We start from the raw sequence: 144,179 nt of genomic DNA, 5'->3' as shown, positions 1-144,179 counted from the left end.
TCAAACGGCCTACAGTCAAAGGATGAGTAAGTTGAAGTATCTCATTACTGTTCATACATATTGACCAAGGACGACAATAAGCGAATTACGTCATCAGTACTATCCACGGATAAACTCCTCACCCCATGGTAGCTTTCCAAATAGGCTATTATATATCTGCTGATACCTTTCCTCATTAATATAAAAATCCCTACTGGATCCTTCATCCCGCCAATTCAAAGATAACGCCTGTTGTTGCAGAGCCAAAACTTCCTCCTCAAGCGTTAGAACCTCAGGTAACACTAAGAGATTTTTATTAATAGCATGAATATCACGGATTCTGTTAGCTAAATTGTCCAAAAGGGCACGAACTCGACAAATTTTCCTTAGAGATGAGAAGGCAACTTCGAAAGCGGACACATCGTCGCGGAGATCTCCCAGTAGATCCTTACAATCAGAAATGTTCTCACTCACATCTCCTACTGACTCGGCCGAAATATCTACGGGCAAGGTCAAAGCAGCCCGCCGACGCTGGCAGAGTTCGGCCACGCAGACCTCGGCCTTTTTTGCGTATGCTGAGTTAATATTGTAAACAAGATTTCCTGGGGCTAGTTACACCCTTGACATTTCTCCCTACCATGGTTCCAAATGCTCCAACACAAAAAAAGAAAGAGCAACTGCATGCAGAATACAAAACAACACACAAATATGTTAATATTAGTCTATGCTGCCACCAGCCTGCACCCTGCCCCCCCCTCCCCCCCCTCCCCCCCCCCTCCCCCCCCTCCCCCCCTCCCCCCCCCAGGATTGGATCGCATAACAACGCTATGTGCTACCATTTGTTGTGGTAGGATTGCAGGACACGAGCTGCTGGAGTGGAAGGACCAAACCCAAGTCGAGGGTAAGGGAAAATGTAACTTCTTCTTCTATTTACCCACACGCAATACACTGGAAGCATTCATAGAACAATTAACCAAATTCCGGTTTCACAGTCGAGTTCAGCAGTCTGAGTGATACAGCCAAGATTCAGAATAAATATTTAGACATACTTTAATTAAGGCAAAGATTTAACTGGAAACAATTAAGCAAAATAAGATTTTACAAAAAAGTTCTGAAATCTGGCTACTAAAACAATAAGTGTTCAGAGAAATTTGAATTAAAGCAAAATTTGACTAGAAATCTGAAAATACTAAAAGTTCTCTATTACAATACCGAAAATAAATATAAATTTCGTTGCTTTAATTAGGATTTAGATATAAATTTCTCCACAAGGTTAAGAATAAAGTATAACAAAGTGATCATGCATTGATCCTTTTAATTGACAATGGCGACGGGCTATACGCGGAATAACTTCAGCAATGTTACAGAAATAAGTTGAGGTGATGTAAACACACCAAAGGGAAATCAATACATTTAATCTGTTAATAACAAGTGATTGAGGCTTATACTTAGGCTTAACACTACGACTGTCCAGAGCACAAGGAAAACGTTTAGTTTAACCCAATGATTACAAAAGAGTACAATTCCAACTGAGGAATCTTGAAAAGGTGGATAAAAACATTTTCCAAATTTAAATTGATCTAAGCCACCTTCAATTGATGAATTACAATAGCAAAAATTTATACTGATGCGCCTTTTAAAAATGAATTTAAAAAAAAAACTTCTCTAGAGATTATGCAAACTTTCAAGAGGGAAACGAGCATTCAAATAAATGCTCATTGACCTTCAAATAAATGTTCACAGTTTAAAAATAGTAAGGTTACACTCAGCCATCTTTGAAGAATAGTAAAAAGCTATCAAGCTTCAAACAAATTCGTAATGCTAAGGTTACACTGAGTTACTCTTAAAGGGCGAGCACTTTGATTTCCAGATTCCTCCTCAGTTCGGAAGCAGATGTTCCAGCTTGTTAATTGTAATTCCGGAAGTTCTGTAGAATGCTGGATGCTGGATACTGGAGGGTGGGGTTAAAAACGCGGGCTACACCAAACAAAATTAAATAAAAAGTACGCCGACGTGCCTATTTAACAGTAACCACTAAAGGGGAGAAACGAAGAAAATCTTCCAAACCAGCAACGTTCAAATAAAGCGGCTCACCAGCTGGGTAGTAACCAGCAGAGCTACTCAAACTGACTCTATACTTCAAACAATTCCGTAAGACGGGACGCATTGCCCAGACGACAGCCATTTCCGCTATACGACTTGGTGCGAGACGTTTGACAGCAACTAGCCTCTCCCAAGTCACCGCTCCCGTCCGTCCCGTCCTTGCCCGCGACGCTCCACCAAGTCCCTCTGCTACTTCACACACACAGTCGTTCCGCCAGCAGCCTGCGCTGTCCTCTGTCTCTCTCGCCAACACAGCCTGTCCAGCAGCTCCGTATCCTAACACTCTTCACAACTTCGCGATCGCTCAGTCTTAAAAGGCCACAAAACCAAAGATGATTGGAAGACATGCGGCGGATAGAGCGCAAGGAGAGAAGAGAGAAGGCGACGGCATGTCTGTACCCAACGATATGGACCACGTACCAAGTGCATAGCAAAATAACTCAAGCAATTATGCTAATCATGAACGTTTACAGTCGAAAATACACTGATGAGCGAAAACATTATGACCACCTGCTTAATAGCTTGTTTATCCGTCTTTGGAACGAAATGCCTCACTAATTCTGTGTATAAGGGATCCGACAGTTTGTTGGTAGGTTTGTGGAGGTATGTGACAGTAGATGTCTACTCACAGATCACGTAATTCGCATAAATAACGGGCCACTGATTCGCGTACGCGGTGACGGCGTCCGATAGCGACCGAGATGAGTTCCATAGGATTTACATCAGGCTAATTTGGTCGCAGAGACATCAACGTGAGTTCACTATTATGACCCTCAAACCACTGTATCACAGTTCTGGCCCCGAGCTACGGACAATTATACTGCTGAAGAATTACATCGCCGTCAGGGAAGACATACACTCCTGGAAATTGAAATAAGAACACCATGAATTCATTGTCCCAGGAAGGGGAAACTTTATTGACACATTCCTGGGGTCAGATACATCACATGATCACACTGACAGAACCACAGGCACATAGACACAGGCAACAGAGCATGCACAATGTCGGCACTAGTACAGTGTATATCCACCTTTCGCAGCAATGCAGGCTGCTATTCTCCCATGGAGACGATCGTAGAGCTGCTGGATGTAGTCCTGTGGAACGGCTTGCCATGCCATTTCCACCTGCCGCCTCAGTTGGACCAGCGTTCGTGCTGGACGTGCAGACCGCGTGAGACGACGCATCATCCAGTCCCAACATGCTCAATGGGGGACAGATCCGGAGATCTTGCTGGCCAGGGTAGTTGACTTACACCTTCTAGAGCACGTTGGGTGGCACGGGATACATGCGGACGTGCATTGTCCTGTTGGAACAGCAAGTTCCCTTGCCGGTCTAGGAATGGTAGAACGATGGGTTCGATGACGGTTTCGATGTACCGTGCACTATTCAGTGTCCCCTCGACGATCACCAGTGGTGTACGGCCAGCGTAGGAGATCGCTCCCCACACTATGATGCCGGGTGTTGGCCCTGTGTGCCTCGGTCGTATGCAGTCCTGATTGTGGCGCTCACCTGCACGGCGCCAAACACGCATACGACCATCATTGGCACCAAGGCAGAAGCGACTCTCATCGCTGAAGACGACACGTCTCCATTCGTCCCTCCATTCACGCCTGTCGCGACACCACTGGAGGCGGGCTGCACGATGTTGGGGCGTGAGCGGAAGATGGCCTAATGGTGTGCGGGACCATAGCCCAGCTTCATGGAGACAGTTGCGAATGGTCCTCGCCGATACCCCAGGAGCAACAGTGGCCCTAATTTGCTGGGAAATGGCGGTGCGGTCCCCTACGGCACTGCGTAGGATCCTACGGTCGTGGCGTGCATCCGTGCGTCGCTGCGATCCGGTCCCAGGTCGACGGGCACGTGCACCTTCCGCCGACCACTGGCGACAACATCGATGTACTGTGGAGACTTCACGCCCCATGTGTTGAGCAATTTGGCGGTACGTCCACCCGGCCTCCCGCATGCCCACTATACGCCCTCGCTCAAAGTCCGTCAACTGCACATACGGTTCACGTCCACGCTGTCGCGGCATGCTACCAGTGTTAAAGACTGCGATGGAGCTCCGTATGCCACGGCAAACTGGCTGACACTGACGGCGGCGGTGCACAAATGCTGCGCAGCTAGCGCCATTCGACGGCCAACACCGCGGTTCCTGGTGTGTCCGCTGTGCCGTACGTGTGATCATTGCTTGTACAGCCCTCTCGCAGTGTCCGGAGCAAGTATGGTGGGTCTGACACACCGGTGTCAATGTGTTCTTTTTTCCATTTCCAGGAGTGTAAAACATGAAAGGATGCAGGCGGTTCGCAGCTGTCAGTGTGTCTGCGATTACTACCACAGATCCCACGCAAGCGCAGGAGAATGTCTCCCATAGCATAATACTGCTTCTACCAATCTGCGTCTGTGGCGCGCTGCACATCTCGAGCCGCCGTTCTCCTCGATGACGGTGTCTGTGGAGACGACCAGCGACCTAGTGTAGCAAAAATTGTGATTCACCGGAAGAGACGACGCTTTTGCATTGTGCTCTTTTCGCAGAGATGCCACACATCAACATCTGCCCTTCTTTACAGAGCAGACTGGTAGTTTCACTGTTCTACCTCTTTCTATACATGTTCACGACATTAAAACAGGAACATTCGCTCCGTCGTTTTCGAGATACCCGTTCACAGGCTCCGCGTAATATTAATCTGCCCTTAGTCGGCGTCGCTTATCACAATGGATTTCCCATTTGAGCCCATATCTTCGCTAGGATGATCACCCGTCCGTGTCTGCTCAGACTGCATACTTCTGTAATCGCGTCACGTGCCCTCAACGCCTCCAGGCGGCACTGAACTTCGCGGTGGGCAGTGATCATAATGTTTCGGCTTATCAGAGTACATTCTCATAAATATCTCCAAATTTTCTGTACAAAATGCAGTGACACAAATAGTACACAAACAATACGACCACAAATATAGGGCCAAGTGACCTCAAGTGTGAATGAAAACAAATAAATCTTCTGACATCGAATTACTGTTGGTGTGTCATACAGTTAACTCATTGTTCCATATTTATTCTCCATTTTTTATTATGACAAGCTAGTAGTGCCGCTGATGGCAAAATGACATTCGTCTCTTGTCATATGGTGTTATCCTGGGGATGAATGGATTAATACCACGTCAATAAGTATTTAGTACGTTAGTTTAAGGGGCAGTCAAATTAAAACCGAACACCCTCTCAATGGGACCGTGGAATGGTTCCTTTCAAAAGTAATCACATGTGTTAAGACATTTATCCCACTGGGAGACAAGAAGGTCAATTCTTGTTTTGCAGAACGCGGTCGGCCGCTGAATAATTCACAACCGTACCCAATCTTCCACTTTCTTGTCCTACTGAAACCGAAGTCCACGTATGTCTTTCTTCAGGTCACCAAAGATGTCAGTCGCAGGATGAAAGATCCGGGCTGTACGGAGGATAACTGCTATATTACCCAGTCAAATCGGCCTTCGTCTGATTGGCAGTGTGGGGGGGCGGTCTTTATCGTATAACGGGATGATTCCGTCGAACAGCATATCTGAGTGTTTTGACTTTATGGTCATCGTAGTTTCTGGAAAGTGTCTTCCTAGCGCTGCGCACTGACTGTAGTTCCAAGATCGTGAAACTAGACGAGCAGACGGCCCCTGCAGTCGGAGGTCACCATGACCTTACCGCTTACCGGAACTTGGGTGAACAGTTTGAATTTCTTTGGTGAGGGAGATACGGAATGTTTCCACTGTTGGCGTTGCTGTTTACCCTCAGGCTGTTGGATTGTTGCCGGACGGAATCGTCCAGTTTAACGATAACTCGCACCCCAACAGTGCCAGTCGAATCAAAGCTACAGTTCCTTAATTATTATACCTTCAGCGATCTCAGTACTGTTCATAATTCCGTTTGACCTTCCCTTGTCCATCGTGCTTAATATCTCCTGTACAATATTAAAAAATAAAACAAATTTAGTTAACATTAGGCCTTACATATCATTACATACTGTTGCTGGATACCGAATTGTAGCACATTTGTGAACGTCTGAGTGTTCTGCAGCGCAATATGTATTCCCATAGTCATCTCTCGTTCGTCTCATCCTTCACTCGACAAACTACATTGGTTGTGTTTCCAAAACATGTAACACTATTCCTATAACAATCATAAGAACTTTCCACGCTCGACACGCCACGCTCGACACGCAACTCGTTCGGAGGTTCTTTGACACCAAAAGATAACAAACACACACAACTCAACGCGCTCACGTCCACCTGCACCACTACACCACCACCAAGCACATCAATACGTATGAAATCATTGCCCAAAACACTGGTCGGCGTCGACGGAATAAACAGGTACATAATCATACACAGTCATCTCATGACATGACAACTATAACTACTAAGAAATATAAAACTCCAATTCAGGATCAGTATCCGTAACTTATTCCTCGCATCAGCCATCTGTCATGAGCCAAATATTTCACATATCTCTTACTCTTCATATCACCATGAACCAGAATCTCGATATGCCCATGTGTCAACCAACACACCTCTGCGCTCCCTTCTTATCGACATTCTAACCAAATACACTTACACAACAATTCATTGAGATGATAGAAGGAAAGATTCCAGGGGATAGAGGAATGAAACATACACAATAAATTACACACACCACTCGTAAACAACCTAATTATAAACAATCATATCTAAACATTCATGGCTATGAATAATCTAATTATCTTAATTATAAACAGAGCATACAGATAAAAACTCTACTAAACTGTACCATTTATCCTACTTTATTTTCAGTGTATCCACTCCCTCGTTCCTACCACTGGTCACGTGATTCGTGGCTGCCCCAAGTGGCACCAGTCGTCAGCATCAGAGCTCTGCCGTATTCGAAACTTCTATACCAGTTACCTTCGATAATTCGGTTACTAAACTGCCGGTCGCAAAATTCATTACCATAATTTCGTGGTTTATTTTGCCATGTTCAGGGTCCATATCCCTGCTACGAACACGCCATTGCCTTCTTTCTTCTCTCTCCTTGCACCTCATCCGCCACATGTCTTTCAGCCCTCTCCTAAATTCATCAATATTTACACTCTTGTGTCCAACTAAGGACTGCCCCCAATGAATGTGCCTGACATGCACAAGATGTGCACAACTCTACGTCTCTTCCGTTCCACTCTCCTTCGTGTGTAACGACTGACTCATCAAATTTTCACAGATTCCTATGCCCAACTATAATTTCCCGCCAAATACTGCATGCTTGCCAGTAGCGAAAAATGCATACACGCTGGCGAGGCACCTTGGATCGTTCCAGAACACAAAATCTCGCCGAGACAACGTGTCGTGGTAAAACGCCAAGCACAAAAGGAAGAGACGTTCCCACTTCTGTAACACGGCCGCCGCAGCTCTATGACGTCGCTGACTAATTTACCAATGGTGCGTTTTTGTGCCCAGCACTAGCTTCACATCAGAGGTCCTCCTAAGCTTCGAAGCAGTTCATGTGGATAAGCCATTATTTCCTACAAGCTGTGTGTCTTCCTGAAAGCGAATGATGTTTATCTACAAAAAGCTCTCCGTAAAACATGAGGGAGCGATGCTCTGCTGCTGCTAGCGTAGCGTCCTGGCCACAGTTTGGCCACTGGGTAGGGCCCAGTTTGCAAATAGAAAATAGCCAGTAATCCCCTGGCTCGCCCCCTTGTGTCCCGACTTCTGCGAAGACACCTGAGGCTTCAGGCTGCACTGACGGCAAACGTCCAATTTTCGTAACATTCTCTGCCTAACCTGTCTCAAATCCAACTCACTATGCTTTTCCATACACACAACAATCAACCAAAAAACAATCAATCCTAGCATCATGTTAAATGAAATGAAATTAACATGGAAAGAGTGCAGTATGTCCAGTCACTTTCATTTTTTATACTTCAAACAAAAACATTCCCCAAGGAATCTGCATCATTATCTCCCCCTAATGACCAAACTGAATGAAAAAGGCATGAAAATTGCTTGCTGTGCTTCATGGTTGTTGCACAATGGACTGTACTGATATATGGTTATTCTTTCTATACCATTGTTTCTATACACAGGCTTGTATTATTTTTTACATGGAGAACGAGACATATAGATGACGATCGTTATCGTGATGATGATCGTGTTCAAGATTGTGAAACTGATCGTGTCGATCGTGGTGGTGGTGGTGGTGGTGGTGGTGGTGGTGGTGGTGGTGGTGGTACTGGTTGGGACGACTAGTGGCAAGTGAAAAAACTACACACACACAAATTTATTTACTCTATGAAAACAGTCAAGTTTATTTTGCTTACTCGTACACATTTAAACTACTTCCAAATACACTACTGGCCATTAAATTGCTACACCACGAAGATGACGTGCTACAGACGAGAAATTTAACCGACAGGAAGAAGATGCGGTGATATGCAAGTGATTAGCTTTTCAGAGCATTCACACAAGGTTGGCGCCGGTGGCGACACCTACAACTTGTTGACATGAGGAAAGTTTCCAACCGGTTTCTCATACACAAACAGCAGTTGATCGGCGTTGCCTGATGAAACGTTGTTGTGATGCCTCGTGTAAGGAGGAGAAATGCGTACCATCACGTTTCCGACTTTGATAAAGGTCGGATTGTAGCCTATTGCGACTGCGGTTTATCGTATCGCGACATTGCTCCTCTCGTTGGTCGAGATCGAATGACTGTTAGCAGAATATGGAATCGGTGGGTTCAGGAGGGTAATACCGAATGCCATGCTGGATCCCAACGGCCTCGTATCACTAGCAGTCGAGATGACAGGCATCTTATCCGCATGGCTGTAATGGATCGTGCAGCCACGTCTCGATCCCTGAGTCAACAGATGGGGACGTTTGCAAAACAACAACCATCTGCACGAACACTTCGACGACGTTTGCAGCAGCATGGACTATCAGCTCGGAGACCATGGCTGCGGTTACTCTTGACGCTGCATCACAGACAGGAGCGCTTGGATGGTGTACTCAACAACGAACCTGGATGCACGAATGGCAAAACGTTATTTTTTCGGATGAATCCATGTTCTGTTACAGCATCATGATGGTCGCATCCGTGTTTGGCGACATCGCGGTGAACGCACATTGGAAGCGTGTATTCGTCATCGCCATACTGGCGTATCGCCCAATGTGATGGTATGGGGTGCCATTGGTTACACGTCTCGGTCACCTCTTGTTCGCATTGACGGCACTTTGAACAGTGGACGTTACATTTCAGATGGGTTACGACCCATGGCTCTACCCTTCATTCGACCCCTGCGAAACACTACAAAAAAAAAAAAAAAATGGTTCAAATGGCTCTGAGCACTATGGGGCTTAACATCTATGGTCATCAGTCCCCTAGAACTTAGAACTACTTAAACCTAACTAACCTAAGGACATCACGCAACACCCAGTCATCACTAGGCAGAGAAAATTTCTGACCCCGCCGGGAACCGAACCCGGAAACCCGGGCGCGGGAAGCGAGAACGCTACCGCGCGACCACGAGCTGCGGACGCGAAACCCTACATTTCAGCAGGATAATGAACGTAGGTATTAAAATCAATGGAGAAGAAATAAAAACTTTGAGGTTTGCCGATGACATTGTAATTCTGTCAGAGACAGCAAAGGACTTGGAAGAGCAGTTGAACGGAATGGACAGTGTCTTTAAAGGAGGATATAAGATGAACATCAACAAAAGCAAAACGAGGATAATGGAATGTAGTCGAATTAAGTCGGGTGATGCTGAGGGAATTAGATTAGGAAATGAGACACTTAAAGTAGTAATGGAGTTTTGCTATTTGGGGAGCACAATAACTGATAATGATGGTCGAAGTAGAGAGGATATAAAATGTAGACTGGCAGTGGCAAGGAAAGCGTTTCTGAAAAAGAGAAATTTGTTAACATCGTGTATAGATTTAAGTGTTAGGAAGTCGTTTCTGAAAGTATTTGTATGGAGTGTAGCCATGTGTTGAAGTGAAACATGAACGATAAATAGTTTGGAAAAGAAGAGAATAGAAGCTTTAGAAATGTGGTGCTACAGAAGAATGCTGAAGATTAGATGGGTAGATCACATAACTAATGAGGAGGTATTGAATAGAATTGGGGAGAAGAGGAGTTTGTGGCACAACTTGACTAGAAGAAGGGATCGGTTGGTAGGATATGTTCTGAGGCATCAAGGAATCACCAACTTAGTACTGGAGGGCAGTGTGGAGTGTAAGAATCGTAGAGGGAGAGCAAGAGATGAATACACTAAGCAGATTCAGAAGGATGTAGGCTGCAGTAGGTACTGGGAGATGAAGAAGCGTGCACAGGATGGAGTAGCATGGAGAGCTGCATCAAACAAGTCTCAGGACTGAAGACCACAACAACAACAATGCACGACCGCATGTTGCAGGTCCTGTATGGGCCTTTCTGGATACAGAAAATGTTCGACTGCTGCCCTGGCCAGCACATTCTCCAGATCTCTCACCAGCTGGAGACATCTGATCAATGGTGGCCGAGCAACTGGCTCGTCACAATACGCCAGTCACTACTCTTGATGAACTGTGGTATGGTGTTGAAGCTGCATGGGTAGCTGTACCTGTACACACCATCCAAGCTCTGTTTGACTCAATGTCCAGGCGTATCAACGCCGTTATTACGGCCAGAGGTGGTTGTTCTGGGTACTGATTTCTCAGGATCTGTGCACCCAAACTGCGTGAAATGTAATCACATTTCAGTTCTAGTATAATATATTTGTCCAATGAATACCCGTTTGTCATCTGCATTTCTTCTTGGTGTAAAAATTTTAATGGCTAGTAGTGTAAAAACTTAATACTTCTCTCTCTCTCTCTCTCTCTCTCTCTCTCTCTCTCTCTCTCTCTCTCTCTCTCTCTCTCTCTCTCTCATATATCACCTGAGTGAATTATATAAGTACTAGACGGTTTTGATCCCAGCCTCGCAAATGAACAGTTCGTCGTCATGGTGCAATAGACTGATTTATGTCTGCAATACAGTGAGTATTACATAGTCTCATAATCGGATGCTTATTTTACACACATTATGTGGAAGTTTAAGTGGAGCTCCGTCAATACCACTTGTAATTACTAGTCGTAACAGCCACTGATGCGGTGTCACGCCCAACTTTAGTCACCCTTTGAGTGGTACCTTTGTCTGTGCAGTATGTGTACATTTTTAATATAAGGCTGGCTATCTCGACAATCTGCGACCCATTCGCTTCGTCTTTCATTAGGAGCTAACATTTTTGTTTAGATATATGAAGATGGTATCTGTTCTTTCTGACATGTCCGAAAGAACAGGTACCATCGGTGACCATGTAGCTATCTGAGAATGAAATGATAATTAAATCATGACCCTAAGCTGTCGACAGGCGTTGATATACATCAACGGGGACGGCTGAAAATGTGTGCCCCGACCGAGACTCGAACCTGGGATCTCCTACTTACATGGCAGACGCTTTATCCATCTCTTTTTCATTTTGGTCGGTATTGTTCGTTGCGTTTGGTCTGGGAGGACGTCCCAAGACACGTGTTCACGTTGACCGTTGATTTCTTTACTCAGTTTGTTATTACAGAGGCGAGCAGCCCTCTGACCGAACACGCTGAGCTACCGTGCCGGCGACATTCCCAACTTAATGTCCATGCTCTACATTCATAGTGCCCCTGCCACCGGCCACCGGCGCCAACCTTGTGTGCATACTCTGAAAAGCTAATCACTTGCATATCACAGCATCTTCTTCCTGTCGGTTAAATTTCGCGTCTGTAGCACGTCATCTTCGTGGTGCAGCAATTTTAATGGCCAGTAGTGTATTTGGAAGTAGTTTATATGTGTACGATTAAGCAGAATAAACTTGACTGTTTTCATAGAGTAAATAAATTTGTGTGTGTAGTTTTTTCACTTGCCACTAGTCGTCCCAACCAGTATCACCACCGCCACCACCACGATCGCCACGATCAGTTTCACAATCTTGAACACGATCATCATCACGATAACGATCGTCATCTATATGTCTCGTTCTCCATGTAAAAAATAATACAAGCCTGTGTATAGAAACAATGGTATAGAAAGAATAACCATATATCAGAACAGTCCATTGTGCAACAACCATGAAGCACAGCAAGCAATTTTCATGCCTTTTTCATTCAGTTTGGTCATTAGGGGGAGATAATGATGCAGATTCCTTGGGGAATGTTTTTGTTTGAAGTATAAAAAATGAAAGTGACTGGACATACTGCACTCTTTCCATGTTAATTTCATTTCATTTAACATGATGCTAGGATTGATTGTTTTTTGGTTGATTGTTGTGTGTATGGAAAAGCATAGTGAGTTGGATTTGAGACAGGTTAGGCAGAGAATGTTACGAAAATTGGACGTTTGCCGTCAGTGCAGCCTGAAGCCTCAGGTGTCTTCGCAGAAGTCGGGACACAAGGGGGCGAGCCAGGGGATTACTGGCTATTTTCTATTTGCAAACTGGGCCCTACCCAGTGGCCAAACTGTGGCCAGGACGCTACGCTAGCAGCAGCAGAGCATCGCTCCCTCATGTTTTACGGAGAGCTTTTTGTAGATAAACATCATTCGCTTTCAGGAAGACACACAGCTTGTAGGAAATAATGGCTTATCCACATGAACTGCTTCGAAGCTTAGGAGGACCTCTGATGTGAAGCTAGTGCTGGGCACAAAAACGCACCATTGGTAAATTAGTCAGCGACGTCATAGAGCTGCGGCGGCCGTGTTACAGAAGTGGGAACGTCTCTTCCTTTTGTGCTTGGCGTTTTACCACGACACGTTGTCTCGGCGAGATTTTGTGTTCTGGAACGATCCAAGGTGCCTCGCCAGCGTGTATGCATTTTTCGCTACTGGCAAGCATGCAGTATTTGGCGGGAAATTATAGTTGGGCATAGGAATCTGTGAAAATTTGATGAGTCAGTCGTTACACACGAAGGAGAGTGGAACGGAAGAGACGTAGAGTTGTGCACATCTTGTGCATGTCAGGCACATTCATTGGGGGCAGTCCTTAGTTGGACACAAGAGTGTAAAGATTGATGAATTTAGGAGAGGGCTGAAAGACATGTGGCGGATGAGGTGCAAGGAGAGAGAAGAAAGAAGGCAATGGCGTGTTCGTAGCAGGGATATGGACCCTGAACATGGCAAAATAAACCACGAAATTATGGTAATGAATTTTGCGACCGGCAGTTTAGTAACCGAATTATCGAAGGTAACTGGTATAGAAGTTTCGAATACGGCAGAGCTCTGATGCTGACGACTGGTGCCACTTGGGGCAGCCACGAATCACGTGACCAGTGGTAGGAACGAGGGAGTGGATTACTGTGTCTCAGATGATACACTGAAAATAAAGTAGGATAAATGGTAAAGTTTAGTAGAGTTTTTATCTGTATGCTCTGTTTATAATTAAGATAATTAGATTATTCATGGCCATGAATGTTTAGATATGATTGTTTATAATTAGGTTGTTTACGAGTGGTGTGTGTAATTTATTGTGTATGTTTATTCTTCTATCCCCTGGAATATTTCCTTCTATCAGCTCAATGAATTGTTGTGTAAGTGTATTTGGTTGGAATGTCGATAAGAAGGGAGTGCAGAGGTGTGTTGTTGAAGGCAGTTGGTTCTCTCTCGTCTTTAAATATAATGTAACCTAACGCAATACTCTTGTGAAAGACTTTCTTAAATGAGCACTTGTGACGCTTTGATAAGCATCAGGTTCAAAAAATGGTCAAATGGCTCTGAGCACTATGGGACTTAACATCTGAGGTCATCAGTCCCCTAGAATTTAGAACTACTTAAACCTGTGAGGGTACTGGTGTGTAGTATATGTAAGTTGTTCTTTGGACGACGACAATGCCCAGTGGCGCAGAGAGTCGCAAGCAGAGACAGTTGTTGAGAGGCTGTGGAAGGTGTAGGCTGCGTGAGCCAGTGGCGGTTTCGTAGCGAAAGATTTATCTCTATGTTTAATAGTAGTGGCACACAGTTTGAATAATAGTGTGTTTTTGTTTGTGCAGTGTGATAAAGGAAATAAATTAAATTTTACCAGTTCTTAATGCGTCTCCATCAGTTAGTACCACACCATTGCATTTAACAATGAACGAAGTCTCGATATACACGGTCAACTACAACAAGAGGATTGTAACATAATAATCATTAATTAACCCATATAATCTCCAAGGAGAAGAGAGCTTATATTTGGCGACGCGTGTGTCGGACGTCGGTTCCTTCGCAATCTTCGGATCGTCGGAGAAGACGGCACAACAAACGGTGAGTGAAGCAGCTAATTGCGACCACGGCGATTCGTTTCTAATTGTTTTCCACGTTGCACAGGAGAAATTAGGTAAGGACCTCTGAACTATGTTAGAGACTGTGATATTTATAATATGATCTTCTAAATTAAGTTGGGGTTAGTGTTGTTTAACGTCCCGTCGACAACGAGGTCATTAGAGACGGAGCGCAAGCTCGGGTTAGGGAAGGATGGGGAAGGAAATCGGCCGTGCCCTTTCAAAGGAACCATCCCGGCATTTGCCTGAAACGATTTAGGGAAATCACGGAAAACCTAAATCAGGATGGCTGGAGACGGGATTGAACCGTCGTCCTCCCGAATGCGAGTCCAGTGTGCTAACCACTGCGCCACCTCGCTCGGTTTCTAAATTAAGTGTTGGAACTAATTATTAACGGACAGTGATTTTTGTGAACATTGTTAACATGGCGGACACAACGCAATACAACAGTGAAGTTATCAATGAGGAGGGACACGTTAATGCTTTAATCAATGTAGAATGCTAGTTTGGTCTTGAGAGTACCACACTTAACGTAATGGAAGATAGTGGTGTAATTAGTTTCGATTCAACGACGCCTAGTTCAATACCAGTGAGTAGTCAACAAACGGGATCGAGTGTTAGCACTAACGATTTGATAGTGCAAATGTTGAGAGAAATCAAACAGGAAAGTAGGAACGCCAATGAAGAAATAAAGAATTTATCAAATGCAATGGCTAACTTGCGAACTGAGCTCACTAATTCACTTAATCAGAAACATAAGGAGCTCCAATAGGAATGTGATACCAAACATGAAGAACTTGAAAATAAAATGCAAGATCTTAACACAAAAGTTAATGAACAAGGTAAACAATCGAGCACGTTAGTTAACAAATTTCAAGAAACAGTTAAGGCTCAAAACGATGAAATTTTTAAAATTGAGTACATGTAAAGGCAACAAAGAAACAATTGTTAAGTTAGTTCAAGGCATACAGACGCAATGTACTGAATTGAGTACCGAAGTAGGAGAAATTCGCCAAAAGGTAATGTCATCCGAAAATGGTTTGAACAATGTCAATAAAGACCTTATACGTCAGGAAATCAATGCAGCGTTACGCGAAGTTGATAACAGTATGGTTAACGTACCTCAAGTTATTGTAGATAATGGATTGAGCGTACGCAACTTTCAAGATTACGATCCGAAACAAGGTATCCATGCAGTTACCTTTATTAAGCAATTTTAACACGCGTTTCCAAGACATTATACGGAACGTGCGAACATTGATACGTGCATTAGCCACATGAAAGGCGAAGCACATATCTGGGGCATCAGTGTTTCAGAAAATTATTCACAGTACAAAGAATTTGAATCTGCATTCTTGAGTAAATTTTGGTCGCGAGAAAAACAATGTGATGTAAAAGCAAAGACTCTTACACCGCCGAACTACGCAAGACATTATGGAACAATGCGTGAATATATGCAGAAGTTTTGGAACGACAATGCCTACCTTGATGATCCGGTCAAGGAAGAGGAATTGATGTTAATTTTGATACAGAAGCTACCTTTCGCGGTACGTGAAAAGTTAGCGCTCACTTCAAAATTGAACATGGAGCAGACCTGCCTAATGATCGATAGAATTGATGTACTTAACCATGAGCGCGAACAGCGCGAGAGAAATAATGACGATTGTCATTCGCGTGGTAATGGCCCACCGTGACAAGAATTTATGACTAATGGAAGACCAAGCAGATTTGATAGAAGAGGGGACAGAAAACAAAGAAGAAATGAGTATGACGCACCGAACAGATTTAATTACAATCAGTACTCAGATCGATCACAGTATGAAGAAAGCAGAAGACAACAACGATCGCCGGAACACGAAAGGAGCCCAGAGCGTAATCCACAGGAACGTGAACCGGTAAACTAAGTCAAGTTTCGAAAACGACAGGCTCCGAAACTCAAGTTACAAGAAATGGGTCGGATGTAGCGATTAACGCAATCAAGTGTGAACGAGTAGATGATATTAAAGACGATTCGTATCGAGAGGATGAAAATAATGATCAAGAAATCTTAATGCCTTTTGTAGAGGTGAAGGTATGCGAAATTATTGTGGACGCACTACTGGACTCAGCGAACGAAGCGAGTGCAATTTCAGAAAATCTGTTTTCACAATTAAATAATCTGGTGGCATTTCCAACATTCCCCTTGAACGGCGTACGTATTTTCAGTGCTGTAGGTAATAGAAGCAAACCCATTAAAGGTCAAGCTCTATTGAAGTTTAGAATCAATGAAGACGAGTATGAGCAGAGCGTATTAATTGTTGGATCTCTTAATGTCGGATTAGTTCTTGGAATCGATTGGTTGACTGAAATGAGGTGCAGTATTGAATTTGAAAAGGGTTGTCTGCGGACGAGAATATATAATATTGAGAAGAAGATAATGTTTAAAGGAGTTGTTAATGAAGAAAATAAGGGCGCTGCGTGCGTGAAGATGAGGCTAATGCGTGTCCGAGGAGAAGAGGAACTGGCGGCTTATGATTCTGAGGAAGATCCTGCTCTGCGAGAGAAGAATAATGATGAAGATGCTCTGACTGGTATTCGAATCAAGATTCAGACGTCAGTGAACTTGACGAAAGCGCAAAGAGAGGAATTAATGGAAGTGCTAAGACGCGAAGTTGACCTGTTTTCAAAATTACCTGGATTAATTAAAGGATGTGTTTACAAAATTAAAGTCAAGGAACATGAACCATTTCGCAGCAAATCGTATGCAATACCTTTAGCGAAGAGAGAAGCAGTGAACAAGGAAATCAAAAGGATGTTGGCTAATCAGATAATTGAAAGATCAGACAGTGAATATTCGAACCCAATACACGCTGTAGGAAAAAGGGACGGTACAGTATGCATTGTTCTTGACGCTCGCGAAATGAATCGCATTATTCTACCGTAACGCCATCAACTTGGAAGTTTAGAATGTCTTTTGCAAAAGTTCAAAGGAGTGAAATATTCGAGTAGTCTTGATCTCACTAGTAGTTACTGGCAATTATTGTTAAATGAAGACAGTCGAAAGTATACAGCTTTTCTACATAATGGAAGATCATACCAATTTCAAAGAATGCCTTTCGGTTTGTCGATATCATCGGCAGCTTTTATACGTGCATTGGATGATGTACTCGGAGAAGAACTGTTGAAGCACGCCACGCTATATGTAGATGATATTCTGATTAATACCGAATGTTGGGAAGAGCATTTAGAAATTCCATAGCAAGTGCTCTAAGCATTTCGACAAGCTAGAGTAACAATAAATTTGGATAAATCAGAATTTGCCAAACAACAAATCAAATTTCTTGGCCATATTGTTTCTTCTCGTGGAATAGAACCTGATCCGTCGAAAATTGAAGCAGTAAGGAATTTTCCAGTACCGAGATCCAGAAAACAACTGAAATCTTTTATCGAATTTTGCAACTTCTACCGTCGCTTTCTTCTGGGAAGCAGTCTTTCTTCACCTGCACTTACGGATCTGCTAAAGAAAGATACGATATGGAAATGAGGTAAGACACAACAAAAAGCCTTTGAGATAATTAAACGCCAGCTGTGTGAAGCACCGATTCATTATCATCCTGACCTGAGTGAGAAATTTTACCTTGGCACTGATTCAAGTGATTATGCACTTGGTGCAGAATTGTATCAGTTAGTAGAAGTTAACGGAGTCATTGAACATCGTACTGTCGACTTCGCAAGTCATGCTCTCACTAGCTGGGAAAGAAAATATACAGCGACCGAAAAGGAAGCACTTGCAATTGTATGGGGTTTTGAAAAGTTTCACTTTTACCTGTTCGGAAGACATACTGTCGTCGTTACCGATCACAAGGCTCTTTCATTTTTATTAAATTGTAAACTGATGCACAACCAACTAACTCGTTGGGCATTAGCTCTTCAAGAATATAGTTTTGAAATTCAGTATGTACTTGGACAGCAGAACATTGTGCCAGACGTTCTGTCAAGATTGCCAGAGGGACATGAATCTGTCAATGTTACTCATCCGAAACAACAGGACGTTCGAATTCATTTTATGAAAGGTGTGGAAGGTGAACATTATATCAGAAAAGTGCTGCGTAATATTAGAAGCGAACATGATGCTGATGAGATCCTCTCAATTATTAAAGAAAAGTATGACGACCCGAATTCAGAAGGAGGTGACAAGATACGGCAGTATTATTTAAAACAGTACAATGTGTTGTACAGAAGGACAAATGTGAACTCAGATAAATGGCGGTTGTGCATTCCTAGACACGTAGTGGATGAACTTATTAAGTATATACACGTTAGTTATGCTCATTTTGGACTCGAAAGTGTATGTTGAAGTAGCAACAAAGTGTAATTTTTGATAACATGGCTCGCAAAGTTCGATCAAAATTGCAATCCTGCGTTCTTCGCCAGAAGACGAAAGTGTCTACTGTTCAACATAAAGGATTTATGCACAGCATAATACCCAAGAAACCTGGAGAAATATCAGCTCTTGATTTATACGGATCTCCGCCTCAATTGAAAGGAAATTTTACGCAAATTCTGGTTGTAATGGATGTATTTTCTAAATTCTTGCGGTTCTTCCAACTTCGAAAAGCGAACAGCAAAATTATAATAAAGGAACTGGAAGAAGATTACTTTGTCAACACAGTCAAGCCAGAATGCATTTTGTCAGACAATGGCCCACAATTTCGTGCAAACCTTTGGAAAGATTTTCTACAGAAAGAAGGAATACGTCATATAGCAATATCATCATACAGACCTGCGTTAAACCCTTCTGAACGCATCATGCGTGAATGAGGACGATTATCCCGTGTATATTGTGAGAAAGCGCGTAAGAAATGGATCGAACGATTAGCAGACTTTGAAACAGTCATTAATAGTTTGAGTCATGATTTGACAGGATTACCACCATGCACTGTTCTGTTGGGTAAGAAACCTAACAGCATTTTCGATGCATATATCAAATTTCCGCAGCTGGATGAGCTAACACCGGAAGATAAGATCAAATTGGCGCTCGAAACAATGGCAAAGAAAGCAGAAAAAAGGAAGCAAGCCCACGATAAAATAGTGAAACCTATCACGTACAAGGTTGGACATCTGATCCTAATTCGGACACACACGAAGTCATCTAGTGTGAATGAGGAGATAAAAAAGTTCAATCATTATTACAAAGGACCATTCAAGATTAGAAAGCTGGTTCACCCGAATTAAGTGGCGGTAGAAGTGATTAAATATGGCAAATATCATTGCCTACAACAAGTTGAGAACATTAAGTTGTATAAGCGTCCTGAACTGTCACAAGGAAGTGTCAATTAGTGAACCGTTTTTAGTTATTAATATGCTACGTTACTGATGGACAAACCTTTGGACAATAGCCGGTAGCTATTGTGAGATGTTGAAGACTTTAGTCGGTAGCTGCAGTGAGTGCATTTTATTCTCTGTGTTTGATATCGTGTGACTTTCTCTTATGTTCTGTGACAGGCGCAGCAGCGGATAACGGAGCGACGCTTGTAGCGTGTGTTTTGGTTTTCAGGAAGCAGGCAACAGTGCACAGCTAAGCGCGCAGCGCGTTTGTCTTTTGTTACCTCACGCTGCGGTAATGTTATTTTATTGTTTTTGTTGTGGACTGGCAAGACAGCCAATCCACTAGGAGGAAGCCGAAAGGCACGCGTTTAAGCTGACGCAGGCTGGCATGAGGTCTGGAACAGGTCAGGGATATGAGACTAGCAAAAAAAGGAGGTAACTGGTAGAATACTTAACTTTAATCCATAATAGGTGAACATCGCTCTTGAAGGTACACGTTTTACAGCATCACTAGTAACTGGTAATGGCGCCTTGCTAGGTCGTAGCAAATAACGTAGCTGAAGGCTATGCTAACTATCGTCTCGGCAAATGAGAGCGTAATTTGTCAGTGAACCATCGCTAGCAAAGTCGGCTGTACAACTGGGGCGAGTGCTAGGAAGTCTCTCTAGACCTGCCGTGTGGCGGCGCTCGGTCTGCAATCACTGATAGTGGCGACACGCGGGTCCGACGTATACTAACCGACCGCGGCCGATTTAAAGGCTACCACCTAGCAAGTGTGGTGTCTGGCGGTGACACCACATTCCTCCCCCGCAAATCGGCGGACGGTTGTGGTATAAGGCTTCCGCCCGCCGTGCAGAGGACCCCATGTTGGCGTACGCGACGAGGTGGGGAACCTAACAACAGGCGAGGCTGTGCCACCCGCATCCTGCCATTCGGCCCGGGGGAGCTAGGAAACGCCAGAAAACCTGCTTCAGGGTGCACGCCAACATGCGGTGTAAGCGCCCTATATAGAGAGTGGAGGGGCCGAAGGGTCGACCTCCATCGGGTCGGGGCACCCGACGGGCGAAGACGACAGATGGTCCGGAGCGGGCAAGAGTTCCATGTCGGAGGACAACTGGTCACGGGAAGCGATCGGCGGCGAGTGACGCAGGGAGGCGCCCAACGGGTGCAGCGACGCGTCCACTGCGGGCGTCGCCGGCGGGAGAACAGACGGCGGCGGCGCGTCGCCATTTGGCAAAATGGAAGGCAGCGTCGGTAAAGGTCGGGACACACACGTCCGGGCCGTGTCAGGGCCGAGCGTCGGACGAGTGAAGGCCGTGCTCCGGTCCGTTCCTGCAGGGGCCACACATGGCCGGGGCACGTCCGTGTCTTTGTTGTTCCTTGTACTGTGACTCGGACGCGGCGATCTGTATTTCTGTTTGTGAAAGCTGTAAAACATGTTCACTAACTTTCGTAATAGTGAATTAGGCCTTATAGCACTTGCTTTAGACGAAGAGGAAAAAGAACCAAGGCAAAAAAGAAGAAGAAAATTATGGATCCACTGTGCCTGGAAAACAAGACCAGTACAGGGAGAGTTTCGAACATTATTTTCTCATCTCATAGATGATGAGACTAAGTTTTATGAATATTATAGGATGACGCAGTACAGCTTCTGTGAACTTTTAAAGAAACTAGAACCAAGACTGAGAAAATAGGACACTTTCTGGAGAGTATCAGTTTCACCCAAAGAACGACTGGCTGTTTTTTTTTTAAGGTAGGTTAAAGAAAAGTACACAGAACACAAATAAATATGAAGTTTTAAGGACAGCATTTTTATTTTATTACTTTAGTAATTGAAAGATAAATACATAAGTTAGTAAATAATACAGTTAAATTTCTACTACCCTAAGAAAACAAATGAGGACTATTCAGTGAATTAGTTTCTGAAGCTGATGAGGATGCAGGGGAACTTGGAGGATGATCGCTTTGGTTATTTATATACGAATTGTGGGAATCCCTTTGCAGATCCAAAAGCTGCTGTGTAGGTTCTGTTGACTCGTTTTCCACAGGTGAAGGATATGGTGTTGAAACAGATTTTGCTGAGGAATTGGAGGGTGATGGAGTGAATTGATGGACTGATACGTCATTCATGAGTTGCTTCACCTCAAAGTCTTGTACAATTGTAAAAATCCTCTTTTAGCTTGATGACAAACTCTGTCTTTGTACTCGATATTCCTGTAGTTTTCACTTCCCTGATCGTAAAGAACAGGAAACTTATGAACTTCTTCTATTAGTCGTTCCACATCCATGTTTTGTACACAGAACAGTCTTGCGCAGTTGCACAGCTCACAAGACAGTTCTACCGTCAGGCCGTGTCCGTCACGTGAAAAATTAAACACGGCGAATCCCGCCCGGCCCGGCCCCGGCCCGTGGACGTTCCCCGTGCACGGCCCGGTCAAGTTTGGGCCCGCTACATTTGTTTTAATGATGTATTTCGTTGTCCGGGTGACGGCCGATACTTGGAAGTGTCTCGGCACGGCCACGGTCCGGGCATATGTGTCCGGACCTTAACACCTGGGGCTGAGGCGAGCCAGTAGATGGGTCCCCAGGGCGCTGACCGGACGGCACCGTCGCTGAAAGCAGACGGGGAGCGACAGATCCCGTGCGACGACAGAGGCGCAGCTGATCGAGATGCCGACGCACCTCACCAGATGCCCCCAAAACCAGATACATAGCGCGGCCGAGGCAGCGAAGAATGCGCCCTTCGAGCCAACGCCGTGAACCTCGATAGTTGCGGTAGTAGACAACGTCGCCTGGAGCAAAAGCAGGTGTCTGCCGCGGCACAGGAACCTGATGCGGCGGATGTAGCAAAGACATCAAGGTTCGATGAGGGCGACCGTGGAGCAACTCAGCTGGCGAGCGACCATCTCGGGGCTGAGAGCGATACGAGGACAAAAAGAGCAATAACGCGTCCTCCCGAGAATACGACGCTTTCAACTTCAACATCTGTGACTTGAAAGTCCTGACCAAACGTTCAGCGGCACCGTTTGACTGTGGCGAAAACGGCGCGGACGTCAGATGTTGAATACCATTGGCCTTGCAGAAGTACTGAAATTCTGCGGACACGAATTGTGGGCCATTGTCGGAAACAATAGTCTGTGGAAGATCTTCAATGCAAAAGATAGCGCATAACGCTTGGATGGTGGCAGATGACGTCGTGGAAGACATCCGGACAACAAAAGGAAAATTACTGAATGAATCTACCACAACCAACCATCGAGCATTCCAGAATGGACCAGCAAAATCGATGTGTAAGCGTTGCCAAGGGGAAGTGGCTTTTGGCCATGCAAAGAATTTCCGCAGCGGTGCTGATTGTTATTCGGCACACACCATGCAAGAAGAGCACATATTCGTAATCGCGGCATCGATTCCGAACCAAGTACAGTGCTGACGAGCAAGTTGTTTCGTTCTCACGATACCCCAATGTCCTTGGTGGAGAAGCTGTAAGACAGAGGACTGTAACGAACGTGGGACCACGACCCTGGACTGATCATTTTCTGAACGCAACAGCAAAACACCACGTCGTACAAAAAGTCTCTCCTTGTGAGCAAAAAATCGGCGAACCAACGGATCCCCGATCCGTGACTTTGACAAGGGCCATTGCGTAGCAACAAAACGCAGAACGGTAGCAAGGACAGGGTTGGCAGCTGTGGCTGTAGCTACACGACGAAAATCAATCGGCAACGATTCGACCACGTCATCGGTTTCCGAATCAATGAACATGCAAGCAAGTTCGGAGGAATCGAATGCTCTATCCTCAGCAACGGGCAAACGGGACAACGCATCGGCGTTTCCTTGCTTAGCAGTGGACCGATACAAGATATCGTAGCGGTGCTGCAAGAGGAAAATAGACCAGCGAATGAATTTCTGCGCTGTACGTGGAGGTACAGGCTTGGTCGGATGAAAAAGCGATGTCAAAGGTTTGTGGTCTGTGATGATGGTAAAGTGACGACCATACAAGAAATCATGAAACTTTGTAATACCAAATACGAGAGCCAATGCTTCTTTCTCGATCTGTGAATAATTTCTTTGCGCAGACGAGAGCAATTTGGACCCAAAGGCAATAGGGCGATCTTGCGAACCATCTTTGTGCGCAAGCACAGCACCGATCCCGAAATCCGATGCATCCACCATCAACAAAAGGGGCTTCCGGGGATCGAATGGTGTAAGGCAAGTATTGGAAAGCAACGCCAATTTCAACTGGCGAAAGGCGCGTTCGCATTCCGTCGTCCAGACGAACGGAACACCCTCACGGCGTAAGCGATGAAGCGGAGCTGAAATGGAAGAGGCGTGGCGCACATATTTATGGTAATAGTTAATTTTGCCCAGCACACTCTGTAGCTGCTTCAAATTCTGCGGCGAAGGCAAGTCTTGTATGGCACGGAGGAGCTCTGGACTGGGATGTATGCCTTGGGCATTAAGTACATGTCCCAGATATGGCAAATCACGAGCAAAAAACACACATTTGTCCTTCCGCAAGTGAAGACCATTTTGTCGAAAGACCTGAAATAATGTTCTGAGATTGGCTAAATGTTCTTCTTCCGTCTTTCTGTAGATCACAATATCGTCCAGATAGTTTGCTGCAGTAGGGACCGACGCACAAACAGTTTGTAGATATTGCTGAAACAATGCAGGGGCGTATGCACACCCGAATGGCAGTCGTTTGAATCGGTACAAACCAAGATGCGTGTAAACCACTAAAACGCGCTGGGATTCTTCGTCCACCGGTATTTGCAAGTACGCATCTGCTAGGTCCAACTTCGAAAAATATTTACCCGGGCACAGTTTGTCAAAAAGATCTTCTGGGCGGGGTAAAGGAAAAGTTGCAGTCACTAGTTGTGGATTCATTGTTGCCTTGAAGTCCACAAAAAGTCTCAATTTTCCGGAAGGTTTTTGCAAAATTACTAAGGGGGATGCCCAGAGAGAAGCCTGCACACGTTCAATTACACCTTGTGATTCCAAATCGTGTAATGTTTTTGCGACCTCATCACGCAATGCGTGGGGAACATTGCGCGCTCTGAAAAATTTTGGTTGCACATTGACTTTCAGTTCCAAATGTGCTTTATAGTTCTTAGCGCAACCAAGGCCCGGTGCAAAAATGTCTGCAAATTCGTCACATAGACGAGAAACACTGGCTGAAGGCACAGTCTGGTTCACTGATAGGACCTGATTTACTATAGACAAGTTAAATAACTGAAATAAATCGAAACCAAACAAGTTCACTGCAGAAGAAAAACGAAGGACGTAAAATGAGACAAGTTTTGTTTGTCCCTTGTATGTTGCAAGAAGGCTGCACTGTCCTAACACAGGGATCACTTGTCCTGAATAACTACTTAACTTAACATTTGCGGCACGCAACGGAGGCGTGCCCAGCTGTTTGTACGTGTCGTGATTGATCAGTGAAACTGCAGCTCCGGTATCGAGCTGGAATGGTATCACTTTGCCGTTAATGTCCAAGTCCACAAAACGTTTATTGTCCTGCTGACGACAAGAGAGAGTGTCTCGTGCAATGTGAACTGACACTGGTACAGAATCACTTGCGACTTGACGGGATTTCTGGCGATGTCGACGCACACTATTTGTGGGACGAATACAGTCACTGTTAGAGAGAGTAGCACTGGGCAGAGTGGAATGAACTACATGAATTTCCATAGGCGAAGTTTCACGAGGCTGAGTATCCTTGGTTTGATTCCAATTCCGGCGCGGAGCAAAGGGCCTGGAATGGTTGTGATTGTCCGATCTGAGCTTTTTCTGGCAAACACATTGAACATGTCCTTTTTTATTACAGAAAAAGCAAAGAGCCTGGCGTGACGGGCAATTCTCACACGAATGTCTAGTAGCACACCGCGGGCATGATTTCACTGCATTTGCTTGCTGGCGCGGTACTCGTGGCTGAGAGCCAGGCGGCTTTGGTGTGGCCGGGCGCGAGGACTGTTTACTGTTCCGTGCAGCTCGCCCGGTGGGCTGGTTAACCTGACACACGGGTGGCGAAGTTTCAAATGATTCCTGAGCAAAGTCAAGTGTGTCCTGCCGATCCAATATGTCCATCACTTGTTGAAGGGAGGAATTGACTAGTTTCAAAATCTGTTCCCAGATATGAACATCAGAAACGTTCTGTGCAATAGCATCACGTACCATAGTATCTGAATAAGGGAGTCCACATTCACACTCAAAAGCACAATGCCTAGTAAGGCCTTGCAAGGTTGCAACCCACTCTCGATTACTCTGACCTGCCGTACGTTTTGTACGGAAGTAGGTATACCTTCTCGCAACTACATTGACTGATTCTTTGAAATATGCATCTAATGCGGACAAAATTTCGTCGTAGGACAGAGTTGCTATGTCGCGTCGGGGAAATAATTTGACTATCACACAGTACGTTTGGACACCGACGGATGCCAATAAAAAAGGCTGCCGCTCGTTACCTTGAATTCTGTAGGCGGCGAGATGGAATCCAAGTTGGCGTGATCACTCTGTCCAGCTTTCCAGTGCCGCATCAAAAAGACGAAAAGGTGGTGCAACTGCGTGTTGTGGCTGCGTGAGCGGTGGAGCGGCGGCCGCCGCATCGTTTTGCATTGCACGTTGACCCTGGACGAGCTGTCCAAGGGCATCCAGTGAGGCCTGCATCTGCTGATTCTGTAAGCGATAAAATTCGGACAGTACATCTGGAGATTGTGGCGAAGCCATTACACAAGTAAATCAGGGCAGCATAGTTACGAACGCGAATTGGCCTCGTCGCCAACTGTTGTGGACTGGCAAGACAGCCAATCCACTAGGAGGAAGCCGAAAGGCACGCGTTTAAGCTCACGCAGGCTGGCGTGAGGTCTGGAACAGGTCAGGGATATGAGACTAGCAAAAAAAGGTGGTAACTGGTAGAATACTTAACTTTAATCCATAATAGGTGAACATCCCTCTTGAAGGTACATGTTTTACAGCATCAATAGTAACTGGTAATGGCGCCTTGCTAGGTCGTAGCAAATGACGTAGCTGAAGGCTATGCTAACTATCGTCTCGGCAAATGAGAGCGTAATTTGTCAGTGAACCATCGCTAGCAAAATCGGCTGTACAACTGGGGCGAGTGCTAGGAAGTCTCTCTAGACCTGCCGTGTGGCGGCGCTCGGTCTGCAATCACTGATAATGGCGACACGCGGGTCCGACGTATACTAACGGACCGCGGCCGATTTAAAGGCTACCACCTAGCGAGTGTGGTGTCTGGCGGTGACACCACAGTTTTCATGCCTGCCTGCCAATGACCTTCGACGCCCGGCGCGCTACGGTTTTGGGGAGGAGGAGGTGACTGACGTCACGAACAGCTGACTGGCATCCGGCACTTGTCAACATAACGGGAACGTGCCGACGACGAACCGTACGCGGAATGCGGCGATTCTTCGTGGGCTCCTAGATCTTCCTGTCTCCGGCGGCGTCGATGTCACTCTTCCCTTGCATCAAACGTCGTAACTGCGTGTGACGACCAGCTCCACACATAGGACAGTGATAAAAGCAGAGTAACAAGTGCTGTGTTACGTATAGTGTTTGTGAGTCCTCAGTGACGACGATGCCACTCCCCCTAGTGAAACCGTGTGAAGCTCTGCTCAGCTTATAGGTAGGGCCCCAAAGCAGAGTACCCAATATTTCCTTATGGTGTGAAAAGTGCTCAAGCCAACAAAATGTCTTTTGTTTATAAATGATTCACTCAATGTAACTTGGTTGTAAATGGAAAATATTTCTTTAAAGGTATGTACTGATTTTTGTATAAGTAGTCTGTGTGCTGTGTGCCAATTTACAAATTTCAATAGTTAATTGATAAAATGTTTTATGCCTGAAACTGTAGTTTTGACAGATGAATAGTGTCAATGCTTTCGTGTATATAGGTTTTACATTTGTATTAGGTTATTTAAAATTAGGATCATTTATTCAGATTCCGTTCCTTAGTGTCCATTATGTTCTTTACTGTGAGCAATGTGTGTAATTAAGAGTAACCTTTACTAATATGCCTGATATCTCCAACAAAAGGGAAACTGTGTCAGTCACATTATCTTATCTTTCTTACATTTTTATTGCTGATTAACAGACAGTTAGTAAATTATGTGTAAAGTTCTTGCTGTCATTAAATAATTTTCAAATTGCTATATTCATTGATCATGTTTTATGTGCGTGGAGATAAGGTTAATTAACATTAGTTATATTTTGAAAGTAATTGGTTCTCTGGGTCAGATACTTATTGCAACTACTTTGACGTGAAATACTAATAAGTGTAATTTTCAAATTTTGATTTTTTATTGTTTAACTTTCGGTAGGACTTATGAGTCCCCTCAAAAGGTAACCTAGCTCTAGTTTTGTTTTGGTGGGGATGTGAGGGTACTGGTGTGTAGTATCTGTAAGTGGTTGTTCTTTGGAGGACGACAATGCCCAGTGGCGCAGAGAGTCGCAAGCAGAGACAGTTGTTGAGAGGCTGTGGAAGGCGTAGGCTGCGTGAGCCAAAGGCGGTTTCGTAGCGAAGGGCTTATCTCTATGTTTAATAGCAGTGGCACACAGCTTGAATAATAGTGTGTTTATGTTTGTGCAGTGTGATAAAGGAAATAAATTAAATTTTACCAGTTCTTAATGCGTCTCCATCAGTTAGTACCACACCATTGCATTTAACAATGAACGAAGTCTCGATATACACGGTCAACTACAACAAGAGGATTGTAACATAATAATCATTAATTAACCCATATAATCTCCAAGGAGAAGGGAACTTATAAACCTAACTAACCTAAGGACATCACACACATCAATGCCCGAGGCAGAATTCGAACCTGCGATGGTAGTGATCGCGTGGTTCCAGACTGAAGCGCCTAGAGCCGCTCGGCCACACCGGCCAGCAAGCATCAGGTGAGTGACAAATAACTTCGTAAGAGTCACAGATAATGTGTAGTGCGGATGAAGAAGAACGGTCCAGTGAAGTTCTGGGAGCTGCTCTCGGGTGTGTAGACTTGGGTGAGGTTTAGTGATGTCATAGAGAAATAGTTACTTTGCATTTTTGGGCGACCAACATGCTGAAGTAGTTCAATTTCCTAAGTGTAGCACAATACAATTCAGAGTTGATCGTTGCACCATGAGGGAGGACATCAAACAGATTAATCCGTCAGAGTCTCAGAAAACCGTCGCCATGACTTTACCGGCTGAGTGTGTGGCTTTGAACGTCTTCTTCAGAGGAGAGGCGTTTGTGACGCCACTCCATGAACTACCAGTTTGTTTACGATTTGAAGTGATAAACCATGTTTTGACAATGTTAGACAAAAATTATCTCGATCAGCCTTGTAATGCGCAAGAAATTCCTCACAGATGATCCTTCGTTGCTCTTTATGGTCTCGAGTTAGGTGGCGAGGAACCAAGCGAGTACACAGCTTTGAATACCCAGAGTGGTGGACGAGTGTCAGCACTACCAACAGACAGGTCCAGTTCGGCAGCGAGTGTTCGACTGTGATCCATCGATCACATTGAATGAATGTGTCCGCATTCCAACATTGCAGGAATCACAGATGCTTGCGGCCGGCCGGAACGCAGGAGATAGGTCAGGTTCGCGCGACCTTGTTGCAATGATGACAGACGCTTCGTGATTTCGTTCACTGCCAGGTCGCTGTAGATATTCTGCAAGCGCCTATGAATATTTGCGATGCTCTGGTTTTCTGCCAAAAGAAACTCAGTGACAGCTCTTTGCCTGAAACGTATGTCCGTTAAAGATGTCATCTTGAAGGCGACGGATAGCGCTGCCACATATCAGAACTTCATGAAACTATAGGTGTTAAAGCAGGAACATTCGTCGATGCCTCACAAAAGATTCCCCATTTTTAACCGACATTGGCCGAGAAGTAGTGCTGCATTGCTTACTCAACGCCTCTTGTATGTCCATCTGTTGCGTCACGTCGTGCTTTCAATTTTGAGTGTATAGTGAGCACGTCAAGATGTCTAGAAAAGAGTCTCTCCTGCCAAGTGTAAAGTGACGGCTGAGAGGTTTCGCCTGATTTCATTCAGTTCTCATAACGTAACTGTCATGCGTTTCCTTCTTAATGACAGTTCTCGGTCACACACTGCAGGGGCAATGAAGAAGATCCTACAGCGTTTTCGATGGGAAGCATTTGATCACCCACCATACAGTTCGAGTTTTTGTTTCTTCGCTCACATGAAACGCTGGATATAAGGACAGAATTTTGGTACAGACAGCGAACTTCGGACAAGCGTAGGAAATTGGAGGAAACCACAGCGGCCGCGTTCTATGATGAGGGTGGTGGTGGTGGTGGTGGTGGTGGTGGTGGTGGTGGTAAGTTATTATGGACCAAACTGCTGAGTCCATAGGTCCCTAGGTTTCCTAGGCTTACACACTACTTAATCTAACTTACGCTAAGGACAAAACACAAACACACACGCACACGCACGCCCTAGGGAGGATCCGAACCTCCTATGGGGGGAACGGCGCGAACCATGGCAAGGGGCCCCTACACCATGCGGCTATGAAAGGTGTACTCGGAAGCTGGTACTACACTACGCAAATGTCCAAGTCGGAGCGGCGACTGCGTGCAGAAGTAGCTAGAGGACGTAGCTAAATTTTGTAAATAAAATATTTGATTTTTCACTGGTTCTCATTTTGCTATCGAACGGAGGTTGAAAAATATTTCCGTCGTAAACTACCATAGCTTCAATATTTCCATTTTAATATCACAAGACAAAGCGTCTTTACTAAACAATCCGGCACATCCATGCGGTATCAAGCAGAAAAGCGTAGGGTTCAAGGCAGGAAGCTGATTTTCCGCGACAAGCAGTATGACTATCCATCTCAGTAGCTGCGGTGTCACCGTGGAAGATTGCTAAGCGAAGGGTCCGGAGTTCTATTCCCAGCCTGGTGGAAGATTTGAAGATTTTTGTCTGCTCGGGGACTGGGTATTGTGTTGTCCTTACATTCGTATCGTCATGTCTGACACTAAAGTCGCCTCAGGGTCACAGGAGTATCATCTTTCCAGTACTCAGATAGCTGTATTGGTACTACCCGAATGCTAATAAATTGAAATTAAACACAAAAAAGGCGAAAAACAGGATTGGCTGACTAATCTGAGCTTAGGCGGCATGCTTAGACATGCTTCTCATGTTCCTAACCAAAGATAAAGCTACTATAGCACACGGAAGAGCTACTATTGGTTCTTTGAGACTTTCAAGAGCTTATCAATATTCGTGCGAGTATATGGCACTGACAGCTTTCAACTGTAGTCCTGTAGTAGGAAAAGGAAAGAAAGCAAAAATAGTAGGCGAATGTGGATTAGGGAAAGTTGTTGGTAGAATTTTGCCCAGAGTATAATTTAATCATTGCTAACACTTGGTTTAAGAAGCATCGAAGAAGGACGTATATATGGAAGAGAGCTGGGGACATTGGAAGGTTTCAGATTGCTTATGTAATGGTAAGACAAAGATTTTGAAACCAGAAGTTGTTCAGTTTCAGAGTAAGCATTACGCAACGTTGGACTGAACAGGGGAAAGGAATACAACAACAGAAAGGTACAGAAAGCTGGATGAAGCCAGAGATAAATTCTGCCGAAATTTTTACAAAGGTACAGACGGTGTTTAGAAAGGATAGATTGCATGCAACCGGTGGTGGAGTGTTCATCGCTGTTAGTAGTAGTTTATCCTGTAGTGAAGTAGAAGTGGATAGTTCCTGTGAATTATTATGGGTGGAGGTTACACTCCACAACCAAAAAAATGGTTCAAATGGCTCTGAGCACTATGGGACTTAACATCTATGGTCATCAGTCCCCTAGAACTTAGAACTACTTAAACCTAACTAACCTAAGGATAGCACACAACACCCAGCCATCACGAGGCAGAGAAAATCCCTGACCCCGCCGGCAATCGAACCCGGGAACCCGGGCGTGGGAAGCGAGAACGCTACCGCACGACCACGAGATGAGGGCACTGAACAACCGAGCTGGGTTAATAATTGACTCCTTTTACCGACCTCCCGACTCAGCAGCATTAGTGGCAGAACAACTGAGAGAAAATTTGGAATACATTTCACATAAATTTTCTCAGCATGTTATAGTCTTAGGTGGAGATTTCAATTTACCAGATATAGACTGGGACACTCAGATGTTTAGGACGGGTGGCAGGGACAGAGCATCGAGTGACATTATACTGAGTGCACTATCCGAAAATTACCTCGAGCAGTTAAACAGAGAACCGACTCGTGGAGATAACATCTTGGACCTACTGATAACAAACAGGCCCGAACATTTCGACTCTGTAAGCGCAGAACAGGGAATCAGTGATCATAAGGCCGTTGCAGCATCCATGAATATGGAAGTAAATAGGAATATAAAAAAAGGGAGGAAGGTTTATCTGTTTAGCAAGAGTAACAGAAGGCAGATTTCAGACTACCTAACAGATCAAAACAAAAATTTCTGTTCCGACATTGACAATGTTGAGTGTTTATGGAAAAAGTTCAAGGCAATCGTAAAATGCATTTTAGACAGGTACGTGCCGAGTAAAACTGTGAGGGACGGAAAAAAACCACCGTGGTACAACAACAAAGTTAGGAAACTACTGCGAAAGCAAAGAGAGCTTCACTCAAAGTTTAAACGCAGCCAAAGCCTCTCAGACAAACAGAAGCTAAACGATGTCAAAGTTAGCGTAAGGAGGGCTATGCGTGAAGCGTTCAGTGAATTCGAAAGTAAAATTCTATGTACCAACTTGACAGAAAATCCTAGGAAGTTCTGGTCTTACGTTAAATCGGTAAGTGGATCGAAACAGCATATCCAGACACTCCGGCATGATGAAGGCATTGAAACAGAGGATGACACGCGTAAAGCTGAAATACTAAACACCTTTTTCCAAAGCTGTTTCACAGAGGAAGACCGCACTGCAGTTCCTTCTCTAAATCCTCGCACAAACGAAAAAATGGCTGACATCGAAATAAGTGTCCAAGGAATGGAAAAGCAACTGGAATCACTCAACAGAGGAAAGTCCACTGGACCTGACGGGATACCAATTCGATTCTACACAGAGTACGCGAAAGAACTTGCCCCCCCTTCTAACAGCCGTGTACTGGAAGTCTCTAGAGGAACGGAAGGTTCCAAATGATTGGAAAAGAGCACAGGTAGTCCCAGTCTTCAAGAAGGGTCGTCGAGCAGATGCGCAAAACTATAGACCTATATCTCTGACGTCGATCTGTTGTAGAATTTTAGAACATGTTTTTTGCTCGAGTATCATGTCGTTTTTGGAAACCCAGAATCTACTATGTAGGAATTAACATGGATTTCGGAAACAGCGATCGTGTGAGACCCAACTCGCTTTATTTGTTCATGAGACCCAGAAAATATTAGATACAGGCTCCCAGGTAGATGCTATTTTCCTTGACTTCCGGAAGGCGTTCGATACAGTTCCGCACTGTCGCCTGATAAACAAAGTAAGAGCCTACGGAATATCAGACCAGCTGTGTGGCTGGATTGAAGAGTTTTTAGCAAACAGAACACAGCATGTTGTTATCAATGAAGAGACGTCTACAGACGTTAAAGTAACCTCTGGCGTGACACAGGGGAGTGTTATGAGACCATTGCTTTTCACAATATATATAAATTACCTAGTAGATAGTGTCGGAAGTTCCATGCGGCTTTTCGCGGATGATGCTGTAATATACAGAGAAGTTGCAGCATTAGAAAATTGTAGCGAAATGCAGGAAGGTCTGCAGCGGATAGGCACTTGGTGCAGGGAGTGGCAACTGACCCTTAACATAGACAAATGTAATGTATTGCGAATACATAGAAAGAAGGATCCTTTATTGTATGATTATATGATAGCAGAACAAACACTGGTAGCAGTTACTTCTGTAAAATATCTGGGAGTATGCGTGCGGAACGATTTGAAGTGGAATGATCATATAAAATTAATTGTTGGTAAGGCGGGTACCAGGTTGAGATTCATTGGGAGAGTCCTTAGAAAATGTAGTCCATCAACAAAGGAGGTGGCTTACAAAACACTCGTTCGACCTATACTTGAGTATTGCGCATCAGTGTGGGATCCGTACCAGATCGGGTTGACGGAGGAGAAAGAGAAGATCCAAAGAAGAGCGGCGCGTTTCGTCACAGGGTTATTTGGTAACCGTGATAGCGTTACGGAGATGTTTAACAAACTCAAGTGGCAGACTCTGAAAGAGAGGCGCTCTGCATCGCGGTGTAGCTTGCTCGCCAGGTTTCGAGAGGGTGCGTTTCTGGATGAGGTATCGAATATATTGCTTCCCCCTCCTTATACCTCCCGAGGAGATCACGAATGTAAAATTAGAGAGATTAGAGCGCGCACGGAGGCTTTCAGACAGTCGTTCTTCCCGCGAACCATACGCGACTGGAACAGGAAAGGGAGGTAATGACAGTGGCACGTAAAGTGCCCTCCGCCACACACCGTTGGGTGGCTTGCGGAGTATAAATGTAGATGTAAATGTAGATGTAGACTAAGGGCTAGCGTTGAGACATGAAATCGAGAACGCAGCAGAGTATCACATAGTTAAAAAAAATACTGGATAATAAGAGGTACCGAATTTATGAAAGAAAAAAAAACAGAAAGAGTCGGCAAATGAATCGGGCGAATGGGGATACTTAAGTTACTAACGAAGTTGGCCACCCAAGCCACAGTCGGTATTTAGCGTCGCCAATCAGTCTGCTCTATGTTCTTTGGTCCATGTATTCTGCTACAGGTAGTCCCATCGTGCTCCTATCCTGTCTCACCCCGTCAATCCATCTCAGACGTGGTCCTCTCCTTGGTCTGCTACCGCCCTTGTCTTCTTCCAACACCTTGCCTGGTAATCTGGCCTTCTCGGCGCATTACCTGCATATATCACTTGTCTCCCCTCTTTAATCAGTGACACGACGTCCACAGATTTGTACAACTCTTGCAGATCGCAATTCTATTTCTCCAGTCGTCTCCATCCACACCTGATTTAAAAAAATAAGATTGACAGAAAGTTAAGCAAGAACGACTAGAGGACGAATTTAAGGGGGAAAGATAAAGAGCTCCTATAAGAAAATTAGAGACGTTTGGAGAAAGGAAAATCAGCTATATGAACATAAAGAGCTCAGATGGAAAACCAGTACTAAGCGAAGAAGAGAAAGCTGGAAGGTGCAAGGAATATGTAGAGGGGCTATATAAGTGAAATGAACTTTAAGGTAACTTTATAGAAAGGGTAGTGGACGTACTGAGATAGGAAATACGATACTGAGATGGATCTGACAGAGTACTGAAAGACCCAAGGCAGGCCCAATGGAATAAACGACATTCCATCAGAACCACTTATATTCTTGGGAGAGCCAGCCATGACAGAACTATTCCACCTGGTGTGTAAGACGTAGGACTCAGGTGAAATACCCTCAGACTTCAAGAAGAGTGCAATAATTCAAATTCCAAGGAAATAAAGAGATGACAGGTATGTGTCTTCCGAACTATCAGTTTAATAAGTCATAGCTGCAAAATACGAACACGAATTATTTGCAGAAGAATGGAAAAACTGGTAGAAGCCGATCTTAGGGAAGATCAGTTTGGATTCTGAAGAATATAGAAACACATAGAGGCAGTACTAACAATACGATTTAACCCTAGAAGATAGGTTGAAGAAATGTGAACCTATTTTTGCAGCATTTGTTGATTTAGAGAAAGCATTTGACAATGTTGACTGGAGTACACTCAATGAAAGTTTGAAGTTAGCAGGGATAAAATACAGGGAGTGAAAGGTTAATTATCTGGAAACTAGACGACAGAAGAGTCAAAGGACGTGAAAGGGAAGCAGTGATTGAGAAGGGACTGAGACAGGGTTGTAGACTGTCGAAAACAAGGAGTAATTGGGAAAGGGGATTAAAGTTAAGTGAGAGGAAATGAAAGCTTGGGTTGCCTAAAAAGTTGTAGCTCTGTCAGAGATGGCAAAGGACTTGGAACAGCAGTGGGTAGTGCCTTGAAAGAAGATTATAAGTAAAACAAAGCTAATGGAATGTAAAACTTCCTGGCAGATTAAAACTGTGTGCCCGACCGAGACTCGAACTCGGGACCTTTGCCTTTCGCGGGCAAGTGCACTTGCCCGCGAAAGGCAAAGGTCCCGAGTTCGAGTCTCGGTCGGGCACACAGTTTTAATCTGCCAGGAAGTTTCATATCAGCGCACACTCCGCTGCAGAGTGAAAATCTCATTCTAATGGAATGTAGTTGAATTAAATCAAACGATGCTGACGGGATTAAATTAGGAAACGAGATACTAAAATTAGTGGTTGAGTTTTGCTATTTGGGCAGCAAAAAGACTGATAATGGTCCAGTAGAGAGGGATATAAAGAACAGACTGTCAATAGCAAGAAACGCCTTTCTGAAAACGAGGAATTTATTTACATCTGATATCAGTTTAACCATTAGGAAGTATTTTCTGAAGGTGTCTAGAGTGAAGCCTTGTATGGATGTGAAATGTTGACAGTAAGCAGTTCAGACATAAAAAGAACAGAAGCTTTTACAATTTTGTACTAGAGAAGACTGCTGATGATTAGATGGATAAATCGTATACAAAATAAGGTGCTGTATCGAAGTCGGGAAAAAAGAAATTAATGGTACAGCTTGACTGAAACAAGGAGTATATTGATAGCACACATTTTACGGCATCGAGAAATCATCAGTTTCGTAATGGAGGGAAGTCTGGTGGTAAGAACTGTGAAGAAACCAATCAGGTTCAAATGGATGTGGGTTGCAGTTGCTACAGGGAGATGAAATGGACTGCACAGCATAGACTAGCGTGGACAGGGGCATGAAACCCGTCTTCGGACTGAAGACCACCACCACCAACAACGTTATGTTCTGTCAAACCTCAACAGATGAAAACAGTGTAACATAGGGGTAAGACTGGTTTTAGGTTTTGCAGTGATAAAGGCATACAGATGTCAGAGGTCCTTTGAGTCGACAGCTGTATCGTTGGTTGTAACTGATGTATACGTAACAGGATATTACAATCTATTACAGGCGAACAACGGCTGACTTTAGTCAGTCAATCAACAAGATTCTTGTGAGAGTTGAAACGCCACAAGTAACGAACGTTATACTGGGATATGTATAATGGAGAGTCATATGTTGACAACGCGTGTTGCCATTTACTAATTTTTAATTGTTACTGTTAGCATAATCCTTTTAAAGCACACAATACTAAATTGAGAAAATAGACACTTTTCATTACGCGTATGTTAATATGTAAAACAATGCGAAATAATGATTTGTTTTCCGTGTATACAGAACTCGAGAATAGAATCTTGTCTTCTTGCAGCATGTTGCTTTTTAAATTAATTACACATTTGACAACTCGTGCATCATGATCTGCTTATTGTTATTGTTATACATCTGTACTATGGCTTCACAATGGATAAACGTCGTTTGATAACGCAGGGGAAGGTGTGGAACAAAGTAACAAGGGTCGGACGCTGTGGCCGAGCGGTTCTAGGCGCTTCAGTCCGGAACCGCGCTGCTGCTACGGTCACAGGTTCGAATCCTGCCTGGGGCATGGATGTGTGCGATGTCCTTAGGTTAGTTAGGTTTGAGTAGTTCTAAGTCTAGAGGACGGATTACCAGAGATGTTAAGTCTTATAGCGGTTAGAGTCAAAGTAACAAGGGGTACAGTGAAACTTTTGGATTTTTATGTAAGTTAGCGTAAAATTATATAGGCTTCCTTATGACGCACAGTGTACCAGTTACATTGCACCCCATTATGTTAGATGTCAATAAGTAATTTTTTTATCCATGAAATGGAGTAAATGAAAACAAATAAGAGCTGAATGTAAATTATCGATATTAAATAAAGGGTACTCTGATACATATTTCTATCAGGGTTCAGAAAAAAGAACGAAAACGAGTTAAGATGATTCACTATGGATGGTACAAGAGCTGCAATTGAATTGTTGCTTCTTGGATCTTGTCTTAGTAAGGCAGCTAGTATTAGTAATATCATCTATGTGACCCTTTGCAGGTGAAACACCTATTGATCATTTGTTTGAATAGATTCAACGCATTATGAAAACATTATGCACATATTTTTAAATTATAAAGTTTATTATATACGCCAATGTATTCCAGGTACGCTGAAGCTAGGAAGAGTAAGAGCGGAAAAACAATTATTTGCATTGGTCCAAAATTTCTGGTAGATCTTACCACATGATCAAGAATATTCTGCTTGCAGAAAAGCCTTCAAATTTGCTAGTCTCGACACAGTTGAGGTAACTCATTTCGTATTCCAAATTGGTTAGCAGAACAGTCGGAAATACCTAGAAATTGTCAAAAGAATCGTACGGTCGGATTAGGCTGGCATTATGCTTTCACAGAACGTTATCCAAGCCTGAGCCTCCGACGTCTAGAAGCTCGCAGTTCAAAGGTCATCATCATTCAACTGCTGGCCGGAGTGGCCGAGCGGTTCTAGGCGCTACAGTCTGGAACTGCGCGACCGCTACGGTCGCAGGTTCGAATCCTGCCTCAGGCATGGATGTGTGTGATGTCCTTACGTTAGTTAGGTTTAAGTAGTTCTAAGTTCTAGGGGACTGATGACCTCATAAGTTAAGTCCCATAGTGCTCAGAGCCATTTGAACCATCATTCAACGAAACTGAAGAAATAAATACTTAATGTGACTCATAACAAGATTTAATGTGCATGAAAAGTAAGTACCAGCAGAATCCAAAATGAACATGTGAGGTACTGCGAAGGAGTATTGACAGAATATCGCCGTCAGAGATTTTCAATAAATAAAACTGTTGCTGGTGATCCACATGAGGGCCCACACTGGTAACATTGTTGTGAAACAAGGGGTGAAATACACGCAGCATAAAAACGGAAAGCCCTAATGAGGCGTGAGACTGGTAAAAGAGATTTCATGATCTTTTAATTCATTGATGATATGTGAAGATTAAGCACTCAGAGAAAAAAATCGCAACACCAAGGATGAGTTGTGCGACACAAAAGAAAATTGGTATGGGTGTTTCTACATCTGCAATACATCCATTCAAAATTCACGCCAGTCGCATAAGCGTGGCGCTTGTAGCGCCACTATGTGGGTGCGAATCTTGTTTGCTTCAAAAACACGTCCTAACGGTCGTGAGAGTTAGTTACCTTTGAGATTGGACGTTGTGAGTTGGTTAGTCAAGAATGTGTAAGGCTACAAAGACGCCATTATCAATAACTCATTGAGTTTAAACGAGGTCGTGTAATAGGGCTACGACAAGCTGGATGTTCCTTCTGCGATACTGCAGAGAGAGCTGGCAGGACTGTAGCCACTGTACATGATTACTGGCAGCGGTGGTCACGACAATGTACGGTCGAAAGAACACTAGGCACCAGACGGCTACATAGCACTACAGAGAGGAAAGACCATCGTGATCGGTGTATGGCTGTAGCGCAACATATTGCATCCGCAGCAGCAATTTGAGCAGCAGTTAGCACCACACTGATACAACGAAGTGTTACATATTGGTTGCTTCAAGGACAGCTCCAAGTCAGACACCTTGTAACGTGCATTCCATTGACCCCAAACCACAGCCATTTGCTACTCCTGTGGTGTCAAGCTAGACTCCATTGGAGGGCAGGTTGGAGGTCTGTCGTGTTTTCTAATGAAAGTTGGTTCTGCCTCTGTGCCAGTGATGGCCGTGTGTTGGTTATTATCAGGCCAGGGGAGGGTGTGCAACAAACCTATCCATGCTAGATTCACTGGACCTACACTTGGAGTTAAGGTGTATGGTCCGATTCCGTATGACAGGGGGAGCACACTCGTGGTTATCCCACGCACCCTGACTGCAAAATTGTACGTCAGTCTGGTTATTCAACCTGTTGTGTTGCTATTCGTGAGCAGCACTCCATAGGGTGTTTCCAACAGAATAACGCTCGCCCACATATCGCTGTTGTAACCCAAAAGGCTCTACAGAGCCGACATGTTGCTTTGGCCTGCTCGATCACTACATCTGTCTCCAGTCCAGCACATACGGTGACATCATCTGACGATAACTCCACCGTCATCCACAATCAGCATTAAACGTCCCTGTACTGACCGGCCAACTGCAACAGGCATGAAACTCAGTCCAACACAATGAGATGCGGCACCTGTACAAAGCAATGCATGCATGTTTGCATGCTTGCACTCAACATTCTGGCTGTTACACCACTTATTAATGTACCAGCATTTCACATTTACAGTTTCTTATATTAATTAATCCCGAAGGAAGAGTTCCACGTAGAGGATACCACTAACAAAGTCGCCCTTGTTTGGAACGACCTAGGCACAACAGCCATGCTACACCTGTCGCAGCAGTGTAAGGTGCTTTTATTTTTATTTATTTTGAGTGTGAATACCTGTAATCTCGCAATGTTAACCACTTAATATTTTACCTAGACAACGTATTCCCGAAACTTCATTACTCCACATCAATCATTCTCTGGTGTCGAGTTTTTTCGACAGTGTATATTTCAGTCGCCTCGATTTGTATCCCGACTACTATAGTAAATACTAGAAAAGCAAGCACAAGAGAACTCTTCAGGCGGGAAGAAGTACGTCGACTTTGTGTAACCAAATAATATTGACAGTTACCTGTGTTTAAAGATGTACATAACTCAATGTTCTACAATAAAAATTAGTCTTCTATTGTACGGAAATAAGCCACTGTCGAAAGGGATGCGCTACTGAATAGCGTAATTTTAAGCTGATACCCTGAGCTGCCACCAAACGGCCTGAAAGGGAGCGTCATCACAGCCGGAGGTCCAAACAGCAGGGAAGGGAATGACGCGGTACACTCAAGGAACCCACAAAAAAATATATAAATCGCTCGCGGAAGAGCCTTCGCGGAACGATGCAAATAAAAATGTTTAAAAACCAAAGTAACAAACTATTAATGAGTCTTGACAGTGCTATTTGTTATTGTAAAAAGTGTTTAAATCCTGTCAGTAATTGTATCCCCTATGGAGTAAAGTTGAAGACAGTGATATATTACAATGACGAAAAGTCTTAGTCTCCATTGGAGTAAGACTAAGTGCAGGCATTGAACAAATATGTATTTGTCTTACAGGATATCATTATTATCATGACTTGCAGCTAATTGATGTCTTCTTTTAAGGTAAATATGCAGTTTAAAACACGCAATGATGACGAGATAAACAACTGAAATATCCAAGTAATCCAGAAGGAAGAGTTTCACGTCAAGGATACCACTAGCAAAGTCGCCCTTGTTTGGAACGACCTAGGCACAACAGCCACGCTACACCCGCCACAGCAGTGTAAACTGCTCATATTTTTATTTATTTTGAGAGTGAATACCTCTTGCCCGATAGATGGCAAAACGCCGAAAAACGGACAGGAAGCGATATAGTGAAGTAGTAACTTAGTGAGGCGTTTTTTAAGGGATCTCAGAAATCATTTTCTTGTGTCTGTTTGGTTTCGTGTTCTAATGTTTCATTCATCACCTTTAAAGTAAATTTATATCACAATAATAATTCAACCATACAGATGTGGCTCTAAGGCTGGATCTTCCAGATCTAAAATGTGATGTTGGTTTATTAGGAGGCATTTGTTCTAACCAAATAATGCGATAAATGTTAACTGTAATGTTGTGCAGTATTGTGATCACGTCTCTCATTGGCTGTCCAAAACACGCCCCTATAAGGAAGATTTCCCTTTTCTGGCCTCTGACTGGTTTGCATTTAAGAATGGAGACTAGAGGACAGCCTTTAACGAATAGGTGATGTCTGTCTGAGAGTGAACGTGTGAAATTCCAAGTGTGAACTTCAAGAAATGCGTCAGCTGGTGCAAGGTGCCATTGAGGTATTGTCTAGTAAATCTACTGACATGCACTGAGTATCCACTCTTCAGGTGAGTCCTCCACTACCGCCCAGGTGTATGTAAAGGAAATGTGCACATAGAAACGGAAGGAAAGGGTTGACCCGAGCACGTGGGCTGTAGGTGCGTGACCTGATTACACAGTAATAACTACTAAGTAGTGATAGGGATAATCAGCTACTGTAATGAAACAAGGGTTAAAATTCAAGTACATTTATTGATAGTGAATTCAATGACTGTTCAGAACAAACAAGAAACAAATACTCGTCACGGACGAATCAGTGCATATACACAATGAATATGTGATCGTGTTAACTGTCAGCTAATCGCAAAACTGAAGTGTTAGTGATGATTGCATTGGAAGCTTAGTGAGTAAGGAGAAATAGAAACCGAAAGAGTAAACTCTGAACCAGTGCACCTATCATCCCTTACAAACTTAGTTTGCTGAACCTCCGACACATACATCATTTGTGGGAGACGAGGTGTGGTGACGTCACACGCAGGGATGGACGCTGTCATGGTGCGGCCCTTCTACCCGTGTATCGACTGCTCCTTTCCTTGGCCTTCCCACTCTCGCACTGACCAGTTTATTCTCTATGCCGCTCAACGAGGAAGTCCTGCTGCTGCTCCTTCGGGATGTAAGCGGGCCAAAACTGCCCTTTTAGCAAATCTGAAACTGTGTAATTTGTTTCTCCAATCCGAAAACTCCAAACACTTTCGTCGTGGAAGGTTGAGCTTCGCCCTTTGGAAGATTCCGAAAGCCGACCTATTCCTACTCCGTGTTCCAAAAACTTAAAGAGTGCCGCCCTACGGCACGTCGCTGTTCTCAACGATTCAGTTCCAACCTATAAAAGGGCATCCTGCAAAAAACTTTCTGTAGCTTTGCCTTCACAACGTTTATGCTCAAGGCATCAGCAGCCCGTTGGCAGTTGTAAAGACTCGCCTGAGGCGGTAATCCGTGGCTACTACGCAATATTGCTGTTATCGCACTGGACACGTCATTTGCATGGATGGTCTGTCCTTTAGAGAGAACTCTGTGTTCACGTTTGCCAGCTGGCGAGGACATGAGTTCGCTGGACTCAGCACGCAACTGCGTTCTTTAAGATTGTTGCTAATCTTGTGAAAGACGAACGCCGCTCTCTGCTATGGTGAACTACTGCGGGCGCCCGCTCATAGCACTCCGGTGGTTGGTGTTACTCCCAGACGAGCCCAACCTGCCGCCTCGTCCACTGAAGGCAGGCCAAGGCGAGTGGAAACTGTAAGGTCTATGTTTCCACTCCCCACTTACTATCAACATGAATTCAACACGCGCTTGAGAATTATGAGAAATAAAAGGATATCATCTACAATCGTCACTCCCACGTATAATACCGATCTTTCGCATATAAATCGTAATTTGAGTCATTAGACCTATCATATCGACGGATTAAGTGTACTGAGTAAAAAAAAAGAAGGCGTGGCCACAGTGTGACGCGTTTAATTACCTGCCAACCTAGTTGAAAGAGATGCGCCGAGGTTGGCGTACGAAGACTTCTCAAAGTATGGCAAACTCCACAAATCTTATAATTATATGACCGCGCCCCTAACATGTTACAGGAGATTTGGTGGGATGGGAAGCGCGGAACTGTGTCTTACGGCTTGATTTTCTTCATTATTGTTTGTACCTTAGGCACTGGCCAAACCATCTCTATCATTCGAAGTTCTTATAATTTAAACTTTACCTGCAAATTTGAGCAAGGTATCCACACAGCCACACACATACCATGCTCTCGGAGCAGATTTCAGAAGACTCAGCTGGGGGGACACACATTTACTCTCACACTCAATCATTCATGCTAGACATGGCTCTCTCAAGTAAGCACTCAATTCTCCAGAAGATGAAAATACAGATTGACAAAATACAGCAATAAGGAAATAACATAAATACTTGAACACTTACATGATATTCATACTTTTGCACATTATCAGCGCCCCATGTGGTCGTCGTCGTAAATATAAATCGTACGAACGGATGTAGAATACAAGCAAATACATTAAATCATCCATCAATCGCCGAGGGCAATGACCAAAATTAGTGAGTTAAGTCTGGTAAGAAATCGAAAAAATATCAAAATACCGGAAAACACATTAAATTACTCAGCGTCAATCGGAGAAGGTTATGACCAAAATTATGGAGTGAACTTAATGAAGAATGATGGTAGGACTCCACAAAACATGATCTTCACGTCACTGTACTAAATGTGGTATGCCACGTAACCAGCTTCCATAATTTGAGGACAAACATAACTGCTGTTGAGCTACAAAAGGAAACACGAAGTTTTAATTAGCTATCGAGAAGTGTCATTAACATAGACCAGGCTCATCCATGAATTGCGCCCGGCGGGCGCGCCCGCGCCCCGCGGGCGCAAGGCAGTGTGAAACGTCTCCTTAGAAAAATTAATTAATTACTGTGCTGATAAACCTCTTACATTATTTGATTTTTAAACAGCTGACCAGAACTGAAAGCACTCAGACATTTCGCTCTTTACCTACTCTGATCAACACTAAACTGCCACACAATATTTTTAGCGCAACGCAATCTGACTTTCAAAAATCCCTACAAAAGAATGGCCCTGACTAACATTAACCTATACCTTTCTCAAATCACTTACCTCACCAAAAATCTTCGTTACTCGAACTACTGCAATATAGCGAGCGCCACTACTGCCAGCTAAATAAAAGATTCAAACTACTGAAGGCACTAACTACTGATAGCAATAGTTAGCAAATGAAAGATTTTGATAGAGAACAAACAATGTATTTACCTTAATAGTGTTCAAAAGTCATAATATATATAACAGTTCATGACATCCAGTCTTACAAATTTCAAAACTCCGCCATTTCTCTCCCCACATCCACCACTGCTGGCGGCTCACCTCCAAATGCGCAACGCTACGCGCTGTTAACAGCCAACTGCCCAACACTACAATGGCCAACAACAATGCAAACCAGCCACAGACTGCACACAGCACAGCCAGTGATTTTCATACAGAGCGCTACGTGGCGTTACCAATATAAAAACCTAAACAGCCTAAAATTTTACAAATTGTTTTGGGCAGTGGCCAATACAGATTTGAAAAAAATTTTCATAATTACAATAACAAAGAAATCAAATGCACACACACTTATTGATACAATGTTGGTCAAAAGCTAAAATTTTCTCACAGTCCATAAAGTTTTCGCCGGCATTGTGATACATTCACGCATATATACACATTTCATAACCCTTAAAGTACGATTCTTGGTTTCCAACATCCTTTTCATAAATCAGAGTCCCTAACCACTACTCCTTATTCCTTACCTTATTACACATGTACATATTCATATTCATCAACACGTCTTCAATATTTCATCATAATAACTACATAGCATAATCAGATTCCTCATATAGCATCATCTCATTTATCATAAACATACCTCAAAAGCATAATACACATCGTCGTCGTAATAATAACACCATAACACCTCAGCCAAATCTCAAAAACGTCGTAGCTTTCTGTAATAATTTCAGAACCTAAAAAAAATTCTCTGCTCATTTCAATAGTGTCATCTACCTCAAACGTACTTTAAAAATGACCACATACCAAATGCGACATTCAAAGCTCTCATAGTATCACAATGGTTCCAAAAAAAATATGAACAGTTCACAAAGTACAGACAAAATACAATTTCATAAGTGTGAAATTATCCAACTGTGTAATTGCGTAAATATCTGTCACTGACGTAGTGAAAAAAAAAGTTTGTTTCTCTGTTAAATAATCAGATAGCTGTGTAATTCTGTGTTAGAGGAATATGGTACCGATGTGTAAAGTTGTATAAGCAAATACCATATTAGCTAGGGCTCCTTGTGCTTGCCAAACACATGGTACACAAAGTAAGCGTGTACCCCCCTGAGGATTAATGTAATTACACCCTCAGGTGTTACAGATTACAGCAATGGAATGAAATGTATCACGAAAAACTTTTGTATCATTGTACTTCAAATATCTTTAAAAATAAATGTTTTAAGTACAAAATTAATCACTCAAATACGTGTACTGTAGCGCTAAACTGTGCGTCTTGTTGTAAGATAATCTCTGTGGAAGTGTCGTAGTTATCGTCCTCCGAAAGCTAAGTTCTGCAGAAGTCAATGTACTTACCTCATGATAAACAAAAGTGAAATGCTTTGCGTATAGATATCTTAGTTATTACGCTTATTGCCGTGATGAAGAAAGTACTGTGCTGTAACGTATTGTTGTGCTACGGAAAAGGCTGTCTCATTGTAGCTATACCACAAAAGTTACTACTAAAACATGTTTTACTTTCCAGAATAATTCAGAAAAACTGTGCAGATATAAAGCAGAAACACCGCAAAAGCAACATTGTAAATTGTCACTCATTAGTAGCGTCGTGATAAAATCGTGTAGCTGTCACATAAACTAACCACTGTGTCATCTGGTATCTCACAGAAAGTACTTTAAATCCAGAATGTATTTTCAAGTAAACCAAAATGTTGCATTAAAATCTCATTAGCAATACTGGTAAATGTTCTAAGTATGTGAGCCTTATAGTCGTTACGTAATCGTGCAACTAACAAGCAAGAATGTACACACACAATAACACTGTGTCGTCTGTTCACAATAACAATGCATTCGTAATTTCTGTTTAAATAAGTTCTCTTGGTTCTTGACTGGATATTTAACCTCAAACATTGTTGCATGTTAACAGATTCTAAGTCTGACAAAGCATACTAGTAATGTAAAGTGAAAAGTTATATGGCAAAGACAAAGTTAAAAAGCAGATTGTCTTTCAATAAACGGTTTTACATGTGAAATGTGGTGTAAACCTTTACTCTTACTAGTACGCAGAGTTTCAACTTCAACGCAATTATCATGTGGCATACGTCGGATTCTGTAAGGTCCATTGTAAACTAGAAAGAATTTGTGACTCAAGTGTTTCTTCTTATCTGACAATGAATGAGCTTTAATGAGAACTTTCTGACCAATATATAATTTCTTTGCATTTGCTTTACCGTGTAGTTTTCTCCTTTTGTCTGCTGCAGATTTTATATTTTTAATAGCCAAATCAATTATGTCTTTGTATCGAAGTTTACGTGTATTCGGGAAAGGTACAAGCTCTCTGATTCTGTTCGGTGGTTCTTCATTCTTCAGTACAAGAGTAGGTGGTAAAGCAGTGGAGTCATGAGGCATTTCATTCATCACGTTTTGAAATACGTGTAAATATCTGTCCCAATGCTGATGCTTTCTGTGACAATAAAGTCTGCAAAGCTTATCGATTTCTTTCATAATCTGTTCGGAGGGGTTACAATGTGGTGAGTACAATGAAATAAAAACAGGTTTGATTTTATGATTCCGAAGCATGCGTGACCAAACAGCAGATCTGAATTGCGGTCTGTTATCTGAAATGACTTTAGCAACGTAGCCAACTTCACGTAAAAAATTTTTAACAAAGGCGTTGGATACAGACCGTCCAGTGGCTTTATGTAACGGAGTGAAAGAAACAAATTTTGAAGTAAGTTCAACAGCGACTAGAACGTACGAAAATCAATTCGATGTTCTGACAAGGGGTCCCAAGAGATCAACAGCAGCAAACAACGGAGCACGATGTGAGATAGTAGATGGTTTCGCCTTTTGACAAAGTTTACAAATAGACAAGACTCTTCGAATTCTCTTTTCCATATTGTTAAAATAACAAGTCGTCCGGATAATATGACAACATTTTCGTGGGCCAAAATGTGCATAGCTGAAATGAATGTACCAAATGAGCTTATTAACAAAATCGTCAGGAATGCAAAGTACCCATAGCTTGTCATCAACAGTGCAGCGTTTGAACAGTATGTTGTTTCTAACCAGATAATAATGCCGAATCTGTGTGTGTGTCTTTTCATGCCATTTGCTTTTAATGTCTTTCCAAATCGGATCTTTATCTTGTTCATGAGCATTGTCCTTTAAATATGTGGAGATGAAGTTTTCAAAGGCGACTTTCTGAATGTAAAGAACACTGAAATTGTTCTCGAGGTTGCCTTCTGTGTTACTTTTCTCAAGCCCAGCCGGTGCGCGTGACAGTGCGTCCGCAATAATGTTCTCCTTGCCGGGAATGTAGACTATTGTGAAGTGGAATTCTTGCAGAAACAATGCCCAACGTTTTAACCTGTCATGATTTAATTTTGAAGACATAAGAAATTGTAATGCACGATGATCACTGTATACTTTTACGTGCTTACCAGAAAGAAAGAAACGGAATTTGTTAAATGCCCAAACGATAGCTATAGCTTCTAATTCAGTATCGGAATAATTTTTTCTGATTTTGTTAGCACTCGGCTAGCAAAAGCAATGGTTCTCTGAACAGTAGTGTCATTTTCTGTGGCTTCTTGAAATAAATGGGCACCAAGACCGACTTTAGAAGAATCCGCGCTAAGGCAGAAATCTTGTGACAGGTCTGGATGAGCTAGTACTGGCGCGTTAAGTAGCGATTCTTTCAAAGAATTAAATTCCAACTGTGCTTGTTCGTCCCAGTTCCAAATAGTATTTTTTCCAGTGAGAGAACAACGTTTTGGTGTAACTAGAATTTGCATGTTCAGAAAACGACGGTAAAAATTTACGAGACCTAGAAAACTGCGGACTTGTTTTTTTGTGGATGGAACTGGAATGGCTCTGATTGCTTCTAACTTTTCAGGATCCGGCTGAATGCCTTCAGAAGAAATAAAATGTCCCAAAAACTTCACCTTTGTCCTACCGAATTCAGACATTTCCAAGTTAACTGTAATTCCAGATTCTGCAAAAATATGTAACACGCTGTTGAGGATGCGATTGTGTTGTTCCCATGAGGCTTCTGCTATCAGAATATCGTCCACATATAAGGTGATGTGACGTTTTAAGAACTCAGGTAATATGGAATTTAGCCCGCGAATGAATGCTGCCGAAGAATGTTCAAACCAAAAGGAAGTTTCCGAAACTGATAACAAACGCCGAAACAAAGGAAAGCTGTGTATTTTCTACATTCTGGATGAAGTTCGATCTGATAAAAGCTGGATCTGAGATCAATGGAAGACAACACTTTTACACCATTAAAATTTTGAAGAAGTTCTAACGTTTGCGGCCTGTCTGTTTCAGGAATCATGATAGTATTGATTTGTCTCGAATCTAAGACAACCCTGATCGATCCATTTTTCTTCTCAACAACATGTAATGGATTGTTGTATGAGCTTACTGCACGTTCAATAATGCCCTCGTCAAGCATAGATTGTATTTCTGTTCTAACACGGTCCCTATAATGCGCCGGAATTACGTATGGTCTAACACAAAATTTAGTATGTTCACGAACACGAAATTGGTATTGAAATCCCTTGATTGTTCCTGTTTTGTGAGTAAAATCTGTGGAATGTGCTTGTAAAATCACAAAAAGGTCTTGCCTATCACTGTCATTAGAATTCTCAATTGTTTGAATTTTATTCTGAATTATTTATTTATTTATCGTATCAGGAGAAAGAAAACTGGCGTTCTACGGATCGGAGCGTGGAATGTCAGATCCCTTAATCGGGCAGGTAGGTTAGAAAATTTAAAAAGGGAAATGGATAGGTTAAAGTTAGATATAGTGGGAATTAGTGAAGTTCGGTGGCAGGAGGAACAAGACTTTTGGTCAGGTGATTACAGGGTTATAAATACAAAATCAAATAGGGGTAATGCAGGAGTAGGTTTAATAATGAATAAAAAAATAGGAGTGCGGGTTAGCTACTACAAACAGCATAGTGAACGCATTATTGTGGCCAAGATAGACACAAAGCCCATTCCTACTACAGTAGTACAAGTTTATATGCCAACTACCTCTGCAGATGATGAAGAAATAGATGAAATGTATGACGAGATAAAAGAAATTATTCAGGTAGTGAAGGGAGACGAAAATTTAATAGTCATGGGTGACTGGAATTCGTCAGTAGGAAAAGGGAGAGAAGGAAACATAGTAGGTGAATATGGATTGGGGGGAAGGAATGAAAGAGGAAACCGCCTTGTAGAATTTTGCACAGAGCATCACTTAATCATAGCCAACACTTGGTTCAAGAATCATAAAAGAAGGTTGTATACCTGGAAGAATCCTGGAGATACTAAAAGGTATCAGATAGATTACATAATGGTAAGACAGAGATTTAGGAACCAGGTTTTAAATTGTAAGACATTTCCTGGGGCAGATGTGGATTCTGACCACAATCTATTGGTTATGAACTGCAGATTGAAACTGAAGAAACTGCAAAAAGGTGGGAATTTAAGGAGATGGGACGTGGATAAACTGAAAGAACCAGAGGTTGTACAGAGTTTCAGGGAGAGCATAAGGGAACAATTGACAGGAATGGGGGAAAGAAATACAGTAGAAGAAGAATGGGTAGCTCTGAGGGATGAAGTAGTGAAGGCAGCAGAGGATCAAGTAGGTAAAAAGACGAGGGCTAATAGAAATCCTTGGGTAACAGAAGAAATATTGAATTTAATTGATCACAGGAGAAAATATAAAAATGCAGTAAATGAAGCAGGCAAAAAGGAATACAAACGTCTCAAAAATGATATCGACAGGAAGTGCAAAATGGCTAAGCAGGGATGGCTAGAGGACAAATGTAAGGATGTAGAGGCTTGTCTCACTAGGGGTAAGATAGATACTGCCTACAGGAAAATTAAAGAGACCTTTGGAGAGAAGAGAACCACTTGTATGAATATCAAGAGCTCAGATGGCAACCCAGTTCTAAGCAAAGAAGGGAAGGCAGAAAGGTGGAAGGAATATATAGAGGGTTTATACAAGGGCGATGTACTTGAGGACAATATTATGGAAATGGAAGAGGATGTAGATGAAGACGAAATGGGAGATAAGATACTGCGTGAAGAGTTTGACAGAGCACTGAAAGACCTGAGTCGAAACAAGGCCCCGGGAGTAGACAACATTCCATTTGAACTACTGATGGCCTCGGGAGAGCCAGTCATGACAAAACTCTACCATCTGGTGAGCACGATGTATGAGACAGGCGAAATACCCTCAGACTTCAAGAAGAATATAATAATTCCAATCCCAAAGAAAGCAGGTGTTGACAGATGTGAAAATTACCGAACTATCAGTTTAATAAGTCACAGCTGCAAAATACTAACGCGAATTCTTTACAGACGAATGGAAAAACTGGTAGAAGCCGACCTCGGGGAAGATCAGTTTGGATTCCGTAGAAATGTTGGAACACGAGAGGCAATACTAACCTTACGACTTATCTTAGAAGAAAGATTAAGGAAAGGCAAACCTACGTTTCTAGCATTTGTAGACTTAGAGAAAGCTTTTGACAATGTTAACTGGAATACTCTCTTTCAAATTCTGAAGGTGGCAGGGGTAAAATACAGGGAGCGAAAGGCTATTTACAGTTTGTACAGAAACCAGATGGCAGTTATAAGAGTCGAGGGGCATGAAAGGGAAGCAGTGGTTGGGAAAGGAGTAAGACAGGGTTGTAGCCTCTCCCCGATGTTATTCAATCTGTATATTGAGCAAGCAGTAAAGGAAACAAAAGAAAAATTCAGAGTAGGTATTAAAATTCATGGAGAAGAAGTAAAAACTTTGAGGTTCGCCGATGACATTGTAATTCTGTCAGAGACAGCAAAGGACTTGGAAGAGCAGTTGAACAGAATGGACAGTGTCTTGAAAGGAGGATATAAGATGAACATCAACAAACGCAAAACGAGGATAATGGAATGTAGTCAAATTAAGTCGGGTGATGCTGAGGGAATTAGATTAGGAAATGAGACACTTAAAGTAGTAAAGGAGTTTTGCTATTTAGGGAGTAAAATAACCGATGATGGTCGAAGTAGAGAGGATATAAAATGTAGACTGGCAATGGCAAGGAAAGCGTTTCTCAAGAAGAGGAATTTGTTAACATCGAGTATAGATTTAAGTGTCAGGAAGTCGTTTCTGAAAGTATTTGTATGGAGTGTAGCCATGTATGGAAGTGAAACATGGACGATAACTAGTTTGGACAAGAAGAGAATAGAAGCTTTCGAAATGTGGTGCTACAGAAGAATGCTGAAGATAAGGTGGGTAGATCACGTAACTAATGAGGAGGTATTGAATAGGATTGGGGAGAAGAGAAGTTTGTGGCACAACTTGACTAGAAGAAGGGATCGGTTGGTAGGACATGTTTTGAGGCATCAAGGGATCACAAATTTAGCATTGGAGGGCAGTGTGGAGGGTAAAAATCGTAGAGGGAGACCAAGAGATGAATACACCAAGCAGATTCAGAAGGATGTAGGTTGCAGTAGATACTGGGAGATGAAGAAGCTTGCACAGGATAGAGTAGCATGGAGAGCTGCATCAAACCAGTCTCGGGACTGAAGACCACAACAACAACATCGTGTCAGAAGCAAACTAAAAAAAACAATATTAGATACATTACTACATATATACATACATTATGGTTTATAAATTAAACTAGTCAAGAATGAAATAAATGATTAGACACAGATCGTGTTGTCAAGCATAGGGTGATTTTAATCTATACAGTGGATGCCCAAAAATTTGCAGTGTCCAGTGCACTTTGTGTAGCGTTTACGAGGTCCTCCATGGTGCACACAGTTGGGGGTAATGTGCATTGTAGTAGATGTGTTAATGTCTGCACGGCAGCTCCGCAGTCACACTGGAGAGAGTCCACCTGGAAGCCCCACCTCTCCAGATTACTCTTGGATCTTGTGACAGAAGAACGCAGGCGGTTGAATTCTGAATTAACTCATTAGTATCAAATGCGCCATCGATATCATCCCTGTCAGTACTTGCAGAGTGATTGTTAGTGTCAAGTTCCGTCGAAAATTCCGAACTGTTGTCTAACAGGAGGTAAAGCCGATTAATTTCTTCGTCATGGTTTGAGAGCCAATCTTCAAATTTCAAAGCTATTGACTTACCTTCTTTCTCTAAACTTATTTCAGCATCGTGAAAGTTTAAGATTGCTTTGTATTCATTCAAAAAGTCTACTCCCAATATAATTTCTGTCGACAGTAATGGAACAATAAGAAAGTTCATAGACAAGTTCTGGCTTTCACAAAAGAATTCTAAGTTGGTTTGTTGGCGTACATCTACACTTTTTCCAACGATTGCACCTTGTAATTTAATCTTACGTAACGGAAGTGTGGGGCAATCATTCGATTTGCTGCATTTTCTAAAGGCTGTTTCACTAATTACTGAAATGGGACTGCTAGAGTCAAGTACTGCCGTAAATTTTACGTCATTTGCTGTAATGTGAATCACAGGATATGCAATGTTGTTATTATGTCGTGTTCCTGGAGTAAGATGTCCCTAATGTCTTCCATTTTTACGTAATTACTAGCTGCGGCCGCTGCGTTGTCAGTTTCAGAAGTACGTTTTGTGGCTGCCAGCGGTATGAGTCATTGCCTATTGTCTCTTTGTTGGCGCGCGTCGTTATTGGGATTTGGAGACCTAACTTCTACAAATTCACCTTGCCGAGAGGGCCCCGTCCTGTTTGAATCCCACCAGTTCTGATGCAATTCAGGTCTGTCGTTACGATCATATCGTCTGTCGTCATGTCGAAAGATTCCACAGTTTCTTTCTTGTCGGTCACATGGTGGAGAATTTCTCCCTGAATCGTAACTGCGCGCTGGACCGTTGCATCTAATGTTATTCTGTCTCCCTTGATAATAATTATTTTGGTTCCCATATTATCTGTTTCTCTGATTGTCTATGTGATAGTCACTACCGCGGAGAGGTGATCTTTCCCTGTAATTATTACTACTCTGCCAACGGTTGTCATACGGGTGGTGTCTGTTTTGGTCACGATTTGTGTTTTGAGAATAGCCTTGTCATGTCCAGTTATTATTTCTTTCATCGCGGAATTGTGACGGATGTGACCTGTAATTGTTGTGTTCCTGTTTTCGAGTTCCGCGATTGTCAGTGTCAATTTCCAATTCTTGTAACAGTCCCTGAAAAGCTTCAATGTCATCTTTGCAACGTCCTGCCAAAATAATACGTTGTAAATGTTCAGGTAGTTTGATTAAGCAAATGCGGATGAGATCTGAGGGGCTATATGGGTTTGACAGGTACTGATTCTTGTGCAACATGTCTTCAAAATATTTCACAAGACTGGAAAATTGAGATTGTTCGAAATGTTTCATCATTATGATGCTATGTTTTACTCGGTCTTGTGTAGCTTGAGACCAATATGCTGAGAGGAAGGCATGATAAAATTCTCCTTCACTGTGACAATCGTGAATGACCGATCGCATTCTTTCAGCTGATTCATTCTCTAAGTAGCCACACATAAATTCTAATCTGTGCTCTAATGAACAGTTGGGAGGAAAACAATGAGAGAATTGATGGAGCCACGCTTGTGGATGAATGTCGTTGCCAGAATTCTTAAATGTTTTGAATTTACGTGTAGTAATGAACAGCTTATAGTCAAAATCATCGAGTCGACGAGTAGCATATCAGTCATTGTTACGTCGTGTCGGCGGTTCCTTCTCAAAATTCGGTGCACCTTTCCAATTTCTTTCATAATTTCCGAAATGCCCTGTGTTATTATTTTGTGGCTTTTCCGTATTTCTAAGTTCCTCTTCCCGTGTTGGAGCGCGAGTGTCCTCTGAAATATGTAATTTTTGTATTACTTGTGCCAACTGATCTTGTACTTCCGGATTTCTCTTTTGTGTTGCGTATTAATTTGATTCTGATTTTGTTTGAATTTCTTAATTTGTTCATACTCTTCTGTGTCAGTGATGGCTACAGATCTTGTGTCATTCAGATCATCATCTACCTTTGCAGATAAGTTAGTGAACTGATCCGAAAGTTCGGCTACTTTCTCCGATAGTGTACTTATTTCCTCAGTGTGTTTTTCTGAACCAAGTTTCAGAGTGTCCATTTGTGTTGAAATCGTATCTACTGTGTCCTTTAAGTTTTCCTGAGTTTTTGCAAGTAGCGTAACCGAATGCAACTGAGTCAATTTTAGCCCACAAGGTCTCATGATTTTCATGAACAATGGTTTGCAGTTCTTTTATGGCTGCTTCGTGATTCTGTAATGCATTTTCATGCCACGAAAAAATAGGTTGAAAATGCTCACAAATTTGTGTTTTTACGTCATTACAGACTTTTTGACATTTCGATTCAATGTTATGTAACTCAGTAGTTAAATCTTCACGTGTTTGTTCAAGTGTGGTGTCTAACTTTTGAAGCTTTTGTTGTGTTTGTCTCTGATTTTGTTCCATTGTGTCTAACTTTTGAAGCTTTTGCTGTGTTTGTCTCTGATTTTGTTCCATTGTGTCTAACTTTTGAAGCTTTTGTCCCATTTGTTGTATTAATTGTAATAACAATGCGCTGGTGTCTGAAACATGTTCCTCAGTGCTATTCGGCAATTCATTTGAACCGGCAATATTCGCATTTTGAAAAGCAGAAAATGTGTCTTGACTTATTTGAGAAAACGGCGAGGACGCAAAACCTGAATCTACAGTATTTGCAAGATTGTGTCCTGTCATTTCGGATTCCTGAGGCAAGCTATTGGCGACCGATCGATCGATAATGCTTCCCTGTTCACTAATTGTTTCACTGCCTACGCCATTATTTACAGCCTGCTCCATTTCCCTATGCACAATTACCAAACTACTACTTTGGACATTAGTTAATTCATTACACGGTGACGCTAACACACTGCTTTCGTCTTCACTGTCATTTCTCAGTTTACTTTGGAGCCTAGTATTACGTTTTTCACACGCCATTATTGTCACAATATTTCACACGACAACACAGAAAAGCACAATTTGAAGAGCAAAATAAGAAAACACATTAACATAGCATTGAAAATAACATCTCGTTAATTGCAAGCGCAGCTGCGAAATACTTGGTGCAAATCTACATGCATGCCACAACTGTTTTACTGTACAAGAATGAAAAACTACAACTACAAAGGAAATTCTCTCTACAATTACGCGCTAGCAATAAACAAAGGCTGCACTAATTGCACAAACTACAAGAAAAAATCAGAAGTGAGGTATCCTCGGCTAAGGGTCGCCATATGAAACGTCCCCTTAGAAAAATTAATTAATTACTGTGCTGATAAACCTCTTACATTATTTGATTTTCAAACAGCTGAGCAGAACTGAAAGCACTCAGACATTTCGCTCTTCACCCATTCTGATCAACACTAAACTGACACACAATATTTTTAGCGCAACGCAATCTGAGTTTCAAAAATCCCTACAAAAGAATGGCCCTGACTAACATTAACCTATACCTTTCACAATCACTTACCTCACCAAAAATCTTCGTTACTCGAACTACTGCAATACAGCGAGCGCTACTACGGCCAGCTAAATAAAAGATTCAAACTACTGAAGGCACTAACTACTGATAGCAATAGTTAGCAAATGAAAGATTTTGATAGAGAACAAACAATGTATTTACCTTAATAGTGTTCAAAAGTCATAATATATATAGCAGTTCATGACATCCAGTCTTACAAATTTCAAAACTCCGCCATATCTCTCCCCACATCCACCATTGCTGGCTGCTCACCTCCAACTGCGCTAGACTTGGCCACTGTTTCTATGTTTCGATACAGTGTATCGATACGTGGAACTGTTTCAGTGTTTCGGAACGGCTGTGGTTCACTGTTTCGAAACAGTGGTGTTTCATTCCGCCCCTGTCTCGGATAACCGGACCAGATTCGATCTCGAGCCAGACACAGAAACTGTATCGTTGATCCAAAATAAGGCTGTTTCAGTCCACCTGTGCTTGGAACGGATTAATTGTATCGAAACAGTGATGTTTCAGTCCGCTCTGTGTCGGGCGAGATTCGGGCTCGGCACAGGTACTGAAACACAACATACCACTTCGTTAAACACTTTCAAGAGTGTCAAAATTCTTTTTGACAAGCAATAGCATGAAGCTTAAGATGTCCGAAAATAAAGCTTCGTTTCTAGCTGACTGTCCTATTCCGAAATGGCGTAACATCTGCTTTATAAACACTAACCAAACAACAAAACAACGCATACTATTCACGTTCAAAATAATAAATAAGTGAAAATCATTCAGTTAAATTACACTTTTTTTATAACATACGCTTCTCTGTTCATGTACAGTAATCATATTAAGAAACGCAAGTAAGCCTACAACATTTCGAATAAAAAAAGACGTAGAGTGACAGTTATTAGACATATACATAAATTTGATGTAGGTATAATTGCAAGCAGTCTGTTTGACATATCACTGATAGTGTAATGGTGAATGGGAAGGGCTGGCACGCATGATGAATTTATAGTAACAGTTCGAAACACCTTGAAAGACAAAATTGAAAAGTATGAAAGTCACACGACACGAAAGCAGCGCATTTGCTGCAGGAAATACGAAACTACCAAGACACCTAAGTGATAGTTTCATACTTTCTGCGATATGATTAGCGCTCGCGCACCTCATTTGTGTTTATATACTGTATAAGTATGTCCATACTTATACAGTAGACATTCAAGATGATAAAATGTGTAGATTTATTAGATAACAAAACACAAACTGTTTCACTGTTTCGAAACAGCGTATCGAAACATTACATTGTACTATTTCATTTGTTTCGAAACAGTTGCGTGTTTCAGTTTGCCCATCTCTAAACTGCGCGACGCTACGTGCTGTTAACAGCCAACTGCCCAACACTACAATGGCCAACAACAATGCAAACCAGCCACAGACTGCACACAGCACAGCCAGTGATTTTCATACAGAGCGCTACGTGGCGTTACCAATATGAAAACCGAAACAGCTACTTACAAGTGTAGTTCAGTGTCCCGTCCGCGACCGTGTGTCGCTAGTGTCGGCATAGGAGCTGCGGAGCGAGTGAGACCGCACAACACTGCTCTGCGCTGGACTGTCCCGCGGCAAGATCTAACGTAAACAAAATACAGAGGAAGGACTACTCTGTAAAAGAGATCGATGAGCGGTAAAACAAGCAAACCAATTACTGATTAGGTAACAACTAGTGTTCGTGTGGCAGAATTACTACGCAAAGCTGTAGAAAACAATATCCAAAACAAGAATCGAAGAATAACTTAGTAGTTTTCTGATCCACAGGTTGATTCTATTAGTACTGCACGTGCACACTCCTCATATGTACCATAGGCGTCTTCTGAAAAATATATCAGTTTCTTAAATGAACTAGTCATAAATAATTAAAACTGTGTGCCCGACCGAGACTCGAACTCGGGACCTTTGCCTTTCGCGGGCAAAGGCAAAGGTCCCGAGTTCGAGTCTCGGTCGGGCACACAGTTTTAATCTGCCAGGAAGTTTCATATCAGCGCACACTCCGCTGCAGAGTGAAAATCTCATTCTAGTCATAAATATTCTATTTTAGAAATGATCTTATGTAGGGGATATAGAGTCTCACTCTTACTGTTAATAGTTACAAGTAAATATTTTCTATTGTACTTCGTGCTACAGCTTTTTGTATCCCTTTTCAAAGTTTAGAAATCGGATGCTTAGTTTGCTGTTTTGTACGTAATAATTTTAACCGACCAAGTTTGAAAACTTCTTAAAAAATAAATTAAGGTTGTAAAGCTTTTTAATTCTTACAGTCAACATTGTTAAAAAAGACAAATAACATTTTACACGTTTTTCTTTTTCGCGGAAACAATTTTGTCTAGGTTTGGTACAACATTCCGTGATACTGCTCACCTCAAAGAATTAGTCAAATTTTTATCACCAAGTAATGAACGGTTCTTAGTTTAGCAAGCTTTAAAAGAGAAAATGCGCTCACAAATATACGTGGAAGCAAACACTGAGAGAACTTTGGCCGCATGCTTGTGCAAAAGACGATATTTCTCTCGTGGAAGACAGCTGTAAAAGTCATCCAGAGTTTTACACATAAGAAAGCGGTTCTTCAGGCGGTTATCACACTGCAGGTCAATCAGCTCTAGTTGAAGCACTTGTGAGACGTCCTCTGCCCGAAGGGAAAACGGGCTAAAAAATATATCTAAAACCGGTTGAAGCTCACTTATCTTCAAAAATTTGTTTTCAAACTGTTCTTGTAATTCGCAAATGATTTGAACATAATCTGAAAAATCCGCATCTTCTTTAGCGGTGTCTAGTGCACGAAAGTGTCCACAACTTTTCTCGCGCAACTGTTTTTCCCACAAAATAAGTTTTTTTTTTTTTTTAACTGCTTCAATCGTCTGCACTAAATCAACAACAGAGTGATTTTCCCCTGGAGTGAAATGTTCAAAGTATTTAAATGACAAGTAAGGTCACTCAAAAAAGTCAAATTCGCCACCCACTTAGGATCACAAAGTAATTCTTCTGGACGTCCTTTCATTTCCAAAAAAGTATTTATTTCGCCCCTCAAGGAGAAAAACCGATGAAGCACCTTTCCTCTGCTCAGCCATCTTACTTCGGCGTGGTGGGGGATGTCCGGGTATTCCGCTTCGATGTTGTTGTTGTTGTGGTCTTCAGTACTGAGACTGGTTTCATGCAGCTCTCCATGCTAATCTATCCTGTGCAAGCTTCTTCATCTCCCAGTACCTACTGCAGCCTACATTCTTCTGAATCTGCTTATTGTATTCATCTCTTGGTCTCCCTCTACGATTTTTACCCTCCACGCTGCCCTCCAATACTAAACTGGTGATCCCTTGATGCCTCAGAACATGTCCTACCAACCGATCCCTTCTTCTAGTCAAGTTGTGCCACAAGCTCCTCTTCTCCCCAATTCTATTCAATGCCTCCTCATTACTTATGTGATCTACTCATCTAATCTTCAGAATTCTTCTCTAGCACCACATTTCGAAAGCTTCTATTCTCTTCTTGTCCAAACTATTTATCGTCCATGTTTCACTTCCATACATGGCTACACTCCATACAAACACTTTCAGAAAAGACTTCCTGACACCTAAATCTATACTCGATGTTAACAAATTTCTCTCCTTCAGAAACGCTTTCCTTGCCATTGCCAGTCCACATTTTATATCCTCTCTACTTCGACCGTCATCAGTTATTTTGCTCCCCAAATAGCAAAACTCCTTTACTACTTTAAGTGTCTCATTTCCTAATCTAATTCCCTCAGCATCACCCGACTTAATTCGACTACATTCCATTATCCTCGTTTTGCTTTTGTTGATGTTCATCTTATACCCTCCTTTCAAGACACTGTCCATTCCGTTCATTTGCTGTCTCTGACAGAATTACAATGTCATCGGCGAACGTTAAAGTTTTTATTTCTTTTCCATGGATTTTAATACCTACTCCGAACTTTTCTTTTGTTTCCTTTATTGCTTGCTCAATACACAGATTGAATAACATTGGGAATAGGCTACAACCCTGTCTCACTCCCTTCCCAACCACTGCTTCCCTTTCATACCCCTCGACTCGTATGACTGCCATCTGGTTTCTGTACAAATTGTAAATAGCCTTTCGCTCCCTGTATTTTACCCCTGCCACCTTCAGAATTTGAAAGAGAGTATTCCAGTCACCATTGTCAAAAGCTTTCTGTAAGTCTACAAATGGTAGAAACGTAGGTTTGCCTTTCCTTAATCTTTCTTCTAAGATAAGTCGTAGGGTCAGTATTGCCTCACGTGTTCCAACATTTCTACGGAATCCAAATTGATCTTCCCCGAGGTCGGCTTCTACCAGTTTTTCCATTCGTCTGTAAAGAATTCGCGTTAGTATTTTGCATCTGTGACTTATTGAACTGATAGTTCAGTAATTTTCACATCTGTCAACACCTGCTTTCTTTGGGATTGGAATTACTATATTCTTCTTGAAGTCTGAGGGTATTTCGCCTGTCTCATACATCTTGCGCACCAGATGGTAGAGTTTTGTCAGGACTGGCTCTCCCAAGGCTGTCAGTAGTTCTAATGTAATGTTGGCTACTCCGGAGGCCTTGTTTCGACTAAGGTATTTCAGTGCTCTGTCAAACTCTTCACGCAGTGTCATATCTCCCACTTCATCTTCATCTACATCATCTTCCATTTCCATAATATTGTCCTCAAGTACATCGCCCCTGTATAGACCCTCTATATACTCCTTCCACCTTTCTGCTTTCCCTTCTTTGCTTAGAACTGGGTTTCCATCTGAGCTCTTGATATTCATGCAAGTGGTTCTCTTTTCTCCAAAGGTCTCTTTAATTTTCCTGTAGGCAGTATCTGAAACGTTTGTATTTCTTTTTGCCTGCTTCACTTACAGCATTATTGTATTTTCTTCTTTCGTCAATTAAATTCAGTATCTCTTCTGTTACCCAAGGATTTCTACTAGCCCTCGTCTTTTTACCTACTTGATCCTCTGCTGCCTTCATTATTTCGTTTCTCAAAGCTACCCATTCTTCTTCTACTGTATTTCTTTCCCCCATTCCTGTCAATTGTTCCCTTATGCTCTCCCTAAACTCTGTACAACCTCTGGTTCTTTCAGTTTATCCAGGTCCCATCTCCTTAAATTCCCACCCTTTTGCAGTTTCTTCAGTTTTAATCTACAGTTCATAACCAATAGATTGTGGTCAGAGTCCACATCTGCCCCTGGAAATGTGTTACAATTTAAAACCTCGTTCCTAAATCTCTGTCTTACCATTATATAATCTATCTGATACCTTTTAGTATCTCCAGGGCTCTTCCATGTATACAGCCTTCTTTCATGATTCTTAAACCAACTGTTAGCTATGATTAAGTTATGCTCTGCGCAAAATTCTACCAGGCGGCTTCCTCTTTCATTTCATTAGCCCCAATCCATATTCACCTACTATGTTTCCTTCTCTCCCTTTTCCTACACTTGAATTCCAGTCACCCATGACTATTAAATTTTCGTCTCCCTTCACTATCTGAATAATTTCTTTTATCTCATCATACATTTCATCAATTTCTTCGTCATCTGCAGAGCTAGTTGGCATATAAACTTGTACTGCTGTAGTAGGCGTGGGCTTCGTGTCTATCTTGGCCACAATAATGCGTTCACTATGCTGTTTGTAGTAGCTTACCCGTACTCCTATTTTTTTTATTCATTATTAAACCTACTCCTGCATTACCCCTATTTGATTTTGTATTTATAACCCTGTATTCATCTGACCAAAGGTCTTGTTCCTCCTGCCACCGAACTTCCCTAATTCCCACTATATCTAACTATAACCTTTCCATTTCCCTTTTTAAATTTTCTAACCTACCTTCCCGATTAAGGGATCTGACATTCCACGCTCCGATCCGTAGAATGCCAGTTTTCTTTCTCCTGATAACAACCTCCTCTTGAGTAGTCCCCGCCCGGAGATCCGAATGGGGGACTATTTTACCTCCGGAATATTTTACCCAGGGGGACGCCATCATCATTTAATCGTACAGTAAAGCTGCATGCCCTCGGGGAAAATTATGATTGTAGTTTCCCCTTGCTTTCAGCCGTTCCCAGTACCAGAATAGCAAGGCCATTTTGGTTAGTGTTACAAGGCCAGATCAGTCAATCATCCAGACTGTTGCCCCTGCAACTACTGAAAAGGCTGCTGCCCCTCTTCAGGAACCACACGTTTGTCTGACCTGTCAACAGATACCCCTCTGTTGTGGTTGCACCTACGGTACGGCTATCTGTATCGTTGAGGCACGCAAGTCTCCCCACCGACGGCAAGGTCCATGGTTCGTGGGGGGGGGTTAGAACATTCCGCTTCGATATCAGCCAGAAATTCTTTAAACTGGCGATATGTGAGTCCATGCGATCGAAGATAATTAACCGTTCGAAGAACTGTGTCCATAACATTTTTTATGCTGACAATCATCCATAAATTGCCTCCTGGTGTATCAGACAATGGGCTGCCGCGAATAAGGAACAACCAACTTCAGCCATTCTCCACCTGGCGTAAATCAGAAATCCAATGCGTATCCCTCATAGCGCAGGGGCTCCATCCGTTGTTACACTGGTCAGGCGTTCCTATTTTAAACCCACTGACTCGAACACGTTTTCCACGGCTAGAAAAATATCCAAACCGTGATTGTGTCTTTTAATGGTATAAGGTCGAGAAATTCTTCTATGACACGCAGATTGTCGTCGACACCTCGAATGAAAAGGACGAGCTGAGATATGTCCGCATCGTCCTATGACTCATCAAAAACACCACGAAAAATCCGTCTCCAATCGAGAGGCTTGCCGCCAACAACTAGCACCTCCTAATAACATCAGCAAGTATCCCCAACTGTCCGCCAGTCCACATGCTCTTTTAAAGTGCATGTGGGAACATCGCGGCGTGGGAAAACACTGTGCCCATGAGAGGCGCCGCTTAGTGTGGATACCCTGCTGTCACCAGGCCACCATTCTAAGAAAGGAAAAATACAAAGCTCGACCACCCAGGCTCAGACGTCACGACAGCAGACTGGTAGAGCCCATGCAATCCTCGTTGCCTTCAAAAATGGTTCAAATGGCTCTGAGCACTATGGGACTTAACATCTGAGGTCATCAGTCCCCTAGAACTTAGAACTACTTAAACCTAACTAACCTAAGGACATCACACACATCCATGCCCGAGGCAGGATTGGAACCTGCGACCGTAGCGGTCGCGCGGTTCTAGACCGAAGCGCCTAGAACCGCTCGGCCACTCTGGCCGGCTCGTTGTCTTCCCTTCGGCCGAGAAAAAGCCAAGGGCCCTTTGAAAAAGAGCATCCACGCCGCCGCTATTGTCACTTGGGCCCAACCTTCCTGGAACCCAGTAGTCGCAGACGCACACGATCTCCCTAACCTGCGCAGCTCTCCCAAATGGAAAGTCCACCAACAAATCTTGGAAAATATAGCAAATGGAGGAAGACCTATCACCTGATATAATTTGAGGACAACTAAAGAAAATAAATTAAATGAGAGAAGACAAGCGAAAAGGGTTTGTCATCTCTCATACACCCCAACCACACTCGGAATAGACTTTTTTCCTCCCAGTGAATGACTCACTTATGATTGGGTAAGTGTGACATGAACAAGGCGAAAAATCTGAGTAATCTAGTATGTAAATGTGACATCAAACGTCAAAGTAAAACAAAGGAAATTCTGGGTTGTTTTAAACGATGCCAGCTTTATTTTCACTGAAATTAACACAGCTCATCCAAACACTAGACAAAACTTGGGGACACCCTGTAACTCACAGTTTCACACACTAGAGTGAAAATTGGGAACAAGTATAACGGCTGAGCTGAAAGTTGCTATTTTCAATACAACCTCTTTGCAAACTTTTCAGTCACCATTAAAAAAAAATCAAATTTACTGAAAGATGCCCAGCACAACCGCATTCCTACTTTCCTGCAATATAATAAATTCTAATACAATGGTTTTCTCCATAAATTAATAAGTGACTCACACACACTGTACTCCTGATGAAAACAAAGATTGTACACATAATGATCAGAATGACAGATGGTCCACTCAGCTGACAGTTATCCTTTGACACATAATTGCAACGTTCTTACAGCACTCATACATACACGCACGAGACATGCAGCTGAATTATAGTGTAAAATTTTTGAAATTACATAAGAAGTATAAAAGTATGGAACACATGGATAAATACAGAGCAGGAAGTATGAAAATGCGAATCTTGATTTAAATTGTGATCACTGTAACCACGTCTCACTGGATACATCTTAATTCCAACAATGGTGGAAATACAGACAATTTTCATATACGTTGTGACAATGGCCTGATAAGTATGCAGCAATGTCTTGATCAGATATTAAACCCAAATAAAAAATATTAATCACAATGTATGTGACTTATCAGAATGCCATCATCAAAAGGAAATAACAAAATATTCAGTCGTCAGTCATACGACCACTCCGCCGCCTGAGAGATCGATTAGCAGGATGCGATTCTCTCGATAAACGGAACAGAAGAACGGCTGTGTTAGCCAAAGAGTACACAGCCAATCGCAGTACTTATGCTCGCCGCGAGGCGCCGCTAGGCCACTTCATGTGCAGCAGGAGAATAGTGTTAGTTGTGCCCGTCTACAGTTCGTAGCCGCGCTCAGTGGTCAGCCAGCGCCGATGTTAGTCATCGTCTGCGGTTCCGTCATTGCTGCCATCAAGTCTTTGTAGCTCTGTTCCCAGTTAGTCTTCAACGTCACCGGATTCGACATTCAAGATTACGAGAGATTAATTCGTCACTGCAAGATTTGTGACTTGTAAATTATGTCATTCTACAGACGCTTAGTCTAGTCGCGTCTTCTATAATTGTCAGGCAACTGATCATGGACTATAGCAAAGTTAAGTAATAAATACTTTCTTATTTTGTAGTCCTGCTAATTAATTGTTTTCCTGTAATACATACCAAATTGTCTTGGCATAGTAGAACCCACGTTTCCACCTCCTGTGTGGAGGAGTCACTGCAAGATTTGTGACTTGTAAATTATGTCATTCTACAGACGCTTAGTCTAGTCGCGTCTTCTATAATTGTCAGGCAACTGATCATGGACTATAGCAAAGTTAAGTAATAAATACTTTCTTATTTTGTAGTCCTGCTAATTAATTGTTTTCCTGTAATACATACCAAATTGTCTTGGCATAGTAGAACCCACGTTTCCTCATGCTTGCCACCTCATGTTGATTGACTCGACTATGGTGGGAGATCGAGAGCCATCAGTACTAGCGTTAAGACTGAATGTTAAAACAATAATATAGATAAAATTCCTATCACTTGGACGGATTATATAGGTTGTTGTTTTTGTTGTGGCCTTTAATCCAGACCATGCTATTCTATCCTGTGCAAGCTTCTTTATCTCCCAGTACCTACTGCAACCTACGTCCTTCTGAATCTGCTTAGTGTATTCATCTCTATTAGATAGGTTACAGTGTGAAATTACAACTAACAGCGGCTCGAGCATTGTGACAGAGTTATTGTGCATTCTTTGAACTTAGTAAGAAACAAAACAATTTACAGAACCTGACCTAACACTGAAGGTGGTTGAACACTAGTGTGTCACACACTATCACCGAGTATCTCACTAACACTTATCACACACATGATTTCTCAGATCGACTGCACTGACAGATGCACCCCAAGATACAGCACCAGGAGCTATCTGCAGTGGACAGTATCTGTCATCTATCTGTCACGGCTGTTGTGTGCACAAGTGGATCAGGTTGCTCTCGTGGTGCGAAGTTAGCAGGTGATAGCATCACAGATCGAGATGTACATCTCGACTGTTAGCCACAAAGCATACAAAGCACTCTCTTTCTGGTGTGTGGGACGCCACATGCGCCCTTCCTACGGCGGACCACATCATTGTTGGCACTTCCTCAGAACCCTTAGTCAACTGTCAGAAGACAGTGAAATTGAACTCGCCAAGGGTTGAGCAAGGAACAGAATAGTTACAATATGTTAGATTTACGTTTGTATACAAACCTTCCACTTGAATCAGTATATTTATCACTGAAAACTGCATCAAAAATCCCACAATAGTTCTCGAGATTAGCCTTCACATACAGACAGAAGAAAGTTGCAATGGCCATTCATTTAGTGATATGTGTGTAGTTGCGGTGGCTGTCTACCTTGCTGCGTTTCACGTCAGATACCGCCTACTCTGTGGCTAACAAATCGTAGCTTCCATCACTATCACGAGCTATCACGCCAAGTGCCAAGTAAATACGGAACACACAACAATAAATATATTACACATTCATTACTATAATTGCAAAATATACATACAAACTTTCCTCGTGCGTCAGCTGTTCATTAATGCAAACCGTATCAAAATCGATACTGTAGTCCTTGAGATTAGCCTTCACATACAGACAGAAAAACGTGGTGTGGGACTGGATATTATTAGGGACTTGTAGTAGAGACTAATTCGGATAACACATTACATATGACAAGTGTCCCGTTCCTGTTTATTACAGAGAGGGAGAGAGAGAGAGAGAGAGAGAGAGAGAGAGAGAGAAGAGCCGTTACAATGTAACGCAAACAAATGCTCATACAATACGTTAAACAAAGACAATTTTTTTCTGCGTAGACTTTGGTTTTCATCCATCCCCATGCAAAATAGTAAAGTCCGGCGGCTTTGCGAGTCGTAGCAATATACGTACATCGTCAGTAAGGAAGCCGACAGAAGCTGCTTCTCTCACGCAATGAGTCATAGCCCCAGAGAACGCTTTTGTAAGCTAACACTAATGCCACACTACGAGATTTTCTTCGTTTATATATTTGTGGTTGGAAAAAGTAGTGGAAAGGTGCCACACCTGAAACGATTATAATAGCAGCATCGCGGTGGATAAGCTGTGACAAAATAAAAGCTGGATCTCACATTTGCGACAAAAATCTGTAGCTTTTGCCATTACTTTACTACCAGCCTACGAAACACACCTTCAGTGATAAGCTTGAGACATTGCAGTGTAATGATATTTCATCGACCACGCTCGTTTCCGAATCACTATGTTACGTGATATGTGTGCTATTAAATTTACAATTGATTGGTGCAGAACGCATACTTGAACCAGCTTCCTAAGAAAAATGCCATATAGTCATGGATAGATGAATGCAAAACGGGGTTCCAGAAACCTAAGTCTGAATTATTGTTGCAATGCGTCCGCCAACTGCGTTGCTGATTCATTTCTCGTGATACCAGTTCCCGCCATCTTGACAGGAAAAATAAATACGGATGATTGCAGAAGCCAAGTAATTAGTAACTTTCTCATGCTATTTCCCGATCGTAATTTGGACACATTTCGCTACAGGGGCAATGAATGAGCAAGTTTAGTTGTTAATGAGATATGAGAGATTAACTTTGTAAGTAAACTCTTCTGGCCATCACGCTCCAAAAAATAGATGGCCGCACACAGCATGTAGACATCGGTCAAGCACGGCCAAGGCTGGCTGTGGACGGCACCGGTGGGGGTGGAGAGATGTATAAAGCCAGCACTCTTTCTGTCGTGTATTGGCACTACTATGTCTTGAGGTACTTTCAATACACGCCTTTTTCGCTTGTGTACGAGTCAGTTTGTTACTTACGTATATTTGGGATGTCTGAGGCAAGGAACGCAACCCTTGTCTTACAGAAGCCAATCTCTCATGCCAAGACGGGGGCGCTTTTGCTAGGCGCTGGAAAGTCAGCAGCCAACGTCCAGGGGCGAAGCCGTCTTTCTCCTGTCGACGCTTGTGGACGGTGGAATGTAACAACAAACTAACGCCAACCAGCCCATTAAAGCGCTCTCTCTCTCTCTTTCTCTCTCTCTCTCTCTCAACCTCCAATGGGACATTTTTAAAATTTTGCCAGCTTAAGGGCCTTCGAAGTTTCGATCTCCACTTGTCATTGGCTGACCACGAGCTAACAATTTTAATTGGCTGAGTAAGCTTTTGAGAGACAGCTTTTCGAAGAATGCTTGGAAGGACAGAAAAGTGAAGTTTCTACTACAGTTTTATAATGACCTCCAAGGAGAGGATACTACTTTAATCGGATTTTGGTTTCCGCTGAATGCAAACTTTGTCTGGGTGTTATATCTGTGACAGAGGTAGACATTCTGTCTCTAGAGGTGGACTTTGATCGGGATGGATGAAGATTTACTTCATCTCCAATGTGAGGTCTCGCTGTATAAAGACTTTGCTTTCAGAACCTGAAGGCGTCTTTTGTTGATAAGCGATGCTTTGCCCCATGATCGATGTGGTTTCAGAAAGTGGCTAGGATGTGAATCAGAGCTCGTGTTATTAATTTAGTAAGATATTTTATTGGGACACATGATTTTTTTTAGTACATGATAATGAGTTTGTTTTAAGTCTTTCCTCTGACTTGCAAGTGGACTTTTCAAAGTGGATTGATGTCCACGCATTTCTTTTGTAAGACTTCTCACACAGTGTGTAGTGCATACTATCAACTCCTTGCATAATTGATTAATACTTTGCATTATTGATTAATACTCACACATAACATGATTAATGCAAATTTCTCTGTTCCACCGGCGAAGGAAAGTTTGGGCGAGATTTTTAGAGACTTATCCGAGTTCCCTGCAGTCCACTTGGCAGTGCTTAGTGTAATCGAGTAATTCCCACCTGGATTTATTAACGGTTTTTCTACCTTGCCCATATATCATATATTTGTCACTTGTCTTCATGAGAGAAAATAAATATCGGCAACCTGGACTTCTTGTGCTGTAGCTTAGACAATCCTTGTCTCTTCTTGTTTAATGACTGTGCAAGACTGGCATCCATGAACCATTTGCAAAGATCTTTTTTCCGTTATCCACTGCAAACGTTCTTTCAATTTATGCCTCTTAACAGATGAGAGTCACGTTGTTCCACGAAAGTCCAGATGGGATCAAACGCTAAATAGGCTGGTCAAGTCAAGGTTCACGACCGGCTGCTTACAGTACGTAAATAAGATTTTGTACCATCACGATTTCTCGAAACCATTTTTTATGTCCTCTGATACTTGTCTTTATGGTAGTAACAAAGTTGAAATCTTCCAATTGCGAGGTATGGATGGAGAATATCAACACTGCGCTATCGTATTTGCGGGTTGAACGTTGATGGTGGCGTTGCCGAACATGAAGTGTCAGTCACCGTGTCCGGTTTCCAAAGATTTGAAGTTTTTTTTAATACACAATCACACATTGGTGTTCACAGAATATAAAGCACTTAGTTTCATGAAGATCTGCCGCTTAAGACATCCTACATTGGCTCGGTGGGCGATATACCTGTATTTACAACAGTCTGATATGGAGATCCGCTATGTCAAGAGGAGACACTTTGCTTGTGGACTGCCTGCTGAGGAGCAAGTGTCTATTTCCAAAGGTCTAAAAATATTTTTCATGAAAAGAACCAGAAATCAAGCCGAAATTCGGCGAATATGCATAGGGAGCAAAATCTGAATGAACACCTGAAATACACTCCTGGAAATGGAAAAAAGAACACATTGACACCGGTGTGTCAGACCCACCATACTTGCTCCGGACACTGCGAGAGGGCTGTACAAGCAATGATCACACGCACGGCACAGCGGACACACCAGGAACCGCGGTGTTGGCCGTCGAATGGCGCTAGCTGCGCAGCATTTGTGCACCGCCGCCGTCGGTGTCAGCCAGTTTGCCGTGGCATACGGAGCTCCATCGCAATCTTTAACACTGGTAGCATGCCGCGACAGCGTGGACGTGAACCGTATGTGCAGTTGACGGACTTTGAGCGAGGGCGTATAGTGGGCATGCGGGAGGCCGGGTGGGCGTACCGCCGAATTGCTCAACACGTAGGGCGTGAGGTCTCCACAGTACATCGATGTTGTCGCCAGTGGTCGGCGGAAGGTGCACGTGCCCGTCGACATGGGACCGGACCGCAGCGACGCACGGATGCACGCCAAGACCGTAGGATCCTACGCAGTGCCGTAGGGGACCGCACCGCCACTTCCCAGCAAATTAGGGACACTGTTGCTCCTGGGGTATCGGCGAGGACCATTCGCAACCGTCTCCATGAAGCTGGGCTACGGTCCCGCACACCGTTAGGCCGTCTTCCGCTCACGCCCCAACATCGTGCAGCCCGCCTCCAGTGGTTTCGCGACAGGCGTTAATGGAGGGACGAATGGAGACGTGTCGTCTTCAGCGATGAGAGTCGCTTCTGCCTTGGTGCCAATGATGGTCGTATGCGTGTTTGGCGCCGTGCAGGTGAGCGCCACAATCAGGACTGCATACGACCGAGGCACACAGGGCCAACACCCGGCATCATGGTGTGGGGAGCGATCTCCTACACTGGCCGTACACCACTGGTGATCGTCGAGGGGACACTGAATAGTGCACGGTACATCCAAACCGTCATCGAACCCATCGTTCTACCATTCCTAGACCGGCAAGGGAACTTGCTATTCCAACAGGACAATGCACGTCCGCATGTATCCCGTGCCACCCAACGTGCTCTAGAAGGTGTAAGTCAACTACCCTGGCCAGCAAGATCTCCGGATCTGTCCCCCATTGAGCATGTTTGGGACTGGATGAAGCGTCGTCTCCCCTTCCTGGGACATTGAATTCACGGTGTTCTTATTTCAATTTCCAGGAGTGTATGTCAAACAAATCGTAGGTTCGCAAAAACTCCCTAAGCTCCAGATATATCACAAATTTCATCGAAGTTTCAAGAAAAGTCAACGTAGGGGGATTGGAAACTATGCTTTGTAGATCAACATATATAAACAGTCATCGATTTAACATACGAGAGCTGCGGACACTATTGTATAAGACTGTGTGTCACAAAGCTGCAGGAAGCTGTAACCTTTGAGGACATGTGGAGATGGTTACGACAGAGAATCACGGAATGTGATCAACGCCAAAATGTGAGGGCAGCTTCTCTACCGACTGAAGGGTTAGGGCAGAGCATACAAGAGGAGGCGCCTAGACACTTAGGCGCTGTGGATTTGTTAGCCGATGTCGGTGTCTGGAGACAGTTGTAAGACATTTTCGTCATGTTGGATGCTTTCTCCAAACATCTAGGGTATTACCCTCTCTGCAGAGTGAATGCCACTGTGAAGGATAGTGATCCACTGTTTGCAGAAAGAAATTTGAAGAAATGTACAAAAGAAATTTCCCCTTTTTTTCACGAGGTAACGTAATTGAGTGGGTGATGAAACAGTTGAACGGGCTACGCAGAACATTTTGTTGCAAGAAAAACACGACCTGCACAAACTTTAGTCTGGCATTTGAAAAAGTAATTAACAACCCTTTGTAGATTGGTGTGGGATTAATTGGAATTTGACGAAATATGATGCAAAATGTAGTTAAATATTTGCTGATGATTCCCTATTAGCTGGAAAATTAACCTCACCTGCCAATCTTCTGTTCCCTCGACCATGTTGACACCGCGCTTCTCCACTGTGGAGATGGGGCGACTGAAGTTGCGCCAATTCTGCGAAGGCAGGAAAGGCTGGTATCCTTTTGTGGAGTTTGAAATTCGAAGTAATGACTCGGAACCTCCACAGCATTTTACCATCTTGCAACTTATTAGCACTAAGCAGTCCAGAATCTGGAAAATTTCTCCGCCCCCACCAATCGACAGTTCTCCATTCAGGCAAGCCATCGATAGGTAACACAGAGAAGTGATTAAGTCATAAATAGACTATATTAAGCCAAAGTACACTGATATTGTGCAGTACAGAGCGCCAGAATAATATGAAGTTGAAGACACGAGCATTTCATATTTGGTTAACTGATGGAATAAGCGGCATAGAGCGTCAGAATAGTTTTAATTTTTTTTTCGTATCATTAGTTGCAAGCTTGTCAAAATAGAACAAATAATGAACAACCAAGAGCATCGGAGAAGTTCAATTAAATCATGTAAACATATGAAAATCTAGGAGTTAAGCGAAGACAGAAAAGATTACTAAGAAAATGCGAAATTCAATCTACTCAACAACGTATGACGGTACGATAACTGACCGAGCAGAGTCAATAGAATCATGTGGCGTAGTCGTGAGTCAAAGAGCCAAAATGTGTAATAACGTGAAGTTTCCAATACTTTTCTTACCCGAAGGAAAGTTGTGCCAAAATTATTAGTTCAAAAAGAAACAACTCTAAGAAAGGAATTTGGGTTTAGGTCGACAATTATTCTTGTTATGTGGTTAGGCAACTGGTGATCTTCAAGCGCTATTGCATGGCCGAAAGTTTGAGAACTGTAAAGAGAGTTCACAGCTGACAAAAGGTGCAGAGAGGTAGCAGTTGGAGCACTCTACAGAAGCCACGAGGAAGGTTCAAATGGTTCAAATGGCTCTGAGCACTATGGGACAACTTCTGAGGTCATCAATCCCCTAGAACTTAGAACTAATTAAACCTAAGTAACCTAAGGACATCACACACACCCATGCCCGAGGCAGGATTCGAGCCTGCAACCGTAGCGGTTCCAGACTGTAGCGCCTAGAACCGCTCGGCCACCCCGGCCGGCGCCACGAGGAAGGAGGCTACGTCAGAACAGATGTGACGTGTAGCGGTGCCCTCCTTGGTTCGGTGAGTAGTGGCAGTTCTCAAGGTGGAAATGTCATTTCGCTGACTGTATCAACACCAGCGTGTGAGGTCTGATTTAATGTGGTAGATTGTATGATAAAGTAACTATGAATATAGTAAATATTTCGCAATAAAGAAATGGCACGAGCGCAATTCGATGTATTAGTGTTATGTTTAGATTTGAGGTATATTATATGTTAGCTGGTAAAGAAAATGAAAAAGCCAGTCTAAAAGGCTGTAAAGGACAGAAAAATTTCTAGAAAAAAACGATAAGGACGAGAACAAAATTTATCTACATAATTAAATAAGCAGAAAACGATGAACATATAGTATTGTTATTTTAAGATTCTTGGAAGTTTAAGAAACAATGAGGGTGAGATAGGATGTGTCAGCCGGCCGCTGTGGCCGTGCGGTTCTAGGCGCTTCAGTCTGGAACCGCGTGACCGCTACGGTCGCAGGTTCGAATCCTGCCTCGGGCATGGATGTGTGTGATGTCCTTAGGTTTAAGTAGTTCTAAGTTCTAGGGGACTGGTGACCACAGAAGTTAAGTCCCATAGTGCTCAGAGCCATTTGAACCATAAGATGTGTCAGTTCTGTCCACAATCATTGTACTTCTTGTCCCTGACTTGGTAAACTAGAATAATGTAAAAAAGGAATGATCAAGCATAAGTTTAGCTAGCTGTATAGAGAATTTTATTATAGCAGTAGTGATTAAATCCGCAACGTGATCCGGTGAGAGAATCCCGATGTACTCAAGTTGTAATTCAACTGATTGACCTCAATTTATGAGTGACAGAAGCGAGTGGTCTCCGCCTTTGATGCAATGTGTGCGGTGTTGGCCAAGGAAACGCAAATCGTCGGGATGCGGGAGAAGCCACGATGTCTGGGTAGTGTGGACGGCTATCAGATGGCTACGAACTGTGTCCTAAGCAAAAATACTGAGTAGTTTGCAGCAACGGACACCCCTTCTTTGCGAACGGTTGGAAGAGTCCAAAGTGGATAAAAAATCGGAGGAAAAGCTGGACTCGTGAAGTTACGAATTGTAATAATTACGAGAGAGGTAAATTCTGTCGGATATCTTTCGGCAAGTTTATCACTTACAGCAATCGACGGAAAGTATTCAAATATCAAAGTCATTAACAATTCTTGAAGATGATGGTGTGACGTCATTGTCTGCCCCCTCCCCTCCCCATTCCGGCAGTAGCGGGGCGGAGGCGCTACTGTCCAGGAGAACACGGCTAGTGACTAGAGTGTGCAGTCATGTTGCGCAAGGTGGTTCCACTGTTATGACAAATACTGTGTCTGCAAGTCAACGTGTGTAGAAAGTGACTTTCGTTGGTGATTATAAGTGTTTTTGATTGGTGACAAATCTGCAGACTTAGACGATGTCAGAAACCCCCCAAAGTTTATGCCGATTAGGATCCATTACTACAGTGCGTGTAGGTAAGTTGGGTGTCCATGCTGTTCCTATGTTTACTATGTGTTTTGTGAATTTATCGTCGCTGATGACCACTTGGTTGTGACAGGGAGAGAATTTAGTTATTTTGTGTTCGTTGAGAGAGTGACAGCATTTCCTAAACTATCCTGGCCGTGTGTAGCAAAACCTGCGTGGCAGGCACAGGTCTCAAAGCATAGCGGGAATGCGGGAAATTAATATTGTGCATTCAGATGGAAGTAACTTTCTCTTGCGTATCGATAGTGTGAAATCGAGAGTCAGAAGTTACGTTCGCGAGAGCACTGTGGATTCTGATCAAAGCATCTGGAACTTTGTGCAGTTGTTGTAACGAATGTACAATTACGACATTGGAGGACGCTAGACCTCGATAAAATTAAGCTTTTACCAGATTTATCTGTGATTTACTTTTTGAGTGTAGTAACTGCCCCAGAGTATTATTTTCGTAGAACATTCGTTCTCAGAACTCATATGCTGCTATGCAACGAGCTGTCAGTTATCGTGCAGATAAGATCAGGTTAGTTTGACACATGTGGATAGTGCAGTTGGACTTAGACGATGCAGTACCAAAGAGATAGGTCAGCTATGCACTAGATACACGCACCCTTGTTAGACTACAGCTTTCTTATATAGACAGTTTACATGTAGTACGATGTTGGTCAGTGTTTCGACTATCGTTACCTTCTCTTGTACCATACCGATGTGCTTTGTTTTGTTAGACACTCAAGGCCGACTATTCAAAGTCGCGTAAAATACGAGAGGGAAGAGCGAATAGGTTATAGTCTGTTGATAGATTTTTAAGGCATAGGTGAAAAAGACAAAAAGAACATGCAACGTCTTTATAGAACGAACAGACTGCAGTCTTACACTGGAAGAATAACGGACACGCGCGATCTAGTAATACAAGAGCTACCTGGTATGTTCACTTGGTTCTGAACACCTTTGCTACAGCCTGTTAAATCCTACCTGCCTCACCTTGTTTGCTCGAGGTCTGACGCAGTGCTCCAACTGCTGTTACATGCAGAATCTTTGAATTTTTGTAGTTCATGCAGGTGCATCTGGTCGAAACAAACTGTATTATCAAGTCCGGCGTACTCCAATTAACTTTGTGTACGTCGGCAACTATTTGAAATGAAAGATAAACATGCCACGCACCAGATTTCATAGGGCCTCCATGAAACCATTAGTTTCAAGTAAAATTCGTCTCACCTAAATTTGACCAACCAGCTACTCCAGTGGACTACCAAATAAAATTTACTGCTGCTACAGAGGATTTTAAAAACTGAAACACCAGGATAGTTCTGATACTGTGTAGCACTGACACCCATAAGATTCTCCACTACTATAAAAATTACAGCCACAATCGAAACCAGGAAACCATCTTCGATTACTTACCACACATTGCACATGTACGCAGTAAGATGAGGGGCGCCATCCTGTTTACGAGAACCAGAGTGAGAGACGACGTAATAGCACGACATAAGCTTTTGTCATCTAATCTAACCGCTTCTAATTCTCTAGTTACTATCAAGATCAAAAATATAACTTGTAAACATCAGTCGTAGTTGCTTTCTATGCGACTGTTCGTGTCTATACTTTGAAAACCGCTGATGAACTGCCAAAAAGCTTATTGTGTCACTGAGGCTGAGCCGCCATGAAGTACAGGTCCATCCTCAGTCAACACCCATTGCGATCTGCCGAGAAGGCGCTGCAACCCCTGTTTATGACTTGTTAGTAGCCTGTGACGTCACACACATTTCTTTTACTAATAGACAATGTTTTGATATACTGTTGCACCACATTTGTTCTTCACTCGTAATCTCTCTCCTACATTTTCTTGTAATAATTTTTCGATTGCTCTGTCTACTCCAAATCATATTTTTTCGGTGGGAGTAATTTTCTTCTGCCACCCTCCAGGGCCAAGGACGAGTCCATTTCACTGTTGTAGAGGGGTACCTTTCCACTAAAACTACATCCTACTTTGAGTTTTTTACGAAGTATTCATGTGCCAACCTTCCAGAACATTTCAAACACTTCGCTCATGCTCCACTACGGCCCCCACGTTATTGTCCCACCTGGACGACTTACGTCCTCCTCGGGTGAACTAAGGCCACCAACGTAACAGTGGTCGAACGGGACTACCACGCACCACCTTGAATTCCGTTGTGCTACTTAATTAAAATTCGGATAACTTACGACGCAAGTGGTAGATTTAGTTGTGGTCTACACCAATCAATTATAAATTAAACAAAGCACATCTTTAGGAAATGTTTCACTATAAATTATTGAGTTACTCTACTTACCAGATTACATAACAGTGTCTTTCATTAACCATCGTAACAAGTGAAACAGCATACCACTGCCACGTCCCACCCCAACCCCACTGATCTTAAAACTGCAGTAGTTTTGAAAGTGAATACGTGAGTCACAACTGCCAGCACAAACATTAATCTTTACCACAACGTGAAATCTTAAAGAAACTCTTTCAACACTTAATGGTGTTATGTTTGGACGTACTCCTGAATTTTCAATTATCCAATATCTTTTTGGGCATGTTAAATCACACTTATCATATTACTATGAATTAGAACATACAAATAACATGCAGGAGATTTAAGTACAGCAACAAACGAGAACAAATCGGATACACAACTTTCTAATGATATACACTAAAGTACTACTACTACTAATACTACTACAACTACTACTGTTATTACTCTGTTTCCTCACGTCACATGTAATCTCACTATTTGAAACACTGACACACTTGCAACAATTCACAACCCTTATTCTGTCGTCAGTGGCGATGGTCGCTGTATTTAGAGACGGTTGTGGGAGACCTATACGTCCCCCATCTTGTTTTCTTCCTTCTGTGGTAAGACATGGCGAGACATAGGGGAAAGGGGGCGTTATTCTGCCTGACGCAGCTGTGTGATGGTGCCATCGTCCTCGTCAGTGCAGACACCGCCTGTGACCTCTTACCTGTCTTGTCTCTTACTCAGTTGTCGGCTAGGTTTACAAACTTCAGAACTAGGTCGTGCAACGGTGCCCTAAACCCACCATTTGCCTATTTGCGTGACAATAGTGTGATGCGGCCTATACCCATTCCACTTTTCCTTACTATTTTCCATGGTAACGCCTTCATTACATTTTTCCTTGCCACATTAACCTAATAAGATCTTCTATTCTTTTTGCAGGCTTCTTAAAAATTACTAAAAATATAACACGTTAGTCTTGGGTATTCCAAAATTTTGTATTAAATCTTTCGAACTGACTCACATCACATCTCCCAGGTTCTCACTTAATTGTATGTACATTTCAATTTTCTGTTCTATGAGCCGGCCGCGGTGGCCGAGCGGTTCTAGGCGCTTCAGCCCGGAACCACGCGGCTGCTACGGTCGCAGGTTCGAATCCTGCCTCGGTTATGGATGTGTGTGATGTCCTTAGGTTATTTAGGTTTAAGTAGTTCTAAGTCTAGGGGACCTCAGATGTTAAGTCCCGTAGTGCTTAGAGCCATTTGAACCATTTCTATTCTATGCTGGTGCTCGTGGATGCTTAGTCCATTTAATTTCAAAACAACAAATAAAAACAGACTGTGCTCGAAGCTGCTTAGTCCAATTTACTACGTTGATAAACTCAGTACCACTATACCACCAACGCTCACAGCTGCTTAGTCCATTACTCTACACACATAAGCTTGACTTTAATACCACTGTACTCGTACCACTAGCGCTCATGGCTGATTAGTCTATTTCCCTCTACTCCATGTGCTATTATACAGCATTAACAAAATCGCTCAATAATGATAGCATTATACCATCGAATACTCATTCCAATGTTACTTGTAACATTCTGTCTTCACCTCCGATTCTGGCCTTCTTTCTTTACTATCTGGAAACTACCACCCAACACTTCAGCCAGTACACTTCAACACCGTTCATCTCGATGGTCACTTTCTGTCTCCATCTTTAAATCTGTAATGACTCCTCCTACTTTATACCTTAGTTCTTCCGATCCACTTTTTCGTTCAACTCGCAGCTTGCAATCACTTCTTTCCTATGATCCTTATGTTCTTACTTACATATATAAAAATTCATCCAAAAACAATATCGAAGTATCAACATATCTTGCTGTCAAATACACTCAGACGTAACTAAATAAGTAAATAAATGAAAATAAATAAATAAAAACGGCACACCAATCAGAAATTATCCAAATGGGATGGAAATCTGTAGATGTGATGCACATGTACAGACAAACAAATGATTAAAATTTCAGAAAAAGTGGATGATTTATTCAAGAAAAAGAGTTTCACAGAATGAGCAAGTCCAAAAACGCGTTGGTCCACCACTGGTCTTTATGCAAGCAGCTATTCGCCTTCGCATTGATTGACAGAGCTGTTGGATGTTCTCGTGAGGGATATCGTACCAAATTCTACCCAATTGGTGCGTTAGATCGTCAAAATCCCGAACTGGTTTAAGGGACCCGCCCATAATGCTACAAGAGATCTCAATCCGGGAAGCATACGGCAATCTTGCTTCTCAAAGTAGGGTTTGGCAATCACGAAGACAAGCAGTAGAAACTCTCGCCGTGCGCAGGCGGGCATTATCTTGCCGAAATGTAAGCCTAGGACGACTTTCCATGAACGGCAACAAAACGGGGCTTAAACTATCATCGACGTACCACTGTGCTGTAAGCGTGTCGCGGATGACAAGCAAAGGAGTCCTGTTGTGAAAAGAAATGGTACCCCAGACCATCACTGCTGGTTATCTGGCCTTATGGCGGACGACAATCAGGTTGGTATACCTCCATCGCACGGAACATACCCAGACACGTCACCGCTGGTCATAGGGGCTCAGTTCGAAGTAGGACTCATCATTGAAGATAATTCCACTGCAGTAAATGAGATTCCAGGCCAAAGACGTGTTTGGAGACACCCCACACATAGAGGGTTAAACTGAAGATGTCTGGAGGAAACATTCAACATGTCGAAAATGTACTTACAACTGTCTCTACACACTGGCAATGTCTCGAACAAATCCGCTGCAACAAAACGCGTAGATGCCTCCTCTTGTATGCTCTGTCCTAACCCTTGAATCGGTACAAAAGTTGTCCTCACATTTTGGCATTGAGCACATGCCGTGATTCTCTGTCTTACCCGCCTCCTCATAATTTCGGAGATTACTGTTTCTTGCAGGCTTCGTGATAGACAGTCTTATACAAAAGTGTCCACAACTCTCGTGTTTTAAATCGATGACTGCTGTTATATGTTAGCCACGAAAGCATAGTTTCCAATCCTCCACTTTGGATTTTCTTGCGTAGTGGGAAACATCGACGAAGTTCGTAATATACCTGTGCCTTATGTGTTTTTGCGAACCTATGATTTGCTTGACATATTTCAGGTGCCCCTTCCGACTTTTTTCCCTAGGCATCTCTCAGCATATTTGCCGAATTGTGGTTTGATATCTGGTTCCTTTCATAAAAAATACTTTTAGAACCTCCCGAAACGTGCCTTTCTTGCGTATTGAGGTATTTCAAGAGAATTTTCTCAAGAAGTAACATTACAAAACATGGCGAAGAATATACAACTTCGCGTAATTCAATAATTGCGACGAGGATTTACGTCCCACTGACGATGGCGTACATTTATCCTTTTAGAAGCACTGAAAGGTGCAAACCAATTTATCAGTCAGAACCAACTGACCAGTCGAGAACAGTTCTTACGCAGGAAACTACGTAAGGTAATGGGAATGATTGGTAAATTAATCTCAAGGGGTTCTTCCTTCGACTAAAGAAGGGTTAACGACAAAGAACACGAATGGTATTCGGTCGTTTCATCATCAAAAAAATCCACCTCCAGCTCCTCGTATTTGACCTCTGAAAGTTATTAGGAGTCGATAAAAATGACATTCATGGCAAGGAGATGAAGAAGATGATTCATCTTTTAAATAATTAACATGACTACGTACTATAAGTGTCGTGATTATTTACCGGTAGACAGAGAGATTTATGTCCGATCCATGAGAGTTCACACAGGTGACAGGTACGAATGTGAATATATTGTAACCGGAAATCAGTCTCTTTATTTGTTACCATCTATATAAAATAGACATTTAACAGAATTGCAAAAGCTTCGTAGTCAGTAAAGTGCTGTCTGGGATTACAAGAAAAAGTGTTTCCTGTTTTTTTTGCATCAGTGACACATGAAATGAGATGCTTTACAGAATATACTTGAGAATCCATTTTCATTTCTTTAACCACACGGTGGAGTTTAAATGACATTTTAAAACGAAGAAAATAACACTGAATTGACCCCCTTGAATGCTTGAATTTACGGCTCAGCCAACATATACTTCAAGCATTCATTCACATCATTGATGTAATAATCTTCATTCCGATATGCATATCAGTTTTTGCAAAAATCCATAAATCATGTAGTGACAACACATTTGATAAATAGTTTTCGCTAGAATTTTACAATAATTAATAATAATAATAATAACAATAACACAACTTGGAGTTAATTGTGAAAACCGCTGTTATGCTATGCATGTTTGTGTTTTCATAGGTTTAAATCACTTTAGTGCCAGATGACAATTAAAAAATTGTCTTTTATTGGTCATGCAAAAAATTATGTTTAAAGGTTCCTCCCTCGCATTTGGGCACATCCCACGGAAAAAAAAGGAGGAGGGGGGGGGGGCTGTAAATTCCCATCTACACTCCTGGAAATGGAAAAAAGAACACATTGACACCGGTGTGTCAGACCCACCATACTTGCTCCGGACACTGCGAGAGGGCTGTACAAGCAATGATCACACGCACGGCACAGCGGACACACCAGGAACCGCGGTGTTGGCCGTCGAATGGCGCTAGCTGCGCAGCATTTGTGCACCGCCGCCGTCAGTGTCAGCCTGCATTGCCGCGAAAGGTGGATATACACTGTAGTAGTGCCGACATTGTGCATGCTCTGTTGCCTGTGTCTATGTGCCTGTGGTTCTGTCAGTGTGATCATGTGATGTATCTGACCCCAGGAATGTGTCAATAAAGTTTCCCCTTCCTGGGACAATGAATTCACGGTGTTCTTATTTCAATTTCCAGGAGTGTATTATTCGTTTTACATTGGACTCCTTCACACAATTTAGTGGCAAGTGAAAGATTACGTATTAACGGTTCGTTCGAAGAGTTATATCGATTTACATTTTATGTAAAACTGTACATTTTTCAATAATTATTTCGGTGAGATTTAACAAAGTTGGTTTTACATATCACACCTGGCTTGTTCAAAAGTAGGTTAACCAGCTGAATGTAGCTATGTTTCTTAGTTTGTTAAAAACTTATTTTCTTTTAGAAGCTAAGTTTTTATAGTTTTCTGTACAATGCAAAATTATGTCGACACTGGTCGATCGACGTATGTGGAAGTGCGGCGTGACGGCGAGAATGCGAGGCGAAGGTCCGACGACGACGGCCGGTGCCAGGTTGATGACCCCAATATCTTTTGATGAGCCGACGCAGACTGTAGCGTTGTAGTCCCAGGAAAGAGCCGATGATCTTACACCAGGTCGAACTAACAGCTCGTCTCTAGGCAGGGCGTCACAGGGTTATATGAAACAGTTGAAGGTGCAGTATCAATATTACATAAGGATTCGACCCACGCCACGTTGCCCTGGAATGGAAGCTGGTTAATACACTCCTGGAAATGGAAAAAAGAACACATTGACACCGGTGCGTCAGACCCACCATACTTGCTCCGGACACTGCGAGAGGGCTGTACAAGCAATGATCACACGCACGGCACAGCGGACACACCAGGAACCGCGGTGTTGGCCGTCGAATGGCGCTAGCTGCGCAGCATTTGTGCACCGCCGCCGTCAGTGGCAGCCAGTTTGCCGTGGCATACGGAGCTCCATCGCAGTCTTTAACACTGGTAGCATGCCGCGACAGCGTGGACGTGAACCGTATGTGCAGTTGACGGACTTTGAGCGAGGGCGTATAGTGGGCATGCGGGAGGCCGGGTGGACGTACCGCCGAATTGCTCAACACGTGGGGCGTGAGGTCTCCACAGTACATCGATGTTGTCGCCAGTGGTCGGCGGAAGGTGCACGTGCCCGTCGACCTGGGACCGGACCGCAGCGACGCACGGATGCACGCCAAGACCGTAGGATCCTACGCAGTGCCGTAGGGGACCGCACCGCCACTTCCCAGCAAATTAGGGACACTGTTGCTCCTGGGGTATCGGCGAGGACCATTCGCAACCGTCTCCATGAAGCTGGGCTACGGTCCCGCACACCGTTAGGCCGTCTTCCGCTCACGCCCCAACATCGTGCAGCCCGCCTCCAGTGGTGTCGCGACGGGCGTGAATGGAGGGACGAATGGAGACGTGTCGTCTTCAGCGATGAGAGTCGCTTCTGCCTTGGTGCCAATGATGGTCGTATGCGTGTTTGGCGCCATGCAGGTGAGCGCCACAATCAGGACTGCATACGACCGAGGCACACAGGGCCAACACCCGGCATCATGGTGTGGGGAGCGATCTCCTACACTGGCCGTACACCACTGGTGATCGTCGAGGGGACACTGAATAGTGCACGGTACATCCAAACCGTCATCGAACCCATCGTTCTACCATTCCTAGACCGGTAAGGGAACTTGCTGTTCCAACAGGACAATGCACGTCCGCATGTATCCCGTGCCACCCAACGTGCTCTAGAAGGTGTAAGTCAACTACCCTGGCCAGCAAGATCTCCGGATCTGTCCCCCATTGAGCATGTTTGGGACTGGATGAAGCGTCGTCTCACGCGGTCTGCACGTCCAGCACGAACGCTGGTCCAACTGAGGCGCCAGGTGGAAATGGCATGGCAAGCCGTTCCACAGGACTACATCCAGCATCTCTACGATCGTCTCCATGGGAGAATAGCAGCCTGCATTGCTGCGAAAGGTGGATATACACTGTACTAGTGCCGACATTGTGCATGCTCTGTTGCCTGTGTCTATGTGCCTGTGGTTCTGTCAGTGTGATCATGTGATGTATCTGACCCCAGGAATGTGTCAATAAAGTTTCCCCTTCCTGGGACAATGAATTCACGGTGTTCTTATTTCAATTTCCAGGAGTGTACATTCATTTCATCAGTTCGCCTCGCTGACGACGGTTGCTAGATCAAACTCCGAACAGGTTGTCTCCGGACTGGAGGCCGATCGATGCATGTCCCCGAAAATTATTAGTACTGCCCAGATAACCGGACAAGCAAACTTCTATCAGAAGTTCTCTGGAGCGGGAGCGGCAGAGTGACACGACTGTCCAGCACGATAGTAAAAAAGTAAGTCCCTGAGAACTTCTTTTCCACAGCACTAAGTAAGTTTCTGCTTCACTTTGTGAGAAGCAGGCCAGTGGTGGCCTTTTAACAACCAAAGCACCAATCCTAGCACGTGCTCTGAGCTTCCCACTACCACGCTCTGTTTATTTCCCTACCAATGAACGACGTTTCCTCCAGTTCTTCCGAAGGCAGGAATCTTTGGCTGACGTCAATGTCGTCTAACCAATTCCAGCTACTGTCAGGAGCTTATTCTCGCAGTTTCTCGGCGTTTCTGAGGCTAGAGCCGTCGGCACACGGACCGTGCATCCGAACGTTGAGCGTTGAGCGTGCCGAGTTTCTGACGTCGGGAGTCTTTCCGAACGTGCAGAGCAATATCTAGCATGTCAGATATCTTGAGCGTGCTTCTGAGCGTTGACCAATCAGATGACACAACCTACCTCACATGCACGCCATCTCCCTTCAGCATTGAGCTGTGAGGCGCCTTATTGGCATTCAGTTCAAGCCTACACGTATATATGTCGTTTCTGAGCACCAGCAACGAACTATATCGAACAAAAAAAAAAAAAAAGAAGGCAAGACCAAATGCGGGATTTAATGACGATTGGCATCCCGCCAAGTCGAAATATTTTTTTCATAATATTCACGTAAATAATAGGTTCTGATGCTTTATTGTTAGTTTAATGTAAGTATATACTACAATGTTTGATTTTATGTAAATATAAGTTCACCTTTTTTTGAGGAGTGAGTTCGTTCGATTGGCTTAATCTACAGGACAGCTAGCGCTACTTGTATAAACATATTTCGTTCCTTTTTCTTTTGAGTTTCGTGATTTACATCTAAATTTTCTGCTACTGGGTAGGAACAGTGATCAAGTAAGAATGACTTGGGTTTTACTAAAATGTGGGGAAGATAAAATAGTGTTTATCTTATGTGGAGAACTATTGCAAGTTTGTGTCCCACTGTTTGTAATGGAACTTTTATAAGCCTGTGTCCTTATTGATTGGACATGGTACTTTCCTTTTTGTCTTAAAACATGTACATCGATATTGAAGTTTTTATTTGTGTATGTTACATATAGAACAACGTGACTAGGATATGAACAATGGAGGAAATGTGCGTTTTAATAGAGCTAACGTGGGAATTTTATGCAGCCTGTTGAGTAAACAGTGTGATTTAAGAACTAGAAACATCCCACAACTGCCGCTGGAGTGCGTTGCGACCGCGTATACCACGTTGGGGCCCACGTACCGTATGCACAAGTCGCATCGTTCCTGAGCGTTCAGCAGCACGTTGAACTTAGCACGCTCAACGTTAACGTTCGACAGCACGGTCCGTGTGCCGACGGCTTAAGGGAACCTGTTAGGAGCGTTCTACGCACGTATCGGCGGTTCACGCAGAGTTGGCTGTCCGTTTTCGTGAATTGTTATTGATAAGACCCACAGCTTGTGACGCCAAGCCATGCCCTTTCGTTAGCAATACGAGCCTCTCGCAGAAAATCGGCCTCGTGACGACAGCAAGGGTTCATTGACCCGTAGTCTGAACCATGAGATCAAGGACGGTGCTGCCGGTGGCAGGTGAGCACAAAGACCGAAGACCCAAGTTTTCCCTGGTCAGCAGCCACTGCTTTGTAATGTTTCCATAAGGCGAGGTTCAACAGCCGTAAAGTATTTTATAAAATGCATTTTGATCACCAGCTGTTAATTTGTCCCATTAGTCATCTACCATTTACGGTTATTAACCATCATCCATGATATGGGGTACAACAAAATGGTTCAAATGGCTCTGAGCACTATGGGGCTTAACATCTGAGGTCATCAGTCCCCTAGAACTTAGAACTACTTAAACCTAACTAACGTAAGGACATCACACACATCCACACCCGAGGCAGGATTCGAACCTGCGACCGTAGCAGTCGCGCGGTTCCGGACTGCGCGCCTAGAACCGCTAGACCACCGCGGCCGGCGGGGTACAACAGATTAGTTAAAAGCATCCCCTGTTCCTCTGAAGCTGAACAATATCGAAATTATCCAGTGAAATTGTACAAACACCTGAAATAATTTATCGTAGAATACCGACAGTCATATATGATGTCAAATAGACAGGCAGGAAAAACAAGACGAACAATTACTGGAAGAATACCTCAGCAGGAAACTTAACTGGATGATGGTTAACAACCGAAGCCGGTAGGCGACTAATGGGACAAATAAACAGCTTATAGATAAAATGCATTTTATAAAAAAAAAGTCACTGCTTTGCTGGGACGGAAGCCCCCATCCCCTCTGGAACTTTCCGACTTCTATCGTGTGTGTCAGGTGAATCCTGCGTCCGTGACGCATCCTCCTAGAAGCATCTTCTGCAAACATAGGAAAGCTTAAAACTTAGTCCATCCCCTCCCATAAATGTTACTTCTTCTGGTACGTTGCACCCGACTACAGATTGCACGTGACTGGCGAGTTAGCGTGAGGATGTTACCTGCTTGTTCATTTCAAGGAATGAATCGTACAGTCGGAAATATCGAAAAAAAATGAAAGATGGGCAGGTGAATGGGGCCTTGCAACATGTTTAGAAGGACCCAATGGCCTGTCATCTTGCAGCCACACGATTATACCGGGGGATCAAAAAGTCAGTATAAATTCGAAAACTTAATAAACCTTGGAATAATGTAGATAGAGAGGTACAAATTAACACAAATGCTTGGAATGACATGGGGTTTTATTAGAACCAAAAAAATACAAAAGTCCAAAAAATGTCCGACAGACGGCGCTTCATCTGATCACCATAGCAATAATTAGCATAACAAAGTAAGACAAAGCAAAAATGATGTTCTTTACAGGAAATGCTCAATATGTCCACCATCATTCCTCAACAACAGCTGTAGTCGAGGAATAATTTTGTGAACAGCACTGTAAAGCATGTCCGGAGTTATGGTGAGGCATTGGCGTCGGACGTTGCATTTCAGCATCCCTAGAGATGTCGGTGGATCACGATACACTTGCGTCTTCAGGTAACCCCAAAGCCAATAATCGCACTGACTGAAGTCTGGGGACCTGGGAGGCCAAGCATGACGAAAGTGGCGGCTGAGCACACGATCATCGCCAAACCAAGCGCGCAAGAGATCTTTCACGCGTCTAGCAATATGGGGTGGAGCGCCATCCTGCAAAAACATCGTACGTTCCAGCAGGTGTTTATCAGCCAGGCTGGGGATGATGCGATTCTGTAAAATATCGGCGTATCTCTCACCCGTCACGGTAGCAGTTACAAAACCAGAATCACGCATTTCCCCGAAGAAAAAAGGCCCGATAACGGTAGATGTGGTAAATCCAACCCATACCGTGACTTTCTCGTCGTGCAATGGAGTTTCCACGACAGTTCTAGGATTTTCGGTAGCCCAAATTCTGCAGTTGTGGGCGTTGACAGTCCCTCGGAGCGTGAAATGAGCTTCGTCGGTCCACAACACGTTACTCAACCAATCGTCATCTTCCGCCATCTATTGAAACGCCCACACCGCAAATGCCCTCCGCTTCACTAAATCGCCAGGTAACAGTTCATGATGCCGATGGATTTTGTACGGATATCATCGGAGTATACGCCTAAGTGCCAACCAAACAGTAGTGTATGGAATGCCGGTGCGACGTGCGACTGCAGTTCCCCGTGCATAGACGAACCCGCTACAGTCTCCATTTCTTCCTGAACTGTCTCAGCAGCATTACGCCTTGTGCTCGGTCGGCCACTACGGGGTCTATCGCCTCAACAACCGGTGGCTTCGAACTTCGAAATCATTCTCGCCACTGCTGCATTTGTCAACGGACCTTTACCCGTTCGAATCCCCTTCTATAGCGATAGGATCGTAACGCTGAACTAGCATATTCCCCATTCTGATAATACAGCTTCACTAAACGCGCCTTTTCAGGTAACGTCAACATGCTGCGACTGCTGGCGCATCTGATTCTCTCTCTCATTACAGTTCCTTTTATGCACGATTGTCATGCGCAGTCACTGACGTTTTGCTGTCCAGCGCCATCTGTAAGACATTTGGTGAACTTTTTTTTGTTCTAATAAAACCCCATGCCGCTCCAAGCATGTGCGTCAATTTTTACCTCTCTATCTACATCATTCCAAGGTTTATTAAGTTTTCGAATTTATACTGACTTTTTGATCACCCGGTACTTTACTTCCAGCACAGCTGAGGTGAGTACACATTCACCGTGCATCTTCAAAGGTTTGTAAATGTTTGTCCGTGTGCATCGCTTTAGAACATCATTCGTAGGACTGTCCCGCATTCTCCACTTTAGTAAAATGAGCTTTGCTTAGAAGCACTAAGTTCACACAATTGTCCATCGAAAATTGCTCTAATGTAGGAACACACATTGACGGAAAAAAATAATTAGAGTAATGAAATTTTGAGAATATCTTTGTCTAGGTAATATACTCAAGTGATAAACATTGCAAGATCATAAGTTAATGTACAGTTGAGATAAGCTATTTCAAATGTGAAATGCTGGGGCATTAATAATCGGTGTAACCTCCTAAATGCAAGCTTGCAAACGTGCGTGTATTGTTCTGTACAGGTGCCAGATGTCAGTTTGTGGGATGGAGTTCCGTGCCTATTGCACTTGATCGGTCACCACAGGGACGGTTAATGCTGGTTGTGGATGACGCTGGAGTTGTCATGTGCTCAGTTGGAGGCAAATGTGGTGATCAAGAAGGCCAAGGCAACATGTCGACACTCGGTAGAACATGTTGGGTCACAACGGCGATATATAGGAAAGCGTTATCCTGTTGGACAACGCTTCCTGGAACGCTGTTCATGAATGGAAGTACCACAGGTCGAATCAACAGACTACCAGACCAATTTGCAGTCAGTCTGCGTGGGATTGCCACGAGAGTGCTCTTACTGCCATACGAAATCGCATCCCAGACCATAACTCCAGGTATAAATCCAGTGTGTTTAGCACAGAGCCAGGATTTGTTGCAAACCCTCAACTGGTCTCCTCCTAACCAGCACACGGCCATCACTGGTGCCGAGGCAAAACCAGCTTTCATAAGACAACACAACAGATCTCCACCCTGCCTTCCAATGAAGTCTCGCTTGATACCACAAAAGCAGAAAATAGCAGTGGTTTTCTGTCAGTGGAATGCGCGCTACAGGGTGTATGGCTCGGAGCTGTCCTTGAACTAACCAATTTGTAAGAGTTCGTTGTATCGCTGTGCTGCTAACTACTGTTCAAATTGGTGCTGCAGGTGCAATTTATTGCGCCAGAGCCATACACCGATCACGATGATCTTTCTTCTCGGTAGTACCAAGTAGCTGCCTGAAGGCCGGTCTTCTTTCGACCGTACATTGTCGTGACCACCGCTGCCAGCAATCATGTACAGTGGTTACATTACTGCCAAGTCTTTCTGCAGTATCGCAAAAGGAACATCGAACTTGTATAGCCCTATTACATGACCTCGTTCGAACTCAGTGAGGTACTGACAATCGCATCTTTGTCGCCTTAAAGGCATTCTTGACTAACATCAGCTCACCACGTCCAGTCACAAAGGTAACTAACGCTCGTGACCGTTACAGTCTGTATTGAAAGTAAACCTGATTTGCATCATAGTGGCGATACTAGCGCCAGTCTTACGCGACTTGGCTAAATTTGAATAGATATCATCTTTCAGATGTAGAAACACGCCTGCCAACTTTAGTTTATATAGCACAACTCCTCCTTTACTCTGTGATTCCTTTCTGTCGGTATATGTAGTCTTTCCTTTTCTCTCTCTCTCTCTCTCTCTCTCTCTCTCTGTGTGTGTGTGTGTGTGTGTGTGTGTGTGTGTGTGTGTGTGTAGCATAAACTCTGCCCCTCTCCTTTTTGATAAGTGAGAGAGCAGGATTCCATGCAGAAATTAAACAAAAACCACCATCTCTATTTGTAAGGTTACCTTCTAATTTACTTTCAAGAGCTTCCTTAATAACACTCTCTCAATAGATGGAAGTGCATGTCAGAATCTCCGTGTTGTTATAGTTCACAGTATGACTGAAGCCAGAACAGTGTTCTGCAAAGGCGGATTTGCTCGGCTGTTGCAGGCGTGTGCGCCACTTACGCTCAGTACACCGGTCCTCCACAGTCCTAACAGTCTGATCAATATGTGACATGCCACAAGTGCAAGAAATACGGTAGACACCCTTCTTACGCAAATCAAAATCATCTTTCACCGAACCTAAAAGGAACCTGGTCTTAAATGGTAGTCGAAAAACACACTTCCCATCATATTTCCGCAAAGTATGACCAATTCTGTTCGAAATGCTCAATGCATAAGGTGAAAAGGCCGTAGACTTTTGTGCTACCTCGGTATATCATCGCTCACCCGGTGTACAGATCCTGTTTGGTAAATGATGGAAGACTGTTGTGGCAGAGTAATTCACCCCTTTCTGTGCCAAAGTCAGATTTAACCCAGAACAGTGAAGATCATCCTTTCTTCTAGTGTTGTAGCTATACACTTTGCTATTATTTTTGAGTTAGAATTGGTTACTAATGACACATTTCATGAGTGAATATATATTATGTGAAGGTACTGTGAATGTCCCTAGTTCCTTAAATAAATATCTGCAAGGTGACCTTGGGTGGGATCCAGCTATTATTCTGATTACATGCTTTTGTGCAATGTAAACTTTTTGTGTGAATGTCCCTAGTTCCTTAGATAAATGTCTGCAAGGTGATCGTGAGTGGACTCCAGCTATTATTCTGATTACATGCTTTTGTGCAATGTATACTTTTTTTGTTAGTAGTGAATTATCCCAAACTATACCACATGAAACCATTGAAAGAAAACAGGGTTGGTTGGCTAATTAACTGATATGTTTTTCAGCAAAATTTGCAATAATCCTAATAACATAAGTAGCTGAACTCAAACGTTTCAGCCGGTCATCAATGTGTTTCTTCCAGTTCCATTTCTCATCAATGCACACACCCAGACGTTCTCAATATTTTGCCTTAGTAACAGATTTCATTAAATCTATATTTATCAGTGCTGTTATACCATTTACTGTACACAGCTGTATAATCTGCGTTTTCTCAAAATTTTCTGAGAGTCCACTTAATAATTTCCTGAAAGACATTATTTACAATTTCCTCAGCTAATTCTTGATTGTCAGGTGTGATTACTATACTTGTATCATCAGCAAAAAGAACTAGCTTTGCATCTCCATGAATATAGAGTGGCAAGTCATTAATATACATTAAGAACACTAATGGACCTAATACTGAACCCAGCGAAACATTGTTCTTTATACCTCCACAGTTAGAGGGCTCTGCCGATTTTTACAGACTATCTGTACTGTTAATTTCAACTTTCTGCATTCTTACAGTTAAATATGAATTAAATTATTTGTGCACTGTGCCGCTCATAACACAATATTAAAGCTTATCTAGAAGAATTTCATGATTCACAAAGTCAAAAGCCTTTGAGCGATCACAAAAAATCTCAATGGGTAATGTTCGGTTAATATTTGATCAGTGAAAGCATATATAGCATTTGCTGTTGGAAAGGATATCTCAAAACCAAACTGATATTTTGTTAGTACCTCAGTTTAACAAATAAGTGAAGCCACTCTCAACTGCATCAGTTTTCAACATTTTTGGATAAAACTGTCAGGAGTGAGATTGAGTGGTGGTTGTTAGCATCAGACCTATCCACTTTTTTATTGGTTGGTTGGTTTGGGGAAGGAGACCAGACAGCGTGGTCATCGGTCTCATCGGATTAGGGAAGGAAGGGGAAGGAAGTCGGCCGTGCCCTTTCAGAGGAACCATCCCGGCATTGGCCTGGAGTGATTTAGGGAAATCACGGAAAACCTAAATCAGGATGGCCGGACGCGGGATTGAACCGTCGTCCTCCCGAATGCGAACATTTTTTTATACAGTGGTTTGACAACAGCAGCCTATCTGGGAAAATGTCCCATTTCAGTGAGCTACTACATATGTGGCTGAGAATCCTACTTATCTGTTGGGGACAGGCTTTTAGTGCTCTGTTGGTAATGCTGTCAATTCCATGCGATCTTTTACTTTTGAGTGACTTTATTATTTTCCTAATTTCAGTAGGAGAGGTAGGTTTAATTTAAATTTTATCAAATTGCATAGGTATTGCCTCTTCCATATACAGCCTTACACTTACTAATGAACAGCTGGATTCTATTTGCTCTAAAACAATTAAAAATGATTATTAAACATATTTTCTACTTCTAACTTTGTGCTAACAAACTTTTCATTGAGTTTGATAGACATACCGTCTTCTTGTGCTCTCGATTGCCCTTTCTCTTTTTTGAACAATATTTCAAATTGTTTTAATGTTATTATCAGAGGTGCTAATCTCGGACAAAATGCACTTCTGGAATTTTTAATAACTTTTCTAAGTACAGTGCCGTTGTTTTTTTAATGTTTGACTGTTTCTGGCTCATTACCTCTTCTACCTGTAACATAAATTTATCTTTTCTGTTTACAAGATATTTTTATCCCTTTAGTAAGCCACAGCTTTTTAGATGGTTTCTTACAATTATGTTTCACTGTTTACTTAGGGAAACTGTTTTCAAACATACTCAGAAAGGTATTATGAAATATGTTAGATTTTAAATTAGCATCAGATTCTCTGTAAACCTCATCCTAGTATAACTGTTGCAAGCTTTCCCTAAATTTGCAAGTGTTAAATCTTTAAATGAATGCACTATTTTGGAGGTCTGTTTTGCTTTACTTGGTTGGTTGGTTGATTTGTTCGGAGGGGACCAAACAGGAGGTCATCGGTCCCATTGATTAGTGAAGGATGGGGAAGGAAGTCGGCCGTGCCCTTCCAAAGGAACCATTCTGGCATTTGCCTGAAGCGATTTAGGGAAATCATGGAAAACCTAAATCAGGATGGCTGGGCGTGGGTTTGAACCGTTGTCCTCCCGAATGTGAGTCCACTGTGCTAACACAGCGCCACCTCGCTCGGTTTTGCAGTACTGAAAGGAGCTGTCATATATATTAACTAGCTGTACATCATGATTAGAAAGACCATTCTTAACATAAAAAGTTTTTATTTCATTAAATTTATCTTGGTCCATAAGAACAGTATCCGTTAGTGTGCTGCTTTTCTGTACTACCCGAATGGTAAAATCAATAACTGATGTCAAATTGAAAGAACCAATTAATACTTCAAGGTCATTCTTTCTATCTGACCATTTTAGAAAATCTGCACTGAAATCCCGACTAACAATAATTTGCGTCCATCTGTCTGACATGTACCACAACAAAGAATCGAAGTTTTTCAGATATAGCTGAAAATTTCCAATGGGAACCTACATACAAGTAAAATTATAAAAGTACCATTATTCAGCTTAAGCTCACAGGCACACGCTTCTATATATTGCCCTACACAAAAAATTTTAGTTTCTATATTTTTTACACTATGATACACTTTAATATACAGAACGAAAAAAAATTCTTGCATTCGGACTTCGCAGTGCGATTCCTCACACATTAAAAATGTCTCTCACAAAATTTCGTCCTGCGCATATTTCTGGCAGTAAATTCACGTTAAAGATTGGCAATCTGGCAACACTGTAATCACATGAACGGTAACCATCTCTGTCAGCATATAGGAATAGTGCTGTGCAAGCAGTGCAGTGGATAGAGTTTTGGGTTGACATGTCGGAGGCTGAGGGTTCGGTTCTGGTTGGAGACCCATTTGTTTTTATTTACCAATTTCTTTCTTCCATATAACACTGTAGTATACACCGTATGTTAAGCCACACGTATCTGACATTTACATAGTGCAATGTTTTGTGACAGTGAACACAACAAAAAAAGTGGTCAGACAAGTCAGAAATAAAGTGTAGAAACAAATTACCTGTCATTTGACAGAATAACTATGAAAACAGTATCAACTTCCAGGTGGTAAAGATGATTGCACAGTTAAGTAACTCGACATCTACTAGCCGTTTATACTACATGCAGTACATCCGCTCAGATGTAACACATTAGGAACCAGTGACAATAATAATTTCTGTATTAATGACAGCGTGATGTTTAGAAAATAATTATTGTCCTTAGAGCAGATGCACGACTAAACATTGCGTGACCCGCTGAACCGTACAGCTCTGGACTTTTCGCAACATGGCTGCATCTACAGTTAAAAGAGCAGCGCCAACACACGCTATCGGTTCTTCCAAATATGTCGACGGGGTAGAATATGCGCGCTCCTTCAAGTGTCCGCACAGGAAAAAATCCAGGGGATTTACTCGTAGGTCAGCTGAACACGGAGGCCATCTGGACCTCCTTTTCCCTGGAAATGTTCAGTCGAAATACCGTCACACGTTAATTCCTAAGTGTCGACGTGCACCATTGCGGTGGAACCATAACCACTGCCGAACATCCAGTGGAACATCTTCCACTGGGTTAGGAAAATAGTTTGAGAGGAATCCGTGATACCTTTGTGCAGTCAACTGGTCACGCAACAAGTAGGAACCCAACCTCCTGTCTCCCAATATTCCAGACCAGTCTTTGGTGCTAAAGTGAACTTGATATCCACGGTCGTGGGTGATATGCTAGTTCCGTAACACCAATGGTGGGCATTGTGCGTGTTGAAGACATCCTCAAGAGTGAACGCTGGTTCATCAGACCATATTACAGTGTTTTGAAGTCGTCGTTGATTTCCTGTTGTTGTTGGAACCATTCATAGAATTGCATCCGCAGACGCAGAATTAGAGGGATGTAGCCCATGCTCGTGCAGCATGTCAACAACCGTGTGTTGCGAGACATGCAGCTGCCTTGCTAGGCGACGTGTACTTTGCTGGGGTTCTTGGTGTATGACTTCCAGAAAAGCTTTCCCAATGGCTTGAGTACTGAAAATCCGTGCACGACCTCTGTCACGCGATGATGGAAGAAGAGAACCTGTCTCCCGAAGGTGAAGCTCCAGACTACGAAACACATTTTTATCTGGATTACGTCGACCAGGATGTCTAGCAGCTTATTCACGAGCGGCAACCCCAGCCTCGTTATCAGATGCACCAAGGACCAGAAGCATATCCACATACTCATCGTTTGTGTATTCCGTAGGTCTGGCGCGATGTTTTAGAATAATGCAGGAAGAAAATACGAAATATGCACGAATGTACATGAGTCTGTCAGGAACGCTTTACTCCGCTAGCAATTGGTTCCTCTCTGGTGAACAGTGCATACAGTATAAACACGTCATTAATCGCAGCGGACTGTTCCATCTTACGCGCGTCACCTCTCTTACAGCTTTCTGCATGATTCATCCCTAGATTGCTAGCTGTGAAATGTTCGTTTTCGAATTACACTGTTTGTCTAACGGTAATGTTTCCACATTTCCAACGCTAATAATAATAATAATAATAATAATAACACGTGGAGATACTAAAGAGCATTCGCTTATCAGACTCAATGTTGAAAGGCATAATTAGTAGTTCCATGGCGATAATACACACAAATAGCAACCGAGTAAGGGAATTACTTACGAAGCACTGGTGACGTTAGGCCCTAACAAAATGTTTGCAACTGAAAGCGGTAAGAATAATAGTTGGTGTTAATCGAGTGGACCATTTAGACAGGGTACAGAGAAAACAGGTTTGGAATCTAGTAGATGCAGTGGTACGAAAAAATTCATGTACACGACACGCAAAAGTCTTCTTTAAAAGCTCACCAATGAAAACTATTGTGCTTCCATTTCTGTGTTCGTAATACGTAATTTTCTGCTGTTCTGATGCACTACATTAACATCTTTTTTCGTTGTACCTTTATGAGAATCGTGTGACATGGTAACATTATTTTTCGCTGTACTATTATGTGACTCTTGTGATATTTTAACATTTGTAGTACCTGTCAGTCTGAGCTTCTCATTAAGCTTAATTTCATTCAAAGTTGAAGCACTGAACACCGATCTTAGCCTAAATAATAAGTACTCCTATGAATTTTAGGGCCCCCCCTTTAATATTTTACTATCCTCGCGGCCAATTTACCCATCCCTTTCCTACTGAAATGCAGACCACGCCTTATGAAGTCCCACCATCACCAATATCAACAGGAGCCAAACCCATGCCTGATAAAGTAGCCGCCCGAAGCAGCTGATCTAACTCCATATTGACACTCCCGATAGAGCTGTTCAGTTGTAGCCAATCATACCACAAGAAAGCGGGAACTAAACCAGCATTTGTATGGTCATTGCAGCTGCTATTTTTACCAGGTCACACTCAATACTGTAGGCCTGATCCCTATAAAAACTGTCTCCAGCTCCACCCAAAAATCACAACATGATCCTGCTATGTTAAACCCTTGCACAATGATCATATATCCTCTATCACTTTGCTAAGACATGCGCTAGGCTTGAAAATACTTGTGACCTCGTACCTGCAAGATTCGCCCACACCTCTTCCATGGCTACTGCCTAACAACGGAACTTTCCTCCTACCTTTACTTTTTTTTTTAAACAGTTGGTTTCCTAGTGAAAGTCTTGAGTGCTGACTACACTTATATCTACCTGAGCCTCTTCCTCAGTTAACTGAGGTATCAAGGGAAGTCTATTTTTTGCCTATGATGAAACTGTCCCTAGCACTATCCAGTCCTGCCTTAAGGGCTCTAATCTTCCCATCTTTTTCAGCTATTTCCCCATCCCTTGAACATAATTCGCAATACCATTGAAAAGACCCATCTACTTCCCCAATTCCCATGCCACTACATTCCTCCCAATGTTGCCATTTGTCACAACAGCTACACAGAACCCTAGAACTAACTTTCCTATGGCAGCTCAAACTATTCTCACTCATGGTTGTTTACAATCTTTTTACAAAATTTATCTAGATAATAACAGTAATAATCTATTAACTGTAGATCACAAGAGTCACTAGAGTTATTTGGAACACTAATATATGTGTATACTATCAATACAGTAACGTAATGCACTTAAAGTAACGTTAAAACTTGTATACTCGAAACATTCGGCATAGTATCGTGTATGGCGTTTCGAAAAGAAAGTAAAGACAGATCTTAAACCCTTTAATCCCCGAGTAGATACGGCACTAATAAATACATGTGTAACGAAAACAACCTAAATTCTTCACTTAATACCTACACAAACGTCTTAAACCTGTATGAAAACCTACGTCTAAGGTAAGCGGAAACCGGCCCTTAGGTTATGTTTTTCTTATTATTTACTTTTCTTTTTTTTTTCTCCAGGGAATACTAGCTGACTTCCTTACGATGTAATATTAACGTAATTGACAGTTATAACAGAATTAATCTATTTACCTCCATGAGCTCCATATTTAAGCGTGCGCGGTATACGCCAGGGCTGCCAGCTGCCAACATATCTGAAAAAACACAGGTGTCACAGCCGCTGACTCCAACACATGTTCGCCGGCCGGTGTGGCCGAGAGGCTCTAGGCGCTTCAGTCCTGAACCGCGCGACCGCTACGGTCGCAGGTTCGAATCCTGCCTCGGGCATGGATGTGTGTGACGTCCTTAGATTAGTTAGGTTTAAGTAGTTCTAAGTTCTAGGGGACTGATAACCTCAGACCTCTAATCGACCTAAGAAATCCGACGAGTTATCAATGTGGTGCTCACACCGACCTACTATAGGGCTCAACAGAATAGCATGGTGTTTTGCTACACAATATGTCGGAGCACCAATGTTATTCACAATCGGACGAAGAAGAACCCCCCCCCCCCCCCCTTACTTGTGGACCTTTCTTCTTTTGTAAGAATGAGAGTTTGGGATGCGTCCTCAGAAGTATCTTTACGCCTATTTGAAAGCTTTGAGTACGGCCCAATTTTTATCATAATCTGGCTTTCGGGAGCTTGCAGAGGCAGTCAGTTAAATGAGCATTTGACGTATCTTGTCTCCTCTTGGCACATCACTTCCGGGTATGTGTGGGAGGGGGCTTACCCACTCATTTCTTTCAATTCTCCGTAACATGACACCAGTGGGTGGGTGTCATGTGGAGGTATGTGACAAGTCGTTAGCTATCTGTTCAAAAGGAGTTAGCCGTGCGGGATTAGACGAGCGGTCTAGGGCTCTGCAGTTATGGACTGTGTGGTTGGTCCCGGCGGAGGTTCGAGTCCTCCCTCGGGCATGGGTGTGTGTGTTCGTCCTTAGGATAATTTAGGTTAAGTAGTCTGTAAGCTCAGGGACTGATGACCTTAGCAGTTAAGTCCCATAAGATTTCACACACATTTGAACATTTTTTTGTAATGATCACACAATATTGCTCCAGAAGTTGAAATTCCCAACTGGTTGCAAGGCTTTGCCCATGATGCTCCAAACGTTCTCAGTTGGGAAGAGATCAGACGACCTAGTTGCCCAAAGAAGGGTTTGACAAGCAAGAAGACAAGCAGTAGAAACTCTCACAGTGTGTAAGTGGGCGTTATCTTGCTGAAATGTAAGCCCAGAATCACTTGCCACAAAGAGTAACGAAACAGGGCATACAATACCGTCGACATAATGTGCTGTAAGAGTGACATGGGTGACAACCAAAGGAGTCATCCTGTGAAATGAAATAGCACCCCAGATCATCACTCCTGATTGTCAGCCCGCAGCCCAAATAGTGGACTATAATGCTGTTTGGCATGCGCGATGGAAGGTAGATGGACCTCTAAATCCAGCATATATGTTGTCAATATGGCACTGCAAGATTCTATCAGTGAAAGCACAGGCAACAACAAGGTAGGGTAATGTGACTCTAAAATTTAAAAGTTAGACAGGGGGCGAGGTGCCATAGATGTTGAAGGTACCACCCTGCTACTGCTAGGATGGGAACTGTAGAGAGATGGGCTCAGACGAGGTGTCATAGATATCGATGGTACCACCCTGCTACCACTAAGCTGGAGAAGGTAGTCACATGAGCCCAGGCGATGTAACGCAGACATCCATGGCTGCATTAACGATGGGTCAAGTCAAGGTGTTGCAAGGCAACCTCCAGAAGCTTTCAATATTCCTTCTGCAATAGGAGAAGCAAAACTGATAAGTATCACACACAAATGCACACACAATAGAAATAAACACTCTAAGGGGAAAATGATATTCATACAGGTATCTCACACACACACACACACACACACACACACACACACACACACACACACACACATACACACATAGCTCCAGATTCATCGTTATTATCGATCTGATGTGCAAATGGTGCTTCAGTGAGCACAAGAACTATCAACAGGCGGCTCACAGCGCTCCTTCGGCCGACTATCATTGACCTACAGGGTGTTTCAAAAATGACCGGTATATTTGAAACGGCAATACAAACTAAACGAGCAGCGATAGAAATACACCGTTTGTTGCAATATGCTTGGGACAACAGTACATTTTCAGGCAGACAAACTTTCGAAATTACAGTAGTTACAATTGTCAACAACAGATGGCGCTGCGGTCTGGGAACCTCTATAGTACGATATTTTCCACATATCCACCATGCGTAGCAATAATATGGCGTAGTCTCTGAATGAAATTACCCGAAACCTTTGACAACGTGTCTGGCGGAATGGCTTCACATGCAGATGAGATGTACTGCTTCAGCTGTTCAATTGTTTCTGGATTCTGGCGGTACACCTGGTCTTTCACGTGTCCCCACAGAAAGAAATCACAGGGGTTCATGTCTGGCGAATAGGGAGGCCAATCCACGCCGCCTCCTGTATGTTTCGGATAGCCCAAAGCAATCACACGATCATCGAAACATTCATTCAGGAAATTAAAGACGTCGGCCGTGCGATGTGGCCGGGCACCATCTTGCATAAACCATTAGGTGTTCGCAGTGTCGTCTAAGGGCAGTTTGTACCGCCACAAATTCACGAAGAATGTCCAGATAGCGAGATGCAGTAATCGTTTCGGATCTGAAAAATGGGCCAATGATTCCTTTGGAAGAAATGGCGGCCCGGACCAGTACTTTTTGAGGATGCAGGGACGATGGGACTGCAACATGGGGCTTTTCGGTTCCCAATATGCGCCAGTTCTGTTTATTGACGAAGCCGTCCAGGTAAAAATAAGCTTCGTCAGTAAACCAAATGCTGCCCACATGCATATCGCCGTCATCAATCCTGTGCACTATATCGTTAGCGAATGTCTCTCGTGCAGCAATGGTAGTGGCGCTGAGGGGTTGCCGCATTTGAATTTTGTATGGATAGAGGTGTAAACTCTGGCGCATGAGACGATACGTGGACGTTGGCGTCATTTGGACCGCAGCTGCAACACGGCGAACGGAAACCCGAGGCCGCTGTTGGATCACCTGCTGCACTAGCTGCGCGTTGCCCTCTGTGGTTGCCGTACGCGGTCGCCCTACTTTTCCAGCACGTTCATCCGTCACGTTCCCAGTCCGTTGAAATTTTTCAAACAGATCCTTTATTGTATCGCTTTTCGGTCCTTTGGTTACATTAAACCTCCGTTGAAAACTTCGTCTTGTTGCAACAACACTGTGTTCTAGGCGGTGGAATTCCAACACCAGAAAAATCCTCTGTTCTAAGGAATAAACCATGTTGTCCAAAGCACACTTGCACGTTGTGAATAGCACACGCTTACAGCAGAAAGACGACGTACAGAATGGCGCACCCACAGACTGCGTTGTCTTCTATATCTTTCACATCACTTGCAGCGCCATCTGTTGTTGAAAATTGTAACTACTGTAATTTCGAAAGTTTGTCCGCCTGAAAATGTACTGTTGTCCCAAGCATATTGCAACAAACGGTGTATTTCTATCGCTGCTCGTTTAGTTTTTATTGCCGTTTCAAATATACCGGTCATTTTTGAAACACCCTGTATGTATGCCAAGAAGTCAGTATGCTCTGGTGTCGGGCAGATTCGGCCTGGACTCTTATCGACTAGAGTAGAATTATCCGCAGTGATGAGTCCCACTTCAAATTGAGCTGTGATGATTATAGTTCAACCATGCTTAGACCGTCAGTACCGCGGTTCGATCGCGTCCGCATCGTTAATTTGTACCAGGAAGGCCTCTCAACAAGGGGAGTGTCTAGGCATCTCAAAGTGAACCAAAGCAATGTTGTTTGGACATGCAGGAGATACAGAGAGACTGGAACTGTCGATGACATACCTTGGTCAGGCTGCCCAAGTGCTACTACTGTAGTGGATGACCACTAACTATGGATTATGGCTCGGAGGAACCCTGACAGCAACGCCACGATGTTGAGTAATGCTTTTCGTGCAGCCACAGGACGTAGTGTTACGACTCAAACTGTGCGCACTAGGCTGCATGATGCGAAACGTCACTCCCGACGATCATGGTAAGGTCCATCTCTGCAACCACGACACCATGCAGCACGGTACAGATGGGCCGAACAACATGTTGAGTGGACTGCTCTGGATTGACATCACGTTCTCTTCACTGTTGAGAGTCACATATGCCTTCCACCAGACAATCGTCGGAGATGTGTTTGGAGGTAACCCAGTCAAGCTGACGCCTTAGACACACTGTCCAGCGAGTGTAGCAAGGTGGAGGTTCCCTGCTGTTTTCAGGTGGCATTATGTGAGACTGACATAAGCCGCTGCTGGTCATGGAAGGCACCATAAGAGCTATACGATACATGAATGCCATCCTCTGACCAATAGTGCAACCATATCGGCAGCATACTGGCGAGGCATTCGTCTTCATGGGCGACAATACGCGCCCCCATCGTGCACATCTCGTGAATGACATCCTTCAGGATAACGACATCGCTCGACTACAGTAGCCAACATGTTCTCCAGACATGAACCCTATCACACATGCCTGGGATAGACTGAAAAGGGCTGTTTATGGATGACGTGATCCACCAACCACTCTGAGAAATCTATGCCGAATCGCCCATTTGGAGTGGGACAATATGGACCAACAGTGTCTTGATGAACGTTTGGATAGTATACCACAACGAATCAATGCAAGAGGACGTGCTACTGGGTATTAGAGATACTGGTAGTAGTGGAACAAAGCAGGAGTGGTGACACTTTCCATTGTTGCCAGATGTATCCAAGATGGCGGCGGTGACGTCATTCAAGATGGCGGCCTGTAGTCTTGTCAACAGTGCGTTATGTCATCCAAGATGGCGGCCACGACATCATCTAAATGGCCGATTTTGGCGGGAAGATAGGTCAATTGGGCTACCTCCACTAACCTAACCCTCCTCCCTTCCCCCCTCTCGACTAAAATGGTGGGACGTTCAAATTCCATCAGGACAATGCAATACACCTATAGTAACCTAAGAAAATGGCGAGAATAAGTCAATTGGGCTACCTCCACTAATCTAACTCATCCGACTGCCACTTCTTCCTAGGAACTGGTGGGAAGTTTGAATTATGGAGAAGATTGGTCAATTGGGCTATGTCTACTAACCTAAGAAAATGGCGGGATAGAAAAGGCACTTTGGCTACCTCCACTAACCAAAGTCATCTGACCGCCACCTCTTCCTAGGAAATGGTGGGAAGAGGACTCGACCTGTGCTGGACATAAGTCTTTACTTTGCATGCATTACTTATTTAAACAATTGGAGGCAGTACCACCATCAAGTGTAGTCACCATGGGGTCCAGAGTCCAACTGACCCAGTACACAGTACTGCCACCAGAGGGCGCTGTTGTCCATTCTGTGACGTAATCCCAGATGGCAGGGGAAAATGGAGAGAAACAGTGTGGTAGCCATGGGGTCCAGAGCCCAACTGACCTAGCACACAGTACTGCCACCAGAGAATGCTGTTGTCCGTTCTGTAATGTAATCCAAGATAGCAGGGGGAGAGGAAGGGAAACAGTGTGGGCACCATGGGGCCCAGAGTCAAACTGACCTAGTACACAGTACCGCCACCAGAGGGTGCTGTCATCCATTCTGTGATGTAATCCCAGATGGCTGTCTGGAGGGGAAAATGACTCAGCCTGCGCTGGGCTGCTGGAAAGAGGAAGGAGTGTACTTTATTTATTTTGAAACAATTTATTTAGGGAGGGATTTTAAATAGTATATTTATCACACTGATACGAAACACATGCTCTGACATGCTTGGGGTCACGCCACACAGCCTACAGACCTGTAAACTACTTTTAAATTACTGAAATAACGCTCTGCAGACACACAAAGAACTCCTAAATTACCGAAATAATTCCAGTACACAGCACGCAGACATGCAAACTCCTCCTAAATAATGTAGTACACTGGCATGCAGACACAAAATCAACTCATAAAGTGTCCAAATAACGCATAGCACAGCCTACAGACGTGTTCTTAAGATAATGCAACAGACATGCAAACAACATAAGTGGACACCGCCTGCCGCCCTTGTCCACTGGACTGCACAGTAGGCTACCGCACATGTTCCCAGAAGTCGGAATGCACCAGCAGCTGCCAAGCCATGGACAGGTGCCCGTTCGGGTCCCTCAAGCATGAGGCAGCGGCATCTCTTTCATACTTGACACCTGAGAAATTCCTCTCGAAATACATGATCAGCTAGGCACCGTTTCTGACAAGACCGGATGGGAGCAAAGACCTACTTGCAGAGTGCAGATGCTCCAAGGGTGTGCGAACGTCGACACCACTGTGAGCCACCACCGGACGCAAGCCAGCGCGAGCCATCACTCTCACGCCACTGCCGACGGCATGTCGGAGTCATGTTAAAGTTCTTCGAGTGCTATACTGACGTCACATGTACATCTAAATAAGCGCCAAGTAATCCTCTGGGCTATATGCACGTGTCTTCACCACTGCTGGTGTTATCCCTCTCTCTACCTGCAGTCCAGTGATGACCTAATTGCCGAGCGATTCACCCTCGCAAACGCTGCAGAAATCTGTCCCAGAATAGCATAGGCTGCTTTATCCCTACTGATTCTAATGGGACATGTGTGACGTGTGGCTGATGCATCACAGTGTTGCTAACAGTTCGAGCATAGTGCTTAATTTACAATCTGTCTCTGTGCTGATGGGAGTCACAGAGCATTCTCGCAGTCTTAGGGTATAATTAGAGACTGAAAGAACCCCCCCCCCCTCACACTGTCACTGACCAACCCGCCCTGCAGCACCGTTACCGATTTAATCTGCAATCGACCAGAAGTACACTGCTACATTCCACATCTCGTGAATGAATGGATCTTTCCGAGTCCTCGCCCATCCAAGTGCACAAGATTTCTCGAGATGCGCCCAATTCGAGGAGGTTAGCACTCCTTATCGATGTATAGTAACATATTTGAAAGTGTTCTGATGGAATAACAGACGGTGAAGAAGAACAAGAAACGGCTGATTTTTATGCGCGATGGATCTCCAGATGGAGGTAGTTCGAAGCATTTTTACGTAAATCAACCAAGCCATCAAATTTAAAGTATTATTCCAGAGACTAGGATCAGTACCTGGTAGGTATTGGTAAGAGAGAACATAAACACATTCACTCCTAAGGCTACAACGTTCTGCACTTAAAACAGGCTATAATGTTAGATCGCTTGTGTTTCCGACCTATCAGTCGTATGGAATGTAGGTAGTGCTGTTAATATTCCAGTGTAAGAAATATATTTCAAGAGCGTGACATATATCCTCCTTCCCGATTTCTCTACGATAAACTATGTTATCGAACCGTAAAACGAGAAAACTACGCCCTTAAAACATTGGCTATGTGTGATACGAGCACAATATAGCTTTCCAAAGACGTATAGCGTCCACTGTTCACATACGATCACGTTTCAGAAGTGAAACTATGCTTGCATCAGCCTTATATAAAATTCTGGTTAGTAACGGGTAATACCTCTTACAAGGAAACAGATAAACGCATAGCAGCAGCGTCCGACATTGAAAATTACAAGTCATTCCGCCACTAACTCTGTAAACAGCACATCTGTCATGCAAATGTATACACGGGGATTGCACTGCTTCACAAGCACCTATCGCTAACTTAGTTATGAAGCTGAAGTCTTTTTACACCCAAGATGCGACAGTTGCATGGAGCACATGCGTAAATCATAGTTCGTTTAGAGGAATGTGTCACGTTTCATCACACATGAGATGAAAGTCCTCTGATGACCGACAGGTTTACCGTGAACGATCGAAATTATACAGTCGTTTAAACCGGATATAACGCGCGGCGGATCCACACTCAAACTCGGGTCTACTGCGGGTCCTGGGAGCCATCTGCTACATATCGATAAACACAGGATATACAGAAAACAGTGCAAACGCTCTCCAAATGTGGAGGTGACCGTATACAATCGAGTATAGTGCTATACTACTTCTCCCGATCAGTTTATTTGGGCTAGGTGGCATATGTACTACATTTCCAAGCAGTTTTAGAACACAGAACGAGAGCTTGTGTCATGATCGCAAGGATGGAACATAAAATCGATATAATTGCGAAAATGATGGGGGGATTGGTATAAATTGACCGAATATACACCGAAATGCGAAGAAATTGAAGAAGTACTTGTGTATCTTCTGGTTGGCGCAGAGCAATTTGTACATGGAAACAAGTATGCGGCACTAAGAGGAATCCGAGAAAACGTCGACATGGAAGCAAAGGGAATCAGGGAAGCAGTAATTTTTTTTTTTCCATCGAGGCAGCATTATACTGTATATCTATTGAGGAACCAGTGATGCACGCGAGTTGACTACTGTATTTGACGCTTTTCAGGAAGACAGAGAACCATCCGCCTCGAAACTTACATGCATCTGCATTAATGGATGACAGAGAGGGGATGGGGTGAACGACTGAGATGGAACTGTAACGATGTACGATTTAATGGTAGACTGATGATGCATTCTAGAGAGGGAAAAGTTGCTGTAGGTCATTTTTCCACTGTTCTGTCAGAATGCAACAGTCGCGTGACATAGCCTGCCTGCGACTCTTATACAGCGACGTGTTCTGTATGTGATTTAAAGCACTGTGCTGGCAGGCAAGTGAAAGCAGTGGGCAGCCGTTGAAGTGAAAAATCAAACATATTTTAAGTGCATGGTTGTTTAATGCCGTACAAAGGAAAGGCAGGCTTAGAGTGGAAATTTGTGCTAAGTTCCTATGGGACCAAACTGCTGAGATGATTGGTCCCTAGGCTTACACACTACTTAATCTAATTTAAACTAACTTACGCTAAGGACAACACACACACCCAAGGGAGGACTCGAACCAGCGACTAGGAGAGCCCCGCGAACCGCGACAAGACGCCTCAGACCACACGGCTACCCCGCGTAGCGAAACTAAATGGGCTGCTGCCCAAGAGAGCAGGAGAGGAGAGCGTCTGGTCGGGTCGGAGGCTGCCAGCAGAAGAGAGCGGACGGCGTATCCATTCCCAGCGGCTGCCCGCGGTTACACCCGCATCTGACCACCTCCAAACCTCCCTATTGGTCGGCCAAATCATAGACACGCAGTTCGGTATCGTTACCCTGTCAGCAACATAAGAGTTTAGTTGCTGATGGTACAACACATGAGTTTCAAAGTGGTTCTGTCCGTTTTTGCAATGTGACTGATCTGCTGCAGCTAGCCGCCAGGCAGATGGCACTGACGGACATCAAGTGAAAAATAAAAATAAAATTTTATACCGTTAAATCCATTCAGTATCGGCCCCTACTGTGCATCCTTCTCCCCTCCATAGGAGCGAATCTTGGGAGGGGGGGAGGACAAATTGACAGTTACTATGGGGCTCCTGCGAAGTTCGGCCTTACATAATTTTGACAATACTTCTTTTTTAATTTGCATTGAAAGAATGACAATAGTTTGGTGATAGAATGTTGCGTGACAAAATTTGGACGATGGCGGATGGTGTGGCAGTGGTGTGAGGCGCTGCAAATGGCGACGCAAGGTGCGGCGATCAGCTGTTGGCGCTGGCAGCGGCAGAGGTCGCTGGGGGCGGCGGGCAGCGGCGCGCTGTGACGCACTGCAACTCCCACCGGAGCGTATAAGAGCGGGGTTTCGGAAGGGGCTATGCACAGATCACAAGGGGGGAGGAATGAGCTTGACACTTTTGAACCACTTCACACGCATACTTTGTTGCTTACATTACACCTAAAGGAGGGCCATGCCTTTTCTTTTGGGGGTATTTTACTTATTTACTATTCCTTTCTACTCACCTCTACTTTCTACTGGACTACTACAGTATAGGGCAACAAGGAACATTGTTGCTCCGGTTTCAAAACTTAAGCATGATATTCCCCAGGGGGTTGCTGTTCAGGGACGAACGAAGTCGCGCAAAAAGTCCTTTTCTAAAAGCTACCCACAGCGACAAACCAATAAGGATAATTATTAAAGGGGTACATACAGTACTGGGAATAACTATACGACTGACATACTGGTTATGGTGCTAATCCATGATATGCACAGTGGCATGGTCTAGCGCAGGGCTTCCCATTCTTTTCAGCTGGCGGACCCCTTCTTCAGTCGAGAGCACAGTAACTTTAAATTTCAGAGCGAAACCCTTGGGAACCGAAAGCTTCTTAATGCAAGTGTCATTTTCCCCATGAACCCCTCTCCCCTCACCCCCTGACGTATCAATAGTCTTTGGTTTAGAGATGAATAAAAACAACTTGAAATTAACAATCCAATTTGAATTCCCACTGTATCCAGACACTTACTAGTGGATTTACTCCCTTTGTTCAACACACTATAATCTGATTAAAATTACTTGATAATTGACATTTGACACGTTGAAGCTGCCTTCTTCAAGAGCAGTCAAGATCACGTCCAAATTGTTTGCTGTTGAGAAGCTGCCGCTTGTGGTCCGTTCACTTCCACTGTTTGGCTTTTGTTATGTCAGGAGCATGCATATTTCGCAACAGTCGTGTGTGTGTGTGTGTGTGTGTGTAGTTTTTCGTGAAATCCGAAGAAAAATGTTGACATGTATGTAAAGTCTATGAGACTTAACTGCTGAGGTCATCAGTCCCTAGTCTTACACACTATTAACATAAGTTTAACTTACACACACACACACACACACACACACATGCCCGAGGGAGGACTCGAACCTCCGGCGGGAGCGGCCGCGCAATCCACGACGACATGGCGCCTTAGACTGCGCGGCCATTCCGCGCGACAGGCAGACACATGATTCGGGATACAAACACATCACAAAAGAAAAGAGGCCAAGGAATTGCCTTTAAAGGCTTATTGTGACATCTGTTGTGCAATGTGTGGGAATAGATTCACCTAGTTTACATGCGTTTCCAAACCCGGTTTCGTAAGCCGATATCCCAGTTCTGCTTTTAGTTGGTCATGTAAACACTTCAAAATCGATTCTGGAAATCTACTTTTATAAAGCCGTTTTCCAGTTCAACAATCGATTTTCGTGCCCATGTAAACAGCTCGGAAAGTCTAGTTATTTTTACATCTTTGCGTATCTACTGAACGGCAGCTGTCAGTCCATAGCTGGCAGCTAGCAGGCGGCGTTGCAACAGTGTACTGTCAGTTGGTAGCTGGCAACTGGCAGGTGGCGTGGCAACAGTTTAGCCACAGCTGAGAACTTCAACATCTACTTGGATGCTATATCGTGGCAGTCAGCCTCGACTGTAAACAAATCAGGAAAACAAACAAACAGACTCTCTTATTTCTATATAGAAGACAAGGCATTTCACAGAACGTAAGACTTTTTTTCTCAAAGGAAACAATTCTGGCAGAGGAGGTTTACCTTTTACAAAGTGGCACGTGAAAAGTCCACATTTGTTTACACTCGCAGCCAGTTGCCACAATATAGTGTCAGAGTAATAGCAAGTAATTGTAACTGCAGTATAGGCAGGCCATATTTTTAGCTGAGAGGACGGAATGTATTACAAAGAAAAGAAATTAGATTTAGAGATCATTTTAATTTTCGTAACAAAAATTTCAGTGCCAACAGAATTCAATTAATAATTATTTTGTAAATGATAGAAGACAGAAACAAAATTCCTACAGAGTTATAGTTCAGGTACGTTCACTGAGCATCTACGAAGAAAAATGCTTTCTTCTTTACTATAGATGAGTCTGTAGGAATAATAATGGAATCCTAATGTAATGGTTGAGGGTGTTTCTGCTGACACAATTTTGAAAAGATGGGTTCAGTTCTTGATAACGGGAGACGGATGTCTGGTTCCGCATCTAGACAGCTTCGGTACTTAGTTTTGTGGGCAGCATAGATCGAGAATCCAGATTCACACATGTATGTTGTGGCAAATGGAAGAAGTACACGTTTTGCCTTTTCAATAGTGGGGTAGTATTTCTTGTTATCCAAACGGATCCAGAAGTATGAGTAACCGTCAGTGTCAAAACTTGATTTCAAGGTAGGGTCTGTGGCAATTTCTACCAACAACTCATATTCATTTGATAATAGAATGTTAGGCTTTTTGGATACAATGAATGGGTTGACCACCCATTCGTATTTCTGCAGCTTCTCATCTTCAGCTGTTGAGAAATAATGCTCCAACAATGACATCAAGCTTCAGAGATGTTCCAGGATTTGATGAAACAGATTCTTCCCAAGAGCCAATGTTTTGTTTTTCAAAAACTCCTTGAGAACTGGAAAACACTCGACCTCCCACTCCTCGACACTCTCTGCCCAAAAATTGATTTTCCTCTTGAATGCTCGAACTTTGTCGATAGCAGTGACCTATGTTTCACTTTGCCCTTGGAGTGAAATATTAATTTCGTACATTTAGGAGAAAATATCTGACAAATAGGCAAGTATACACTGCCAATTTTCGTCATTAATAAGGTCTGCTAATTTCGTGTTATGCTCCAAAAGGAAAGCTAAGACTTCCAATCTTAATTTGTACAACCGAGAGAGTGCATTTCCACGTGAGAGCCACCTCACTTCTGTGTGGAGAAGCAGGGAACGATGAAGGCTTCCCATATTTTCACACAGTATTGTGAAAAGTCTTGACTTCAACGGCCTTGATTTTATGTAGTTAATGATTTGAATGGATTCGTCTAAAACTTTCTTGAACGAACAGGCATTTGTTTCGTAGCTAAAGCGTGTCTGTGGAGAGCACAATGACTACTTCTGCAATTCTGGGCGTTTTCTTTTATTTTAGTTATTGTCCGGACTGTAGGACCCGTCATAACTTTTGCACCATATGTGCACACATCTATGCAATTAGACTATGAAACTTAGTTAGTCCTTAAAAAGTCATCCAATAGACGGAATATTTCAGCACCTTTTGTGTTGGCAGGTAGTGGTCTGCACAATAAGAGGTCCTCCTCAAAACATCCAGAATATTCATAACGGACAAAAGCTAATAAAACCGCTAATCCTGCAATGTCAGTGGATTCATCTATCTGCAGAGAAAATGAATTTTGTTGGATGCGAGAAACAAGAGTGTCTTTCACATCATTTGACATGTCAACAATGCGTCTCTTGACAGTATTGTTTGATAATGGTACCGAAAGTACAAGCTTTACTGCCTTTTCGTCTAGCATGCAAGAAACAATATCATTAACGCAGGGCTTTATGAGATTTTCTACAATGGTATGAGCTTTGCCTGTTTTTGCCTCTCGATAACTAACCAAGAAAGAAGTTTTTTTATGAATTTTCATTAACTGTTTTTGCATCAGTTTTCATGCAATGCTGAGAAGCAGCTAGTTCAGCACTCTTCCTTTTGAAAAAATCGATGTCTTTAGCTTGAAAATCCGGGTAAGTACCTTCAAAATGACGGCGCAATTTAACTGGAACCATTGAACTCTTCGGAAGGACTCGCGCACAAATTACACACTGAGCTTTACCCTCCTTTGTCTCCGTAAAGTCCATTTGTAAATAGCTTTCGTTGTACTTACGCTTCTTGGTTATCCCACTTCCACAGGATATAGCAACCAATGGAGTACTTGCAGCGTTTTCACATAATAAATCCGACTGTGGAGCTTCTTGTGATTGTTCTTCCTTTGATCGTCCTCCCTCCTCATTCATTTCAACTGGAAACTTCCCTTGTTGTGAAGAGGATGGAGAAACTGCACCCTTCTTTAATGATCCTGACTTCAGCCACCGATCCATGTTAGAAGTAATAAACTGGTCAAAACCGACTTATGAAATAGGTAGTGCACTGACAAAGCAAGTTTTAACATTTAATGACGCCTGGGACCGCATACGTGCCAACGAGCGCTGTGATTGGTCGTCAAAGTTCGCTCCGCGCATGCGTAAAAGGTTTTCAGCGCATTTAGCGCCATGAGCCAGCGCACAAACGACCCCCGAATTATTGCGAAACAGTCGATCAGAGAAGCCGCATTCTCCAGCACTAAACTGTGTATGCGTTCTCACTTAGGAACCACAAAGGCTGCTTGGGAATACGACCTGAAGTAAAAGTACATATGTTTTTCACACGAAAAAAAATACGGATGAATTTGATTTTCACATTTTTATTCAATAATTTTACTCATTATTTTACACGATTTGGTGAAAGGTGGCCGCGGACCCCCTAGAAAGAGCCGGCGGACCCCTAAGGGGTCCTCGGAGCACACGTTGGGAAGCCATGGTCTAGCGTAACCTGCCCTGACTCTTTGTTCAAATGGTTCAAATGGCTGTGAGGACTATGAGACTTAACATCTGAGGTCATCAGTCCCTTAGAACTTAGAACTACGTAAACCTAACTAACCTAAGGACATCACAAACATCCATGCCCGAAGCAGGATTGTGTAATGGTCGCCTGGTCGTAGATATTGCTAATTGTTATAATCGCACTATTTCACTCCCATTTACGGAGCTTGTTAGCACTTGATGTTAGGTTGGCGCCATTACAATGCATTGTAGTAATCACTGCTGCTTGCTGGATCGCTGCTGTGTCTCGATGTTGATGCTGGCTCTAAATCTGGTTGTCTAGGGTTAAAAACATGAGGTCCCGTGTTTTTTATATGCTTTTGATGATAAAGAATGAACGAAACCAACAAATATGTAAACTTCAAATATTTATTTCTCTGGTGGCCATCTTAATTCCACTGTCCACCAAAGACTATGACACAACACAACTTCCTTTACATGTTCTTTGCATTGTTTATCCACCTCAAACAATAACACACTAACACACTGTACCAAAGTGACATTCCGACTGCCTCTCGACCCTTCTTGCTGCTCGTATTTATAACATTGTCAAAGAACTACTAAAAAGAGATATAGTTTACAAGTCACATGTACATCTGTTATCATAATTTGTGCAGAAAAGTTATTAATTTGCATCGAGTGACATAATTTAACATGTTATTAAAATGACAGACAGATTTGTTGACTTGACAGAATAATTCTTTGTTACAAAAAGTCCGTTTTCTAGAAGTTTGTCAATTGACTTCTCTAATTTGCATAAATAAGTAATTAATATGAATTATTAAGAAATACATTGGTTTTCGTCTAAAACAGGATTGATTTCGTGAATACTAAGTGAAACCGCTCCTAGTGAACAAATAGGTTTCACTGGGTGATTTTTATTTAAGGAGATCCAAAATACCTAAGTTGTACACTATTTTTCGTACTTCATATTAATTATTTAAGATGAACTCAGTGTTTTTACATGATGACATTTGCTGTATCAGTGATCACGTGATATTAACTTTTGTGTGGGTTAGTTATTCAGTATAATTTAATGGGTTGACTGTTTATGGAGACATGTTACGCAATCATTGTTAACATACACAATAACTTTTCTATAATCATAAATACTCGTTAAACTGGTTGAATTTGGAGGGTATCGCATACTTCGGTACAGTAAAGCCTTTAATATGTTCCGTTACAATTGGAACCTGCGACCGCAGTGGTCGAGCGGTCCCAGACTGAAGCGCCTAGAACCGCTTGGTCACACAGGCCGGCCTTTCAAATTCACAATACACAGGTGACTGGTAGGTGAATCTTAGTATCCAAATAATCGTGGTCTCGAGTCATCTCGACACATGCTGAACCATAGTACAATGCAAGAGTTGCCTCTTGTATAGGATATATCATCCGCAGAGGGGCCGTTAGGCAGGATGAAATACTGGTTAAGATTTGCAGAAGAAGTTCGGCTGGTAGTAGATGGGGACTTAGTTGATGTCCTCAACCGTTCTGAATGACGTTATGTAGAGAGCTAACATGTACATGGGTGGCCAGTGCATTGTATAAAAGTATCTGCAAGGTCTTCATCACCATAAGCATGGTGGTTGCGTTATTAAGTTCCTGATGACCAAGGCGAGATCATGCTGGATTGAATTACGCATTTCTTCATATTCTAACTCAGTAGCAGTTTCATGTACCTAAGTACGGTTGCCAATATGTTATCTTCTATGTGGGTGAGGCGAACTTCTTGATGTATTATGGCCTCATGGTTGTCCTCTGCCTGATTTATGGCATCATTCCAACGATCCGCACGTGATTGACCAGGAGTACCGAAAATTGTTTTCAAGATTGTACCACCAGCATTAAACTATGCCCGCTTAGTGCGGCACAAGGGTACGGCATCGTATATGCTATGCAGTTGTCACTGATTGTGCGTAACTACTCGTCCTAAGTCGCATAATGTGTGAAGAGTTTCTCTCTGGTCGGCACGTGTTAATAAGCTCTCACAGGTTAACAATCTGTTCACCACGTCTTGAAATGCAGTTTCTTGTTCCTTAAGCGCAGATAAAGCCAATTTGGTAGAAATTACTACCTGGTGCGAGGTATGCGATAGGTTATTCAACTGTTTGGGAATATAACTCTTGAGTTGGATGGGTGATTCCGAAATGGTGGAAAGCAACAACAATAGCAGCAAATGCGAGCACCAAATACTATGTCATTTCGTTAACACAGGAAGACATTACAACACTAATAGTGGCATTGTGGTGACAGGTGGTAAAAAAAGAGTGCAGGTGGTCAGGCTTGGGTACCTATAAGTATTGGGATAAGGCCACTACGAGCCTACTCTGCATTGTTGCCAGATGTATCCTAGATGGCGACGATGACGTCATCCAAGATGGCGGCGTGTAGACTTGGCAACAGTGCATGATGTCATCCAAGATGGCGGCCATGACGTCATTCAAGATGGTGGACTTTAGTGATAAGTTTGAATTTTGGTTGGAAAATGACACAGCCCCCCCTATCCCAGAAAAAATGGCGGGAAGTTCAAATTCCAGCAGGATAATGCATCACACCTCAGTTATCTCTACTAAGCAAAGAAAATCACAGGAAGATAGCTCACTTGGCCTACCTCCACCAACCTAAGTCACCCAACCACCACTTCCTCCTACAAACTGGTGCGAAGTTTGAATTTTGGTGGTAAACAAAGCTCACTTGGGGTTTCGCTAATAATCTAAGAAAATGGCACTAAAAAAAGGACACATGTACTAACCTCAGTCGCTTGACCGCCACCTCCTCCTCAGGATTCGTGGGAAAAAGGACTTGGAGATAAGTCTTTATTTAAACAATTTCATGCACATGTGCTCGCCACGAGGTAAAGAGCCCAACTGACTTAGTACACATTGCCACCACCACAGGGTGCTCTCATCTGTGATGTAATCCAAGATTGCGGCACCCAGAGTGTTCATCACGAGATCTGGGCTCCAACTGACTTAGTACATTTCGTCGCCACCAGAAGGCGCTGTAGTAACATCAAATGATGACGCAAGTACCGTTATTCAAGATGGCGGTAAACAGTGTATTCCCCACGTGGTGTGGGTCTAGTACCGAGTACCTGCACTAGAGGGCACTGTTGTGACGTCAGCTGATGACGTTCTGAGGAGGGGGAAATGGCAGAAACCAATAGGAACCCTTAATCCAGTCAGGTGTCCGACTTCAGCCAGTAGGATGGAAGTATCTCATGACGCCATTGTAGGAGATGTAGGTGAGGCTCAGCAGCTCCGAGACCTCTGTCTTGTTCAGTCAGTCAGCAGAAGAAGAAGAAGAAAGAGAAGAAGAAGAACCATGAAGCATCAACAACAGTCACACTCCAACATGGAAAAGTAAGTATCACATATCACATTATTCTCTCTCATTAGCCTTATTACTATTATTATTATTCAAAGTTTTCACCTATTGGACCATATCTAGTGCTTCCTCGTCTTTGTTCAACAGGGTCGAGTGCCAACATGCCTAGCTCTGCTGAAACGTCCGGACCTGTAGCTATCTCGCCTGCCATCTCGTCGAGACCTACACCAACAGCCTCCAGCGTGTCTGAACTAATAGCAGCCACATGGGATCCTGTAGCACACGTAGCCCACTTGTTGGATCAGGACAAGGAATCGCTGCTCTCCATTCCACTCATCGATTTATGTGATGAGGACACGCAATCTGACCCTGATGCATTGAATGCTGTTGCTGGCGGTGTTAAATAACAACAAGATGGAGGTCAGTACTGGGTGCCAACATATGACCCATCTCAGCAGAACATCACTGTGATAGCGCACCCACAGAGTGCATATACTGTGGATAAGAAGAAGGGATCGAGTGCACTTACACTTTTCACCTCTAGATACAATTTAACTCCCAGTGGATCGCAATGTGTGTTCCAATTTCCGAGTTCGACTGGGATGAAATACGTGGCGCAGAGCGCTACGTCAATCAGCAGATGACTACGGAATATTATCCAACTCATTCTCCCCCAGACATTCGCCTTACTGGTGTGACACTTTCTATTACAACAGTGTATGATGACTGTGCATTATGAGTGAAATCGGGTGACAACTGTATTTATCTAAAAGATCCCTCAGTTATGAAGTTATACGATCTGGACGCTGCCATACATCTTGTACTGGACAGATCGTTGGTTGCCTAGCATAGACTCTGCATGCAATTATGCTGTAAATCCCTATGTGTCGCTACGGTCGCAGGTTCGAATCCTCCCTCGGGCATGGATGTGTGTGATGTCCTTAGGTTAGTTAGGTTTAAGTAGTTCTAAGTTCTAGGGGACTGATGACCACAGATGTTAAGTCCCATAGTGCTCAGAGTCCCTACGTGTGCATAGTATGCTTGTTGATGATCTTAAGCAACACCTTTGTTTGCACATGAAGCCCAAACCTAAAGACAAACAGATCAAATGTGTGTGTGTGAAAATCTGAGTACTGCGAGTCATCTATTGGCTTGAGTGAGATACACGCTGAATTTATTGCTTGCCAACAAGCTTTATTTAGTAAATGCTGTACAGGTGAGAAGAAGAAGAAAATACATAAAGATTCTAATGATAGTCCTGAAATACTACACCCCATGTATGATTTTTAAATAAGTAATTTATTTATAATCTCAAATGGTGTTTGTGTTTTGTTTCATACCTCTCACTCATTATAATCAAAGTATTACAATCTTTTTTTTTTTCATTGCTGTACGAGTTACTGAGATGATCAATTTACTCCTCATGAGTAAAATATATAGCTCTTTTCTCTGTGTAGTCAATATAGCTCCGTAAAAGTATTACAATTTTTTTTCAATGCTATACGAGTTACTGAGATGATCAATTTACTCCTCACGAGTAAAATATATATCTCTTTTCTCTGTGTAGTCAATATAGCTCAGTCCGTTAAATGATGGAACTAAAGTGGCTACACATAATATTTTTATCCTTTCAAGTGTATTTCTTCTATATATATATAGGTCAACTACATGTCTGTACCCGGCGCATTTAGTACCATGGCGGGCTGGGTGAAGCACCCCCGTTATAAGAACTTTGTTGTCGGTGACTGGTTCTGTGAAGATGCAACTGAAGACCTGAAGAAGAACAAGAAGAACAGAATTCTCCTTCCTGATAATATACAAGCAATTATTGTAGGTTCATCCAATTGTGGGAAGACCAACGTCCTCAAGACTCTGCAAACACATGTATATGGGCTCTGATTTGAACATATTTATGTATTCTCTAAAACACTGTTTCAACCCAAGTATCAGCTATTGCAAGAGATATTGCGCGGTGTAGATGGTGTTACATACACGACATTCAGTGAAAGCGGTGATATTCCTCCACCTGAAAAAGCAAAGCCAAACACAGTCTTTATATTTGACGACGTTGCTGTGAAAAACCAAGACCACATTCGAAAATATTTCTGTTTCGGTCGTCATATGGGTGCTGATGTATTTAACCTAAGTCAAACATATTCCAGAATCCCCAAACAGTTGGTTTGGGATAACGCAAACCTCATTATAGCCTTCAAACAAGACAACCTGAATTTAAAACACATTTACCAAGCACATGTCGGAATGGACATTTCGTTCAACGATTTTGTAAAGATATGTGCAGATTACTGGAATCATTCACAGTATGGGTTTCTCGTTATTGATAAAACAAGAAAACTGAGTGATGATAGGTACTGGTGAAACTTTCAAGAGTTTCTGCATATATAGCCCAGTAAGAGAGGTTAGTACATCAGTATACGCTACACCATGGACAAATTCGCGCACATGTCTACCTCTCAACCTGAGAGAATGAGTGTACACAAACAGAACATTCGCCTGTACATGGAGGCGAAAATTCAGACTATTGTGCGTAAAGTTGGAGATATGCTCAGGGAACTGGAGACGTATTACCAGACTCTTCTGAGAATGATCAATGCGTTAAACGATTTACTTAATGAAACTGGTAAGAAGGTAACCGATTTAACTGAAAAGGTCGAGGCTATTGAGGGGAAAGTAGATGTAGAGTTCCTTGTTATTGAGAAGGGGGAGCAGGCGCATAGTAATGGGTAGAAGAAGAAGAGCGGATATATAAAGCCTCACGCTGCAGAGACGTCTAATTAGTATACACCGACATTTCAAAGAAGCAGAAAGTGATTCAAGTGCGGAAAGCGGTTCGAGAGAAATTACGGTTGCTAAGGTTAGGGCATATGGATCGACAGCAAACACTAAGAGAGACTTTTAAGCCGGTTACTGAGTCTCTCCGACAGCTCTCAGCGAAAACAAAAACACACGATAACGAGGGTGTTACCATTGATGAATTCATTATTCGTCGCACCCCAGGTCAGATAGATAGAACATTCGGCGTTAGCAGGGTAAGACCGTACATGCTGGATACGCATCCTATAAGTGTAACTGAAGACACAATATAGATTGGTGATGGACGGTTTGAGAGAACATCCGGCTTAATGAATCTCATTTTCCTAAGACCTACCAAAAAACATATAAATTATTCAATTAATGATAGGGGAACGTACCGTAAAATACTGCACATGACTGGTGTACACAAGATCATGAAAAGCCTGAGCAACAAGAAATATGAAACCATTATAAAACTAATACTTGAAGCCGAAAACAACAACGCCAGCAGCTGTGATGGTATTGACATTGAGCATAAAGCAGTGAACAACCGAATCCCTCACTATTATGACGGCCCCAACGAAGTAATAGAGCGACTACAGCTGCTCATGGCATCAGCTGCTACAGGTAATACAGCTCATTCGAATGAGGTTTTTTCGGTAATCTCGGAGCTTAAAGAGAGAGGTATCATCGAATAAGTATGGAGACAGTAATTCGAGAACTGCACAAGCCAGCACGCAAAACACACCCTCGCAGGCATGTTATGATCAAAGGGTTGGATGACTTATGGCAAGCCGATTTTGTAGATTCAAATACATACACTCCTGGAAATTGAAATAAGAACACCGTGAATTCATTGTCCCAGGAAGGGGAAACTTTATTGACACATTCCTGGGGTCAGATACATCACATGATCACACTGACAGAACCACAGACACATAGACACAGGCAACAGAGCATGCACAATGTCGGCACTAGTACAGTGTATATCCACCTTTCGCAGCAATGCAGGCTGCTATTCTCCCATGGAGACGATCGTAGAGATGCTGGATGTAGTCCTGTGGAACGGCTTGCCATGCCATTTCCACCTGGCGCCTCAGTTAGACCAGCGTTCGTGCTGGACGTGCAGACCGCGTGAGACGACGCTTCATCCAGTCCCAAACATGCTCAATGGGGGACAGATCCGGAGATCTTGCTGGCCAGGGTAGTTGACTTACACCTTCTAGAGCACGTTGGGTGGCACGGGATACATGCGGACGTGCATTGTCCTGTTGGAACAGCAAGTTCCCTTGCCGGTCTAGGAATGGTAGAACGATGGGTTCGATGACGGTTTGGATGTACCGTGCACTATTCAGTGTCCCCTCGACGATCACCAGTGGTGTACGGCCAGTGTAGGAGATCGCTCCCCACACCATGATGCCGGGTGTTGGCCCTGTGTGCCTCGGTCGTATGCAGTCCTGATTGTGGTGCTCACCTGCACGGCGCCAAACACGCATACGACCATCATTGGCACCAAGGCAGAAGCGACTCTCATCGCTGAAGACGACACGTCTCCATTCGTCCCTCCATTCACGCCTGTCGCGACACCACTGGAGGCGGACTGCACGATGTTGGGGCGTGAGCGGAAGATGGCCTAACGGTGTGCGGGACCGTAGCCCAGCTTCATGGAGACGGTTGCGAATGGTCCTCGCCGATACCCCAGGATCAACAGTGTCCCAAATGTGCTGGGAAGTGGCGGTGCGGTCCCCTACGGCACTGCGTAGGATCCTACGATCTTGGCGTGCATCCGTGCGTCGCTGCGGTCCGGTCCCAGGTAGACAGGCACGTTCACCTTCCGCCGACCTCTGGCGACAACATCGATGTACTGTGGAGACCTCACGCCCCACGTGTTGAGCAATTCGGCGGTACGTCCACCCGGCCTCCCGCATGCCCACTATACGCCCTCGCTCAAAGTCCGTCAACTGCACATACGGTTCACGTCCACGCTGTCGCGGCATGCTACCAGTGTTAAAGACTGCGATGGAGCTCCGTATGCCACGGCAAACTGGCTGACACTGACGGCGGCGGTGCACAAATGCTGCGCAGCTAGCGCCATTCGACGGCCAACACCGCGGTTCCTGGTGTGTCCGCTGTGCCGTGCGTGTGATCATTGCTTGTACAGCCCTCTCGCAGTGTCCGGAGCAAGTATGGTGGGTCTGACACACTGGTGTCAATGTGTTCTTTTTTCCATTTCCAGGAGTGTATTAATGGTTATTGATACATACTCCAAATTTGCCTGGGCATTACCTGTCAAAATAAAAACGGGTCGAAATGTCGCTGATGTTTTTGAGCGTTTGCTTCAGACAGGAACAAATCGATGCCCAGACAACCTCCAAACCGATCACGGTGGGGAGTTCTACGATAGGTATTTTAAGACAGTGATGCAGCAATACAGAATACATCACTACTCGACATTCACTCACCTGAAGGCGAGTATCGTGCAGCGCCTGAACAAAACAATAAAAGGTAGAATTTGGATGCGTTTTAACCTTCGCGGTTCATACAAATGGACAGATGTCCTCCCAGAAATAATTGCCCAGTATAATAGAACCAAACATAGCACAATAAAAATGAGACCAATCGATGTTCGCGATAATGGACTCATGGATACCGTGTACTATCGAATTAAGATGCTGGATCCACGCAAACAGAAATTTAATGTAGGTAATTTGGTACGTATCTCAGAACACAAGAAGTCATTTGAAAAGTCATACCTATCGAAATGGTCAACTGAGATATTTACAGTTTCAAAAGTGTAGCGAACGAATCCTAGAACTTATATATTGAAGGATAGTAAAGGTGAAAAAATTGCAGGCTGCTCTTTCACCGAGGAGATGCAGAAAAGCTCAGAACCGCATGTTTTTCTCGTGGGGAGAGTATAAGACGTCGGGGAAATAAAGCACTAGTCAAATGGCTTGGTTTTCCTGCTACATAAAACAGCTGGATTGGTGCCGGCGATTTGCTGTATAATGGTTCAAATGGCTCTGAGCACTAGGAGACTCAACTTCTGAGGTCATCAGTCCCCCAGAACTTAGAACTACTTAAACCTAACTAACCTAAGGACATCACACACATCCATGCCCGAGGCAGGATTCGAACCTGCGACCGTAGCGGTCGCGCGGTTCCAGACTGTAGCTTCTAGAACCGCTCGGCCACCCGGCCGGCTGCTGTATAATGGGCGTTCATTGTCCACAACCACCACAGTAGCGTAACATACGTGCTAGGAGACGTATTAGAGAAGGTGGTGGTATTCTAGACAAACTGCCGGTGGAATTAGACATCCCTGGGTATAACTACTGTGGACCTGGGACAAAGCTTCAGAAACGCTTGGCGCGAGGTGATACGGGAGTTAATCTGCTCGACGAAGCGTGTATGGAACACGACATTGCATGAGCTGCAAATAAAGACCTATCAAGTCATCACATTACAGATAGGATTTTAGCTTATAAGGCTAAGGCGATACGGAGAAGAAAGGATATTGGTACAGGTCAACGCATCGCAGCATTTGCAGTTGATAAAACCATGCATGGAAAAATCAAGTTGGGTTAGGAGTGATGAATTTCAAACGAGTTACGAACGCTGCACGTTGTGCACTAAATAAGAAGAAGAAGAACAAGAAGGGCTGTTTGAAGAACTGTATCCTGACAGCGAGGTATGCAGCTAAAAACGCACTGAAGCAGAAAGATGCGGGAAGCAAAAGAAGAGGATCGGTTAAAGCACCTCGAGTTCTACCAATACTCAAGACATCCGGCGGTTTTATTCCTTTTCTCATCCTGGCCCTCTCCGCGCTCTCGGCGGTAGGTTCCGTCGCCGGTGGTGCTGCAGCTATTGCTCGAACAATCAAGTACGCGCAAAGCTCAGTTAGAAGAGGCGAGAAGACATAACCGCATAATGGAAGTCACGGCCATTGAAAAAGGACTATACTTGAAAGCGCACAGGAAAGGACTTGGTCTATTCATAAATTTAAAAAAAGCCCATTAGCGGTCCTACCAGATCGACCACACACAAATACAGATCTTCATAAGTTTATTAGAGATAAATTCAAAATACCAAGATTCCGTGGTGTGTTTATGTGGTATCCGCTACCGAAGATTATGTGGAAAACTTGTGAATGCGGTATTGTGAATTTAGATGTTGCTGGAGGCCCCGGCACCCACTGGGTGTCATATGTTATGAAAGACGCGGATACCGTCTACTATTTCGATTCATTTGGTGACCTGCATCCATCAGAAGAATTACAACAATACTTCACTCACAGAAGACATGTGCCCTATAATTATCGACACAATCAGGACTTTAATACCCACGACTGTGGACAGCTATGCATCATGTTTCTCTTGACGTTCACAAAGAAGAAGTACACTATATAAGGAGGAGGATTAAACATTCATTCATCAGCTGAGGTTCAGATGCAATGTCCAACACTTTGACGTTAAAAGGACGATCATTTTTATTGCGTGCAAATTACTTCCCGCCAATTGATTTGAGCGTTGGTCAATGGAGTATTGCGTTGATTGGACTGGAGACATACAACAGCATCCTGAAAATCACCGAGACTAACAATAAACTGCATCTGGATATTAATGGTGAAAAAATATTGTCGAAATAGAACAGGGTACGTACGATATAGACGATTTTAACGAAGTCTTAAAACAGTCTGGAAAAGATATTGAACTACGTGCAAACATCAGTACACTTAAATCTGAAATAAGGACTATAAATGCAACGATTGACTTTAACCAGAAGGACAGATTTTGAAGAACGATCCAAGTAAATTTTACAAGTGGAATCAGGCAGTGAACATACTCCCAGTCGGCACAATCCGTGTCGAGTGTAACATTGCAACGAACTCCTATCCCAACGATAGTCTGATTCACACTATTTATGGATTCTTCCCCTCAGTTGTAGCGGGGTATACGATTGTTGAGACCCCTGCCAATGCAATATACCTTCCAGTGACAGCTCAGACATTGGACTATTTGGAGCTGCGTATTGTTGACCAGAATAATCAATTTGTTCACTTTCGTGGTGAGGAAATCATTGAACAATTACATCTAAGACAGGATGGGCGTACGGTATAAAAACAAGTGCACGCAATCCACAGCATGCCACTTCGCTACCGAACAGCAAAGTGATAAGACCTGTGAACTACGAGTTTCTTAAATCAGTTGGTCTCAAACCGTGCAATGACATCATCACTCAATATAACCAGTCCAATAGAGTATGATGAGAAAATTACACATCAGGAATAGTTCTCTCATAAACGTTACATTTCAACCACGTTTAACAAGAACGATGAAATCAGGATTGTCATCCAGCACCAAGACGCACTCGCGCTTCCATGCAAGAGTTTCATATATCTAGAGGGGTCATTCAAGAAAATTGACGGCAGCGATACCGTGGGATCCAAGCTGATACATATCGGCATAGCATTCCTGTTCCAAGAGATACGCTATGAACTCAATGGGTCTGAGATCAATCGTACGAGCAATGTCGGCATAACATCAACCCTTAAAACATATGTCTCGGCATCACCCACAGATTTGCATACTTTAGAAAATGCAGGATGGTTCATAGACGATCCAGAGGATAGAGCAGTTGAAGAGTACAAGCGATTTACTGCATGCATATCTCTAAAAATGCTTATGGGATACTTTGAGGACATGAGACAGATTATTATGAATGCTAAACAAGAACTTATTCTGGTGCGGAGTGCGACGGACAATGACTCATACATTCAAGTAGCTCAAGAGGAGAATATGATGACAATCAGCAAGATAATATGGAAAATGCCTCACATCAGTGTATCCGATGAGGAGCATTTGAAGCTTTCAAAAGTCCTGAATTCAGGTACATTTCTGTCACTGACATTTCGATCGTGGTTAGATTTTCGAGTACCCAGTGTTAACGACGGCGAGCAGACAAACATGGGCTAGTAAAACCTCAAGCCAACTTGATACACCTAGATTCATCATACTTGCTTTTCAGACTGATAGAAGAACCAACATAGCAAATGATTCCACCGTGTTCAATAACTGCAAGTTAAATAATGCCAAAGCCTGCCTAAGTTCAGCATTCTACCCATATGACAATCTACATCTGCAGTGGAATGAAAATGTATACAGTCTAGCATATGACATGTATGCAAGGTTTCGCGCTTCTTACTATGAAATTGCTGAAGGAGAGGGAGGGGCTGTCTACTTGGTCCGCGTAAGTTCAAAGAGCTTTCACCGCTCATCATAATAGACTGCTCGAAACAGAATGAGATAATTAAGTCTGGACCTATAGATGTGCGAATTGAATTTGAATCATCGACAAATTTCCCAGACCACACTTCCGTGTATGCTTTAGTTCTACATGACCGTGTAATCAACTACTGTCCGCTCACAGGTGTTGTGCAACGAGCTTTATAAATGAATAGGTACTGCTACGCACCTAGAGCATGTCATCATGATGTGTCATGGAGTAAACATCATTGTGGACTCTCAAGGGTTCTATGATGGTGATCGTAGACAGTTCGTATTTAAAGATGTCACATTTGTAGTGTACACAGATGATTATGGAATAATAGAGACATTATTCGCTACAAAAATTGCATCACCAAGACCCTTCAAGCAAGTGAGGTGCTCTAAGACAAGAAAGAGCGCAAGGTGGTTAACGCATTTCTACCATGGAATTCACTGGAATGATCCTGGCATACCCTATAAAGATATGGTGACTGCGCTTAAATTATTCGGCCACATGGACACCATTGTCAACGTGAAGGGAAAGGACAAGATCTCATTGATGGGCCGAATATTTAAATTTGCTTCTATTCAAGACCTGGAATTCTACGGCTGTCCATCTATCCATCGACTCAAGAACAAGTATCAAAAAAGTGCTGTTGTATCTGCCTATGAGAATGTAAAATTACTTTTAAATTGGATGAGAAATAAATAATTTTTGTTCCCTAAAAATACTTGTATATATTTTTTGTTTTTGACACCTACGTCCTTAGCAAGTAAGTTTATCGGTGATACTATACCTGAATACATCTATAAGTGCATTCCACTGGAACTGTTGGAGCCACGTACCACAGCCTTTGCATGCTTTCACCTGGGGTAGTAGCACTACCTATGCTATTAATAGATGCGCTTTCACATTCTGCGCCTGTTGCCTGCAAGGAAGCCTCTGAAAATGTGTGCTCAACACGATAAACCATGTAGCCACAAGTGCAATGCGGATGTAACCGCCCAGTGTACAAAATACATTTATGATAAATTCAGAACTCTCGCTGAAATAGTATTTAAAGCAACATGCCTTATAGACATGTGCTGTGCAATGCGGATGTAACTGCCCATTGTACAGAAATACATTTATCATTTTAATCAAAAGAATGATGATTGAGATTTGAAATAATAAAATTCGGCATTTTTACAATAAAATAAGTGAATTTATTATTAAATTCAGATTTAACACTGTTTGCGAAATATAAGTTTACAGATAGGCGATTCAGATTTACATTATATCAGTTTACAGATACATGATTCAGATTTAGAATTTTTTTTTTGAGAAATATGAACATTCTGCTGTTTACAGATACAGGATTCAGATTTACATTATATAAGTTCACAACTACTGCAGAGGCACTACTACAAGCTAATTACACTGTCTTACAGGCTAAATACAACCACTAGTGAAGTTCCACCTGAAACAGAAAAGGTGAACGTATCTCTTTGAAGTGGGCGGCTCTAAACATTTTCCACTACCACAAGCAAGTGAACATATATTTCTGAAGTGGGTAGCTCTAAACATTTTCCACTACTACGACAAGCAAGTGAACATACAGACACACACGCACACACATACACACACACATATATATATATATATATATATATATATATATATATATATATATATATATATATATATATATATACACTCCTGGAAATTGAAATAAGAACACCGTGAATTCATTGTCCCAGGAAGGGGAAACTTTATTGACACATTCCTGGGGTCAGATACATCACATGATCACACTGACAGAACCACAGGCACATAGACACAGGCAACAGAGCATGCACAATGTCGGCACTAGTACAGTGTATATCCACCTTTCGCAGCAATGCAGGCTGCTATTCTCCCATGGAGACGATCGTAGAGATGCTGGATGTAGTCCTGTGGAACGGCTTGCCATGCCATTTCCACCTGGCGCCTCAGGTGGACCAGCGTTCGTGCTGGACGTGTAGACCGCGTGAGACGACGCTTCATCCAGTCCCAAACATGCTCAATGGGGGACAGATCCGGAGATCTTGCTGGCCAGGGTAGTTGACTTACATCTTCTAGAGCACGTTGGGTGGCACAGGATACATGCGGACGTGCATTGTCCTGTTGGAACAGCAAGTTCCCTTGCCGGTCTAGGAATGGTAGAACGATGGGTTCGATGACGGTTTGGATGTACCGTGCACTATTCAGTGTCCCCTCGACGATCACCAGTGGTGTACGGCCAGTGTAGGAGATCGCTCCCCACACCATGATGCCGGGTGTTGGCCCTGTGTGCCTCGGTCGTATGCAGTCCTGATTGTGGCGCTCACCTGCACGGCGCCAAACACGCATACGACCATCATTGGCACCAAGGCAGAAGCGACTCTCATCGCTGAAGACGACACGTCTCCATTCGTCCCTCCATTCACGCCTGTCGCGACACCACTGGAGGCGGGCTGCACGATGTTGGGGCGTGAGCGGAAGACGGCCTAACGGTGTGCGGGACCGTAGCCCAGCTTCATGGAGACGGTTGCGAATGGTCCTCGCCGATACCCCAGGAGCAACAGTGTCCCTAATTTGCTGGGAAGTGGCGGTGCGGTCCCCTACGGCACTGCGTAGGATCCTACGGTCTTGGCGTGCATCCGTGCGTCGCTGCGGTCCGGTCCCAGGTCGACGGGCACGTGCACCTTCCGCCGACCACTGGCGACAACATCGATGTACTGTGAAGACCTCACGCCCCACGTGTTGAGCAATTCGGCGGTACGTCCACCCGGCCTCCCGCATGCCCACTATACGCCCTCGCTCAAAGTCCGTCAACTGCACATACGGTTCACGTCCACGCTGTCGCGGCATGCTACCAGTGTTAAAGACTGCGATGGAGCTCCGTATGCCACGGCAAACTGGCTGACACTGACGGCGGCGGTGCACAAATGCTGCGCAGCTAGCGCCATTCGACGGCCAACACCGCGGTTCCTGGTGTGTCCGCTGTGCCTTGCGTGTGATCATTGCTTGTACAGTCCTCTCGCAGTGTCTGGAGCAAGTATGGTGGGTCTGACACACCGGTGTCAATGTGTTCTTTTTTCCATTTCCAGGAGTGTATACTTATATATATATATATATATATATATATATAATTGGGTGAAGCTCACATACTTAAAACTGGTTCTGACTGGATGCCTAGCAGCAGGTGAAACTTACAAACTAAAATATAATCTTAACCACTCACACACGCACATATGAAGTGTGAAAACTTGGTTTTTCTTGGCATATTAATTAATAATAAAGATCAAATATATTTACACACAGTGTTCTTTTTATTGACAGTTTTCTTCAGTTTTTAATTTTTTTTCGCCTTGGCAAATTAATTTGTGCTAATGAATATATATTTACACAGACATACACTTAACACAGGCTCCCACACTCATTTGCACACTCAGACATACAAGGAAGCACACAGACTGATACACACCACACAACACACTCATCCATAATTTACACTATGATAAAAGAGCCATACTATTCGATGCATAAACCCCCAATCACCCCATTCACACGCTCATTCTCTCTCTATCTATTAACCAGAGCCCCCACCCCTACTTTTACTTCAAGTAAATAGTGTGAGTATGGGAGGGTTTCCACCCGATCCTCACAAATGACTGTTTTATCATCATGAGGAGACAATCTGATTTTAGATTGCAGTACAGTGTACACTTCATGACCTCGTGACTGAATGCTAGTTTGCCGAATAATGTGTGGACGTGCGCCTTGAACGCTGCAACTATACAGGCACTGCAAATAGTCTTCAACTGTAAGAGCTCAAGATGCCGCATGTCTAACACCCTTTGCCCACCTCTGGGTGCCCCCGACTGTTGTACGATATGCATACATTTTGGACCTCAATCCCACAAACTCTACAATCGGTAAACCATTCACCTCATCTTTCATGAGACCGATAATCTTCTTGTTCTGAGGAACAATACCGTAAGGATTATTGGTCACATAAGAGGACGTGTTGAATTCTTTACCATTGCACCTAATTACTTCATATTGATGGCAGTTCTTGATCCAGTAGATAAAGCTGTCTGTATCCATATAAAGCAACTTTGGTTCTATGAAATGAGGTTTCGCAAACTCGTAGTGGAAGCGGTACATGTAGAATTTGGAGATATCCAGTGTGCACATCCCCAAATAAACAGGCTTTATAAACTCTACTGCAGTCTTCGGAATCTCCAAAGCAACAAAGTTTTCATTGAAGATGGTGGCATGCTTAAAATTTGGCCTGGCTATACACTTTCTCACGCCATAACACCCTTCCCATTCGGTTCTAATCAAAATATCACGTTCATTTCTTACAATCTGCATAGTTTTCCCAAATATGGAATTATACATTAATTTATAAAAATCTTTTTCAAAATCATTACTCACGACCGCCATCTTTTCGGTATTTAGTTCAATATACTCCTTTAGCCAGGGGGATTGCTTGAAGGAGATTGCCCAGGTGCTTCTAACAAGCTTCATCCTTAATCTGAGGCACTGCTGGAGGTTATGATAATGAACAATATACCTCTGTTTATCTCCAACAGTAACCAACAGTTCAGGGAAGGTACTTCGTCACAGAATATGCTGCTCTAGACATAACGGCAAGTCACTTGTCTCTTCATGCAAATTATTAGGATATGTGATGTGTGCCTCAAGCACATACACTACATCAGAATCGGCCACAAGACCCAGTATTTGTCCACTTAATCCCTCCAATTCGCTTTCGGGCACCCATCGAAACCCAGCAACTGGTAGTGGCTGCATCATGGCGTGCCCGTATAAGTTGTTCACATCTAATTACAAATGGCTGGCTCTGAGCACTACGGGACTTAACATCTGTGGTCATCAGTCCCCTAGAACTTAGAACTACTTAAACTTAACTAACCTAAGGACATCACACACATCCATGCCCGAGACAGGACTCGAACCTGCGACCGTAGCAGCCGCGCGGTTCCGGACTGCGCGCCTAGAACCGCTAGACCACCGCGGCCGGCATCTAAGTACATAATGTAACTGGAATCAGGGGATGCATTAAACTCACCACCCATCCGCGAGTTATTTGCCTTAGGATGCCTGTGAACGCATTGACAAAGTCCCCCACGAATCCCTCGCTCAAAAAATAGAAGCATTGCAGCATCAGTCAAAAGTTCAATGCTGCACCCTGTTTTTTTTTAGCATAGCGTCCAAGGACAACCCAGGTGCCGTGTAGTAAAAGGCAGGGTCCAGAGAGTATGGTCATACATACACTCCGGAACTTTTCGAAGACATCTGCAAGCAAATGCAAGTCCATGTCCATGTATAGTCTTGCATATTCTCCCAAATTGGGGATGTTGAATTCCCGTCAGACATTCACAGCATGCTCATAATCTGCTGTAATTTCAGCATCGCCTGTGAGAGTACTAGTAAATGCAGATATGTCGGGGAGCCTGGTTTCATTGAGTTTTTCCATACTATCAACATACTCGTATGGGTAAACTCCTTTCATAGTCGCAAGCTGGAACTTTTCCTCATCGGAAAATGCAGATCGAGTGATATGCATATCAACTAGTTTCTGGAGTGAAGTCTGCATAAAGCGTAAAGAGCCAAGGAAGCAGAGCGTAATTTTTGGCATCATTCGTTTCGAGACAAAAATGTACTTCTCAACACTTTCAGGGAGGACACTAACCTGATCTTTCTTCATACCAAAATTAGCCAAGTGCTCAACTAGAAAATGAGCGTCATATCCACTCAAATTTTGAAAAAAGTTGGGTATGTGTCTAGGTAACTGGTACTTTAAATTGCATGCGTTGCAGAACTTACCCGTAAGATGACAGTGGTCCCTATGTGGTGTTTCCGCTTTTCTATCTAAGGCCAGCCCACAAATATGACAATTAACTGCCTTTTCATACAGTTGAACATCTTCCTTTGATTTGGTCATGGGAACGTTGGTGCTGTAGATCTTATCAATTTCCCATGAAAGTTTTTCAAGCTCAGTGAGGAACCAAACTGTCGGATCATTCCCTACATAAGAATGGTAGCGGTTAAGTTTAGAATCATATCCACATACAACTTGGAACACTTCCGCATAAGATACGTGTTTTTGTGTGAAGGTTGTATGTGAGGCTAAGGGGTTCCCTTCACAATGAGTAATAGGAGCCAGCATAGATTCAAAGTCGGTGTACACTACAAAAGGACATCACTGCTGGTGGTGAGCATTTTGAAATTTAATGAAGTTATTTTCCTCAGTGGGCATAATCACACGTACTGGGTCCTTGGAAGCACACTCTAATAGATGTATCGCAAATAACTCTTCAGATGAAAAATAATTCAGACACCTTAAACAAATATGCTTTTTTATGCTGGTTGTTACTTAACTGGGAAAAAAGGAGGCGGGACATGTATTTGATCCAGACATAGTGATATTACATGCAACTCTCACTCACCTGCAAATTTTGAGAAATGGAAGGGGCCGACTACGGTGTGCTTGTCTTGCTCATCTCACTTGTCATTATTCTTCTCCACACCATAAATGTGAACCAATATTCTGGTATTGTATGCCTCAAACTTATGTATGGCCTGGATCTTTATGGAGAACTCTATACCATCAAAGTTATAATATGTCTGAATATCATTGACTTTGTAAGTGCTCGGACGCTGTGCATGTTTCTTGTAATTTCTCCCACAAGCCAGGATTGACAATGCAAAACAAGCCTGATCTTTTCTATTTTGAACATTAATGCATGCCTGCTTATTAGCTATATCTATAGGGAGTTTAATAACCACACCCTCCATTTATTGGATCATAGACATGTATATGGATGTCGAGGTGAGGTATACAGCTGAGCGCTTTAGCGGACCCACGTACTTCCATCTCGGAAAATCGGGCCATAATAGCGCTCCAGGTGGATTCACGATGCCACTCAGCAATGGATGTGCTCTGAGAAATAACGCCATTATCACCCCATATATAGTGCAGAGTCGTAGTCTCTGCACCACCTGGGTGATTCAACTTGCAGCATAATACTGCACTGCACTTAATGGCGGTAAATCTCATATTATCTAGGACTTTGAGGAACTTGGTCTCCAAGACAGGGAGGCACCCCTCTAAAAACCCGACAGGCTTGCGGTACCTCCCTCCCGGATTCTCAATCCTCATAAAAGAGATGCGCCCCTCAAAAGCCCTAGCAACTGCTGAGTATTCTAAGGGGGTCATTATGCCATTATTCTGATCCACATCACTATCAATAGGATGGGGAAGAACACTGCCACTAGCAACAGGATATTCACTATATCACTATTACTATTAGTACTACAACTAGGTGTCCAGCTGGTCGAAGATGGTGCTGGTGATGTCGCATCATCTGTAGGGAGGGATGTACAGATGGGTACACGCACCTTGCGTTGGTGGCGGGGGTGAGCCGGCTGAGGAGGAGGCAGAGGCGGTGATGGCCGGCTGGAGCAACTGGGCTGCAGCGATGGTCCCTAGGGTGTGATGCTTCCATTACCGGCTGGTGGGGTGGGAGACCGATGCATCTGCTGTTCTTCTTCCACCGACTGAGTTGCCCATGGGCACCAGGGGGCTTAGGGTGGCGTGGGGGGAGGCGCTGCGGCTGCTGCCTCTTGCGCAGCTCTGATGGGGGCTACACAGGGCGCAGCATGCCTCTGTGGTTGTGTGCCTCTGATTCCCATCCCCGCAGCCACCGCTCTAGGTATTCAGCACACACCATGTGATATACCTGTGACATAAATAAGAAAAAAATTAGTTTAATGATCTAGATTTAAAAGAGATATAAATAATAATAAGACTAAATAAGGCTAATTATTCGCTGTAATGATAAAGTTCAAAAATATTCATCTTCTCTGCTCTGGCTCCATGGCTTGAGCAACTCATTGACACTTTCAGTGAGGTCCCCCACCCACTCAGGAATATCCTCTAAAAGGGCTGTAATATGACGCCTTTCAGTTTCTTGTCGCCGTTGTTCTGCAATGGCCACCATCTCATGTACCCAGTCAGGGATTTCATCCCCGCCTTGCACACTGTTCTCGGTGTTTCACTCCCTATGCGTGAAATCATCTAGAAAGAAAAGAAAAGAATATGTATAAAAAATCTCAATATATATACTCCTGGAAATTGAAATAAGAACACCGTGAATTCATTGTCCCAGGAAGGGGAAACTTTATTGACACATTCCTGGGGTCAGATACATCACATGATCACACTGACAGAACCACAGGCACATAGACACAGGCAACACAGCATGCACAATGTCGGCACTAGTACAGTGTATATCCACCTTTCGCAGCAATGCAGGCTGCTATTCTCCCATGGAGACGATCGTAGAGATGCTGGATGTAGTCCTGTGGAACGGCTTGCCATGCCATTTCCACCTGGCGCCTCAGGTGGACCAGCGTTCGTGCTGGACGTGTAGACCGCGTGAGACGACGCTTCATCCAGTCCCAAACATGCTCAATGGGGGACAGATCCGGAGATCTTGCTGGCCAGGGTAGTTGACTTACACCTTCTAGAGCACGTTGGGTGGCACGGGATACATGCGGACGTGCATTGTCCTGTTGGAACAGCAAGTTCCCTTGCCGGTCTAGGAATGGTAGAACGATGGGTTCGATGACGGTTTGGATGTACCGTGCACTATTCAGTGTCCCCTCGACGATCACCAGTGGTGTACGGCCAGTGTAGGAGATCGCTCCCCACACCATGATGCCGGGTGTTGGCCCTGTGTGCCTCGGTCGTATGCAGTCCTGATTGTGGCGCTCACCTGCACGGCGCCAAACACGCATACGACCATCATTGGCACCAAGGCAGAAGCGACTCTCATCGCTGAAGACGACACGTCTCCATTCGTCCCTCCATTCACGCCTGTCGCGACACCACTGGAGGCGGGCTGCACGATGTTGGGGCGTGAGCGGAAGACGGCCTAACGATATGCGGGACCGTAGCCCAGCTTCATGGAGACGGTTGCGAATGGTCCTCGCCGATACCCCAGGAGCAACAGTGTCCCTAATTTGCTGGGAAGTGGCGGTGCGGTCCCCTACGGCACTGCGTAGGATCCTACGGTCTTGGCGTGCATCCGTGCGTCGCTGCGGTCCGGTCCCAGGTCGACGGGCACGTGCACCTTCCGCCGACCACTGGCGACAACATCGATGTACTGTGAAGACCTCACGCCCCACGTGTTGAGCAATTCGGCAGTACGTCCACCCGGCCTCCCGCATGCCCACTATACGCCCTCGCTCAAAGTCCGTCAACTGCACATACGGTTCACGTCCACGCTGTCGCGGCATGCTACCAGTGTTAAAGACTGCGATGGAGCTCCGTATGCCACGGCAAACTGGCTGACACTGACGGCGGCGGTGCACAAATGCTGCGCAGCTAGCGCCATTCGACGGCCAACACCGCGGTTCCTGGTGTGTCCGCTGTGCCGTGCGTGTGATCATTGCTTGTACAGCCCTCTCGCAGTGTCCGGAGCAAGTATGGTGGGTCTGACACACCGGTGTCAATGTGTTCTTTTTTCCATTTCCAGGAGTGTATAATGGGAAATTATTTGAGCTAAGAACTACGTTTTACAAATGTACTTACATTCACACTGTGCTTGAGCCCTCTTGACCTCTAACTGCTGGTCTAGCTCAGCTAGCATTTGCAGGATGTAGTCTAGAAAGATGGGAAAGACCGAGTATAATATCAAGTATGGAAAAAATATCTCTAGCACATACACAGACACACGCAATCACTTAAAGGGCTCAGCAATCTGCAGTCCAAAAATAGATATAACATAGACACATTGAACACACACACACACACACACACACACACACACACACACACAGACAGACATAGAATCTGTTAAAGGACGAAGCATTCTGTATAGAATGCGGCCCAAAACAGATATAACACAAAATCTATTAAAGGCTCAGCAATCTGGGTAGAATGCGGTCCAAAACAGATATAACATAGAGACACTGAACACATAGACATTGAACACACACACTTACAGTATGTTAAAGTCTGCAGCATTCTATATAGAGTGCGGTCCAAAACAGATATAACACATATCACAAAATCTGTTAAAGGGCTCAGCAATCTGAGTAGAATGCGGTCCAAAACAGATATAACATAGAGGCACTGAACACATAGACACTGAACACACACACATGCAGTCTGTTAAAAGACGCAGCGTTCTGTATAGAGTGCGGTCCAAAACAGATATAACTCGTATACAATGAGTTTAAGAATGCAGCAGTCAGTGGACTGTGGCTAAAAGAGATATTTGAACAGTGAAAATGTACTTACCAGGTAATTGAACTTCGTCTACTCGGCAGCGCTTGCTGCTGCCACTGCCACTATCACTGCTGCTGGTGGATCCTGTTTGCTTCATGTGAAAGATAAAGTATCGTGACATTAAACGCACTGGAACAAGTACAGGAGCAGAGTGAGGGTGAGTTGGGTTGTGATTTGGTTTATACAGGTTCTATGATGTCGAATCACGTGACTAATGCAGTAGCCAATAGGAGAGCAGCATTCTAGGGGTGCAGGGTGCTACGTCATGAAAGAATACTGTGCTCCTAGTGGGAAAATGTGGAACTTTTCATTTGATCATTGAATATCGAAATGGTACATTCAGTTACTGAATATGATTAAAATTGAATTGGAATTAAGTACTTAGGTAATTCATACGTTAGATGCACGATGTGGGTGTCACATGTGTTCAGTTACATTCACTAGGATATTTCCACAAGTCTATCTGTGGCACAAGTATGAACGTGCGGGCTAGAAACTGTGACGTCAGCAGTCGCGCGCTCATTGGCTGTACACGCGCCACATATCCTATTATAAACATGTGAGAGACAAAGCAGACGATCTCGGATTACGTAATGGGATCGTGCAGTGGCTGTGTCCTAGAGGACATGGCGAACAAAATGTATTCTGCCATCTTGAATAACGGTACTTGCGTTATCATCTAACGTCACAGTAGCGCCCTCTGGTGCAGGTACTGGGTACTAGGCAATGTCGCGAATACACTGCTTACCGCCATCTTGAATAACGGTACTTGCGTCATCACCTGACGTCACTACAGCGCCCTCTGGCAGCGATGAAATGTACTAAGTCAGTTGGAGCCTGGATCTCATGGTAAACTCACTGTGTGCCGCCATCTTGGATTATATGACAGATACGAGCGCCCTCTGGTGGTGGCAATGTGTACTAAGTCAGTTAGGATCTGGACCTCGTGGCCAGCACATGTGCATGAAATTGTTTAAGTAGAGACTTTTCCCACGAATCCTTAGGAGGAGGTGGCGGTCGGGCGACTGAGGTTAGTACATGTGTCCTTTCTTTCGAGCCATTTTGTTAGATCAGCAATGAAACCCCAAGTGAGCTTTATTTACCGCCAAAATTCAAAATGGCGCTAGTTCGTAGGAGGAAGTGGCTGTCGGATGGCTTAGGTTACTGGAGGTAGGCCAAGTGAGCTAGCTTCCCGCGATTTTCTTTGCTTAGTAGAGATAACTGGGATGTGATGCATTATCCTGTTGGAATTTGAAATTTCCACCATTTGTTCTGTGGGAGGGGCGCGTGTCACTTTCCTGCCAAAATCCACCATCTTGAATGACGTCATGCCCTCCATATTGGACGATGTCATGCACTGTTGCCAAGTCTACAAGCTGCCATCTTGGATGACGTCATCGCCGCCATCTTAGATACATCTGGCAACAATCCAGAGTGGGCTCATAGTGGCCTTGTCCCAATACCCCTATAAGTACGAAAGAGAAGTATTACAGTGGATGAAAAAGTAGTAAGTAAATACCTGAGTTGGTAGTGGCAGATGAAAGTCGATGGTTAACTTAAATGTCAAATGCCCACTATGTCACAGGGAAATCCAAACTGGCAGTTCCAAAGAATGCCAGGGGTATAAGTTAGTGGGGACAGGGTAGTGGGGGAAGGAGAGGGGGGGGGGACATGGTGGTGCTTGAAAAAGGCTTACTCATCATCTTAATCAACATGAGTGCAAAAATTGGGGTTGCACTAATGCCTGTAATCGATACGTAGTTGGAATTCATGGTATGCAGTGGTTTCATAAGTGATTTGCTGAACCAGAAGCTTTAGTAATGGATTTTGGGCTTAGGAAGAAAAGGGATTTGACCAATGTGAAAAAATCATGTTGCGTTTAACGCAGAATTTTTTCTGGGTATAACCGTGGACAGCCATCCACGCTCACGACGTCAGGATAGCCTGACATATTGGCCATTTCTGCCGAGTGGCCCACCTGCAGCAAACTGGAAGGGTGTTCAAGTTGAAAAATAAGGAATGGGGTATAATCAGGAACAAGTTCAAGTAACTAGTTTCAGAATAAGATTGATTCAGCGGTGATATGTCCACTAGTCGCAGGGTACAGAGATGTGAGATCGGACACACACGTCTACTGGGTGATCGGACACTTGATTAACTAGCCCAAATGCAGATTTTTTCCAATGGTAATACATCAGAAAGTAACTAATGGTCCACTGCAATCAAGGGAGGAGTGAACCTCCATAAAATGACTGAAAAAACATGTCTGATATACAGTGTTATATTAGCTATTGTGGTCGTGCTGGAAAGCATAGCTAAGCTACCCTTCCCTGGCGGAAGGAAGGAAAAGATAGAATAGAGACATTGATCTGGCAGAAGGGTAAGAGAAAAAAGGGGAGGGTAAAAAAATATGTGCAGCGACTGATATGGCAGCAGTGCGCCCCATCCACAGGGACTTCCACAGCAGAATCGGCTGCCAGCCTAGCAAGAGAGTAAGGAACCAAGTCAACAAAAATTGGCCTCTACTAAACTGAATTTACTGTGGCTCAAAACAGGTCTGGTCTTAGTTATCAGGCATTGAATTGACTATGTAGCACCTTGGGGGTGTGTGATGTCCTTAAAGTACAAGATAAATGGGGCACAGGTGTCAATCACTTGTGATGTAACCATTGTGTAGTAAATTTGCTTATGAGTGCAGGTAATTATTAATACTATACAAAGTTGGGTGGTGGAATTTCGAGAAAACTTCTCAGGTGGCTTATGAGCCATACAGTAAAATCAATCACAAACCCCGTGCTAGCTGGTTTGAGGGTGAGGCATCTCAATGCCTGGGACTATGAAAGTTGCATAGCCTCGAAAATAGTAAGTGTTAGTGTGGGAGGACAGTGTCAAATACCTGGGACTGCTAGTGTGTGAATGTATGTTTGTATTGTTGGTTGAAAAACAGCTCTGCTTAACACCTATGCCAGGTAAAAGTAGAGGGAAGCAGTGCTGTAAAACAGCTCTGCTTAGCCCTCACACCAGGGAAAGTAGAGGGGGAGCTGTGTTGCTGCAGTTGTATCATCACTGAGCAAGTCCATAACTAGATGGTGCAGACAAGTTTCCTTACAAGGGCCTGGTATTGGAATGGGTGGATAGCATAAGGGCAGGCAGAGCACAGGATGAGTGCTGCTAGAGGAGCCCAGAAGGTCTGTAGGCTGAGTGCGAATGGTACCATGATGATTGGGTCAAACGACAACAGAGAAATTCTGTTTGTAGTAGCCATATTGGAATATAAAAGGCATCCTTCCCTCTTCCTCTGGGGGGAGGAAATGATGCAATGATAAAAGAGATAGGTAGGCGATTGGCTTACAAAAGCAAAAACTGGGCACTCTGCGGGTGCCAACTGCAACGTGTAAGGCACACGGCCCTGGAAGAGGGCAGTACAAAGTAATGATTGAGGCTGGAACGAATAGATAAGTGACTCAAAGCAATGGTAGTAGCACAGTGCAATGCATGGGCAAGGAAGGCACTGTGCTCTATCTCAATAGGGTGATTACGTCTCATAGGGGTTAACTACTTGGTAAATTTGTGGCAAGGTTCTACGGTACCAAACTGCTGAGGTCATCAGTCCCTAGGCTTACACACTAATTAAACTAAATGCTCAGGGGACTGAAACCTACAATATACCTAGTTTATCTAGATTGTTGTCTTTTCCAGAACCATAGATGAGAATGTTACCAGGTTAAGAAATGTTTTGTCTAGACTAAGAAATGCCAATTTAAGTTTAAAAATAGAAAAATGTTCTTTTGCTGAGAGCCAAGTACAGTATGTAGGGCACATTATTAGTGCTAATGGAGTAAAGCCAGACCCCCGTCTAATTGAAGCAGTTAAAACAATCCCTTCCTCTAGGAATGTAAAAGAATTGCAAAGCTTTTTGGGACTCAGGCATTTTGTAAAGGACTATGCCACAATAGTTAAACCCCTTACCCAACTGTTGAAAAAGGATGTACCCTAACAATGGACCACCAAGTGTGATGCTGCTGTGTAACACATCAGAGATGTTCTATCTAGTTCCCCCTTATTAATCTATCCCGGTTTCGAAAAACCATTCCTCTCATGTGTTGTGTCCGACTTTGCAGTAGGGGCTATTCTGGGTCAAATTATTGATGGTGAGGAAAGAACAATTGGTTACAAATCCTATCAGCTGAACTAGGTGGAAATTAATTACAGTACTATGGAGAAAGAATTACTGGCATTAATGTTTGGAGTCAACTACTTTAGATGCTATCTTTACGGGAGAAAATTTACAATAGTAACAGCACTTCAGTGGCTATTAAGTTTAAAATACCCTAGCAACTGTCTCATCTGCTGGACCCTGAAACTCAGTGAGTATGATTACCAAGCGCAACACAAAGCTGGAAGATTGCACTAGAATGCTGACGCTCTGAGTAGAAAAGTGAGAGTAGGTCAAAGAGGTGATGTGCTAATTGATGAATTAAAAGACTCACAGGAAAATGATGCAAAATGTTGTCAGAATCGCTCACACCCGGATTTTGTTACAGAGGATGGAATTCTATACCGCAAGACACCCCTGGGTAAATGTATAGTAATAACTAAAGACTTACAATCCAGAATTATTGCACAGTGCCATAACAGCATCCAAGCTTGTCATAGTGGACAAAGAGCCACATACGCCCACATTGCCACAAAGTATTGGTTGGACAAAAGATGGCGAGATGTTGCCAAGTACATAAAAAATTGCCTACCATGCGCCCAAAGAGCACCACTCCACAAATCAAAATTCCCTTACAATCTCTTCCCGAGGCATCAAAACCCTTTCAGTTTGTAGCTTTAGACATAGTCAGGCCACTTCCCATAAGTACACAAGGAAGTAAATATATTCTATCCATTACACTGGGCAACAACCAAAAAAACGTCATGGGTTTCTCAGCTGATTTAGACTAATTTTGGTGTTCTGAGTCCGAATATCACATTGATTTTGCTCTATCAGGTCAACTTTTTGAGATACAGCCATAGGCCAACATGACCATTTTTCCCTGAAATGTAAGCCTTTTTATAGGCTTCAATATGCTAATATTAGGGGTTTTAAGGGGATTATTCAGGACAAATGAAAACAAAAGAAGCCTTTAAGATTGTAACAGTTAATCATTCCAATAGATGCCCTTTTTTCTTACTATAGTATAAAATTTATTCTAATTTTTATTGTCTGACAGTCAACTGCATATTTCTATTACTATTTCAGATTGATATGGCTTCTGCGCGACGTTCATGCATGAATAATCCAGACGTTTTCTGCTACATCTGCGGAGAATACACGCTTTCAGTGGACAGGAAGAACATCACGGGATTTGTGAAGAACACCTACCAGGCTTACTTTCAAGTCAAGCTGGGTGACCAAGATAAGCCCTGGGCACCGCACACGGTCTGCAAGAAGTGCGTGGAATACCTCCGGCGGTGGACGAAGGGCACGAAAACTTCACTGAAGTTTGGGATTCCGATGGCTTGGAGGGAGCCCTTTGACCATGCATCGGATTGTTACTTCTGCGCCATCAATACTACTGGCATCAACCGGAAGAATCGGCACAGCCTCCAGTACCCCGACCTTCCATCTGCCCGCCGTCCAGTTGCTCACTGCGAAGAAATTCCTGTACCAGCGTTCACAGAGCTTCCTAACATCGACGACGAGGCCACCACTGCAGACGAGGGAGAATATATAGCAGACGAGGAGTATGAAGCACAAGATGGTCGGCAGCTCTTTTCACAATGTGAGCTTAATGATCTTGTTCGGGATCTCAGCTTGTCTAAGACTTCATCCGAGCTGTTGGCCTCCAGACTCAAAGAGAAAAATCTACTTGGCGAGGACGCGCGTATCACTTTCTTTCGTAGAAGGCATGAGGACTACATGGGCTACTTCTGCCAGGAGGAAGACCTAGTGTACTGCCGAGATGTCGCCGGTCTTCTTGTTAAACTCGGGGCTCCTACATACGATCCGAGAGATTGGCGACTCTTTATTGACAGCTGCAAGCGCTCTTTGAAGTGTGTGCTCCTCCACAACGGGAACGAGTTCGCCTCAATCCCTCTTGCTCACTCCACAACTCTCGTAGAGAAATATGAATCAGTGAAGTACGTGCTCGACAAAATCCAACATGAGCAGCACCAATGGATCATCTGCGTCGACTTCAAGATGGTGAACTTTCTACTTGGTCAGCAGTCCGGGTTCACGAAATACCCATGCTTTATATGTATGTGGGACAGTCGAGACAGAGCCCAGCACTATGTAAAGAAAGTGTGGCCGCCACGAGAGCAGTTAGTACCTGGTGCAAGAAACATCATAAACGAACCTCTTGTTCACCGGGAGAAGATATCGATCCCACCGCTACACATGAAGCTTGGGTTAATGAAACAGTTCACGCGTGCTCTGGACAAGGATGGGAGGTGCTTCCACTACCTGTGCCGAGCCTTTCCGCGACTGACCATTGAGAAGCTGAAGGCCGGCATTTTCGATGGGCCACAGATACGGCAGCTCATAAAGGACACAGAGTTCGAAAACTCCATGAACACGTTAGAGTGCGCCGCGTGGAAATCGTTTGTGCAGGTGGTGAACAACTTTCTGGGGAACACGAAGGCAGCAAACCACGCCAGACTCATCAGCAGCATGATAGAGGCCTTTCAAAAGCTCGGTTGTTTGATGAGTATAAAGATGCACTTCCTGTACTCACACATGGAGAAGTTTCCTGAAAACCTTGGGGCGATGAGCGACGAGCAGGGAGAAAGGTTCCATCAGGACATGCGCCAAATGGAGGATAGGTACCAGGGGAGGTGGGACGCAGTCATGATGGCGGACTACTGCTGGATGCTGAAGAGAGACAACCCAGCAGCTGCTCACAAACGGGAATCGAAGAAACGCCGATTCATGCCGTGAACTCTGAACTTTTGTGTCACGTAACGCTCATTGTTATACTAATATTATGATAAATATGCTTATTTAATTTGATGGAGTAAATAAAAACTTAATGAATTTGCATACGTTGACGTTTATTTCTTGAGGAAAACGGAAAAAATCTTCCGGGGTTTCTCAGCAGATGATACAAAGAAATTTGTTTTTTTACGAAAAATCGATTTTTAAAAATTTCTGTAGCAAAAAATCCTGACCTGATAGAACAAAACCAAGGTCATTTTCGGACTCAGGGCATCAAAATTAGTCTAATTCAGCGGGAAAACCCTAGACTTTTTTAAAACTATCGTTTTTTGTTGCCCAGTGTTATTGATCACTTCTCCCTATATCTTATTTTAGTACCCATTGGTGACATGTCAGCTGAAACAGTAGCATGAGCTTTTGTAGATCATCTTGTCATTCCTTTCAGAAGCCCTGAAGCCATCATAACCGATCAAGGAACCACTTTTATGTCCACCTTATTGTCCAAGTTTGGGAATTGCTGAGAATTAATAAATGGAGAACCACCCCTTTCACCCCCAGGAAAATGGCCGCATTGAATGTGTCCATCGCACTGTGAAATGAATGATTTCCTATTACATCAACTCAGCACACAGTGACTGACAAAGATACATTCCATACATGGCAAGTGCGTACAACAGCCATTTCCCCGAAGCCATTGAACATACCCCTTATGAGATAGTGTTTGGCTGCCCTGTGGAATCTCCCTTTGAGATCGATAAATTAGCTCTGAGAATTGATAACACTGCCTTTAAGGGGCTAGCCCACCACCTGAAGGCCATTTGGGAGAAGGTACAAGGGAACAACTGCAACGCAACCAGGAAGCAGATGGAAAGAAGAAATAAAAACGCCATCCTCCCCCCATAAACCTGGTGATTTGGTTTTGCTTAAAAAAAAAACTAGTGTAAAGAAAGAAAGAGTGAAGAAACTTACTCCCCAGTATGACGGACCATATTCAATCATTCAGCTCACTTCCCCTGTTAATGCATAATTGCAACTGCCTGACCACAAAGTGATCATCCATTTTGATAGGCTAAAACCGTATTTAGGAAATATGCCTCTCCCACTGCTTTCTGAGACAAGTTCTGGACCTTCAGCAGATTCTGCTCCCCCTGTGAAGCACAGAAAATGGGAATTTCCACCAAACCCAGCTCACCCTAGGTACGCTCTGAGATCTGAACACCCATATGCCCTTAGATCCAGGGACTAAACATTATGGTACTGTTTCATACTTAAGAGATTCCCAGTTATATCAGATAAAGTAACAAGGCTTAAGCAACCACCTTATTACTTTCCTTTGCAAATGAACACTCTACCCATACAATATGTATTTTGTGCTCTCATGCTATGATAACTAGGATGTCGCCCTAGCCTCCCTCTCTGAAGAGGTTTTCAGAGCTTTACCCATCCAGCCTGTTCTACAATGCTGGCCTAACCTAATTAATCCCTAGTTTAACCAGTATTTTATTTATGTTATTTTTATTATGTTATTTATGTATTATGAGATGCCTAGTAGTCGGACAGCAGCTCTATTTTCAGTACCAATACAGTTAATTTTAAATAAGAATATTGTATGAAGAAGTGATTGCATTACGTCTCTACCTTTTTATTCTAAAGACTTTTTTCCCTGAAATGGCACCCTGTTTCATTAAGCAATCTTCCCGTTTGAACACTGATACTGCGAAGTTGTAAACATGTGTGCTCTGCCTGTCAGAATCAGGTGGACCTGTCAACCAGGAGTCACACGTGCGGTGGCCATAATGTGCAGGGCACAGACACTTCCATCACTTGACACTGCTGTTACCTCCCCTCCCTCCCCAAACCACACCGTCTCTAGTTGTGCCAGCTGTTGCCACCTGAGTCCCCTCCCCCCCCCTCCCCCCTCCTACCTCTCTCTCCGTGTGCCATCTGTGTTCCTACTTACCACTCTTAAAGAGACCTTACGCATAGTAGAATGTACTATCTTCACTATCGACCAATGAATAGCAACTTAACACAGAAAGGTACCATCTTTCTACATAATACCTATTTCAAATGTGATTTCTTCTGTCCTTCCACCAAAATACCTGGCTAACTTCAACCACTTGAAAACCCACCCGTAAAATTATTTGCACACCTAAAGCCCTTAGCTAACCAGACTATAACTCTGAGGCAAGTTTGGAAGCAAACGACCTCCAGCTGATGGAACGGGAAGCGGAAAAACACCACAATAATGAAGTGCTCTGTTATGGGGAGTCTTCCCGTGCACCGCCATTTAGTTTGGTGATGCTCTGCATTTCCAAGCTTCCTCCAAAGTATAGTACCACCTTACCAACTTCCATCTAGTTTGATGCATCTTAAGAACCGACTACCTGCTCCTTTTCCAAATTCATAAATGGCTTCACCATTATGTGCCCATTACAGCCTATTCAGTCCATATATATCGATTCATTCGAGAAAGGAGTTAGAATACTATTCGCCACAATCACTAAATCCACTCTAATATTACTAATTTACATGAACTGAATTTTGTAAATGGTTAATTCAAATGCCCTAAGGAGTCATTCACTCAGAACTCGCCGGAGCTGTTCCACTATCTCAGCACTACACGCGCTGCGCTGCTGCTCCACAATCTCAGTGTTAACTTAAAACCTGCCTCCATTGCAGCGCGCCCGCCGGAGTGTCTCGCCAGTTTTATAATGCTACCTGCTTCACAATGTACCGGGTTTGATACATTGTTTTACCACTCAGTTTTGGTGGCACCCTACAAACTTACCATACGTGCATCTCCACCAATAACAGACCCAGGCTTTGAGCCTCGGCCACAGCAAAAATAAATAAATAAATAAATAAATAAAAAATAAAAAAAATAAAAATAAATGATGATAATAATAATAATAATTATTATTATTATTATTATTATTATTATTATTATTATTATTATTGGTATGATACACCACCAAAACACTAAAATAAGTACACGCCGCCAGTAAACGGTGCCTAACCTCTTCTTCTCCACCCAGATATATATCAGAGGCTCAGTATTATGTGCATTTTGTATGATTAGAAGTGTTGAGCGATGTCTAACCCACTATGCATTGCCAGTTGTTAGCTGATTAATAACTGATACCCAATAACTTGCATTTTTTCTCCCCTTATGGTTTTATGTTAGGTTTAAGCGTTTCTTAATCATTTTGCAGTGCAGCAAAGCTCTTGCTATTCCATATATGTTATTTCATGCATGTATTTTTATGATTTATCCCATTTGTTTTGTATAATATGCACTGGTATTTTATATTTATGACCCAAGCATATAAAGGCCCACCACAGCCCTGGATATTAGATATGTTGCACTAGAGAAACACTCCCATTACATAAGGTCCCCCTTCAGTCGTGATACATGACTTTATGGGTTAGCGATTCTGGAATCCTATTATGCACCACGTTCGTGCCCAAAGTCTGACTGGTAAATTTAGGGGGAAAAAAGGTGAAGCAGCTGAGTTATCGAAGAGTCAAATATGCCCCTGAAGTTGAGAGGAAGTGTGCTACCCTCTCTCTGTAGAGCAGTAAGCAAGAGAGACATTTTGATAGGATAAAACAAAATAAGTTACACCTGAGTAAGTGATGAATTGTAGTTCACACCCCATGTGTGTTTTGTACATTTAAGAGTTCAACCAGATGAATACAAGTTTCTTTATGGTTCACCCTACTTCTTACAAAGTAATTTAGTGACAAAGCAAAGAAGTTATGAACGAGCATGGTAATCAACACTGCTACCATTTGGATA

The sequence above is a fragment of the Schistocerca cancellata genome, chromosome 4 (genome assembly GCF_023864275.1).
Source record: "Schistocerca cancellata isolate TAMUIC-IGC-003103 chromosome 4, iqSchCanc2.1, whole genome shotgun sequence".
Lineage (NCBI taxonomy): Eukaryota > Metazoa > Arthropoda > Insecta > Orthoptera > Acrididae > Schistocerca > Schistocerca cancellata.
This window is presented reverse-complemented; position numbering follows the sequence as displayed.